Source organism: Haliotis cracherodii, unplaced genomic scaffold (assembly GCF_022045235.1).
Source record: "Haliotis cracherodii isolate W230 unplaced genomic scaffold, xgHalCrac1.p SCAF_1, whole genome shotgun sequence".
NCBI lineage: Eukaryota > Metazoa > Mollusca > Gastropoda > Lepetellida > Haliotidae > Haliotis > Haliotis cracherodii.
The window spans coordinates 6,105,369-6,235,431 of NW_027266264.1; the positions used below are offsets into that span (position 1 = coordinate 6,105,369).

Genomic DNA, 130,063 nt, shown 5'->3' on the forward strand with positions numbered 1-130,063 from the left:
AGTGGTGTATGTATACAACTCAAAAGAAGTTGAAGTACACCCACAGTTGGAAGGCTGTGGGCAATACCCACCAGCCATGACAGATTAACTATAGTCATATGAAAATGTTGAGTGCTCTTTAACTTCTTTTGAATGGCATATCTGAAAAAATGAAATCCAAATCCTCATAACTTAATCAACTCAAATTTCCCATACATTTTTTTGCCAGGTGTTGCTATGGGTAACTTGTTAAAGGAATCAGATGATGTTGTGGTAAATGTTCAATGCTATTTACATTTACTAATCTATGTGGTGTGAATGGATGTGTCGGTTGGAGGTAGGGTTGGGACATGTCCAAATTTACCACCTGGGCACTCGGCCCTCTCAGGGTACCTGCTGTGTATTTAAAAGTTTCAAGGGTTGGGTACAAAATGTCCAATTGTGAACTGTTTTAACGGAGCCCTGTCAAAAAGTATTAAGAAACATATATAATATCTGGTCATCCATAGTCAAGCCATCTTTATTCAAACATATAAAAGTTGGAAGGAGTGCGTGGAGTCAGAAAGAAATGTGGACATTAGTGACGCATGGTGTAACTATCGAGTTATCGTGACTCTTTTTTTTGTCATTAACAATACATGTATATCATATGACTAAGAACAGGTCCGGATAGTCCTGTGGGTAGCCAGGTCCAACCCTAGTACCCATCCCAGCCCTAGTGGGAGAGTGTTTAAATTCTATGTTACTTCCACAGAATCTGTAAATTTGACTTTTGATATAATTCAATGCATGTACATGTATATTCATCCAGTTCTGTGTTTTATTATTCCAGTTATTTGAGAATTTTGACATCAAAGCCAAATGTACTGGATGAGCTCCAAGTATCCAACATAAACACCATCAGAAACAATGAACTTTCTTGAAAGTTTTGTCTCAAATATTTCAACATATATGTTTACTTTCTTAGTGTATTAAATTGTAAATTCAAGGAATGAATTATAATGGTTAGATAAAAATGTTACTCGTTAGGTTTGAAATTGGTTTCTGTGTTTATTACTTGTTCTGGTAAAGAGCGACATTATGACTATATTTACTGAAAAATTGAAACCAGTCTACATTTTCACTTGTAATTGTTCCATAAGATACATCTTTGATACTTTGAAAACCATCAAGCAATGTTATAAGAGATGAGAATTTCATATTAACATATGGTTGGTATATTTGTTTAGCCATAAACCAATCAATACAGTATCTTTGTTCAGAGAGATAGTCCTTTGTCTAAAAGTGATTATTAAGGGGGAAAGAGAGGATTGTGAACATTGATATTATGTGTATATTTACATCCTTTGACCATTTTGTTTACAGGTCTTTGTGTTTACGTATATTGTAACAAATCTTTTTATGTATTAAAGGTATAAACCTGTACTGAAGAATGTCTTGGTATTTTTATTGTAATGCGACAGATTACTTCTTGGTTTACGTCGTTACTGGTAAAAAGTGTGTACACAAAACAAGCCCTCCCATAGAAACTTTGGTACATAATGTTGAATGTGTGAATGAAAACTTGACAAGTTTATGTAGTACCTACAGGCATGTGATTTAAAGACAACAGTAAAATTGAAGCTACAAAACCAGAACATTTTTAGTCCACTAGTCCTTATAATGATAACATACAGTAAAACCCTAAATAATGGAATATTTCTACTAAAGTACTCACGGAAATAAAAAAACACTGTTTTTTCGACCTCAGATCTTTAATAAATGCAGTTAATATACAAACTATGTAAATATTCAAACAACTTAATTAGTACTAATTGGGCCATGGCACAAATACAGCGTATTAAATGTTTTTGTGCCTTTTTACACGTAAAAGTGTAAAAATGTGAATATACAGACTATTGTGAAACAGGGCAGAACCAGGTGAAGGGTGAGAACAGGTGCATAATGCCTATAGTCTGTTTCTGCTATGTCAATTTGGACTTTTATTTTTGAATGTTGAAAGTGCCGACAAATTACCTCCTGTAAAGTACATTTTGTATTGTTCACTGAGATCAAACTAGCAAATCCAGACTAGTACTTTTCCAGTTGTTTTGTTATTTCGTATTTACAGCTACGTAACGCTTTGTGTCGATTTTTAAATTGAGAAAAACAGTTTTTGTTCATTTCCGTGAGTACTTTAGGATACTTTACCTTAACTATTGGGCAGTTTGGCAAGGACTAGTAAACATTTCTAACGCTGAAAACCTTTTTTTCCAGTTATTGTATCGAACTTGGGGAAAAAAGACAGATCAAAGGACATAACTAGACTTTCAACAGAAATATCACATGCCTGTAGTTATACAAAACCCTAGCTGGATTGTCAAGTTAGACACATCTGTCTGTTGTACGACAGTTACTGTAGAACCTGGTATAATGCTGATGAAACTTCAACTTTCTACATATCCGATAGGGACACCAGTATCATTCTGGACTTTCTCCCTGAATGTATTAGTTATATGAAAAAGGTCAAAAATCAGCTGTGGACCAAGTTGGAACTTCTCATGGTGCTGATACATGAATCAACACCACATTCTATATGTATGTGGAAATTCAGCAATTCATGACCTAAACTTTCACATTCATACCTGGTAACTGGGAAAGGAACTTTTCATTAGTTCTTTCATGTTTAAAAAAGAAAAGAAGTGTTCATTATCGAGCAAAATTCTGAGACTACCAAATTGCTGGTATAAGTCAGAACATGGTAGTTCTCAAAATTTATTTCTTCATGCATATGAATCAGGAGTCAAGACATCATAATTTGGCCAAGAAACTGAACTTGAGCCTCGGGTATATCATTCTGATATCTTTCAATAACCATCAAATGGCCAATTTCCGTCCAATGATTTACCCACCTGAATAAGAAGTCAGTGCAACTGTCTTCTCTTTCATACTTTGATCTATGCATAAAAGATTCAGAGTGGCAAAAACCTCTCCACAAGACTGACCAGAGGGATGACTTCAACTTTGCAATACATGTAGTTAACTTTTCCTTTGTGTTGTGGAAGATTCCAGCAGCTCAGACCTTTTTGGGGTCAACATTCACAACTTCTGAGGTACAATGGCGCATGCTCTTTCTACCAAGATTTCAAAGAAACGTTTAGGACACTTCTAAATTTGTTTGAGCAAGGCCTCAGTTTGTTGTTTAACGCCATGCTCAGCAATATTCCAGCCAACTGATGTCACTGTAAATCGAATCTGGACCAGACATTCCACTGATTGACATGAGCTTCGACCCACACAATTGGGATATGATGGCATGCATTTGCCAAGTCAGCAGGCCTGACGACACAATAACGTTAGTTGCCTTAGACAAGCATAGTCACCTTTTAAAGCATGTAAAAAGGTTTTATGGTGGTCATTTCCAAGTGACGTGTCAGTGACAAAATGACATCCAATGCAATTCCCTATTTTGACTTGTACTATATATTGCCCATGTGTTTGACAGGTGCCATTGATGGGGCAGGATATGCTTACCTTTCATGAACACCAGGTGTCAGCACCATTTGATAGTGATTCATTAACACATGCTCACGACAGTCAGAATTGGTCAATCAACTCTTTTAGCAGACAGATATAGAAAGGGTTCTGTTGCTTTCATTTAAGTCCTGAGAACACAGTTCACCTGGTATAGAAGCTTTGGATGTGGAAAGTATGGCCACAATTTGCAATGTCAGTTCTGTGTACTTGCGATTTGTAAGAAAATAAAAAGAAAACATTTAAGAATAATTTTTTTTATTCTCAACACTGCTTACAGGGCCATAACATTGTGGCTGCCCTCAGCATTTACGGTTGAGCTTATTTTTTCTTGCCACCCTTGCGTCCTTTCTTGGAAAGACGCTTGGTCTTGGCAGCAGCAGCCCTGCCCTTGGGCAGCTTCTCAATTGGGGCTTTTATCTGAAATAATATAATTGTATGATTTTAACAATGGCTTAAGTTCTAAGCAAAATCAATATGCAAACTAATGCAGCATCTAGCAATGTTCCAGCAATGACGGAAGTCAATAGATAACTGAATCTGGACCAGACAATCCAGTGAATGACACAAGTATCCATCTTTTGTTTGTTGTTTAACAAACTCAGCAATATTTCAGCTATATGATGGCAGTATGTAAATAATCAAGTCTGGAACAGACAATCCAGTGATTGACATCATGAACATTAACCAAGTCAACGAGCCTGATACCCGATCCCATTAGTCGCCTCTTTCGACAAGCATAGACCTATTCCACTCTGGATCTTCACAGGTTGAGCATCCATCTACACAACTGGGATACAATGACATGTATCAACCAAATGACCTGCCACAGACTTTCCCACCAAAATGAAAGTGGTAGTCAACATTTCCAACAAGGAAATACACACTTCTCGAGAGTGGTTGGCTTCCTTAAATTTCGAATCCTGACTGAAAACTACTTTGAAATTGATGACCACTACGTGGACGTGGAAACAGGATTCGGTCATGACTTCCAGTGACAATTTCAAATGCCCGGCGTAGAAAGCTCTATTATATTATAGGGCTATTATAACTATATTTGAGTCAGAAGTGATAAGTGTTATATTCAGGTATTTCAAATAATTCTGTGAAAGTTCTAAATTCTTCCAGCAGAGCCAAACCACTGAAAAATCTTCGAAGTTTGAATACAACACAAAAGGCGCAGGTAGACTTACCCCACGTTTTTTGTTGAGAATTTCTTGTTTCTTGCGCCTACGAACAGCTTCAGTGTTTGCAGATGCCTTCTTCTGGACTGCAGCGTAGGGGTTAAGTCGAACCATCACACGGTAGTTCTTCAATGGATTCTTCTTCAAAACTCTCCTGTCTGTATCATGCCTACAAGTAGGAATGTACAAGGAAATGAACACCAAATCATTAAATTGTGTTCTTGTTTGTTTAGTGCCTCAGCCATATTTCAGCTATTTGAAGACAGCCTATGAATAATCAAATCTGGACCAGACAATCCAGTGATCAGTAATATGAGACGATCCATACCATTTGAGGAAGATGTTATGCAATCAAACAAGCTTGACCAATCCATTATGTCTTTTGTGACTAACATAATCTGCTGGCTACCAGTTCTAACCCTGGTTTCCCATGTGATAGTTTGAGACATTTCAGACACATTGAATCTAATCTGCTTGAGGACAGCCCTTGGAATGCACCCAGTGAACTTACTTGGGAGCCCTGACAACAGACTGGATCTCGCTGCTTCTCAGGAGTCGGGACAGGTCTGTGTTGTTCATCACTGGCATGGGCAGGCTGAAACAAACATGCATATAGTACTCAATGCTTACTAAAGCATGGCATTGTGATAGATTCACTTTTACAAGGCAAAATCAGAAGTGGTTATAAGTTAATTTTCATAATATTCAACAACACGGACCAAAGACATCATCATATTTTGCCTATAGAGAAACTGGTTTGTCAAACTGACTGAAGGAGCACCATTTCCTCTCTATGTAGAAAAACAACTCACTTGTAGTTGTTTTTGACAGCTGAAGGTTTGCGCCATGTTCCATAAAGACTGTCCAACTTTTTCAATGCTGATTCAGTCCACACACAGAATCTTCCCACGTGACCACCAGGTGCTATTTTTAGAAGATTCAACCTTGCAACGTTGATGAGAGTGACACCTGAACAAGAAAACCAAATAGTATATGACAATGATGCAAGCATTGGTCTAGCAATAAACAGTGAATATTCTGAATAACATGAATATAGAAATGTCATCAAGGCAAACAACATTAAGTTACATAGTATTTAGGAGTGGAACAAACTATCGCAATTGTTCGCTTTCCGACGGGGTACTATATCGATAGGAATTCGTTGATAATAGGCACACTTATCATGGTCTAAATAGTAGCAATTAGTTAATACATATATCATGGTAATTTCTAAGCTGGATGGTTAGCAAGGATTGCAACTTCAGATTAGAGATACTTTCCTGACGTTTGAGTAGTGACAGGGAGGAACATGTATGACCTTAAAGTTGGTTGATAGCTATAGCAATACTATTGCAAAACAAATGCAATAGTGTGAACAAACCCATTAGTCAATCCTATTCATGGGGCTGATGCTATTTTGAACTGCACAGGCATGAACAGACGTGGGATGGACATGGCCAACAGAAGACGACCAGTAGTTGTTCTATTCCAAAACTTACTTATTTTACATAACCACCAGTACGAAATGAGACGCGGACTAGTTGGATATGGCCAATGGTGTGTACCGCAATCATCTAACCCATATTTTATGATGCAGATCAGTCTAGCCGTTAATGATGGCGTTAATATCTTGTCAATATCTTGATTTTTTCCCAAAACACTAAATTACATTTACAACTGGACTGGAACCTTCAAAATGTTCAAAATGTTCCCCTCCATGCAGACTCTACAAGGAATGTTTTTTTTGCACAAATACGGGTGAAGTTTGCTAAAAGCGTAAACAGCAGTAGTAGCTGCAGCCACTTTAACATGCAGTGGGGACGTATTGATATCTTAACATTAGTCAACAAGGTTGATGCAAAATATCGTGTCAGACAAGTCAGTCATTGGAACTTGATGGTACACACTCCCTCACAACTTCCACCTGCAGACATACACACCTGGGATGTTTCTGAAAGCTCTGGAGATACCATTGTCTTGGTTGTATATGACGAGAGGACCCCTGCGCTGGACACGTCGCCTGTTCCTCATTTTTCCCTTGCCAGCACGGAACCGCTTGGAACTGTATACCTGGTGAAGAGAAATGTTTTTAACATACATGGAAGCAGGAACAGGGCAAGGACGGCAACATGATAAACTGCCAAAACATGAAAACAAATGTGACAAGTCAGAAGTGGTAAGTTTTTTTTTTCAAATAGTTCAACAACACGGACCAAAGACATCATCACTCTTGGCACATTGTCTGTAAAACGATTTTTCACTTCACTAAATTTGTAGTGCTAAATGATATCAAAAGCTCATACTGGTGTAACTAGTGAGTGAGTTGGGTTGGGTTTAACGCCACTTTTATTAGTATTCCAGTTATATCACGGCGTGCCAGCTTAATGTGGGAGAAAAGCTCGAAGTGACGCAGGTCTCGGACGATTACCACTTCGGTGAAACCCACGAGCATGGGTATGGTGCTGACAAAACTAGAAACATAATCGGGGTGGACTGGGAATCGAACCCACAATCATAGGTTTCTGGAGTGTCCAAGGGACGCAACTCTGCACAGCGAATTGCGGCGCCTTAGACAACTGGGCCACCGCCACCCGTGGCCTCACTGGTGTAACTAACACATACTTGATGCATCACAGCACATGTGACTGTCTAATACTGATTTCATGCAAAAACACTTAATCAGCTGATGAAACGATAAATAAAACAACCAATGAAATATTTTGTGTTAAAACTATGGAAATATGTAATCCTGAAGCCATCTATGAAAAGCATATAAAAAATTGATGGAAGACAAAACCTTTTATCAAATGAAAACTATAAATAGCAATTTTGCTAATTTGAGTGAGTGAGCGAGTACGGTTTTACGCCGCTTTTAACAATATTCCAGCAATACCAGGGTGGGTGACACCAGAAATGTTTGCTAATTTGAAACTTTTGACTTGCTTTCTGAATGTCTGTCCAGGCTTTGACCCTCTTGAGAAGTCCGACTGCCTCCTTAGTCTTCTTGATCTCCTCCACTTTGTCACTCACGACCAGTGGTACCTCGGGGATTTCCTCGATACGGTGACCTGCAATGCGAATCATAAATCATCACTGATAGTAGAAATTATCTGATACAAAAATGATCTGAACCGGGTTAGAATTGGTCTCCAGCAACTCATGCTTGTCGTAAAAGGAGACTATGCTTGTCGTAAGATGTGACTAACGGGATCTGTTGGTCATGCTCGCTGGCTTGGTTGATTCAAGTAACTGAATCCCAACTGTGTAGATTGATGCTCATGATATCAATCACTGGATTGTCTGGTCCTGACTCGATAATTTACAGACTGTCATCAAAGAGATGAAATATTGCTGAGTGCGGTGTTAAAAAACAAAGTGATCCATGTCTCACGTCTATCTGCTGACATGGTGTACTCAAGCCATCAAACAATTTTGAATGAACACTGCAGGTCAACCCTGGAAAGGGGGAAATAAATGATACTAACAGTTTCAATACTTATACAGCAAATATGACAAAGTCAGAAGTGGTTAGGTTTTTTTTTCAGGATAATCAACAACACGGACCAAAAACATCATCATCCTCTGTACATTTGCTGTATTTTAAGTGAAACATTCGTCTGATCAGATTGGGATACAGATCATATGTACCCTGCTGGGGAGTCGGGGGCATTACATAAATCCATCTTTTGGAACCACAAAATAAAGCGGACATAAAACTCTGGATATGAATTCCTTCAAGAAAAATTAGCTCCATCACATAAGTCTATTTTGTTTGTTGTTGTCAGGAATAAGTTCAGAGGCCTGTCAGTAATAAACAAATCAGTGTTTGATATTATGAGCAACACCTCAATGTCACCAAGTATGACCACATCATCTCCCCTTTCAAGCAAGTGCTTGGACCTTGTCTTACTCTTAATCCATCGCAAATCATGACCCTTGGAGGATGACAAATCCACACAGCCAGTGGTAGAAACTATACCATTTTAGTCCACTAGTCCTTATAATGATAACATAGCAAACCCCTTAAAAATGGCAAATTTCTACTAGTCCTTATGATACCTTAACTATTGGGCAGTTTGGCAAGGACTATAGGACTAGAGCCAGTTTCTAACGCCGACGGTTGGTCATGTCAGATAGGACACTGCTCGAAATTGTTAGTCGCTCTTGGCTCGCACAGGATACTGAGGGACTACTTTTGCAAATGAATTCCATCATAAGATTTGTTTGCACATTACTGTTAGGCACGTTAACAGCAAACTAACACTGGGACATGCCACTCATTTGGCGTTATCACCCCATTTCGGAGCTGCTTGTACCAAATAAGCAAGGAAATATCATAAATTAACCAGAAAAGAAGGAACATCACTTGCTTACCATTGAATCATTACTTCACAATGCGGACATCATGGCAAGTTCATTTTTACTACTGTTTTGAGGGAAATCAGTTCTCCATAGCAGGGTAACAGCTAGTAACCAAACCAGATTTAACACTGTAATTCAGCAAAGGTAACAGTCAGAAGTGGGGTTCAACGCTAAGAATGTAAGTGAAAAAATTTACAACTCTAATTCATGACTGCTCATTAATCTATAACTTTTTATTAAACCAAAGACCATTTTAAAGTTTATAAAACGAACGCCAAACACTTAAGTTTGTTTTGTAACATCGCACTTAGTGATAATCCCAAAATATGATGGCATCCTGTACATATTTGAGTCTGGACCAGAAAATCCAGCAGTTAATATTGTGAGAATTATGGTACGAGGACACACCATCAACCAAGTTTCCAAGATTGACCACCCGATCTATTTGGTCGCCTCTAATGACCAGGATAGCTGCTGGAGAGCTGCTGGAGATCTGTTTTCAATCAGAATCCCCTCTCGAAGTCTAAGTTGATAAAGGGAGATACAGCGCTTCAGATGATATTCACTATACAAGACTTATTTAACATATAAGACTTATTTAACATATAGTTACCTAAACTTGGAACAATTTAAGCATTGTGAACAGCAAATGTAACAAAGTCAGAAGTGGTTAGGTTTTTTTTCAGGATTATCAACAACACGGACCAAAAACATCATCATTCTATGTACATTCGCTGTATGCCTGTAGTACTAGTGGTCGTGCATTTCAATTGAAACATGGTAGTACTTGTCCCCACTCACAATGTCAAGATGTCACCTCTGAAACTGTCTGAGGAACTTGAATGCTGTGGTCACTATAACAAGATTAGAGCCTGCAGATAACCAGTGCAGGATGGAATGAGCTTACATCCACACTGTTGGCCATGATGTCCAGTCACATCCTCAACTTTAGAAATTGGTACTATTCCTATAGTCCTTGCAAAACTGCCCAATAGTTAAGGTGTCATATGACCAGTAGAAATTCACCATTTCTTTAGGATTTTGCTATGTTATATTTATAAAGACAAGTGGACAAACAGTTTCTACTGCTGATCCTTTGTTTAGATATCTAGTGTGACAAGCCTAAGGATGTTGGGGACATTCATTTGCCAATCACGCCATTTGTGACCGATGGGATTTGCGTACATTGATTATTTGCAATATTTGATTTCATTTACTAGGAGTTAATTTTCCATATATTAACAAATCCTTCATTTTATTGGCCTATGGACAAATCCGTATACTAACTGCCTGAACAAGTTACCACAGCAAATGTTACAAAGTCAGAAGTGGTTAGGTTTTTTTTCAGGATACTCAACAACACGGACCAAAAACATCATCATCCTCTGTACATTCACTGCATGTGTGTAATAGTTTTAAATTTCATATACCATTTCAGGGATTTTTTGGGTAACCAACTTCAGGTTTGGGTAACTCCACACACAGCAATATTCCAGCTTTAATAATGATGGCAGCATGTAAATATTGAGTTTGGACCAAACAATCCAGTGATCAATATTGCGAGCAACAATCCACATTAGGTTACGAGGACATGTTATCAACCAATTCACCTGGGACGACTACCCGATCCATTTTGTTTTGCCTCTTACGACCAGCATAGGATGACGGGGACCTATTCTCAAGTCCCTTGGGAGACTACTGAAGCGGATGACATTCAATCCACTACTTAAGCATGAGACTTTTCAATATACAAGGCTTACTTAACACAAGGCATTAACTCATTTAACTGTACTCCGAACATGTCAAACATTGCTAACAGATAATGTGTGACCACAGCAAATGTTACAAAGTCAGAAGTGGTTAGGTTTTTTTTCAGGATACTCAACAACACGGACCAAAAAAATCATCATTCTCTGTACATTCACTGCATGTGTTTCGTAGTCTTATATTTCAAGTGCTTGTTTTAAACCATATACCATTTCAGGTTTTTTTGTAACCAACTCCAATGCCGCACACATCTATATTCCAGCTTTGATAATGATGGCAGCATGTAAATATTGAGTTTGGACCAAACAATCCAGTGATCAATATTGCGAGCAACAATCCACATTAGGTTACAAGGACATGCTATCAACCAATTCACCTGGGACGACTACCCGATCCATTTTTTCGCCTCTTACGACCAGCATAGGATGATGGGGACCTATTCTCAAGTCCTTTGGGAGACTACTGAAGTGGATGACATTCAATCCACTGCTTCATTCAATCCACTACTTAGGCATGAGACTATTCAATATACAAGGCTTACTTAACACAAAGCATTAACTGTACTCCGAACATGTCAAACATTGCTAACAGATAATGTGTGAACACAGCAAATGTTACAAAGTCAGAAATGGTTAGGTTTTTTTTTCAGGATATTCAACAACACGGACCAAAAACATCATCATTCTATGTACATTCACTGCATGTGTTTTGTAGTCTTATATTTCAAGTGCTTGTTTTAAACCATATACCATTTCAGGTTTTTTTGTAACCAACTCCAAACACTTAAGTGTGTTGTATAATGCCGCACACAGCAATATTCCGGCTTTAATAATGATGGCAGCATGTAAATATTGAGTCTGGACCAAACAATCCAGTGATCAATATTGCGAGCAACAATCCACATTAGGTTACAAGGACATGCTATCAACCAATTCACCTGGGACGACTACCCGATCCATTTTTTCGCCTCTTACGACCAGCATAGGATGACGGGGACCTATTCTCAAGTCCCTTGGGAGACTACTGAAGCGAACGGACATTCAATCCACTACTTAAGCATGAGACTATTCAATATACAAGGCTTACTTAACACAAGGCATTAACTGTACTCCGAACATGTCAAACATTGCTAACAGATAATGTGTGAACACAGCAAATGTTACAAAGTCAGAAGTGGTTAGGTTTTTTTTCAGGATATTCAACAACACGGACCAAAAACATCATCATCCTCTGTACATTTGCTGTATGAAATAATCTTGCATTTCAAGTGAAACATGAACTAAATCTTACATATGTAAGTGGCATTATCATATGACACCCACCCTTGGACATGACAATTGCTGGGATGGCTGTAGCAGCAATGGCGGAACACATGGCATAGCGGCGCTGGTTGATGTTGATCCTGCGGTGCCAGCGTCTCCAGGTTTTGGTAGGAGCAAACATGCGGCCTCCTCTGCACATGTTGCCAAATGCACCCTGGCCAGACCTGTGGGTACCGCCACCTCGAACACGAGGAATACGAGCGACGGCACGGCCAGTACCCCATGACTCAGCAGAGGTCTGGTGGCCTGTAAAGAGAAAGGAAAACATCTATTACTGCATTTTGAGAAGGTTATGTCATGCTGTAAAATGTTCTGAAGTTGGGTAAAGAAACTTATGAAATGTACATTTTCTTAATATTCATGAAATTAATGTGCCAAAAAGCACATAATAATGTGGCTTAAAATGTGAAGAAATCAATGCCCTTCCCCTATCACCAACTTTTGGACCGAGCCATTTTGTTAAAGGCAACATATAGGGGATTATCTGTGCAATCCTTCATATAGTTTGTTGTATTAACATGATTAGACCCCTGACTGAAAGCGCATTTGATTAATGGGAGGCCACATTCAACTAACCAGCTTTCTCTGAAACTGCATATGGGTGTCTTGTGTTCATGAGCATCTGGAAGTGCACAAAGTTGACAATATCCGGCCTGACGGGAGCACGGAAGACTGCTGGGAGAGTGACATTGGTTCCAGAGGCTTCTCCCTTCTCTGTGTACACAGATATAAGCGGTCTTGAAGCAGCCTGTAATGTATTGTTAACTTTGTTTAGCATCAAGTTAACAAAAATGTAAAATTAAGCATAATAGATTCAATAATGCATTGACAGTTTCGCAATGACGGGTAGAATGTGTCTCACATGAGGGAATGCCTGCGGAATCACATTGTACTGCTTCGCTCGTAATATCGGAAATCCACTGATTGAATGTGAAAATTAAGGAATATCGTGGCAATGTTTACATCTCCATTCCAAAACCATTTAACTTTACGTACAACAAATCCTTGACTAAAAATGCACTTCATCCAAAACGGGTCTAAAAACATCAACAGCCGCCAAGGGCAATTCACTAGCCTTAACAAAATACATTTACAAAGGGAAGATTTGGCTGTACAAAAGATGAATGGTTTGGGAGCCGGGGTTATACACATTTTCACCATATTATATGTGTTTAGGGTTCTGAAGGAGTTCGTGAAAGCCGGTGCAAAGTCAGCATACTGAGTTTAGTCGAACGTGATGCAAGTGTGAATTGAAGATCACAATCGACACTGCTGCGACCAATAAATTGGAGTCTTCCTTATTCCTGATTAATGAGGGTGTTTATTTACAAATTCGCTTCAAAACTAACAAGTTGAAATGACGGCGGCCATTTCTAGGTCCACGTGCGCATATGGCAGGCAAGTTACGACTATTCAGAGTAGAACGCTGTGAAACCCTAAACAGGTAATATCATACAGATATGAAAACTCAAGCGTCTTAGTCGCTGGTAGCTTGGGTATTGCTGTCCTTTTTATTGGGCATGATACGCAAAAAACAATTTACCATGTTGGTTGATTTCACCCTCGTGTCTACCACGATTGGGGTTTAGCGGAAAAAGGATGATGGTAGGTGCACGGCGGAAGGATATTGGCGAAATTTATATATGTCAAAATCACGCAATATTATTCCGCTATTCTGGTGGGTTGCTTATTTACACACCTAAATGGGTCATAATAAAGCTGATCTATGTTTCTGTGTCAGTCTAATGTATCAAGTATTCCCCTAATATTAAGAACTATATTGTTCTCTTGCGGATTTATTCAACATGCTTGTAGCCTTTGTGTGCTGCTTTCCGCACCACTATTTGTTATAATTCGGACAACATTTACATCTCTCTTACAGACAATATGTAATTTATGTTTATTTTTAAAAACAACAACACCCTCATCACAACGCTAGAATCCGATATATTCACCACCTTTTCAGCTTAGTTAATTAAGAGACTTAGGGGTTCCTTTATCGAAGTAATTTTATAAATGCATAACTTTATTTCAGGGACTATGGAGTTAGCCCCCAATAATAATTATTTTAACCAGTAGTTCAAAATAGATTTGCGGCATTACGACATATCTTTACGACAACTTAATACAAAAAAACATTAAAGCTTTGACACTCTCTTCAGTGTGCTCATAGAATCGTTCACTTTTAAAGGAAACAAACAACAAAAATAAAACATAATAAAAACAACAACAAACCCATTTAACCAAAAGGCAGACGTGTTATCTGGTTGACTATCCAAAACTTATATTGAAAGAGGTCTTCCAATTTACAATACTATGAATGTATTTTTTTTCCGTCAAGTGTTGATTATTTGCTCCAACACAATATCAAAAGTTAATACTAGTTGTAAAGAAACTAAGACGTTAATAAAGTTTGTCAAGGGAGATAATTTGTCATTTACCGCCAGGTACAAACTTGTTATGGTGGAAAGATAGAGAAATAAGTGACACAGTCAGAGCCATGCTTCATGAAGTTCTTCTTGCCTTGACAGGACATTGTGGTGGTGTTTTTAAGGACAATGGAGATGGAATAAAAGTGGGTGGAACATATCTGTTATGTTAATGATTTTGAACAATTCTTAATAATGCTACATCTAGCCCAAGTTTGGCCTAGTGTACTGGTAACTTGTCATTCGATCAAGCTGTCAGTTTGTATGTTCATTATGAAGTCATTTCAGTCTTGTAAGAGTATTAGAGTTAGACCTGAGAAAGTCATTACTATTATGTTAGAAGATTATTTCAGCAATTATATTGTATATTGTTGTTGTTCATGCTACTTTGACCAAATGAACTACATTGGTAGAAACGGATGCTACTACTGCAGAGATCATCCTCACGAGAAGTTGTGGTACTGTATTCTAAAGGTGCTACCGTTTCTGTTTATTGTTTAACGCCGTACTCAGCAATATTCCAGCTATATGACGGCAGTCTGTAAATATTCGAGTCTGGACCAGACAAACCAGTGATTGACATCATGAGCATCGATCCATGCAACTGGGATCGATGACATGCATCAACCAAGTCAGCGAGTCTGACCACCCGATCCTGTGAGTCGCCTCTAACGACAAGCATTAACGTTTTTAGACTACTAGTTTTTATAATGATAACATAGCAAGACTCTTAAAAATGGCAAATTTTATGATACTGTAATTATTGGGCAGTTTGGCAAGGACTACAGGACTAGCACCAATTTCTAACTATCATTTATAATGATTCATCTTATCATTGATTCATGATTATATAGACAGAAGTAACTCTCAAACTGTTGATCATTGCATCACCTGAGGAAAACCCTTCACATCTATCAGTCAAAACATTTTCTTTTCTCAGGTTTTGGAGGACCTCCCATTTATCCACCCATCTGAAGTGAACGTACTGAACCAGCTGTGTCGCTTAGGCACCTTGTATAGAGGGTTCAAGGTGTTTATTCACAAATATGGATCAACTCTAAGCTTCCAAAATGCAGGTAGGCTTTGTTTGTTTGTTTAGTTGTTGTTTAATGCTGCACTCCGCATTGTTACAACTATATGACATCAGTCTCTAAATAATCGAGCCTCGGTCAGACAATCCTGTGTTTGTTATCATGACCATTACTCCATGCAGTTGGGATACGATAAACCAACCCAGTCACCGAGTTTGACCACCCTGACCACCCGATCCATTTAGTTGCCTTTTACAACAAGCATAGGTTGCTGGGGACTTGATGTGATGTGACGTGAAATAGGGTTTAACATAGCGTTCAAGATTGTTGCACTTATATAGCAAGACTGTATTCACACTTTGTAAGGTAGAAATAGATGAAGCCAGGTTAAGCTTCCTTGTTTCCAATTAGAAATTAATCTAGAAGGAATTTAACAGTAACAGCTTTCCTTGGTTGAGGAATCAGTAACACTGTACTGCTCCAATTTTACTGTCCAATATCTGCTGGTCGATAATGCTTAGCTACCATTCATGCTTTCATAGTGTTCCACTGAAGTCTGTTGCTTATTTTTCACCAGCCTTCGTAAGTGCAGTAACATGATATCATGGAAATGTTTATACACGTTTCTTCCAAAACTTTTTACCTTTGAATACAGCCAAATCTTTGCCTTTGAAATGTATTTTTATTTTGAGTCTAAGAACATGACAAAGTTGAATTTACTGTCACAGCTGCTGTTACTATTGCTAGACACAGCGACCAACTACCCAATCAAGTTTAATAGCTTCTTTTGACAAAATACATTTTCATTTAAAATGTTTGCTATACTTTTAGATTAATGGTTTGGGAACATGGGGGTATATAAAAAGATCCACTATATTCTGTAATGTTCACTCTCACGGATTGCTGGAGCAAAATCAGTGCTCAGACTTTAGGAGTATGTTACAAAGGTATGAATCGTAGGTTGTTGGTGAATTCGTAAACAAACCAGTTGTGTGAGTGAAATACAAGGATAGGCATTATTAGTAATTATTTCCATTTAATTCCGATATAAAAATGTGTCAACGAATTCACTATAGGTTTGCCTATGAATTCACTGAAAATTGTGTCTACGAGATGGGAGTGGCTACAAATTCACTGCTTACCTGAATTGTATCTATGTATCAACAACCAGCAGATATCAGATAGTAAACGCAGCACAGGACATAGCTACGACTTCGCAGTTAGCTTTCCTTGTCTATGGTATCTGTAGTGACCACTGGTAGACCATACATTTGCAGTTCATGGACAATTTGGGAGGATAAATGCCATTTCATTATGGACTTTTTTACATCATGTTGCTATTAACTGATAGAATAGTCAAGAAGATCATGGAAAGCCTTGAAAGAGTTATGATAAGTTGTTCTGATAACATGTAAACACTTGCCATGAACACACATTAACTATATTTATATAATTAGGAAGGGGAATTGTCACTTTTAGCTGCAGGATATTTCTAGGTGAACAAGTTCATTTGGGCCATGCAATGTGTTCTTGAATTAGCTTCATATGCTTTGGTTTAAGGATTCCACTTTAAGGTTAATGTATTAATCACCTGGGTATGTTAGGGTAATAACTTTTTATGGTTGTTGTTCACCTGCATGTCACTTAGCTCGCCACAAGTGAAAGTGACAAAGCGGCTTTATGTTAAGGTGAGTTGTCCATTGTCCATCGACTTCTGACCTCACTCCTTACAACATTCACCTTTTTGACTTCCTTTCCCAGAGAACTCCTTCTCAGGAAACCTACATGGAATGTACATCAAGGCTTTTTGTCATGGTTTGGATGAAGTTCTTCAGGATTACCGACAGTTGCTCCTGCAACTAGAACAAGACATCATTGCCGACCCTCACCTCCCTGTATCCCATCTACAGTGCACCCTACAACCAGTGAGGATCTCACCTTAACAGGGAATTGGGAATGTTTTCACTGGGCAGTGGTAGGGCTGGGGCGATACACCAACTGTGCGATCCGACACGTATCACGATACCTTACTCACGATCCGATATGTATCATGATACTTGCATGTGCTCTTATCTGTCTTGCGTAAGCCATCTTTTTCATAGACAGGATGGCCAAATACTTGGCTCACTGATGATTTACAGTTGTCAGTGCGAAGTATGGCACAAAGAAAGAAAATATTTATGTTTTCACTATTAACTTGCACTACTGATTAGAGTTTAGTTGAACAGTTATTAAAGCAAACATTTAAGGTCACAATCGATATTTTTTGCTTAGTGTGCAACTGCGAGCGATACTTGTATCACAAAGTAAAATATCACGATCAACCGATGCATCTGTGTTTTGTCCCACCACTAGGCAGTAGGGACATTATTATAGGAAATTTTACATTTCACACTATTTGAGATGTGGAGGTATAATGTTTGTGTTGGGTAGTTAAGAAGTTTGGTTTTTACCTTGATTTACAATACGAGGGGTCCAGGGGACCCGCTGTGATTATTTTCAAGTGTCCTCACAAGAAATATGAGGGTCCTGTAAAGTTATGAAATTGTGTAGTGTACTGTACTGTAAGATTTCATCATTATCTTATTTACAAGGCCTCGATATTTTTTTTAAGGATTTGATACAATGATTATTATCGTTCATCCCCTGGTACGCAATATTTATTTTTTTCTGCGTCCGTTTTATACATTTGTCCATACTGACCGCTCATTTCCACGTTGTGTAACGCCCAGTCTCTACCTTTTACTGGTAACACTACCATTGCTCAGATACTATTATAAGTACAAGTTCCAGATCAGCAATCTTTTAAGTTTTGTTTTATAAATCAGACTTAACAATATTTGTATATATATTTTAATATGTCTTAAGCATATTTATGATTACCATCTCCAGTGATTTGAACTTGTAACTCTCTTCAAAGCGGCATAATCAAAGTGAACTAAAAGAGACCAAACATAATGTAATTTTATTTAACTTCAATGATATTATCTAACAATAGCTTAGGAACGCATAGTCATACTGTCAGAAACATGAGAATACATAATTTTCCTTCATTTTTATGCAATAAACGTTGTCCTGTTTTCATTTCAGTACCAACTGTTATTCCCAGCTCTTTCGTCCGTCATTGAACAGATAAAATCTCACAAGGTAATCATCAGCTTAGTCAGGGATTTATCCTGAGTAAGTGTCATTGGCAAATAGGAAAATAATTGTTATTTTGTTCCAAATTAGGTTTATTTCTAAAATTCTTATTTTCAGAGGTATTTTTAGATTGCATTGTATCATTGCATTCAATACAATAATAATTACATTTTCGTTGTGTTCATTGAAATTCCTGCATTCTGATTTGTAAAATTTGGTTTGTAGACTTTCAGCCTGTTTGTAGATAAAACCCTGCTTAATAATATTACCCGAGGCATTGCATCCTTCCAAAGCAAGGGATTTAACTGGCTGTGAAATTCCAGTTTCCGCCCTTGCCGAACATGGATGGAATTTCTGGGATCAATTGTACCGTTCCCAGTGGCTATTAAGAGTTATTACCCTTCTATGACCCACCTATTGACCGATTCCATCTCTCATATCATTTGCATTTGCATCAAATAAAATGGCGTTGCCTAGTGAAGACAATCTGATCAATAATCAAGATCTTTATGGTAATAAAACAGGTCTTACTTCACATCAAATCACATGGGCACCTTGATTAAGAACATGAAAGATTTGGAAAATATCTGTTGGTACAAATATATTTAAATATAAATTGTTGGTACCCATGCTTTCACCTGCAACCGAAATGTGCATGACAGTTTACGAACCGAATGACGATTTAGTTACACAATTTTGCTTGGACTAGGCATAGACTCGTTAGTCCAGCCATAATTCCAACCTAGTTCAGGAAGGGTGGAAACTTGACTTTTATAGTCAGTTAGCTCCCTTGCCTCAGGCAGATGGGGCATTGTGGCCATGTTGTCCCTTGGGAAAACCGTTCACTGTGCAGAGTTGCATCCCTTTGTCATGCTGACATCCAATGACTGGGTTTGAATCCAATAAGATGCCCTGATTAGGATCATTGGCTTCTCAGCACCACAGCCTTGCACTGGGTTTCACCAGAATGGTAAATGTCTTAGACAGGTCAAACTTATGAACTTCCTCTCACATTAAACAGACAAACCAGTCCATGATGCAATTGATGTAATTGAAATGTTGTTCATGTTGGCTTGTAGCCAAAAGCACTCACATGGATAATATTTCTACTACCTAACTTAATTACGTTCCATTTGTGTAGTTTTAATGCTGCTGTTTTGCTGCAGAGATTAAGCGTCATTAATGTCCATAACAGTCCCCATTATTTTCATTAATTTAACTTGGATTTGATGACAACAAATGGGTTTTCAAACATGATGAAATGTGCACCCAATTGAAACATGGTCTTTAATAATGTTACAGATTTCTCATTTGTTTTAATTACAGGCTCATGGGTGTTACATTCTGGACATTGTCCACAAGAACTCTATATGTGGTCTGCCATCTGTGAAAGAGGCTCTGCACAGGTGAGCTCAATGTGACCTTTGTTGATAACTCTTTGACAGTACCAAGACATTATTATCTAGCCAAAATATATCAGTGGAAGTTGCCTCCCTTTACTTGTGTGCCCTTCAATAGGATATGTAGGCAGATGAAAACCACAGCACATCTGAATATTGATGCTATGTTGAACTGTTCAGTTTCAAACCTGAAGGACCCAAGGACCCCCTAAATTTTTGTTTGATTCAAGTTGATTTATCTCTTGTAAACCAAATCACAGTAATGACCTCCTTTAAGTGTCTATCATTGCATTTTTTAACTTATCCTGTGTTACTCTTTAATTCATTTACTGCTGTTTTGTGACGGAAAGATGGAAGCTGTGTAAGGCCCAGCTGAAAAAGTTGTTCCAACTAGTTGTGTGGCTAATTCCATCACACAGCACCCACGTGACCACTGAAGTGAACACGTCACGGAGCGTCACATTACCGCTTGTCAACCAGACCTGTATTATAAGCTCCAACTAATCTATCTACTGGCGCCCTCTAGCTTGTTTGTCATTTCAACGTTCTTTTGTGATTGATTACGGTGATTCTTATGGTTTGTGACGTCACATCTTACCACATATTTTTGCCATCACATTAACATATTGCAGGTGATGGTGGCTACAAGTCACTGTATAAAATCTTGTGCTCTGTAGTTCTGATTAGCCATTTTGAATTTTACCTAATGCTTCCTTTTGGAAGTTAATGTGTTTCTCACTTTTATACTGCAACATATTTATTTTATCTGCCGAGTTTCTGGGTTAAAAACATTAACTTTGTTTGTACACCTCTTTGTATTATAGCCTCTGATTAATAGCAGATATCACTGCCACTATAACAAGTGTAGCAGGGATCCCCACCCCTTGTGTCTGGACTGAACCTACTGTAGCTTACGTTCACCCCTATCTCCTCCAGGCTTCTCCAAGTGCCTCCAATCCCGCCTCCTGTGTCTGTTGCTCCTACGGCACCTGCTACATTTGTGCCTTCTGTGCTCACCGGTAGCACCTCTACCTCCAAAGCTGCATCATTGCGCATGTCTCCTGGATCTTCCTCTAGACGCAGTTCTAAGTCATCTAGGTCCAGGAGCCGTTCCCCTGTGCCGCGATCAGACTCATCAGAGGGCTCCTTTTTTGCCTAACTATGAGGTTTCATCACTGGAGGGCATCTGTGCCGGACTGGATGGCTGACCACTTGGCTGCTGTTGTTCCTTTTCCCAGGTGTGGATAAGAGCGATACTATCTGGTTCCGGCCTACTTACATTCCGCTGGAGCCAATGCTGAAGGACTTGGTCGCAGCATTGAACGAGGACTTTGCGAAGTTGTCTCTTACACCAGCATTTACCCTCAAAATCAACATCAGTCTCTGTGAGAAAACAATAACATATTACTAAACTAAAAGACCATAGAGAATGTACATGCCACAGCCATGACAATATTCAACAAGCGTTCCGTAGAATGCCCGCAGTATTTCTCAATCGCAAAATGACAAAGATTCCAGAACTCCAAGCATTCTGTGCTCCTTCAGACTAGAGGATCAGAAGACCATGTTCAGATCATTGGGATCAGAACATAGTTCTTAAATTGCTACGTGGTGCTCCGTTTGAGTCTAAACACTCAGCTTTATTGTTTACCTCACCAAGAAAATGGTGTTCCTCTTGGCTCTAGTTACAGCAGCAAGGGTAAGTGAGTTGCATGCACTCGACATCCCCCATGTCCAGTTTGATTGCAGGGTGCAGGGAGACATTCACCTTGGGCTGTGCTGAGACTTCAATACCAAGAATCAACTCCCAGGACAGCCTGACAGGCCCTTCACCATCCCATAACTCTCCTCGATCGTGTGGGCTGAAGATGAGGAGACACTCCACTTGTGCCCTGTTTCCACGACCTCCCAGACGGAAGTTAGCCATAACACAATATCTGTGTGGCTATGTGCAATCATCCTTCAGGCATATGAGGCCACTGGCATGGATCCTCCCGAGGCCAACGACCCTCACAGGATCCCAGCAGTTGCATCCACCATAGCTCTCCTCAGCAACTGCTCCATCAGATTCATTATGGAAGGGAGCTTTTGGAAGCACAATCTTTGCTAGCCACTGAGGACGAGGCCTTGGAAGATATTGAGGGCGTCCACACTTTTGGTCTTCTGGACGTTGCCAAGCAGGTCACCAACCCAATGCAAGCATTGGCTTGGTAAGTCAGTTTTAGACTCTAGCATCTGCTACTTTCTACTACTGTTCTTTTACCTTGGCTTTCTACATTCCTCACACTCTCGTATTTCCTCTGACAGGAATGGTCGCCTGGGTTCCAGTCATCGTAAAAGGATGACTTTTTGACAAGGGTCTTCTGAAGATCACATCTGAAGTACGCCCACTTCTGTATCGTCCAATTCAGATGCATTAAGGAGCTATGCAGGATATGTTAAATTATTTTAGTAAAATCTAAATATTTTTAACATTTGTATACTTATCCTGCATTACTACGTCTAGAGTGGCCCACATGTTGCAGAGCTTCCTCCCCACAATGTTTTCAGATGTTATGATCAAGCAGTAATGTGAGCTTCCCTGACATCATCACGTCCGTGGCCGCTGTGTGATGGAATTAGCCACACAACTAGTTGGGACAACTTCTTTTTCAGCTGGAGTCAGGACCTTACACATCTTCGTCTTACTGTAAAAAAACAGCAGTAAATGCATCAAAGAATAATGCAGGATAAGTATACAGATGTAAAAAATATTTTGAAGTTACTAATATTGACAAGAAATATGTAAAGATTCCTGTGTTGTTGCGATATTTGACATTTTGAACTGTCAGCACCATACCTATATTTGTGTGTTTCACCCAAGTGGTTAGACTTGCATCACTTTGGAACCCATGAAGGGTCCGGGATAGAATTGGTCTTCAGCAACACATACTTGTTGTAAAAGGTGATTAACAGGATTGGATGGTCAGGCTCATGTTTGATGCATGTCATCATATCCCAATTGTCAATGTCAGTCACTGGATTATCTGGTCCAGACTCCATTATTTACAGACTGGCATCATGTAGCTGGAATATCGCTGCATGCAGCGTTAAGCAGCAAACACACAAACATCACCTCTGACTTGCCTCCTACATTATGCTGATACCATTCTAACCATACTAACTGGTGCCACATGTATATATGTTTACAGGGTGCTCCATGTATGTCACGGCGTGATGTTCAAGCAGTTGTGTGCATGGCTGCTCCATGGGAGCCTGGTGGACCCATACCGAGAGTTCTTCATACAGCAGGCAGACGGGGGTCGTGGTGAGCAGACGGACGAAGACACGCAGGAAACTCAAGATGATGAGCTTGGCATCATGGGAGTAACTGGGAGGCAGTTGCAGGTAGGTGCTGAAATAGTTCACAGAAAATTATCAACAGTCGAAGCATGTTGCAGAGTTGTACATAAGTTGCGTGTTTAAAATATGCATTAAATAAACTGAAATATGCAGCCAAATCAAATCCCTAGCATATCAAATACACGTCAAAAACTATAAAAATGCTATTGAAATTAAACTCATATGTGTTTACAACTGTCAGCTAAAGTGATTGTGTATCAGCCAATCGCGAAATTCATTAACTGACAGTTACATTCAGTATTTTTTGAAAACGTGTACACTACTATTCATTTGGTTTTAAATGATTTTGTTACGAAACAGTTTTTCAAGTTAAAATACCCAAATGAAATGAAGCATGTGGGTAGGGTAACACAAAATTGAAAACCCACTAAAAATTGTGGAACCCCATAAAAATCAAACCTAAGGGTAAAATACCCACATAACCAAATTCTTATCTAGAGCTCTCTCATTGTGTTGAACTGCAATGTGTCAAATTCCCAGTTGTCTTGAAGTCACCTTCCAGTCTCTGTAAATTCCCTATGATGATGATGATTTGGAGATTTTACGTGTACGACATTATGTATATTTCGCACACAGTAAAGTTCCTGTCATTTCAAAATAATATAATAGCGACCAAACGCACACTCACCAAAGTCACTTCACACACAGTGTGACTAACCTCACTGCGATTGCCACAATTATGTCAAAGGCAGGATGATTTCTAACTAACTGAGCACATGATGCCAATATCAAATCAAGCCTAATTAACAAGCACACCTAATTAACAAGCACACCCAATCAACAAGCACACCTAACTAACAAGCACCCCTAATTAACATGCACAGCCTACTTGAAAGGTGGAAGCTGATTGCTGTTTGCACATCAGCAGCAAGTTTACTGGCCTTATCGTTTACAGTATTTAGTCAACACCAAAACGTAATCGAGTGAAAAATGGATATCATACACTATCAGTGAGTGTGAGTGAGTTGGGTTTAACACCGCTTTTAACAGTATTCCAGTTATATCATGGCATGTCAGCTTAATGTGTGGTGAACTGGGATTCAAACCCACAATCATAGGTTTCTGGCGTACTCAAAGGATGCAACTCTGCACAGTGAATTGTGGTGCCTTAGACAACTGGGCCACCCGTGCCCCCCAAACACTATCAGACTGCTGTGCAGATATTTCATTTCTGAAACAATGTTTTGATATGAAATGAACTTATTGGGTATCTTATGGTTGAGGTTAATAATATGTTTTTTCATTGTAACGGCAGGTTGTTTCCTCCTCATAATGTGTACACTCTCAGTGTGGAGGGATTCTGTTCTTCCTGATCAGAGTTGCATCCCTTTGCCGTGCAGGATTCAGATCAGTCATGGGTTTGAATCCTAGATTCACCCTGAATATTCCTGGTTTGTCAGCAACACGCCCCTACTCAAAGGTTTCACAACCTTTGCTGGACCTGTGTTACTTTAGGCTTTCCTCACATATCAAGCTGATGCACATATAATTATTGTCATGGAAACAAAAACTATATGTATGGGTTGTAATTATTGTCATGGCATCAAAGACTATGTGGATAGCATGTCATTATTGTCATGGCAAAAAGACTATGTGGATAGCATGTCATTATTGTCATGGAAACAAAGACTGTAGAGACACCATGTAAATATTGTCATTGAAACAAGTGCTTTATCTGTTGTTGCCTGTATTCCACAGCGCCTCCTGAACCTGTCGAGCCTGGCTGGTGAGACTCCATCCCTGAGTCAGTTCACGGTCCAGGCGGACCTGCTGCCGGCGTACATCCCGACCAGGGTGTCCAGCCACATCCTGTTTGTAGGGGAGTCAGTCCAGATGTTTGAACATGACAGACACAAGCCTCAAGCACAGAAAATAGGTAGGAATATGTTTGTGGGAACAGAGAAAGATTGAAAAGTAAGGCGCAATGAGTGAATGATATTTAACACTGCCGTCGAGACCCATTGTCACTTGTTTTCAGACCAGTTTTGTCTTTGAGCCTTTTTAGTAAGTAGTCGTAATAAAATGTTGAGTCTGATTTTGTATGTTGCAGGGTCAATATTAAAGAACAGAGAGCAGGAATTTGCCCGGGCACTGCATGAGCTGTCTAAGCAGTCCGACTTTAACAGTATGCAGTTTGAAAGTCTCATAGACAAGATCAGGACCTATGTTGCTGAGGTATTTGTTATACAATGAGTAATGTCATGTTTTGAAAAGTCTTGAACTGGTTACGCATCTTTCTTGAACCGTTTTATATCCTATTCCTATTCCCATTTTCATTATGTCAAATTTTCAAAACATCTGTAGTGCCAGGTACAACTGTTCAAAGAGAACCTTTTTGCTCAACGATAGTTCCTGACTGACATGCATTGCATTATTTCCTGTTTCATATGGAGCTATTTTAAATCAGATTGATGCATATGCAAGAGTGCAAGGCTCAGAGATTATGTCCAAATTAATATTGATAGTTTCATCAACGTAACTGCTTATAAATATTAATGGTATTCAACAAGGATAATGAATACCAGTTTTTGATGAGTTAGGAATTCTAATCACACATGTTATAGAGTAGCTTGATTGGCCTATATGCAGTCTGTTGTAAGTTTCTCTATATCTACATTGTCTGTTATGTAAATGAGTCAATGTTAGTGTCTTGGAAAAGCATCAACAAAGTTGCTTCCAGTTGCCAGAATGTACTTCAGTTGATTTTCTTACAATATTGATAGGGGCGGTCGGGTAGCCTAGTGGTTAAAGCGTTAGCTCGTCACGCCGAAGACCCGGGTTCGATACCCGACATGGGTACAATGTGTGAAGCCCATTTCTGGTGTCCCCCGCAGTGATATTGCTGGAATATTGCTAAAAGCAGCGTAAAACCATACTCACTCACTACAATATTGATATCCAAGGAGTCTTTTCTGCATGAAGGCTGACATGTTACATTCCTCAATTATCTATTGTAATGTTATTTTTATGAAGCTTAGGTTTTATTGTATGGTCTGTTATACAAAAATGATAAAGAAATGTTACACCCAGAATTCACTCTCACTCACTCATTCATCCATGGTTGCAGTCACTCACTCATTGTCACAATCATTTGCAGGCTCACTCACAGTTTTTATATATTTGTTTTCAGCATTTATGGGTGTTAATAGTACAGGACTCAGGTTTAATGAACCAGATCCGCATCATGAAGGATTTCTACCTGTTGGGTCGAGGAGAGCTATACCTGGCCTTCATAGACCAGGCCCAGCTGCTACTGAAGGCCCCGCCCACGGGAACAACAGAGCATGGTGGGAACCAGGATACATTGTCATCTGACATCACAGGACCCCTGCACTAAAATACACCCCCTCTTTCCCTTGTAGTCGTACTTTGTCATCGGACATCACAGGACCCCTTCGCTAAAATACACCCCCTCTTTCTCTTGTAGTCGTACTTTGTCATCGGACATCACAGGACCCCTTCGCTAAAATACACCCCCTCTTTCCCTTGTAGTCATACTTTGTCATCTGACATCACAGGACCCCTTCGCTAAAGTACACCCCCTCTTTCCCTTGTAGTCGTACTTTGTCATCGGACATCACAGGACCCCTTCGCTAAAATACACCCCCTCTTTCCCTTGTAGTCATACTTTGTCATCGGACATCACAGGACCCCTTCGCTAAAATACACCCCCTCTTTCCCTTGTAGTCGTACTTTGTCATCGGACATCACAGGACCCCTCCGCTAAAATACACCCCCTCTTTCCCTTGTAGTCATACTTTGTCATCGGACATCACAGGACCCCTTCGCTAAAATACACCCCCTCTTTCCCTTGTAGTCGTACTTTGTCATCGGACATCACAGGACCCCTTCACTAAAATACACCCCCTCTTTCCCTTGTAGTCGTACTTTGTCATCGGACATCACAGGACCCCTTCACTAAAATACACCCCCTCTTTCCATTGTAGTCGTACGTTGTCATCGGACATCACAGGACCCCTTCGCTAAAATACACCCCCGCTCTTTCCCTTGTAGTACTTTGTCATCGGACATCACAGGACCCCTTCACTAAAATACACCCCCGCTCTTTCCCTTGTAGTACTTTGTCATCGGACATCACAGGACCCCTTCACTAAAATACACCCCCTCTTTCCCTTGTAGTCGTACTTTGTCATCGGACATCACAGGACCCCTTCACTAAAATACACCCCCTCTTTCCATTGTAGTCGTACGTTGTCATCGGACATCACAGGACCCCTTCGCTAAAATACACCCCCGCTCTTTCCCTTGTAGTACTTTGTCATCGGACATCACAGGACCCCTTCACTAAAATACACCCCCGCTCTTTCCCTTGTAGTACTTTGTCATCGGACATCACAGGACCCCTTCACTAAAATACACCCACCCTTTCTCTTTGTAGCTACGACTGTCCTAAGTCCACAACAGTTCATCCAGCATTTTTAAAAGGGAGGAGCTCAAAATATCAAAATGTTCTCTTTTAGATAATTTTCCTGCCTTCAACACACTACATTCGGTTTTCGGGGGGTGGAGGGTGCTAAGATGTCTTTGTGGAATTGTACCCAGACATGTCACAAATGGCCTAGGTTGAAAGGAAACACAAACATATTTTTTTCATCTGACACTTGACAACTCATCATATCATCAGGACACACTGCTATCATCTGATACTGATTGTTATTTGTAGTCAGGGCAATGCTGTACAAATCAAATCAAGATTTCCATTTGCAGATGTCAATATGGCGTATCAGCAGTCGGCAAGAAATGTGCTTCTTGAAGATGAGAATTTCTTCCAACACTTCCACCTGACTGTCACATCTAAAGCTGCAGAAAAAAGTAGGCCAAGTCTTTCATTAAATGTGTTAACTGTTATATTGCATCATGTAATCTCTCTGCCTCTGTAACCATGACAACAGTTTCGTTTATTAATAATAAGTCCATGCTGGGAACCACTGTTATGATTACCATATTCCCCAATGATGACCCTTGGTTTGTGAGCACCCTACCCTTACAGCCCATATGTTCTGCACACATACGTTGAGTTTTGACTTTCTTTGCAAAGCAATAACATTACCACTGGCATGACAACACCAGAAATGTCATACCAACAATTCCGTCGTGAGGTACGCCATTAAGAAACTGGCTTTTGGGGAAATCTTGTAGGAACCAATTTACTGATCCCAACAACTGTTATTTACAAGCGTGACCAGACTAGTGATTTTGGTGTCTTGAAATGGACCCCGGTTGTAAGAGAATGAATAATTTAGTTGCCATAATTTGACATAAACTGAGTCATGGTTACAAATGGTAAGACAGAGCTTCCATACATCACACATTTGCCGAGCTGTTGGAGCTGTTTTCGCCACGTCATTGGGCCATTTTCTGTTAGTGCCCGTATGGCATGGGGCTGTTTTAGCCATCACTAACTAAAATAATGATGGTGAGCATTGTTTACTGAATCACCAGTAGTGTATAGTCGCAATTTTAAATCAATGTGGTTGCTATTTCCAGGTAATACACAACAATATTGATTACAGCACTTGAAAAATGCTTACATAATTGGAAATGATGTTATGATAGTCAATCACCATGTCTAATTACCAATTCTTGCAAAAGTTTTAGTTTCATCAAGTTTGTACTCTCCTGCTTGACCTTTGACATCATCGTGTTACTCGTGTATGTTTTAAAAACAGTCCCCACTTCGTCAATTTTCTGTGTTACTAGGGTGATTATTACGACAAATACCAATACTTGGACATAGTAAGACACTCCAAATGTTCAAACTGTTGACTGTCTAAGGTAAAATAATACTCAATGTCATCCATGGTAATTATGGTCAAGGTTGTATTTTGCTGATTGTATGCTTGTAAGGTTGACAAACATTCTTATGTCTCGTATACAGAGGAGGAATGGGTGGCACAGTGTGCCATTGTGCCGCAATTCATTATGTTGAGTTACATCCCTTAGTCATGCCAGGTTCCGCTGATCATGGGTTTGATCTCCATTTGCACCTTGATTATCACCCTTTGTCCATACCTGTAAAGTGGAAAATGACTGAGGCCTGCATCACTAATGTTTAATGCTGTGACTGACTCGCTCATCTACAGAGGGTGGTCTGGCGGAGGATGGAACCTCGGGTGGCACAGTGGAGACAGGCTGGAAGTGTCTGGGTCTCACCTGCACCATCCAGTGGCCTCTACACATCTTCTTCACCCCCAACATCCTGGACAAGTGGGTACCCTTGCTGCTCATACCTTCATTCCTTGACACATCTACTTGTGATAAACATTGACACAACTCATAGTAACATGCTAAGATTGTTGTATGTATATTCTCTGTGCATGTCTTGGTCACGTAGAACACAATTGCACGTTCACCAAGTAGAACAACCAAGTACTAAAAATACATGTTCATCATGCAGAACACCCAAGTACTACAAGTGACCTGTGAAGATCCGGGGTAGAATGGGTCTTCATAATCCATGCTTGCCATAAAAGGCGACTATGCTTGTCATAAGAAGCAACTAACGGGAGCGGGTGGTCAGACTCACTGACTTGTTTGATGCATGTCATCATATCCCAATTGCGTGGATCGATGCTCTTGTTGTCAATCACTGGATTGTCTGGTCCAGAATAGATTATTTACATACCGCCGTCGACCTGTGAAGATCAGGTAGAATAGGTCTTCAGCAAACCATGTTTGCCGTAAAAGGCGACGATGCTTGATGTAAAAGGCGACGATGCTTGATGTAAAAGGTGACTAATGGGATCGGGATGTCAGGCTCACTGACTTGGTTGATGCATGTCATTAATCTCCCAATTGCGTGGATCGATGCTCATGATGTCAATCACTGGATTGTCTGGTCCAGACTCGATTATTTACAGACCGTCATCATATACCTGGAATATTGCTGAGTGCAGCGTTGAACAACAAAAAACCCAAACCAAACCCCACCTTGGTACTGTGTATGAAGCCTATTCATGGTTACTTCTGCCATGATGTTTGGCGTATCGCCAAAGATAAAACTATGCTTATTTTCTCCTTCAGTCAAAATGTATCATGAATGTGTCAATTTAGAAAACAGCCGAGCTTTGTATCAGTTAGTTAAACCAGAACAGCTGTTCATCTTGTGGACCGATTTATTCTGACGGTTTTCTCCCATAGGTATAACCGGATTTTTCGGTTCCTGTTGGCCGTCAAGAAAACACAGACTGATCTGCAATCCTGTTGGACATTTCAAATGCAGCGTAAGAAAAAAACACTGCGAACAGAGGAAGCTCCAAAATGGCAGCTGAGGACACACATGATGTTCCTGGTGGATAATCTACAGTACTACCTGCAGGTGTGTTGGGCAGATAGTGGGGCAGATGTTACCTGTCACTGTGGCATTTCGTGGCAAGCATCTACAGCCTTCATCTGACTGGTCTGTTCCTCACACTTCAAGCTGAAACTCAGTGATGTAATGCCCCTGTTTTCTTGTGTGTAATGTGCACTTGAGTTTTATACAGGTTTTGGAAAACATGCTCTTTTGTTCAATGCATGGTCTAAAGGTATATTGTTTTCGCTTCATGTGAAGTTTTGGCTAAAAGAACAGGATGTTACAATCTTTGTCATATCATCAGTGTATTAAATTTGGGTTATACTTGCAGGTTGATGTCATTGAGTCTCAGTACGGCATTCTTCTGGAGAAGATCAACTCGACCGGAGATTTCGAAGCTGTCAAGTTGGCTCACGAACAGTTCCTAGTCACTCTTCTGTCACAGAGCTTTGTCCATATGAAATCTGTAAGCAATGTTCATGGTTCATTGTCTCTGTGCTTTACACTGATGAGTAGAAGCCGAGTGTAAAGCCTTGCAGAAGGCTTGCTTCTGGGACTGCCATTATAGAAATACTGCTGACTGCAGTCTAAACCAACCACTCAGAATTGGTTGGAAGAGCTGACTACCGGTATATGTGACACTGGGGACTCGGGCACACTGGGGACTCTAAGGTGCCACAATTCGCTGTTCAGAGTTGTGTCCCTTGGGATCGCCAGAAACCTATGATCATAGGTTCGAATCCTGTTTCACCCTTAATATATTTCTAGGTTTGTCAGCACCATACCCATGCTCGTGGGTTTCACCAAAGTGGTAAACACTTCCCACTTTCTTCCCACATTAACCTGACATGCTGTGATATAACTGAAATGCTATTCAAAGTGGCATCAAACCCAACTCACTCACTCGCTATGTGGGATACTTCTGTTTTCCAGGTATCCAGCTGCCTATATGACATCCTGGAGCTGTGCTCCACCTTCTCCCGACTGGTGAATGAAGCAGAGTCAGCCAACATCACACACACCATCCCACAGCTCCAGACCATTGCCAAGGTAGATACAGCTCAAACTGATCCAACACCATAACACACACCATCCGACAGCTCCAGACCATTGCCAAGGTACATATAGGTCAAACTGATCCAACACCATCACACACACCATCCCACAGCTCCAGACCATTGCCAAGGTAGATACAGGTCAAACTGATCCAACACCATCACACACAACATCACACACACCATCCCACAGCTCCAGACTATTGCCAAGGTAGATACAGGTCAAACTGATCCAACACCATCACACACAACATCACACACACCATCCCACAGCTCCAGACCATTGCCAAGGTAGATACAGGTCAAACTGATCCAACACCATCACACACACCATCCGACAGCTCCAGACCATTGCCAAGGTAGATACAGGTCAAACTAATCCAACACCATCACACACACTATCACACACACCATCCCACAGCTCCAGACCATTGCCAAGGTAGATACAGGTCAAACTGAACCAACACCATCACACACAACATCACACACACCATCCCACAGCTCCAGACTATTGCCAAGGTAGATACAGGTCAAACTGAACCAACACCATCACACACAACATCACACACACACACCATCCCACAGCTCCAGACCATTGCCAAGGTAGATACAGGTCAAACTAAACCAACAACATCATACACAACATCACACACACACACCATCCCACAGCTCCAGACCATTGCCAAGGTAGATACAGGTCAAACTGAACCAACAACATCACAAACACACACCATCCCACAGCTCCAGACCATTGCCAAGGTACATATAGGTCAAACTGATCCAACATAACACACACCATCCCACAGCTCCAGACAATTGCCAAGGTACATATAGGTCAAACTGAACCTATGATTTCATCTATGAAAACTGGGTCCTCAGTAAGACAAGAAACAGTTTTAACCACATGGCTACCTTACGACACCTACAGACATTAATGGAGCAGTTCCATTGATAAAACTCCAAAACTTACCCTGGGAGTGTTCGGCCAAGCTCTCCTTAAGATCTTTGGGGTATTTGGTGCATAGGTTTCATTGTTGCGTCATTAAGAGTTGCAATTGCATTGATAAATGTTATCCACAAACCTAATATTTGTTGCTTATTTTTTAAGCTCCCTATTATTTCTGTACAATATGATCAAATAATTTATTCCACAGTATGAGAGAGCTATTGTGATCAAATGTTCAGGATTGAATGTTAACGGATCTGGGAGGGGAATATTTTCTTTGTCCCTAATCATATTGCCTCTGATGGTGTGCAGTGTTTGATTGCAGAACTTTCAACGTCAGTCCAGCTTGTTATTCAAGATCCTGTCCAGTGTTCGAAGTCATAATGCCAGCCCCCATCTTGCCCAGCTGTTGCTGAGACTCGACTTCAACAGATACTTCTCTACGGCAGGGGGCCAGCTTGGCAGGTATGTCTTTGTAGATCAATACAATAGTCTGCCATTACAGTTTAGAAGAAATATTCATTTGATAGTATTTGATAGCACTTCTTTCTCAAACCTTATTGGTGAGTGAGTGAGTGAGTATGGTTTTACGCCACTTTTAGCAATATTCCAGCAATATCACGGAGGGGGACACCAGAAATGGGCTTCACACCTTGTATCCATGTCAGGAATGGAACCCGGGTCTTCGGCGTGACGAGTGAATACTTTAACCACTACACTACCCGACCACCCCTCAAACCTTATTGGTTAGCAGTTCCAAGTACTGATTTTGCTCAGTAAACATTCGTGATTATTTAATCGAAGTCCTCCCTGTGGATATGGCAGGGCAAACTAGGTTCCCAATGTCGCTGTCGAGATTCTGGGACAGGATAGGTCTCCAGTTTGGCATGTTTGTTACTCTGCGGTACATTTCAGGGCAGAATAGGCCCCTAGTAGTCATGCTTGTCTTACTGTCGGGACCCTGTGGCAGAATAGGCCCCCATTATGTCATGTTTGATGGCTGTGGGGATCCCAGGGCGGAATTGGTCCCCGTGAACCATGCCAGTCTCACTCTTTCTCACTCTGTCACTTCTTGTTTTTTCAGTATCTGAGAGACAGGATTACTGCCCCAGCAGCCATGATGAAGGGGGATGAAGGAGCTGGACATATTGAACCAAAATGACCCATGTAATATATGTATCTTTATTGTTGAGTTACTGATTTCATTGTCTGGAGATACTGTAGCATGAAATAATGAATCGCAGTCTCATTAAAATCAGACCTCAGTTCTCGCTACCGCTAAACAAAGATCTCAGGACATCCCATTAGGGGTCACGTCAGTACGACCTTTCATCCGACAAATCAGAGCATCACTTACCAGATCCTGAAAGTGACAGTCGGAATGTGATTTCTAATCATGCAACCTCAAAAACTTTAACTCCGAACAATAGTTACAGGTTTAACGACTGAATCCATACAATCTAGACCATCTATTAGCCATTCCAGAATGTTCTTTTGTTCAGGTTTCAAATTTGTAATCGAGAATTTGTCTAAATATGTTTCGAAGCGTAGTCGCCAATTTGAACTTAGTGCCGTAAAGCACGAGGAAGCTGCCTTCTGACTGGTTATTCCCTTGGTCGGTCAAAGTTCGCGCAAGGTAGGTCTGACGTGACCTGTAATGGGAAGTCATCAGAACTTTGTTTAGCAGTAGCGAGAACTAAGATCTGATTTTAATGAGATTGAATGAATCATCACTTTTGTTGAGATTGTATCTTAGATGTACAGTTGAGAAGATGTTCTTGTGGTCCTGAAAGTTATTTCTTGTACTACTGTGATGGGCAAAGGTTATGTGTCTAAGGTGCTGAATTCTCATTCTCTGTCACCTGTGAAAGTCTGGGTAGAATATAGGTCTCCAGCAACCCATGCTTTCCGTAAGAGGTGACAATACTTGTCATAAGAGGCGACTAACTGGACAGGGTGGTCAGGCTCGCTGACTTGGTTGATGCATGTCATTGTTTCCCAATTGCATAGATTGATGTTCATGATGTCAATCAGTGGACTGTCTGACTTAATTATTTCCAGATTGCCGTCATATAGCTGTAATATTGCTGAGTGCGGCGTTAAACAACAAACAAACCTTTAGGCGTGCCAGCATCCACAGATTGTTGGTTCAAATTCCTCATTCACCCTGATTATGATCGTAGGTTTGTCAGCACAAGGCCCTTCCTTGTGTGTTTCATCTAGGGGTAATATCTCCGGGCTTTCCTCACACATCAAGCTGACATGCAGTGAATGTACTGAACCACATGACTTAAAACTGGTGGGTGTTAAACTCAGCTCACTATGCTACTGTACAGTATGTTAAAAGTCATTGCTAATGATATATGACACCTTGTTATGTTTCTGGGACATATTTCTCTGTATATAATGTAAATAGTAATAATAAACAAAATCAAAATACAATGTGTTAAGTTAAGTGTCTGTATGTCCAAAGGGCATTTTAAGTCTCCAGTACCTTAGGTGTAAGAGCTGAATGAAGACCAACCTCAGAACTTGCAGATTACAGAGCTAGATTATCAAGAGATATGATGTGCCTTGTGTGTTTTTTATCATATGGACAAAGCTTTGGAACCAACGAGCTTATGCTTTCCTTTATTGTCAAAGTTTCTGTGATAGTGAACTGTACTCTCTACTGGGAAATGCCTACTGATGACCCAGCTCTGTTTGAAGCTGATCCAGAAAGGTTTTTGCAATGATTTGTGACTGTGGATGAAACCAGGGTCAAAACAACAATCTGAAAGTACTTGACTGATGCATGTTCCTCACGTTTGTCCATATTTCAAAGGTCACAGACCCCTGCTACACTTAGTGACTTGTTACAGTAAAACAATTTGCCCAGTTGACTCTAGTTTTTGTGGATATACCTCTATGCCATCATGTAATGTAAATGACAAAGATTTCCCTGTTACCCAATTCCTCAAAACTTTCAGAACTTAGGATGAACATATGTCATTGTAGTGCAAGTGATATTCTTCTCACAAGGATGAACTGCCACAAAACCCTCATTGTGTTGAAAGAAAAGTCGCCATCATAGCTACATTTACAGGTTACAAATGCAGAGTTGCTGTAACTACAAAGCATGTGTGACCATTCATTTAGGTAGAAACTGTGGTAGAAATTAACTAATTGAGTATGTTTTAAGTTTTAGGGAGAATAGAGCTACATATTTAGCAGTTTAATGTAGCTGACTGTGAGGTCACATTGTCTGCATAAATAATGAGCAGTGTTCTTTTTGGGGTCGCCCACATAAGGCTAATGATAGGTGTGCTACAATCTGTCAATGTCTGTCACACATGTATAATGATGTTAAATTTTTTTTTTAAAAATGTTTCTTGATTATATACGATATAACGCCATACTTGGTTTAGAGGCTATCATAGTTATTCGGATCCAAAAATCCAATTAAAACATTCAGCTGTCTGTTGTGAAAATATGGACAAGCGTAGGGTTCAAGGACGTCAAACTGTCCGTTATGTACCACGTGGTAAAGGATTGGGTTCCGGGATGTCAAATTGTCTGCTATGTACCACGTGGTCAAGGATTGGGTTCCAAGAAGTCCAATTGTCTGCTATGTACCACGTGGTCAAGGATTGGGTTCCGGGAAGTTCAATTGTCTGCTATGTACCACGTGGTCAAGGATTGGGTTCTGGGAAGACAAATTGTCTGCTATGTACCACGTGGTCAAGGATTGGTGTAGCGTTTTAGTATCATATAACCAGTCACTCGCTTTATCCATACGATGTCTCTATATAAATGAGTGCGCACGTGTAACAGCGCCGGAAGTGTGTATTGTGCGCTAGCCGACCACATGGCTGCCGACTGCACTTGACTGAGTGTATTGACATGTAATGAGAGAATACAACCTTTCCCCGGAAAGCCGAGTGTTTGTTGTTGCTGCCAAAGTCATCACAATTGGGTTCCGGGATGTCAAATTGTCTGCTATGTACCACGTGGTCAAGGATTGGGTTCCGGGAAGTCAAATTGTCTGCTATGTACCACGTGGTCAAGTATTGGGTTCCGGGAAGACAAATTGTCTGCTATGTACCACGTGGTCAAGGATTGGGTTCAGGGAAGACAAATTGTCTGCTATGTAACACGTGGTCAAGGATTGGGTTCCGGGATGTCAAATTGTCTGCCATGTACTACGTGGTCAAGGATTGGGTTCCGGGATGTCAAATTGTCTGCTATGTACCACGTGGTCAAGGATTGGGTTCCGGGAAGTCCAATTGTCTGCTATGTACCATGTGGTCAAGGATTGGGTTCCGGGAAGTCCAATTGTCTGCTATGTAACACGTGGTCAAGGATTGGGTTCCGGGATGTCAAATTGTCTGCCATGTACTATGTGGTCAAGGATTGGGTTCCGGGATGTCAAATTGTCTGCTATGTACCACGTGGTCAAGGATTGGGTTCCGGGAAGTCCAATTGTCTGCTATGTACCATGTGGTCAAGGATTGGGTTCCGGGAAGTCCAATTGTCTGCTATGTACCACGTGGTCAAAGATTGGGTTCTGGGAAGACAAATTGTCTGCTATGTACCACGTGGTCAAGGATTGGGTTCCGGGATGTCAAATTGTCTGCTATGTACCACATGGTCAAGGATTGGGTTCCGGGAAGTCCAATTGTCTGCTATGTACCATGTGGTCAAGGATTGGGTTCCGGGAAGACAAATTGTCTGCTATGTACCACGTGGTCAAGGATTGGGTTCCGGGAAGACAAAATGTCTGCTATGTACCACGTGGTCAAGGATTGGGTTCTTGGATGTCAAATTGTCTGCTATGTACCACGTGGTCAAGGATTGGGTTCCAGGATGTCAAATTGTCTGCTATGTACTACGTGGTCAAGGATTGGGTTCCGAGAAGTCCAATTGTCTGCTATGTACCACGTGGTCAAGGATTGGGTTCCGGGAAGACAAATTGTTTGCTATGTACCACGTGGTCAAGGATTGGGTTCCGGGATGTCAAATTGCCTGCTATGTACTTCGTGGTCAAGGATTGGGTTCCGAGAAGTCAAATTGTCTGCTATGTACCACGTGGTCAAGGATTGGGTTCCGGGATGTCAAATTGTCTGCTATGTACTACGTGGTCAAGGATTGGGTTCCGAGAAGTCAAATTGTCTGCTATGTACCACGTGGTCATCGCAGGGGAACATTCAAGGATTTCGATCAGGTCAGTCAGTCCAGGGCCATAAACTATTCGGCCACCTCCGTCCCCTTGTACATTAAGGGAACGATCAGTTGTTATTTAGAAAAAGTCCACCGTATTTTCCTGCAAACGTAACATATACATGTCCATGTTACAAAATAGAATATTTCCTTATTCTAAGTACTGTACTATGTGGGCCTCGGATATATTCGCACGTGCAGCATGTTTCTGGTGTAAACATCGAACGCAAAGACACAGTGAAATAATTCAAATAATTCAAATCACTATTTTATGGTCACTTTACAAGAACAAAGTACGACATATTTTATTACATATTCCAAATAAATAAATTGCAAAGTGCGATTGAAAAACTTTTCCTCTTACATGTAAGGCCTCAATGGTATATAAGTAGCGAGCTTGGCATCAATAACAAAATGTCATGAGGTATGCGGGCTCGAAACCCAGTAACGATAGCTATTTAACAAACATAATTCAGGTGCGACATGTTTGTGTTTTGTAGGTAGATCTTTGTAAAGACGTACCACGGAAAAACAGGCCAAGCTGCTGAGGTAGAGGTTATAAAAGCTGGTTCAAAAGAGGTGACGTTTAGTCCATTCCGTCATTATGCGTAGCTGGCCCGCCAATAAAGATCACCAGAGGTCATTATACGAACATCAGAAAGCTCCGAAAACACTAGATGACGTAGTAAGAGGTTTCTAATGAAGATGAATGACTAGGTCCCCAGGACGCTCGAGTTGGTCGTTGGAAGCCAAATAATCTATGAAGACATTGACTTTGTTTTGTTTTTTTCTATAACTTTATTCTTCGAATGAAAAGTTACAGAACAGGTGCTAATGCCGCTATACAAGTAACACATGCTTGATGAAGGTACAAGCATCTGTAGCGAAACGTCGTAGAGAGGTTTAAGTTCTTAAGTCAACCATACCTGCGGGTTTATTAAAACAGCGTGTATTAAAACAGCGTGTATGTCTCATAGCACTAAACTATCCACTGACAAATGCAACAATTGTAAGGCAAAGATACCATGTGTGTATCCGCTCCGTACATATCCAGTATCACAGCTTTCTTTAACACATGTAATACGTTATTTACAAGAGTATTTTCACTCATACATAATTCAAATTGTCCCCTAATACCAGATGCTGTTTCATGTCATCTAGGTCACAAGGTGTAGAGATATAAACGAAGCAAGGAAAGCACACCTGGCTTAATGTGCAAAATCCCTGTCACTCCTCTCCGTCTTCGTCACTTGTATAGCCCAGAGCTTATTTACGGGCACATGACGCAGAGTGACGTCTATTGTTCTCAAGTGGATCAAACCACTCTCTTCTACGAGCCACTGTTGGTGAGGGACAAGACCTACGTTCTGCAAACCTTCAAGAACTGAGGAGACGTGGGCAGGCACCACTGTATCTCCGACACCCAAGTAATATCTGGCTGGTCCATGTAAGTGATGTTATATTTGGTTCCATTTACTAGTGTATCTGACTGCCTCCGTGGTCTAGTGGTAGAGCGTCCACCCGGAGAGCGGAAGGTGCGGGGTTCGATCCCGGCCGCATCATACCAAAAGATGCTAAAAGATGGTACTTGTTGTTACCCTGTCATTAAGGGTCTAAAACAAGGACTGGTCGGCTCGGAGTCAGTATACTTTGTCTGAGTCGGGTATTCATGTTAAACTGCGACATGGTATCTCAGTGAGCTAGCACTATAAATTGGCATCAGTCTGGACTAGTACAAGCAGACACACACGTGCATACACGTCGCTATATAAGTGCATTAATCTTGGACGCGACGTTAGACCCCATTCCACCACCACCTACAGGTATATATAGTACAGAGAGAAAGAATGGACATTGTACGGAGCCCTGTTGGGGACACAAGCAAAAATAAACTGCCGGGCAAAAGAAAGTATACACCCATGTTTGATGGTGGCAAAACATGAAACGAACAAGAAATGGTTATTCGATGGTGATGTATTGGATACGGGTATCATAGTTGTGTTTTGGACCTTAAGTTTGCAGTGTTTCGGTGACTGTTTTCAGCGTAGTGATAACGTTGGTAATCTTATTGTCAAATTAAATTTTCAAGAGTATTCATTCTTTTGCCTGGAAGTATATCTACACCTCTGTACACAGCGCCTGAGTATTATTGTATATTCTGTACTTGTATATGTAATATATTTCACTCTTCATCAATTTCATACTTTCTATTTCCCCCTCGTTAGGATAAAGACAAGGGAACCGTACGTTGACAGTGTGAGGGGCGTTGGGAACAGGTAGATGTTCATCAACATTAAACACTTCTTTAGTAGAAGATGGTTACGTCCGAAGTTACACTGAAATTCCAACTAACTGAAGAGAAAATGTGCAGTCTGAAACATACGGAAAACCCGTGTTGAGGTCACGATTGTTATACCACCTTTATCTCGAGAAAACTTTATAAAATTCCAACTAACTGATGAGAATGTGTAAAGGTTTTAAGTTTGAAACATATGGAAATACTCGCGTTGATGTCACGATTGTTATACCACCTTTATCTCGAGAAAACTTGTATAAAAATCCACCTAACTGATGAGAATGTGTAAAGGTTTGAAGTTTGAAACATTTGGAAATACTCGCTTTGAGGTCACGATTGTTATACCATCTTTATCTCGAGAAAACTTGTACAATTCAGTAGGTTTTGACTGTTCATTATACTTAAGCATTTACAATTCACATTGGTGATTGAGACAGAAAAAAACCACTTCAAACCATGCAATTTGTTTTCTCTGGATTTAAAAGTCGACCCCTTGTTCTTTTCATATTTCCAGTGATACAATCAGAAGAGAATGACACTCAGAAATGAGGTTGGATATTTGTATTATCATGACGTAAAAATAGTCATTGTAAATACACGTATCCATACATTCATTGTATGTAACTACGAAACGTGCGCACGACTCACTGTGTCTTAATACGTATACTTCATTTTCTTTGACGATGGCATTCCCCAATGGCCCTGACCACTCGTGCCTAAGTCGAGGGACCTAGTTTGAACATTTACGGTACAATGATGAGTGAGTGAGTGAGTGAGTGAGTGAGTATGGTTTAACAACGCTTTTAGCAATATTTCAGCAATATCACGGCTAGGGACACCAGAAATGGGTTTCACAGTTGGACTCATGTCGGGAATCGAACCCGGGTGTTTGGCGTGACGAGCGAACGCTTTAACCACTTGGCTACCCGACCGCCCCGGTACAATGATGAGGTTTTACATCATTTTGTTTCTTGTTTAACATTTCAAACTGTCACTGAAAGCGATTTCATCACCATAATTATTGTTATTAACTTACAAATACTGACAGTGTATACCGATGAGCACTGAACATGCAGCGACATATATCATGAACACGTATGCTATTATTAATTTCCAGATAATTCACTTGATATGAAGGAAGTACTCATCGTGTTCGCCGTAACTGCGTTTGCAGTGTGCGACGGTCGTGTTCTGTCCGCACCGAGACTGGCTCAGGATGCTGCTTTAAACTCGGGAACATCAAGAAACGGTCACATGGGCGCCGTAGCTTCCGGGTTGACCGGAGGTGCTCCCCTGCAGGAGTACCCGTATCCCCCGGCCTGCTTCCCCAACACTTGCCCAATCTATACCATCACTGCTACTGCTTCTGAGGTAAAACTGATGACCTCCAGCTTATTCGCAATTAACGTTATTATTTTAGCCTTTTATTAACAGAACAAAGAGCTATTAATTAGTCTTTTGTATAGTCACGTCCATGTGAGTGGATGCGAGAGGCTGTATAGTTTTACGCTGCTTTTAACAATATTCATGGAATATCACGGCATAGGACTCACTAAATGGGGTTCAATCTGAGTCTTTCGCGTGACGAGCGAACGCTTCACTACTGGACTACCCTGTCAACTTAAGTCCACATAAATAAATTAGCAATACGATTAATTGCTACCGGGCTGCATATCATCGACTTTCTGAAAGTTCTATCGAAGCTCTTCTCTGTGTAATCATTCAGAACTACATCTTCCAGGGGCAACTGACTGTAAAAATCCATTTTCCACCCTTGCCGAACGAGGCTGGAATTTCAGGGATCGATCGTAGCGCCACCAGTGGCTATTACGAGTTATGTCCCTTCTATGTCTCTCCCATTGACCAGCCTCTAATAACACTTGCAGCGCCCAACCAAAACGATCTGATCGATAATCAAAACCTATAACGGGTCTTACTTCGCGAAGTGTATCAAATTACATGAGCACCTTGATTAAAAACATGAAAAGATTTGCTTTGCTTTGCTTTGCTTTGCTTTGCTTTGCAAATCCTGCAATTGGCCGAAATCTGCATGGCAGTTTACGAACCGGATGTCGATTTCGTTACGCGATTTTAATTGGACTATTTACAAACTCGTTAGTCCAGCCAAAATATACCCCCATAATTCCAGCCGAGGTCGACAAAGGTGGAAACTGGACTTTTATCGTCAGTTAACTCCCTTGCCTCGGGAAGATGACAGAACTAAATCATGACAGAAGTTTAAAACTTGCAAGTGCAGGAAAGATGAAACAGACAAGTGTCAACCTTTAGAACATATCTGAAAAAATCTGTATACCAATATTTTAAAGATTTCCCTTGACATTTCAAGCACTTATCATACCACATCCTTATGAGTATGTGCTAGAACACCTGGCATATCCCAGTCCACTGTGAAAGAAAATCGGCTCACTTCATGAGATAAACATGGTATTTTGCAAGGACTGAATGAGACTCTTTTTTTACATTTTCTGTTTCAGAAATACGAAACGAGACAGTACCCGGCTGGTAAGTGGCTGAAAGCCTCAACACAACCATACGACGTGCGACATATCGAGTCCCAAGACATCATCGACTACATAATCAGCGCGAATTCACTGAGTGAGTTACACACTGATGGACATACGGTCGGTGGCCACTGTATATAGTCTACAATATGACAATGTTGAATTCTGATATTAACTTGACATGGGTAGTCTGTCAGACACTGAAACAAATATATCCAATACAGCCCATGCAAGTCTATAATATTTGTCAAGTCTAGATTACTGCACTATCTGAAAATGAAGAGTCTCTGGGCTCCTTTTTATTATATTTTTTATTACGATAATTTAAGTGTACAAGTGTATTATTAGCAGCTATACCCAAATAACTGCACTACACCCATCAAAAGCGCTTTGGCGAGTGTACATCAAGGATATCCATAAATGAATTTTCAACTTCCGGGCAATAAAAAGTATACACTTGAACCTTGATGAATTTCTATCAAATAATGATGATACCTGGTGTTCGCGAAACGATTAGCGTATCCTAGAACAAGCTCAGAACAAAGAAACAAGACTTTATATTCCCCTAAACATTCAAAATAAAAACGTTGTTAGATCATCAGCTTTGAAGAACTTCCACTAATGTTAGTAGAACCAATCAGAATCCATCATTTTAACCACCAATCATAACATCCCTACCTAAGCCCTTTCAGGTTAATGGTTCCCCATTGTTAATTTGTACCTTACCACAAATGTACTGGTCACTACCTATGCCCATTTAGGTTTAATGTTTCAACATTTTTGTTGCTTTCTTTCCACAAGAGATGACATGTCCTGTGCATAGAGTCACATACAGTGGCCTCCATTTTGTTTCTATTTATAGATAAAACCCTGCAGTACGCCGTGCCCGTGGTGGTTAAGGTGGACGTCCCTCTCGGCCACGCTGCCGTCTACAAGAGGTTGATGGCCCAAATGTCCTCTGTTGGGGTCCTAATGCAACAAAAGCGGAACGAGATTATACAACAGCTGACAGAGCTGCAACAACAGCATCAGCATCAGCAACCCCACCAGCTGATGGTGGAGCTGCAGAAGAGGATGCAGCCGATGAAGCAGCAGTACCGGACCCTGACCGCCGGCATCTACAGTGAGTTCACCACCTTCTCCCACAACTACAACATGACGCTGTACCTGTACTTGCACCCAGACTACCACCAGAACACCCCAATACCCACCAACCCTAATGTCACCATCGTGGACTCGCCTGGATTCTCCGTCTATGCCAAGTAGGTATTACAAAAGGACTATGCCCATTGCCAGTATAGGTCTAATGAGATATGGCTGGATCTCGGACATTGTCTGTTAGTGATCAGGGTAATCATTGACAGCAAAATTGAGGCACATCTTAGAATTTTACACAGCTGACGGTTGAAAGTAGCGGTTGGAGACTTGAATCAAATCTGCTTGGACTGCCAATTATATCGAGCGTAGACCACCTTTAAATGAAACGATGAGGTCTAAAGTGCAAAGTGTGTTCTTTCAGGGCTTTATTTGTTCCCAAACCAGCTCCTATTGTAAAAGGACCCGTGAAGATTCCGGGGTAGAATAGGTCTTCAGCAACCCATGCTTGCCGTAAAAGGTGACTATGCTTGTCGTAAAAGGCGACTATCGGGATCGGGTGGTCAGGCTCGCTGACTTGGTTGATGCATGTTATCGATCCCAATTGCATGGGCTGATGCTCATGATATCAATCACTGGATTCCCAGGGATTCGAACCCAGGATCATAGGTTTCTGGCGTGCCTAAAGGGACGCAACTCTGCACAGCGAATTGCGGCGCCTTAGACGACTGGCCCACAGGTGATCCCTGGGCCAATAGGAACCAGCAAATTTGATCCAAGTATTTCAAAAGCATAATTATATCAAATACATCACAGAAATATTGTCTGAGTTTCACATACATTACTAAAACCTCCAAGTCCTGGATTTAAAATGGCTACGAGACTAGCAGCATATTGTCTCACAGACCGTTCAGTGTGTTATACATTATACATTATACCTGTTGAAGAATAGACTATTTCACAACACACAATGACTTAGCTAATTATTCTCTACCTTGTATACCTTGCACATGTATATCATTTGACAGCAAGACTGATCTGTATACTCACGTAATGATGATAATCTTTACACAAAATAATCAGCACCCTAAAAAAATCCCAGCAACCTCTGCTGGTCGCAAGAGGTGACGAAAGGTCATCCTCTATTTGTTGATTGCGTGTCATCTCACCCCGACTGCTTGGGGCGTTCCTAAAAGTATCAACCACTGCTTCGTCTTGTCAGGTTCGATCATGATTTGTTTGTTTGTTTGTTCTTTAACACCTCCCTCAGCAATATTTCAGCTATATGACGGCGGTCTGTAAATAATCTATTCTGGACCAGACAATCCAGTGATTGATATCATGAGCATCGGGCCTGAGCCTGACCACCCGATCCCGTTAGTCGCCTTTTACGACAAGCACAGCCACCTTTTACGGCAAGCATGGGTTGTTGATACCTGTTCTACCCCGAATCTTCACGGGTCGTTCGATCATGTACAAGCCACCTTTATATTGTTTATATTCTGTTTATACCCGCGTCAAACAACAAATAAATTATTTACATATCCGAATGACCGCTTTGAAATGCCGTAAGTGATTTCTTACAAATGGGTGTTATATTTCTTCTGTTCTCTACCTCCTGGCGAACATTTATAAATACATTCTCATAAAAAGGTAAAAATATGCATGAATGCAAATAAACAATTCACAGTCACTTGATATTTTATCGTATGCACATTGTGCATTTTTACTCTTTACCCCTCTTCGAAAAACTTCTTTGTTGTACTGTGCGCCTGTTGCCATTCAGTATTGAAACCATTCATTCATTCATTCATTCATTCATTCATTCATGTGTAAAGCCCATTTATGGTGCCCCCCACCGTTATATTGCTAAAATATAGCTAAAAGCGGCGTAAAACCATACTCATTTATTCATTCATTCACATAAGGTTTCATATGGTGAATCACATTTTCAGAGGCTACATGGACGTGAATGCAGCCTCCTCCTACGACATGGCCCTGAACGTCTCCTCCGCTGCCAACGTAGAATTCAGCAGCTACTACTTCGTCGACTACTTACAACGCTACAATGGCTTGAACAAGTTCTTCTACCATGAAGTGTGGCTCAGCACTGATCCAACAAGGCCAGTCCTGTGAGCAAAGGCACTGCACTGCAGCTCAGGGTGTCGAGTGGTCAGCCATCTACCCGTGGCGTTAACGTGTTCTTCATCTGTACAATATGTTTCCTACGTACTTTAGTGCGGGCAGTGAGTGAGTGAGTGAGTTGGGTTTAATGCCGATCTGAAAAGTATTCCAGTTATATCACGGCGTGTCCCCTTAAGAGGTATGAATACCAAAGCAATGCAGATCTTAGATGCGTACCACCTTGGTGAAACCCACGAGTATGGACATAGGTGAATATGGGATTCGAACCCAGGATCATAGGTTTCTGGTTCGTCTAGGGGACGCAACTCTACACAGCGAATTGCGCAGCCTTATACCGTTGTGCCACCCATGTCCCGACAAGGAACGGCAAAGACAGTCAATTACGTTATGACTATCTCAAACCCAACATCCACAGAACTAACAGCTAACACGGTACTGCATTCATTATTCACATCGTGTATTCTTGTATGTTTTATTAAACAGTAAATCCCAATCATTGTTCTTGAACTCTTTCCCCAAAGGATTGCTGATCAATATCATTATGTAATTATCGACTATTATGACGAAAGGACCCGCGGTGATTCCGGATAAGAATATAGGTCCCCCAGCAACCAATATGGCACATTATGGATCGGGTGGTCAGGCTCGCTGACTTGGTTGATCGTATCCTAATTTAGTGGACCGATGCTCATGCTATCAATCACAGGTTTGAGTAATCCAGTCTCGATTAGTTACAGACTGCCGTCATATAGCTGGAATATTGCTGAGTACGGCGTTAAACAACAAACAATAGACGAATTAACACGATCCACATGTCATCCTTCCTGGTGTGATGGTAGTATACATAACACGTCTCTCACCCAGGATCGGTGTGCTATAGAAGTAGTATTACCCTGCTCAGAATATACTGACAGTATATTGCCCTCTCAATACATACTGTCATTTATTGCCCTGTTCAAATTGACAGACAACAAAACCAAAGAAGGAAGTCACATTTAAAGCGTGACTGAGCTCAGGCAAATTGGCGGTTCCAGTAAATTTAATTCAAGTCATTCAAATATTAGTGTGTGTTGGTTCCAATTTCATGACGTATGAAAATTTGTCAGTTAATGTTGACCCGAATCACACAGACAATGTCAGCTTCACACACGTTAATTACCCCCATCTCGAACTAGGTAGACATGGGAACCAAACGTATGAGCACAGTCCCCCTTTAAATCCAAGCATGCCCAAGGCGGCTGATACAACCTGCCCCTTTCAGAAATACGTGATTTTTAGGAGTGAGTGAGTATGGTTTTACGCCGCTTTTAGCAATATTCCAGCAATATCACGGCGGGGGACACCAGAAATGGGCTTCACACATTGTACCCATGTCGGGAATCGAACCCGGGTCTTCGGCTCGACCATTTTCTAACGTATTTTGGTATGACGAGGCCGGGGATCGAACCCCGGACCTTCCGCACTCCGGGCGGACGTTCTACCACTAGACCACGAAGGCGCCCCTACATTGCGGAAGCAGTCAAGCCCTTCTTATGATAAACATAAGTCAATAGAACTAAAGGTACGTACCAAAGTCAATAACGTTTGATTTAAGCGATTGATCGCAGGGCAACTGTCACGTTCACGCTATGACGATTCGTGGTGATAAATTACCGTTGGCACATGTTCAAAGACACAAGCCGTATGCAGGGAAGGGGAATTGTCAGGTAAGACCGATGATCCACGGCGATCAACAGTCTCGTCAACATATTCTTGATTGCTTGATTTTTTGACTGACTGACTGACTGATTTACCCATATCTACTTTCTTGTACTTACTGATATATATTTACTTATATTTATTTACGCTCTATGTGCTTCTCAATCATTTCAAAAGTATTCAAAATATATTTTAGAATAGACTAAACTAGCAGACCTTTAAATACAATTACCTTTGCACACGCACTGGTTTTCTTGCCACCACCAAGACAGTTCATCTAACCGATAACACCCTGGCAACACTATACAGGTTCATCTAACCGAGAACGCCCATGTATATGAGCCATCAGAACAATGTCGAGGTTGTGAAAGGTGAACAACGGTAAACAGTTGTATTTACGTTCCATAATGAGTTTATAATAAATCCAGGACAAAAATGTGTTAGATATATTCATGGGGAAGATGAGTGCTGATATATGTATGGTTGTATATTTGCAGCAATAAACAATGCTCAAATATAGAATACGTATAACCTGATTTGAAAATCAACGATAGAAAAAAATATTGAAATCGATCTGGCGTTGCGTGATAAGACGAACAAAGACACAACAACCTCTCGAACAAACCACGCAGAACTAGATTGTAACCAAGTGTAGCTAACATGGGTTTACTCGCCGAAAGGCATGCAGTAATCGTACACCTCAGCCCAGTATAATTTATGGTTAGGTCTTATTTACTTCCTGCTTGCTAGCTGGTGCTAATACCCCACCCGACGTGCGCACAGTGGCTCGGTTAAACCTACAATGACAAGATTATTCATAGATATGACAGTTATACAGAATACACGATTTGTGTGAGATCCATACTTTAAACTATAGACTTGTTAATGATATAATCACTGCAACGCTTATCGTGTTGGCCGAAATACATGTTCATTCTGGACTCTGTGTTTTCGATCCGTGTCTAGCCAGGTAAGTTATACTTAAGCTTGTATCGAGAAGTGATTCGATTGTACCCTGGACGAAGTCCGTTGTTGTGTCAAATACCTAATCGAAGTAGATGCGGTATAACCCATATGCTGTTATGTAAACTACATACACATGACGGTAGGGTTGCAAGTGAGGTCGGGTTAGTTCCGCATTGAACAGTATTTCAGTTAGGTCAGGGTGATGCAGGTCTTGGACGTTAAACACTTTGGCGAAACCCAAACAGAATCGGCGAGTCTGGAATTCGAACCCACGACCTTAGAATTGTGGCACGACTAAATGCACAACAACTAAAGAATTAGCTCGTCACGCCGAAGACCTGGATTCGAATCCCCACATGGGTACAATGTGTGAAGCTCATTTCTGGGACCCCCGCCGTGATATTGCTGGATTATTGCTAAAAGCGGCGTAAAACAATACTCACTACTCAGGCGCCTTAGGCAACTGGGTGTCCTCACAGGAGTAGATATTTACGAGGGAGACATACAACCTTTCGACGTATTATCGATATGAAATTAGCCACGTTTAAAGCCTCAGTTGCCAAGAAGGAATAAATCATTATCTTAATGGTAACTGCACACATTACAGACGATTCATACAAAGGATAACGATGTGTTCCCAATTTGACGTCAACAAAACTAATGAGGTTTCTCTCCCTCTTTCTGGGGCGGTCGGGTAGCCTAGCGGTTAAAGCTTTCGCTCGTCACACCGAAGACCGGGTTCAATTCCCGACATGGGTACAAAGTGTTTAGCCCATTTCTGGTGTCCCCCGCCGTGATATTGCTGGAATATTGCTAAAAGCGGCGTAAAACCAAACTCACTCACTCACTCACTCTAATTCTTTCCGTAACTTACTTCAGGTACCCTTAGTAGTAAGACATCGAGGGTCATGTCCATGTCGATGAGGAGGTCGTCCAAGGTAGATGTCGTCCCTGCTAATCGCACCGGCCATGTTGGTGGGCCTGGAGGGTCAGTTGCCCACACAAGAACAGGCCGTAAGATCCTCACTGAGGAGGAACAGCTACAACACGACATCAAGATTCACCCGGAACTCCAGTCCACTCTTCAAGGATTCGACGACTTTCTAAATCTCCTTCAAGCTAAGAAGAGAGATAAGGGACAGATTTTTGAAGCCCTGTCAACAAACATAAGTAAAGCCTTTCAAACGTATTCATCAGACAGCATACGTGGAATCATGGGGAATTATCTGGCAGTTAAAGGGTTCGCAAAACGCATGTATGATCTGTATGAGTTTGCCATCGGCACGATTGACATTCTGACGTGTGATTTCATCCACAAGCACCAGGATGCTATCGAGGTGAAGCTGGTGATGGAGATGCGGAAGAGTCTGTGGACAGCCAGTGACAACAGTTGGTCTCTTGGGGAGAAGATTTCCCAGACAGGGTTGTTCAAGTACCTCCTAGCGGACGTGAAAGCCATCGGGAAGACCTTACCAGTCATATCGGTAACCTGTGTTTATATACTCTTATCATATAAATATACATTGTCAATGCAAGAGAGTAACCAGTCTAGATTATCCGCTGATTCCATTTGGCCAAAAGGCCAAAATAGCTTTGAAAATATATGAATGGAACACTGAGAATGAGTGATGACACCAGTTGTTCGCGAAAATGGTAAGCATGCCCTGCCCTCCCGGTAGCACCCGTCACTAACACAATTCGCATAAAAACAGGAAGTATTTATTGCCTGACGCCACACAGTCGTGCTCCTGTCATGCGACGACGGCCTGTAAACAAACCAGACAATCAGGTGATCGATGAACCAGAAAATCTAGTAACACGTTAGTGCATTTACTGATTTTTTAAACTAATAAAATGATATGTCAATTTTGATTTAAGTCTGCTGTGTGCAAGTGCAGAGATTCTCCTGCTTTAAATTTTAAAAAAAAGGTTTGAGAAAAATATTCGTTTTGCAACAGTGAGGGGGGCAGTTTTAATGTCCCGGCCTAAACATTTATTTTGTAGTTGACCCAGCTCAGCATAGTGACATATCACTTCTTATATGGGTACTTATAAATTACGATAAGATCATAATGATGACATCTTCATTCTGCTTTTATAAACATTAATCAATAATTATATCAATTCCAAAATGGTCGCCAACTGAAGCCACATAAACTCTGTAGACGAGTATGTACTTTCCAAGATATGTTTATCTGTTTGAGTATAGTCCTGCTTCGGTGTTTAAAAATGACCTGGTTTATCGGTTCTTTATATACTGTAAATCTTGAAATAAATGCGAGAGGAAAGTCAATTGCGAAAATGCGAATGGTCCTTGCTCGCATTAATTACATTTCGCATTTTTTGACTGTTGACAAGAGGACCTCGACTCGTATTACTTCAGATAAACGAACAGGTGATAACACATGGGTCAAACCAAGCCGGACATCGCAATCAGCTGCACGCACATTTTCTCCCAGATAAACCAGTGATTCATTTAAGAAATACCAAATTATATACCGTAAATGAATTTGTTGCAAATTTCTTACTTTCTTGCACAATTTAAAAAAAAAAATGTCAGTGGAGGTCGAATGGCTTTATATTATATGTCAGAAGGAAAATGTGCCGGCATCCGGATGCTCATGTAAATAAACATTGATGTTTGCAAAAACAAAAACCTGACAAATGACAATGCTTAATGTCCACAACACCCCCTCGGGGATTTCGTGTTAACGGTGTTTAGATGTGACACATAAACATAATAATAACATTGTTTTGAGATTAAACATCTCTGTGTTAGAGGTGAACGGCACGAGTTGTGTCATTATTGCGGTTCCTCGCGTGAAGTCTTGTACAGTTGAACTAAGCTCGTCTTGTATGCCTTGACTCACACGCGTGACTTTCACTGACTGGTCCAGCATTTTTCTGGGCTATATTGGGCACCTGTCAATCATCCAAGACAGGCTTGTGTCACGTGTGTGATTTATTGTTGTGATAATGCTGAAGTGGTATGGTACATGCAAAACATGTACATGCTCCCACCACTGGTATCTTGTTGTTAAAAGTTTATAAAGAAATTCAAAATTATGTACATATTTTATAGTTTTATACAACTTTCAGGTTGACTTAAGGTGAGCTAATAATCAAGTAAGTTGACAGGTTCATTATATGAACAATATAACTGAAATCTTCCCCTGTCACTTTGCCGTCTGAGTTATGTACGAGGCGCCTGTTTCACATTAAAGATTCAACATGTAAATAGGACTTACGTCCGAAAATAACTCATACAAACACTTGAATGGTGACATTTTAGTTACTCGTTCTGGTGTATACTTCATGTCTTCAACAACTTAACATCATGGCTACAAACCAGGATTAAGATAACGCCAGACTTTTTGTTTGGGTTTATGGATTTTGATAGTATAAAAAAATGGTCTGTAGGTCGAAAATTATTTAACGCACTCTACAGGAGTTTTGTAATTATCTTTGAGTTTGATTTGGATAGGTAAGTGATACAACAATCTTGGCCTGGTTGAGGTGCTTATAAATATTATATATCTTAAACCTCATTTATTGTCGAAGCGATCTTTACCGTCGCTGTAACAAGGCCTTTGTCTTTCAGAGTTGTTTTTGGAATTTACGATTTTTAAGATAGACGGATCCGTAAAACAAACAAAACCAGGCGATATACTTTTAACCTTTCTTGTGCAGGGTCATTTAGGACACATGCAGCCTTGCTTCAAGTCTGTACTGAAAGATAAGTCAATGGATGTGTTGTAATTCTATCTTCCTAATAGGCAAGTCCAGACATAGACAGACTCCAGTTCAAAGGGACCACTAGTTCTTACTATTAACATAATCTAGAAATTATTACTTAAACTAATAATTATTGCCCTAGACTTGTGCAAGTCTAGACATCGTGGTACGGATGACCGCGTGAAGATTCATGCCTGTGGCGGAACAGTTTGCACTTTGACCCCAGAAGCCGTTTCGACAAATAAAAAAACAACTGACGGGGTGGAATGAATAAATAGACACGCCCACCCTTTATCTGGAGTTGTAGATGGTAGCTGTGACACGAGAGTCGGGTTTTCATAGTTGGTCGTATAGAGCATGCAGGGTCATGTGAGATCAGAGTGACGCATTGAATGCACCTTTCATCAATAAATTGTTTGTGAAATGTTTGTGCATACTGGGCCGAGCGGTCTACATTACCGAACTGAATACATACGAACATAAGGTCGTGGCGGTGACGATAACGCAAGATGTCGTGAAATAAACACATTTTATTCCGATTGAAATAATGTTTAACTGAATGTACTAATAGCTAAAAGCAATATTATTCATCAATTTCAAACATTTCAAACATTTCAAACCATAAAACGTATGTTATTTACAAATGATTCAGTTGTGACAAGGCTTCAACCAACAAGGTGATTTTTTTGTTGAGACCAGATACTTGTTTTCAGTTACGGCTGCAAAACCAGATATGTATTTAATTAAAACTATTAACCTAATAATTCTCTTCTAAAAACATCTTGCAACAATGTAGTATCATTTTTTTATTCTAATGGAACAATTTATTTATTTCGATAAAATCTCAGACACGAGCATGTATGGGGAGACTGTAATCACGTGGTATGTCATGTGGTTGGTAGGATTTACTGTCACAGCCAAATGATCAGATTTCGATTTTGGGATGATTCCGAACTTTACGAACTATCTATATATAAACATGTTGGTACAATACAATTGACGATCACGCTATTTCATTGATGACAATAGTTTGGTCGACTTGTGGATGGAATGTTTCATGATATATTTTTGCATCCTTGTTTTGTTGTTTCAGAAGCATCTATGTCAAGAAACCTGTCATTAGTTACCTTTAACAGTCAACTGTGACCTTCATAGATGCAGTGAACGTCTAACACCTCCATCACTTCGGGCTTTCCTCCCACATCAAACTGACACACCGTCATAAAGCGGCGTTAAGTCCAACTCCGTCTCTATATAGAGACATGGTTTCACAAACACAATTAAGTAGAATCCCGTTTTGAATGTAGTCTGTATGTTGTAGGATGACGATCTTCCCTTTAACACCACTGCTGGCATCATGTACAACTGTGTAGTCTGTGTGTTGTAGGATGATGATCTTCCCTTTGACACCGCTGTTGGCATCATGTACAACTGTGTAGTCTGTATGTTGTAGGATGACGATCTTCCCTTTGACACTGCTGTTGGCATCATGTACAACTGTGTAGTCTGTATGTTGTAGGATGACGGTCTTCCCTTTGACACCTCTGTTGGCATCATGTACAACTGTGTAGTCTGTATGTTGTAGAATGACGGTCTTCCCTTTGACACTGCTGTTGGCATCATGTACAACTGTGTAGTCTGTATGTTGTAGGATGACGATCTCCCCTTTGACACCTCTGTTGGCATCATGTACAACTGTGTAGTCTGTATGTTGTAGGATGACGATCTGTATGTTGTAGGATGACGATCTTCCCTTTGACACCGCTGTTGGCATCATGTACAACTGTGTAGTCTGTATGTTGTAGGATGACGATCTCCCCTTTGACACCGCTTTGACACCATGTACAACTGTGTAGTCTGTATGTTGTAGGATGACGATCTCCCCTTTGACACCGCTGTTGGCATCATGTACAACTGTGTAGTCTGTATGTTGTAGGATGACGATCTGTATGTTGTAGGATGACGATCTCCCCCTTGACACCGCTGTTGGCATCATGTACAACTGTGTAGTCTGTATGTTGTAGGATGACGATCTGTATGTTGTAGGATGACGATCTTCCCATTGACACCGCTGTTGGCATCATGTACAACTGTGTAGTCTGTATGTTGTAGGATGGCGATCACCCCTTTGACACCGCTGTTGGCATCATGTTCAACTGTGTAGTCTGTATGTTGTAGGATGACGATCTGTATGTTGTAGGATGACGATCTCCCCTTTGACACCGCTGTTGGCATCATGTTCAACTGTGTAGTCTGTATGTTGTAGGATGACGATCTGTATGTTGTAGGATGACGATCTCCCCTTTGACACCGCTGTTGGCATCATGTACAACTGTGTAGTCTGTATGTTGTAGGATGACGATCTGTATGTTGTAGGATGACGATCTCCCCTTTGACACCGCTGTTGGCATCATGTACAACTGTGTAGTCTGTATGTTGTAGGATGACGATCTGTATGTTGTAGGATGACGATCTTCCCATTGACACCGCTGTTGGCATCATGTACAACTGTGTAGTCTGTATGTTGTAGGATGGCGATCACCCCTTTGACACCGCTGTTGGCATCATGTTCAACTGTGTAGTCTGTATGTTGTAGGATGACGATCTGTATGTTGTAGGATGACGATCTCCCCTTTGACACCGCTGTTGGCATCATGTATAACTGTGCCCAGAACCACGCGACCAGACAAAAGTACAGAGATCTGAATGCAGTTGACACCCTCCTACCCTTCCTTAAAGCTAAGTCAACAAGTAAGTCTATCTACACTCCCGTGTTTCTGCATAGTACTGGAACTACGAAACATTGCCGATTATCTGGTCATTTGGGATCAAGGGAGTAATAATTCTGAATCTGAGTCTCTGATTTTTCTATGTAAACTGAGGGACAAAAGAAAATATACTGAGTTTGTCTTTATGTAACTGGAAATTGAAAGAAGTGTTGTTAAATTTGACTTTGTCTATATAAGAAACACTCATTCCTGCAAGTTTATTAAAAGTAATCCATTTCTGGGTGATTTCGTGTAAAAATAAATTGGTTCCATGAAGACTGGGGTAAGAAATGAATTTGCAACCAAATGTCCCCTTACTATGTTTGAAATGTAAATATGTGCCAAAAATATCCCAAATATATTGATTTTCCAAGATAAGCAGGTGTGTATTGTCCGAATTGTTTATTATATTTTGAAAATTAAAACCACGTAGAAATAGTCTTTAAGGTGCTAACTAAGCCCCTATACAATTCACGTTTTGGATATCATAGCGCTAACTTAAGATATTTTCAGTTGTAAATCAAACATATGATAAAATCAACTGAGAGGTATAGTCTCTTTTGCCTTTCTGTTGATTAAATGGAGTTATATCACATCCTATTTATTTCAGCCACTTTGACAAATATGCTAATTTGTTTCATATGATCAATGAACTATGAGTGACGCTAACCTGCAAAAATCAGCTGGTAATTTCAAACACTAAAACTACCGTCAAAGTTTTTATACATGTTTGTTTGTTTGTTTGTTGTTTAACGCCCCACTGGAAACTATTCCAGGCATATGACGGCGGTTTGTAATACTCGAGTCTAGAACAGACAATCCAGTGATTGATATCACGAGCATTGATCCACGCAATTGGGATAGGATGACATGCATCAACCAAGTTAGTGAGCCTGCCGATCCCGTTTGTCGCCTCTTACGACAAGCATAGTTGCCTTTTACGGCAAGCATGGGTTGCTGAAGACCTATTCTTACCCGGATCTTTACAAGTAGTTTATCTCTTTGGCAGAAGTGAAACTCACGACTCTGTTGGTGTTAACCCACATCGTGGACGAGGCGAAAAACAAAGTCCTTTCAGCAGACGTTAGTGTGTTCGATTTCCTCATCGACATGATCAAGAAGGCTTGGGAGGATCCCCATCATCGCTGTATCCAGGGGACCACTTTCTTCAGCGCCCGGGAACTGCTGAACGGGCTGACAGCCTTGGCCAAGAATGACGACAACAAGCGCCTTCTGATGGAGAAGGGGGTTTTGAAAACCCTAAAAACAATCCTTAAAGGGGGATCAGAGGTGGAGCAGGAGGAGGCTATAGGATGTATCAGGGAACTCTCCTTTAATGACCAAAACAAAAGTATTCTTAACGTAAGTATGCTAAGTATATATATATATATATGGGTGGTACGCCTGGGGGAGGTTGATCATGGAACTTTCGAACAAAAATAATCCAATCAAAATGACACAATTAATCTTTTCCTTAAGAAATGAACAGCCGTGTCTGTTTTATGCCACTTAGTATGTTATTATTCACATAGCTGAAAAACCCGAAGTCAATGGTAATAGCTGCAAGTATGTATCAACACACTAAAACGAACCATGATTCAACCACATTACCAGTCAGTGTCCAAAGGCTGTAATTAATTCGATGTATGAAAAGTGTCTCTGTATAATTGGGGCAATTCTTACCTGATACATAAAATATAAAAACAGTAATACCTACAGACTATATTACTTGAATCAAACTTTGGCTTCTTTGTCTCCTTGTTGGTTAACCTCAATCCGGAACAGAATTTACTAGTTTCACTAGTTCATGTGACTTTACATTACACGACACAATTGGCGGCAGTCGTGGCACGTACACCGTATCAAATTGTATACCTCATTTCTATTAACTACAAAAGAACCTACACGAATACTATGCTGAGGGATATGCAGTTAACCAAGATTTCATGAAATACGACTATTCACAAGTTGCTGAATGTCTACGTTTTCTTTCATAGGATAATACAAATTGAGTTATCTTCCCCTAGGCCGACGAAGGTGTGATGGATGTACTGAAGGAGAAGGAAGCGTCTGGTAACGCACACATCGCCAAGGCTGCCCAGTTCACTCGATGGGGCCTTGCCACCAAGAAAATTCAAGAATCCAGTAGGTTCCAGAATGTTTATCGTTCGAAATGTAGCTATATTAAGTCATGACCGCCTCTTTCTCTCATATAATACTATGCATGGAATGCGTACTGGACATACGACCTTTAGGGTATATATAATATCAAGATACATGCGCAACTTGAGAGAACAGGCAGTTACATAGTCTGTATAGAGATGAAAACAAATTTCATTCAGCCTCTAATACGGAACGTCTTTCAAATTTAACAAGATTTTGTTCATCCAAAGATTGTACGAAACAACGCTGATCCCCTAAAATACGCTTGCCGCCTTGAACAACGAAATTGGATTTTCTGGCGTTTTGTTTCAAAAATAATTTCTTACATCTTAGTCCAATGGCGTCTTTATTCCATATCGTCATTGAATAACTCCATACTTTCGCTCATGACCACTTACACGCGTTTGCAAAAAAACACTAAGGCTGAGACTATCAAATGGTAAAGATACAAGGTGTTTGCGAAAAGGTTAGCATATATCCTGCCCCACCGGTGGTGCCCATCACAAACAAAGGCAAGTCCACTGTTTACCTGAACAAACACGGGGACATGTATTTCAAGTCAAGATGGCGTCAAATCTGGAAATTTCTCAACATGTCTACCATAACACCTTTTGAAAACTTTACGGAAGCATTGAACGTTGTAACCCTGATTAAACTCGTTCCATGTAACGCGAACCTTCCTTTGACAAGATGTGATTTGAAAGTCATTGTAAAGACACCTGTTTCTCTCAAGACTTATATTGACATTTTCCATCAAAACAAAGCTTGTCACCAAGTTTTGAATCAATTATGTATTCGAAGTGACTACATTAGTTCATGATGTTGATGTTAAATTTCAGATATTCGGCGCAGACAATCATCGATGTCGATGACCGCGATACAACCCAAATCTGGTCACGTGATGTTGAGTTACTCCTGGTCCAATCAGAAAACCGTAATAGAAGTATGTTATTCATGTTATGTGTACAAATATTATTACATTGGAATTTCGATAATTTCAAACGACCTTATTCTCCACTTCTACCGTGAAACAAATCCTCGATTATCCTGTGTTTTATATCTCAGTTCCCAAGTCCATACCGAATGCCCTGAACCCATTGGCTGGTGCAAATGACATAGCCCTGAAACTAGCCGTCCAAATTATATGTTGCCTCAAGACCGAGACAAAGGGGATCCACCAGTACTCGATTCTAGTGGGAACTCCTGGTCGCTTGGACTGTCCCATTTATATATGGTAAGATGGCGAATAGGTCCATGGGTATTTATCACAATAAAACGAATATTAAGTACACCGGACAATCAAAGATGTGTGAATTATTGAATATTTGTTCTCTCAGACAGGACATTATCTCCCAGTAACAAAGAACAAAGAAGGCAATTAAGTCAAAACATTTTGAGCCTGACATATATAGAACTGGAATATTATCAAAAGATTCAATTATTTATCAACATAATCCCAAGCAGTTCATCCCTGTTTTGTAGAAGGTCAAATCGTGTTCTGACAAACGGCCCTCCACCGGAGCAACTAATTCTTGGTCCTTGTTAAATATCTGACCATGAACGTGTTTTGTCAATTTGAAAACAGGTGAGAGGGACTGGGGCCCAGATGGGGATAGAGAAGAATCTCATTTCCTTACATCAACTGTGGACTGGTGTGAACAGGTACATTGTCCTGATGGAGGCGAACCCCATGTCCACGTTTGCCCAGACGCGCGCCTTTGATGATTTGCGCGATCCTTTCAATAAGCCTTCGATAATATTCACTATTCATCATTGCTCCACATGGTACATGATCGATGTGTATAATGCCTTCGAGAAAGCGGTGCCCAAAAGAGGTTGACCATAACTGTTTTAGTGGATCTGGTCGCTTTCAACGTCTTGGTCATTGTGAGACCCAAAGTGGTTCCACTCCATGGGTTCTTCTCTACTCTCGCTATCTTCCTGCTGGATCCAGGTCTCATCACCTGTGACTAGCATTCAAATGAAAACCAGGCTTGCAACAATATCTGTTTACAGGACATTAGAGGTAGTGAACCGCATGGCCTTCATCCGATAGCATTCTAGGAACACATTAGGAACAAACCTTTGACATATGTAGATGTTTATAAAGGATTGTTTCTATTAACCCATTCGAGAAGCATATGGTCTCCTCTAACTCATGGGGTATAATTCTCATATTGTTCCGGACCAGGTTGTCGATGGCATCCCTGTTTTCTTCTGCTGCTAGTGCAAGAGGCAGGTCCATCTTACCATGTCTCCCCGCACTCACACTGAAATTCCTGCCCTCAACGTTTGATTTGGCATAGGATGGGTCTGCCGCCCATGAACGCCATGTAACCTTTCGTTAATATTCTTTGGGCGATTGACCTTCTAAGGTTACATTCATTTTTGTTCATGCTGAAGAGTATGATACCTCGAAGTCAATCATAAACACTTCGCTGGACTAAATCACACCCAATTGTGAATTTTGACTCTGCAAATACTACTTTATGTCACACGTGAGCAGAACAACAGACTAGATATGACAGGCTCAAAACTTTCTTATAGGCTTCGTATGATACCATCCGAAACCAATTTTAAAGAGGAAACCCAATGGGTGAAACAACAAACATGAATACCAATGCCTCCAATCTGTTCTTACTTACCGACAAGATGGTCGTGTCGGATCACTAGCCCCAAAATTCCCAGTCAAGAAAATAGCTCCATTCTGTTACCAAAACATGACCAAACCCAAGTACCAGGCACAGTGATTCTGTACTGTTTCTTTGTTGATTGCTTTGTCCCGAGATGGCTTCAAAGTCTGTCGAGCTAACTCGTATATTCGACATGTGTCATATATCCTCAACTAATCATTTTCGGATCCTGGCACTACTAAGGGATGCAGCTCTGAATAATACCCCAGAAGACAGTTCAGTCCACGCCTTCTCAGAAGGTAGCTAGAAGTACAAACTTTATTTTGGTTCAGCATATGCTCATAGGTATATTGTCTCCAGAAATATAGGCCTTTTTATACTTTAGCCATAGGTCTGTACTCCATTATGTTAACAATTCAAACCTTAAACAAACTTAAAAGGATAGTTGCCAGGAGCATGTATCTGTCCGATACAGTTCCTTTCTAAATCTGTACAAACAACGGCATGAAATACTTTGGAATCACATCCGGTACAGAATGTTTTGTCAACTGAACGCCAGGTCTATGATCGACTGAAGAGTGAGGGATTTCGGCTCTGGATTGACATTGATGACATGGCCGGCAGCACGCTGGGGGCGATGGCGAACGCCGTGGAGAAGGCCAGTGCTGTTATTTTGTTTGTGTCGGAGTCATACTTTGAATCGCAGAATTGTAGGCAAGGTTGGTTAAACTAGATATGGTTATGTGAGTGAGTGACTGAATGAGGTTGGTGTAACGCTCTTTTGACGATATTCCAGTTATATCATGGTGTGACAGCTTAATGTGGGAGGAAAGTCCGAAGTGATGCAGGTCTTACCTGACAAACCTAGAAATACATTCGGGACGAACCGGGATTCGAACCTACAAATATAGGTTTCTGGCGGTTCGAGGATAGATATGGCTATATATGGCCTGACCGCCCGATCCCGTTCGTCGACTCTCACGGCAAGCATGGGATGCTGAAGGCCCTTTTTCACGACGGTTTTATGTGGGCTTTAACATGCATTCACAACTTGTATCAATAGTATATATATATATATATCTATATATATCTATATATATCTATCTCTCTCTCTCTCTCTCTCTCTCTCTCTCTCTCTCTCTCTCTCTATATATATATATATATATATATATATATATATATATATGGTCTTCAGCACAATCACTGAATTGTCTGATCCAGACTCGACTTCTGATTACGCTGTGGAGATTATACTTAATAGATTATATATTTGCGATGACAAATGCATAATTTAAACATAGGAACAAACAATTAGCGTCCTCCTAGTATTGAGACTACCACGCTAGGATTCTACACTGGTGCTTGTTGCAGAGGCGGAGTACACGTACAAGCTGAAGAAGACGATGGTGCCTGTGCTGCTGCAGGGGGGGTACCAACCTACAAGCTGGCTGGGGATCATTCTGGGGACGAAGTTGTACTTTGACATGAGTCCTGGGAAAGACTTTGGCGCCAAGATGAAAGAACTCGTGAAAGAGCTCGGGGAAAATGGCCGAATTACAGAGGAGGAAGAGAAGGTACAGTTATATGCTCTGTCGATTTGTTATTCCAGTATCCCATGAATTCATACGTATTGGTTCCTGCTTGAGCGGAGGGGCTTATAGCAGAGGAGGTCGGTTCCTGCTTGAGCGGAGGGGCATTATAGCAGAGGAGGTCGGTTCCTGCTTGAGCGGAGGGGCTTATAGCAGAGGAGGTCGGTTCCTGCTTGAGCGGAGGGGCTTATAGCAGAGGAGGTCGGTTCCTGCTTGAGCGGAGGGGCTTATAGCAGAGGAGGTAGGTTCCTGCTTGAGCGGAGGGGTTTATAGCAGGGGAGGTAGGTTCCTGCTTGAGCGGAGGGGCTTATAGCAGAGGAGGTCGGTTCTTGCTTGAGCGGAGGGGCTTATAGCAGAGGAGGAAGGTTCATGCTTGAGCGGAGGGGCTTACAGCAGAGGAGGTCGGTTCCTGCTTGAGCGGAGGGGCTTAAGCCAGAGGAGGTAGGTTCCTGCTTGAGCGGAGGGGCTTATAACAGAGGAGGTCGGTTCCTGCTTGAGCAGAGGGGCTTATAGCAGAGGAGGTAGGTTCCTGCTTGAGCGGAGGGGTTTATAGCAGAGGAAGGAGGTTCCTGCTTGAGCGGAGGGGTTTATAGCAGAGGAGGTAGGTTCCTGCTTGAGCGGAGGGGCTTATAGCAGAGGAGGTCGGTTCCTGCTTGAGCGGAGGGGCTTATAGCAGAGGAGGTAGGTTCCTGCTTGAGCGGAGGGGTTTATAGCAGGGGAGGTAGGTTCCTGCTTGAGCGGAGGGGCTTATAGCAGAGGAGGTCGGTTCTTGCTTGAGCGGAGGGGCTTATAGCAGAGGAGGAAGGTTCATGCTTGAGCGGAGGGGCTTATAGCAGAGGAGCTATGTTCCTGCTTGAGCGGAGGGGCTTACAGCAGAGGAGGTCGGTTCATGCTTGAGCGGAGGGGCTTATACCAGAGGAAGGAGGTTCCTGCTTGAGCGGAGGGGCTTATAGCAGAGGAGGTCGGTTCATGCTAGGGTAGACTGATTCAAGCGTGTTAGAATAGATGGGTTCGTGCCAGAATAGATGGGTGTCATGTTACTGCTTGACTCCTGACAGTGACTACACCAGCACTGTCATTTTACAGCTCGACTCCTGACAGTGATTATGGCAGCTCTGTCATGTTACTGCTTGACTCCTGACAGTGACTACAGTAATGCTGTCATGTTACTGCCTGACTCCTGACAGTGACTACTGCAGCTCTGTCCTCTTACTGCTTGACTCCTGACAGTGACTACAGCAGCTCTGTCATGTTACTGCTTGACTCCTGACAGTGACTACAGCAGCTCTGTCATGTTACTGCTGGACTCCTGACAGTGACTACAGCGGCTCTGTCATGTTACTGCTTGACTCCTGACGGTGACTACAGCAGCTCTGTCATGTTACTGCTGGACTCCTGACAGTGACTACACCAGCTCTGTCATGTTACTGCTTGACTCCTGACAGTGACTACTGCAGCTCTGTCATGTTACTGCTTGACCCCTGAAAGTGACTACAGCAGCTCTGTCATGTTACTGCTTGACTCCTGACAGTGACTACACCAGCTCTGTCATGTTACTGCTTGACTCCTGTCAGTGACTACATCAGCGCTGTCATGTTACTGCTTGACCCCTGACAGTGACTACACCAGCTCAGTCATGTTACTGCTTGACTCCTGACGGTGACTACTGCAGCTCAGTCATGTTACTGCTTGACCCCTGACAGTGACTACAGCAGCTGTGTCATGTTACTGCTTGACTCCTGTCAGTGACTACATCAGCACTGTCATGTTACTGCTTGACCCCTGACGGTGACTACACCAGCTCAGTGTTGTTACTGCCCGACTCCTGACAATGACTACTGCAGCTCTGTCATGTTACTGCTTGACCCCTGACAGTGACTACTGCAGCTCTGTCATGTTACTGCTTGACTCCTGAGACTGATTACACCAGCTCTGTCATGTTCATGCTCCACTCCTGAGAGTGACTACAACAGCACTGTCATGTTACTGCTTGACTACTGACAGTGACTACACCAGCTCTGTCATGTTACTGTTTGACTCCTGACAGTGACTACATCAGCACTGTCATGTTACTGCTTGACTACTGACAGTGACTACTGCAGCTCTGTCATGTTACTGCTTGACTCCTGACAGTGACTACACCAGCTCTGTCATGTTACTGCTGGACACCTGACGGAGACTACTGCAGCTGTGTCATGTTACTGCCTGACTCCTGACGGAGACTACTGCAGCTCAGTCATGTTACTGCCTGACCCCTGACGGTGACTACTGCAGCTCTGTCATGTTACTGCTTGACCCCTGACGGAGACAACTGCAGCTCTGTCATTTACTGCCTGACTCCTGACGGTGACTACACCAGCTCTGTCATGTTACTGCTTGAGTCCTGACAGTGACTACTGCAGCTCTGTCATGTTACTGCCTGACTCCTGACAGTGACTACTGCAGCTCTGTCATTTACTGCCTGACTCCTGACAGTGACTACTGCAGCTCTGTCATGTTACTGCCTGACTCCTGACGGTGACTACAGCAGCTCTGGCATGTTACTGCTTGACTACTGACAGTGACTACACAAGCTCTGTCATTTTACTGCTTGACTCCTGACGGAGACTACAACAGCTCAGTCATGTTACTGCTTGACTCCTGACGGTGACTACACCAGCTCAGTGTTGTTACTGCCTGACTCCTGACAGTGACTACTGCAGCTCAGTCATGTTACTGCTTGACTCCTGACAGTGACTACACCAGCTCAGTGTTGTTACTGCCTGACTCCTGACAGTGACTACTGCAGCTCTGTCATGTTACTGCTTGACTCCTGAGACTGATTACACCAGCTATGTCATGTTCATGCTCCACTCCTGAGAGTGACTACAACAGCTCTGTCATGTTACTGCTCCACTCCTGAGACTGACTACAACAGCTCTGTCATATAACTGCTTGACTCCTGAGAGACACTGGCTCTGACATGTTACGGCTTGACTGTTTCCACCGTCTTGTTTCAGCTGCAGGATGTTACTGACGCCGCCTCAAAATCGTCAATGGCGGTCGTCGCGCGTGGAGGAGGAGGAGGAGAAAGGGTGGCCGGGTGGACCAACAAAGATGTCACTGAGTGGTTGAAAAACATCGGCATGTACAGGTAGGTCCTGAGTGGGCGGACATAGACAACAGTCATACTGTCTGCGTTACGTTTCAACAGACTTCGACCCTTTGAGACGACACTCCCGTGATTATACGGCACTTCATGCGACAGACCAGATATTGTGGTGGGTTGTCAGTTAGATGTTCTTGACGATCAAAGACAGCTGAAAGGTAGTGCGTAGAAATGTAGTCCTAAATATAACCATACTAAACATTAACATAACGATTTGGGATATATACGAGACTCTTGCTACATGTAGAGGTGCTTCATATGAGTAGTGAGTGAGTGAGTTGGGTTTAACGCCGCTTTTAACAGTAATCCAGTTATATCGCGGCGTGACAGCTTAATGTGGGAGGAAAGCCCGAAGTGTTGCAGGTCTCAGACGTTAACCACTTCGGTGAAACCCACGAGCACGGGTATGGTGCTGACAAACCTAGAAACATAGTCGGGGCGAACCGGGATTCGAACCCACAATCATAGGATCATAGGTTTCTGGCGTGCCAAGGGAAGCAACTCTGCACAGCGAATTGCGGCGCCTTAGACGACTGGGCCACCCATACCCCCCTTCATGTGAGTAGAAATGTAGTCCTGAATATAAACATGCTAAACATTAACATAACGTTTTGGGATATATACGAGACTCGTGCTACATGTAGAGGAGCTTCGTGTGAGTAATATGTGCCTAGCTGCCATACTGTGGACTTCCCAGACTCCTAATCAATAGACAGACCCTGCACGGATACTTCACTGAAAGTGGGGATATCATGAAGTGATATACTTCCAAAGTAATGAAGAACAGGATTATATCCCTTCAGACAGACCAATCTGCCCTGAAATGATAATAGTTAGACTTTTTTTGTATTTTAAAGAAACTAATATATAAACACCATTTACAAAAGTATTTAGTAACACGTGACAATTCATTAATCATACTTAGTTTTGAAAGATGAAAAGCTTGAAAGCTCTTCAACGCTTCCTGCTTCTCGTGTTGAGTTTTCAAGTTTCCCCCAAAAAAATATTTTCGGAAGTGAAAAGCGGTGTAGGAAGCGGTGTTGAGCTTTCAAGGTTTCCGTCTTTCAAAAATTAAGTTTGAAAGATGAATAGTCAAGAGTTTTACCTACTATGCCTAACAAGCCTTGTAACAGAAAAGTGTAGAAATGATTTTAGCTATTGCTTTGTTCAAGAATGGGCACTTTCTAAAAGTTTTATATGGCGGCAGTCAACTGGACATTATGTTTATCTTGGCATTGTTCTACCTGTATGTCTCCAGTTGCTGCAACACTCGCCACTTTACAGGGAGCCTGCTTCAAGATAATATGCGTAATATCTGCTTGTGTAATACAGAATCTAAACGTGATCATCTGTTGCATTACCACAGCTCTTCTCCCTTGAGGTCGCTGACAGGGCAGGAGCTGATGTTCCTACAACATCTCTTAAACAAGGTGGGTATATATACGTATGCAGGGTAGATTGAGGAAGTCGTATATACACGTGTAGGGTAGATTGAGGAAGTCGTATATACATGTGTAGGGTAGATTGAGGAAGTCGTATATACATGTGTAGGGTAGATTGAGGAAGTCGTATATACATGTGTAGGGTAGATTGAGGAAGTCGTATATACATGTGTAGGGTAGATTGACAGTGGGTATATACGTATGCAGGGTAGATTGAGGAAGTCGTATATACATGTGTAGGGTAGATTGAGGAAGTCGTATATACATGTGTAGGGTAGATTGACAGTGGGTATATACGTATGCAGGGTAGATTGAGGAAGTCGTATATACATGTGTAGGGTAGATTGACAGTGGGTATATACGTATGCAGGGTAGATTGAGGAAGTCGTATATACATGTGTAGGGCAGATTGACAGTGGGTATATACGTATGCAGGGTAGATTGAGGAAGTCATATATACATGTGTAGGGTAGATTGACAGTGGGTATATACGTATGCAGGGTAGATTGAGGAAGTCGTATATACATGTGTAGGGTAGATTGAGGAAGTCGTATATACATGTGTAGGGTAGATTGACAGTGGGTATATTCGTGTGTAGGGTAGATTGAGGAAGTCGTATATACATGTGTAGGGTAGATTGAGGAAGTCGTATATACATGTGTAGGGTAGATTGACAGTGGGTATATTCGTGTGTAGGGTAGATTGAGGAAGTCGTATATACATGTGTAGGGTAGATTGAGGAAGTCGTAAATACATGTGTAGGGTAGGTTGACAGTGGGTATATACGTGTGTAAGGTAGATAGACAGGTGGGTATATATATGTATGCAGGGTAGATTGAGGAAGTCGTATATACATGTGTAGGGTAGATTGACGGTGGGTATATACGTGTGTAGGGTAGATAGACAGGTGGGTATATATATGTATGCAGGGTAGATTGAGGAAGTCGTATATACATGTGTAGGGTAGATTGACGGTGGGTATATACGTGTGTAGGGTAGATAGACAAGTGGGTATATATATGTATGCAGGGTAGATTGAGGAAGTCGTATATACATGTGTAGGGTAGATTGACAGTGGGTATATACGCGTGTAGGGTAGACTGACAGGTGGGTATATACATGTGTAGGGTAGATTGACAGGTAGGTTTATACATTGACAATTTAAATTATAAGCTTTTACAAATTTCCAATTTTGGTGAGCTGTTGCAGGTGAAAAGTCAGTCTGATATGTTTCAGGCCCCGGAGTTCTACTACGGCTACTTAGAGAGAAACATGAAACTGAAGACTCTCAAGGAACTCATGACGTTCACAAACGCTCTGACGTTGCTATGAGAAACGCTGACTGTAAGATGCAGACAGTACTGGTTAACTCAGTAGATACAAGATGTTTATTTCTTTATATATGTTACTCAAACCAAGTTAAAACACACCCACCATTGGGAGGTTGCGTGTTGCAATACCCGCCAGCAATGACAGAAGTGGAGGTTTCAGATACGGCTTTAGGTCGTGAACAATCATAGACAGACAACGAATGACGAATGTGTATGATGATGTTTGATAAAGCAAGCGAACTATCACCTTTTATACGAATAGAAATGCATAGAACCTGTCCATGTACTTTGTATACGGTGTCAAATATTCATGTCATTATCAATGGATGTCTGTGTACGAATATATTATTTAGTTCATATAAAATTATCTAAATTTGGCAAAATACAATATACATTCCCATGAAGTGTCCCTCCTATTATTTTCCGAATGAGATATGCTGGCATGCCTTAGTTTATTTCGATATGGTTTATGATTATACAGCAAACTACGGTTAAAACAAATTCAAAGAGACGGCCAATTATAATTCGTTATAACCGTAGTTCGTCGCAAACATATATACAGCAAATGGTATATATATATATAATTAAGATATCATAGATCACAATTGCAGGCATTGTATTCGAAACTTGTGTTGACAGAGAATATCCCAATACGGGGCGCGTCATGTAATATAAGTAATATATACTGTAAACTACGGTTATAACGAACATGCTTATAACAAACTGACGGATATAACGAATTATTTGTTTGGTCCCGATCATTTGCTGTATATACGCTTGTGATATATACATTATATGAAACGTCAACGCCAGGGAATAACCTGTCTGGATTATCTGACTAAATAAATTCGTTTGGGCATAAAAGGCAAAATAGCGGTGAACTTTATATGATAGATCACTGAAAACCAAGAAGGATTAATGGTTGCTTGTACTTGTACTTGCCGATTTATAGTGCTAGCTCACTAAGAAATCATGCCACAGTTTAACATGAATACCGTGACCAGTCTATGTTGTATCCCCATAATACCGAGAGTTAGGCAGGTCAACAACAAGTACCATCTTTTTACGTCTTTCACTATGATCGAGCTACATTCCTCTCTCCGGGCAGACGCTCTGTCCACTAGACCTCAGAGGCGGGCCTGCACATCCAGAGATCGAAGATCGAGTTAAAAATTATTCTTTTCCTTAAAATATATTTGTAAGCAGTTTAGTTCTCACGATCATCAAGCCAGAGGTGTTGCATGGGCTGCATCCTTATGTAAAAATACCATCATCTCAATGTGAGTGAGTGAGTTGGGTTTAACGACGCTTTTAGCAATATTCCAGCAATGTCACGGCCGGGGACACCAGAAATTGGCTTCACACATTGTACCCATGTCGGGAATCGAACCCGGGTCTTCAGCGTGACGAGCGAACGCTTTAACCCCTACCCGACCGCCCCCTCATCTCAATGAACACTGATACTTGTGTTGATGTTATCAAGTATACAGTCTCACAATACATTGTCATTCTTGTTACTGTACAGGTAACAACCAACTGTCAAGATAGATCAGGATAGTTTAAGGTTCTCATAAATATTCATATTTTTAAACAGAGGGTCACAGTGACGTGACGAAAATGTTATGAAACTGGAACAAATGTTGTTGTAACCCTTGTTATTACGTCAATGATTTGCAGTTTTTTACGACATTGAGAAACGAAATTGAAAGGGTTAAACAGACGATGCTGCTTATATTACCTTATGCTTACATGCGTCACAGTGGCGCTCAATTGACTGCGCAAAAGATGGTCAACAATTGTCGAATACACAATATACACAAAATATCCTTGTAGTCATCAATGTCATTCCCTTTCCAGTCATTGAAAGTTGTATTTCTCTGGAGATTCTTACATCCGGCAAGCGTCCCCATGCTTTAACTATTTCACTACAGAACACATCTATACTTTATTACACAGCACACGTGGGTAGGGCAAACTTTATTCAATAATAAGTGTAAATAATGATAGTTCAATTTTTTGCGTAAGTCAAAAGATGAAATGTTCATATGTGCTGACTTTGATAGGAACTTAGAAAAACACGACAGCTCCGGGGTATAGGTTTGTCCAACGAGTAATGTATTCTGATCACTATGTATTCTGACTGGCGAAATAAACCAATCTGAACTTCAAACTTCAAGCTGGACATTTTAAATTATTTAGAAAAAGGTGAGTTACTGATTGAACAAAATGTAAATGAAGGTATCCATGCTTATAATTGCTAAAGTCCTTTAGTTAAATGGCTGGTAAGAAGATTTCGAACTTCGAGAAATCGTCCATTACAATAAGACCGGCGGTTGGCGTCGATGTTCCCAACTTGGAACTATATACTTGAAACAAGCAGCTGTGCAGTGTGGCGCATCAACCTCCTCTTCATCAACTTTCCCTTCATCAACATCCGTTTCCAGTATTTATCAAAATCTTGATTGCGTCAGTTTGGGCATACTGACACCGTCCCTCACCCTCCTCTTGTAAGAGCAGAAGGCCGACACCCTCTTCACAGTGAAGTCACACAGCTCCACAGCAGTGGCAATACTCGCGCCAAGAACAAGCCCTAAGGCGCCACCAATATCACAGAACAGATCTAGGACTGAGTAGCTGTATCGCTTCCTGATGTAGGGATAGGTCATGGACGAGTGATACACCTCAATTGCTACAAAATTACGTCTCCAGTATTCCAGCGAGTCGCCAGTGGCGTTAGCCAACGTTGACAGATACTCATCTGTCAGTTTCAGACTAGAAACTGTCTTCAAAGTAAAGGTGTTGTACGAGCAGGTGTCTGGGCAGCTAGATTCGCAGTCAGGTCTAGAGAGGAGGTACTGCTCCGTACTTGGATTGATACAGTCGATAACGACCTCCGATTCGCACAATTTGGCGTTACCAGGCATGTAGGCTTCACGGCAGGAGCACGCCTTTAAGAGGTAGTCGGTAAAACATTCTTTACGGCAAGCTTCACGGGAGTATTTTCCTTCGAAATACTTCAGTTTCCGTCTGCCACAGTTGTCCAGTCCTTCTGAAGCATCAATCTCCTGACAAAGAGAAAAAGGTTTAACTCGGTCGTCAGTGGTTCTGCAAATCGCTGTTCAGACTTGCGTACCTTGGGCGTGACAGATCTAGGGTTCGAATCCCGGTTCACCCTGAATATGTTTCTAGGTTTGTCAGTGTCATACCTTCTCGTGGGCGTCACCAAAGTGATAAACGTTAACGACTGCATCGCTCCTGGTTATCCTCCCACATTAGATCCCCGACCGCGTCATACCAAAAGACATTAAAAGATGGTACTTGTTGTTACCCTGTCTGGCGCTCGGCATTAAGGGGCTAAAACAAGGACTGGTCGGCTCGGAGTCAGTATACTGTGTCTAAGTGGGGTGTTCATGTTAAACTGCGGCATGGTATCTCAGTGAGCTAGCACTATAAATCGGCATCAGTCCAGACTAGTACAAGCAGCTAGACACACACACACACACGTGCATGCACGTCGTTATATAAGTGCAATAATCTTGGACGCGACGTTAAACCCCATTTCACCTCACCTCCTCCCACATTAAACTGACACGCCATGAAAATACTGTTGAAAACGGCACTAGAGCATACACACTCCTTTACTCTCGTTTGACCTCTACCTGCATTCCAAGCCCAAAGAAGTACTGTGAACCAGGCGACACCGCCATTCCTGTGTCCGTTATGACCGGAGGGATGTCTGGAGAATGGATGGTAATCTGAACAAAGGAACAAAGTTAGTTTATCACAACGATCTGCCTTTGTGTGAAACATCGATCTACAACAATAATCATCAAGACCAGAGAATAACCAGCCTCTACTATCCGCAGATTCCATTGGGCAAAACAGCGACGAAAAGTATACAGACACCAGGTGTTCGCAAAAACGGTAAGCATGATTTGAGGGGTGAACTGTCTCCGGCTTTGATGATAATCCCTTCACTATAAACATCAATTTCAAAAAGCTTTTAATCACGTGCATGGATTCTCAATTAGACGACAGGAATGTTAAGAGCTCATCTTCAAACTCAATCTAAAACATTTTTGAATATCTGCACTTGTGAGCAGCAGTGGTTATTCAAAGTTAACTCATCGCTTCTAGTTTCAACAATATTATGTGGTCCAGACTCTTTATCATTGGATTGTTTGGTCGGGATTGTTTACTGGCCGCAGTGGTATCGGGGGAGTATTGCTATGAGGCTTTAGGCAACAAACACTAATAGCTTTTATGCAAATGTTTGAGTGTCGTGTGCTGCCGGTGAAGCAGGACATGCTAACCATTTTCGCTAACACGTCTCATCACCGATTTTCAGTAATCCATTCATACTATTTTCGCCACTATTTTACTTTCTAGGCCAATGGAATCTGTTTCGGCAGACAATCGACACTAACTACTCTGACGTAGACGTGTTATATTTACATAGAAGCATCGTCAACAATATACTGGCAGTCCTTGAAAATCTCACAGTACATTTGCAATCTTCACCGCAGCATCAAGCTACCTTGAAAGATAAGATAGATGTAAGATAATACGTTATTGCCTGTGAGGGGATTCAGTTTGCATTTGATAAAGATGAACTGGATACATGTAAACACTCGCATATACAAAGGCAGCAACAACATAAAGACTAATGGTAACTTATGTGATCATGGTAATTGTCCGAGGTTTGCTCTACCCGCTCTGATGTCATGAGACATGCGTCGTTCAGACTACATTGCGGGGCAAAAGAAAGTATACACTTGAACATTCACACTTCACTGTTCATCACTGTGTATAGCGAATTCGCGACCCCATGTTCCCTGTGATGTCAAATACTATCACCTGTAGCAGTGAGTGAGTGAGTGAGTTGGGTTTAACGCCGCTTTTAATAGTACATATTACAGTTATATCGCGGCATGTCAGCTTAATGTGGGAGGAAAGTCCGAAGTGATGCAGGTCTCAGACGTTTATCACTTCCGTGAAACCCACGAGCACGGGTATGGTGCTGACGAACCTAGAAACATAATCGGGGCGAACCGGAATTCGAACCCACAATCATAGGTTTCTGGCGTGTCCACCGGACGCAACTCTGCACAGCAAATCGCGGCGCCTTAGACGACTAGGCCACCCGTACCCCCTCACCTGTAGCAAGATACTCATATTAAATGCATGTGATATCAACTATGATAACCGTAAGAAATATATCACTGTCCATTAACCATTTCATGTTTGTTTCGGGGGCACGGGTGGCCCAGTCGGGCAGAGTTGCGTCCCTTGGGCACGCCAGAAACCTATGATTGTGGGTTAGAATCCCGGTTCGCCCCGACTATGTTTCTAGGTTTGTCAGCACCATACCCGTGCTCGTGGGTTTCACCGAAGTGGTTAACGTCTGAGACCTGCATCACTTCGGGCTTTCCTCCCACATTAAGCTGACACGCCTTGGAATAATGTTAAAAGCGGCGTTTAACCCAACTCACTCACTCACTCATGTTTGTTTCATGTTTAGGCCACCATCAAACATGTGTGTATACTTTCCTTTGCCTGGCAATCTCGGAGTAAATACCATGAACCCCTCTCCTTCTGTGTTCTGGCGGCTGCGGGTAAACTCCTCCGACTCCACGTTCAAAGCCATTTTCAACCCGTAATGTCTGCCCGAGTTCCGCACGAAGGCCGTCCCTTGCGCTTAAAGAAATGCCACACTGAGATGTCGTTGATTGGTTTTAGTTAGTGCTTAGATCCTCAACAGATTCTGCTTCAGGGCGATTACATTTCATTGAAATATTCTTCAGCTACAACATTTACAATTCTAACTTCCATTTTCCCCATTCCGTATATGAGAAGTTGCCCTATGTGCGTACATATTAAGGTCCTGAGATCTATAATGCTGAGATCAATAAATAGCCATGAGGCGCACATTACTGGTATATAATTACGAACTGCTCTCCTTGACTTTACACGTAACGACGACTGAAGCTGCAGTGACGCGGGCAAATCTTGACTCACCATTGAATGTGAAGCATAGCCCACTCTCTGTCACCGTTTGTGTGAAGTTGGCGAACCCACACGTTGTATCTCCCCAAGTGCACTGATTTCAAACATTGAAGAAAAAATCAGTTAGAGAAAAATATACGAGCAACAAGTAATCACGGATTAATCCTCCAGTGTGAATTACTCTTGTAAGCACCAAGCTTTTGCATTAAGTTCAGTGAGACTTACTGATGACAGTCTCACTAATATCCGTGCATCTGTAAGTTACGTTGACTATCAGCATAGGAGAACTAACTGTAACCATTATCTACGTATAATTAGCAAACAGATGTGTTTAAGAACTGATTCTTGTGACTAATATGGACAGTGAAATGTGTTTTAAATAATGATGATAATAATCATCATAATAATGATAATGATTATAAGAGGGAGCCAAAGATGTCGGACATAATCTCAATGTCGGTGTTGATGGTTCTGTACTGCTGGACGGTACAGAAATGAGTGTCAACTAAGCGAAGTGCCATATCAAGTCGGCCCAGACTCAGTTTTTCAAGGAGAGGCTTTCTGAACGACCACTGCATCGAGTTATGTGCAATCCTGCAGAGTCCTTCGCTTGGATGAAGTCGTCTGGCCTGAAAAGTGAAACTGAAGGCTTTCTGTTTGCTGCTCAGGACCAGTCACTTCCCACTCGAAACCGTCAATGTGTGAATTTGCATCAAAATGTAAATATGAAATGTAGATTATGTAATGAATTTAATGTGACTGTCCAACACATTGTCAGTGGATGCCCAGCTTTGGCACAAACACAGTATCTTAAACGACATGATGGTGCAGCTCGATCATTTATTACCATCTTCGCCATGCTTGTGGTTTTGACACAGAGGTCCACCCATGGTACGACCCGGAATATGTAGAGGGCGTCAAAATGATAAATACAAAATTCTTTGGAATAGGCCCGTATACAGCCCGAGACGTATCCAGGCCAACAAACCTGATCTTGTCCTTTTTGATAAATCCAATGAAATCATTTATATCATTGAATGTTCTGTCCCCTTTGACACTTATCCGATTCACAAGGTACAGGAAGAACATGGCAAATATGCGGACCTCGCTTTCGAAACGTCACGCTTGCATCCCAAGTACTAAATTGTCTCCCCGTTGTTCTCGGTGCCTTATGGTACCTCCCAATCTGTTGACTGACACTGGGGGAGTATCTGGGTTTGCTACCAGGAATACAGCCCTTCTGACAATCTGGGTAATGTAGAAGGCTGCAGTGTTGGGAAGTCTTTACATTCTCCGAAAAGTTCTGGATGGGTTTGACTAGGCGGTGCTTCCTGGGAGAAGTCCCATTTGCTGTCTGGGCTGCGTGTAGAGGGAGCAAGGGCCCTGAGCTGATGATGAACCTAAGCAGTCTGGCTGTGCCAGGATCACCCAAACCCTCTTTGCTGCATTTTTTTATTTTAATCTGTAAATAATATAATGATAATAATGATAGGGGGCTTTCAGTATCGAGTTTATGTGCAGCACGTTGAACAGAACAGCAACTCTGCAGTCCTTTGATGGTTTGAAGTCAGCTGGCTTGAGAAGTGAAACAGAAAGCGTTTTGTTTGCTGCTCAGAACCAGTCACTTCCAACTTGAAACCTCCAATGTGTGATTTTACATCAAAATGTAAATATGAAATGCACATTATATAATGAATCTGATGAGACTAAAGACTTAAGCGACATGTTGGCATGGCTCCATCCTTTTATAATACCGTCTTCGCCATGCTTGTGGTGCATGGTCAGACCCTGGATATGTAGAGGGCGTCATGGAAAATAATTATCATAAAAGGCTTTGGAACCGGCCCAAATACAGCCTCACGCCTTAAAAAGTCAACTAACCAAGATCAGGTTAGTCGACTTTGATACGTCTGAGGCTGCATTTGGGCCTGTTCCCAAGAATCTTATAATAATCATTTTCCATGACGCCCTCTGAAGTAGTGACGTCTGAAGAGATGACTGATTTGAAAGAGGCCAGGGAGGGACACTGCTTGATGTCGGCTCGTCATGCAGAAGACCCGGCTTCGATTCCCCACATGGGTACAATGTGTGAAGCCCATTTCTGGTGTCCCCCACAATGATATTATTCAAAATTGCGTTAAACCATACTCACTCACTCACCGATGTCGGCAAGGAGAAACTTACATATGTTCGTATTTATATTCGTAATATGCGCCCGCGTTATAGGGGCCAATTCGGAAAACAGAATTGATACATGTGCCTGAAACACCTAGACAAAGGCTGGAAAAAGGTTATTCCTTGTAAATTACACCCCCATTAAAATTTTAAATTCTGGTTATTGTATTCAAGCCCACTAGCACACATACCAAGGTACATAACTATTCAATTGGCAATAGGCAATAGAGATACACGTCATTGAAACATTGATATTAATTAAATAAAGAAGAAAATGGTTATATCTCACCCACAGCAGCGAGTCGTAGATGGTGTGACTAAACTCTGTGTAATAATGATCAATCTTCTCGGATCCAAAGTGACGGGTTATGTTTAAGCCGACATCTTGAAAGTCATATCTCAATTCATTTGTTAAATCTTCAGTGATACCATACATCTCTAAAAACGATCTCCTCGCTATGTTAGTGTTACACACGGTCACAGCTGGAAACGGCAGCGTCTGTGCTAACTTCACGTCGACGTCAACGTTGACGGGGCTTGACACAAACAATTGAATTTGTTTGGCGATGTTGAAGGCGGTGAACATAACTCCTCCACATATGACAAGGAACCAGAAAGAACGCCGCAGTGTACCGGAAGTGACGTCAGTGACCTGCGTTACGCCCTGCATGCTTACGTGGTCCACAAGTTTTGGTTTGACATAAAGACGATGTTTGTTTTCCGAATTCATCTCCAGCGTTTCTACAAAAACGTTTTTAACACAATTGTCCGTAAAACAGTGTTCATTGACTCCCTTCATACGAAATCAAGACTACTGACTGAAAGGTAAATGAGTCTAGTTGTCCGGACTAGTCACAATAATCCATACAATGGGCACTTCATGCAGATGGCACGGCAGGTATATAGTGTGTCAAGTGATGTTTATCGCAGTTTTGCAAGTGGTCCACACACAATTCACTCCAACTGATTCCGTCATTCGAGTTCAATCACCTTATTTAGTCACACATCAAACAGCCATTTCCTGGTATCCAGAGGACTATTTCAGCCAATTTGTCATCCATTGATGTGATTGCTCATGATCACTAATGGCAGGACTCGGAGAGTGATGGCAGTCCGAGCGGTGTTATACATGTCTAAACAATGATATATACTATTCATGAGAAGTGGGTTCAGATTTCAAATGTTTAAATTCCCGTGCATTGTAAATGTGAAATGTTTTCGGTAATGCTATGACGTACTGACAACGAATGATGTCGAATGTTTCCATGACAACTGAATCCCCCCGGTTTGCAATCGACTTTCGTATTCTGATGAATATTAGTCCAACGTACAATATAATATATTTATGTCGCCATGTTCGGGACGTCAAGAATATACCACACACAATATATATATTGTGTCTGCGTGTGCGTGTGCGTGTGCGTGTGCGTGTGCGTGTGCGAGAGTACGTTTCCTGCATATTAATACTATTCTTGACGTCCCGAACATGGCGTCATAAATATATTATATAGTATATATATACCCCTTTCTCTCCCTCTCTCTCTTCTGACATGTAATCTTGTTTTTAGATGAACAGATGTCTCAGCTTTTCGCGAATACCTGGTATAATCATTATTTGATAGTTATTCATACAATCGATACTGCTTTTGGCAGAGATTTCTAATGAAGTTAGAAAGGGTTTTGTCGCATTTATTCTAAAGACACAAGTCCTGCCTACATAAAAAAGCTGGTGGCACGTGACAAATGATCATGGATAATGCACGACTGTGCTGTTATTCATTCAATTAAACAAGTCACCCAAACATTAATTGAGTACTGAATACGCTATTTACTGTAATGCATTTGTGTGATCCTCAATTATAATTCATCTTTGCACCCATCATCTCGTACAAACAGATCAATTTGATTCACAGCGGTAATGGGAAATGTAACTGAAGCTGTTGTTTATACTTCTGTCTGTAAATAAAAGCGATAACGGTTTTTCCATAATAAAACTAATGCCTTTTGGATATGTTCACATTTAATCAATTAACTTCCGTGGGTGTATGGCATTACACTGTATGTGGCGCACAAGGACAGGCATCTCACTGTGAGCTGGACGGACGTCATGGCTGAAACAGTCGACATTGATATGGAGTTCTTCTTACAGAAATAGTTCTTCTAATATACCAGATTCGACACTGTAGACGTTGATGTGTAATTTGTGATCAGCGACACACCAACACCTGTTCGGTACAGGTTATTCTGTTTGCCAGGTGAGAGCCATTGATATGTGACATTGAAGACTTCTGATTTTATAGATTGGCCATCGTTGGCAATCTGTGATACTCTCCAAAGCCGAAAATGATTGTAAACAAGGACGAGAATCGTGTTCATCCTCCGCCAAGATTAGCAGACCAGCTGACCATGCAGGGAGTCAAACAGATCGCTGACGTCACATCCGGTAGATTGCGGCGTTCCTTCTGGTTCCTGGTTGTGTGTGGCGGGCTCAGCTTCAGCGCCTTCAACATCGCCAAACAGGTCCAGCTTTATCTGACCGTGCCTGTCAACGTCGATATCGACGTCAAGTTGGCGCAGACACTGCAGTTCCCTACGGTGACTGTGTGCAACACCAACATGTTTAAGAAATCAAGTCTGGATGACCTCAATCTAACGGGGGCGCTTAAAGAAGCATTTATAAGTAGTAGATAAGTGATAAGTATCCATCCACACATCCACATTTGATGACGTCACAAGTGCACCTAGTAACCTCACGTGACTGATGACGTCACATAACCTTGACCTTGGGGGGGTGGGGGGTGTTGATGTTGTTGTCATGCGATCAATGACCTCGTATAACCTTGACCAATAACCTCGTTTAACAGTTGTATCAACAAACCATTTCCGGAGAGTTGAAAGGAAAAACACTTGTGTAAACACGAGATTGTTTTGAAAGGAAACACTTAAATCAACGAGCGCGTATTTGAAACGTCTCCAGTTACTCAGATTATTTTTTATCAGTTGTATCAACAAGGCATTTCCGGACAGTTGAATGGAAAAACACTTGTGTAAACACGAGATTGTTTTGAAAGGAAACACTTAAATCAACGAGCGCGTATTTGAAACGTATCCAGTTACTGTTAGTCGAGGGAGTGGAGCTACAGATTATTTTTTATCATTTGTATCAACAAGGCATTCCCGGACAGTTGAAAGGAAAAACACTTGCGTAAACACGAGGTTGTTTGAAAGGAAATATTTAAATCAACGAGGGCGTGTTAGAAACGTCACCATTTACTGTTATTCGAATGAAGCTACAGATTATTTTTTATCAGTTGTATCAACAAGGCGTTCCCGGACAGTTGAAAGGAAAAACACTCTTGTAAACACGAGGCTGTTTTGAAAAGGGAACTACTCATATCAACAAGGCCGTCTCCAGTTAGTGTTTGAGAAAGGTCACATGTATATGAAAAAAAATATATGAATAAATGCAGGAGTTGGTGATAGTTTTTTTCATTTACCATGGATGAGTCAGCAGTACACACATCCATGACTCGTTCCACCTCAACCGACTCATGGAAGCTCTTTGGGAAAAGAATACCCAAAACAGAAGCTGTCTTTTTTTTCTCAAATCGTTATCATTTATATCGTAGTGATAACTTGCATCGTGAATTTGAGTCTAAACCAAACCAATTCCAACATGTGGACCGCATTGCTCAGTTCGTGTCTGGGTTACATACTACCTAACCCAAAAATCAAATCTAAAAGGAGCGACGCTTAACCCGTACGTGTCATATCGATAACCAAGCCAGTGGTTTTCATTTCATTAAAGCAAGACGTTTTAGACACACAGAACAAGTTACATATTTTTTTTTCCCCCGACTGTTGAGATGGACGACAGTGAACCTACGGATTTCACATGAGTGAAAGATAACATCTACGTCAACATTGTGATGGTGCAGTTCCCACGGAAGGGCCTTCCAAAACTGCTGAAAGGAAAAGCACTTGCGTAACCACGATACTGTCTTGAAAGGAAATACTAGGCGTTTCCCGGACAGTTGAAAGGAAAAACACTTGTGTAAACACGAGATTGTTTTGAAAGGAAATACTTAAATCAACGAGGGCGTATTTGTAACGTCTCTAGTTACTGTTATTCGAGTGAACCTACAGATTATATTTTAACAGCTGTATCAACAAGACGTATACGGACAGTTGAAAAGAAAAAAAAACAACACTCGTGTAAACACGAGACTGTTTTGAAAAGGGAACTGCTCATATTAACAACAGCGTATCTGAAAAGATAAGTGATAAGTATCCATCCACACATCCACATTTGATGACGTCACAAGTGCACCTAGTAACCTCACGTGACTGATGACGTCACATAACCTTGACCTTGGGGGGGTGGGGGGTGTTGATGTTGTTGTCATGCGATCAATGACCTCGTATAACCTTGACCAATAACCTCGTTTAACAGTTGTATCAACAATCCATTTCCGGAGAGTTGAAAGGAAAAACACTTGTGTAAACACGAGATTGTTTTGAAAGGAAACACTTAAATCAACGAGCGCGTATTTGAAACGTCTCCAGTTACTCAGATTATTTTTTATCAGTTGTATCAACAAGGCATTTCCGGACAGTTGAATGGAAAAACACTTGTGTAAACACGAGATTGTTTTGAAAGGAAATACTTAAATCAAAAAGCGCGTATTTGAAACGTCTCCAGTTACTGTTAGTCGAGTGAGTGAAGGTACAGATTAGATTTTATCAGTTGTATCAACAAGGCATTCCCGGACAGTTGGAAGGAAAAACACTCGTGTAAACACGAGGCTGTTTTGAAAGGAAATATTTAAATCAACGAGGGCGTGTTAGAAACGTCACCATTTACTGTTATTCGAATGAAGCTACAGATTATTTTTTATCAGTTGTATCAACTAGGCGTTCCCGGACAGTTGAAAGGAAAAACACTCTTGTAAACACGAGGCTGTTTTGAAAAGGGAACTACTCATATCAACAAGGCCGTCTCCAGTTAGTGTTTGAGAAAGGTCACATGTATATGAAAAAAAAAATATATGAATAAATGCAGGAGTTGGTGATATTTTTTTCATTTACCATGGATGAGTCAGCAGTACACACATCCATGACTCGTTCCACCTCAACCGACTCATGGAAGCTCTTTGGGAAAAGAATACCCAAAACAGAAGCTGTCTTTTTTTCTCAAATCGTTATCATTTATATCGTAGTGATAACTTGCATCGTGAATTTGAGTCTAAACCAAACCAATTCCAACATGTGGACCGCATTGCTCAGTTCACATACTACCTAACCCAAAAAACAAATCTAAAAAAGAGCCACCCTTAACCCGCATGTGTCATATCGATAAACAAGCCAGTGATTTTAATTTCATTAAAGCAGAACGTTTTAGACACACAGAACAAGTTCAATATTTTTTCCCCTGCTGTTGAGATGGACGACTGATTCCCTCCCCAGCACAGTTGAAAGGAAACACTTGTGTAAACACGACTGTTGTGAAAGGAAATACTTGAAAAACAAGTGCGTTTCTGAGACCGTCTCTAGTTACCGTTACTCCAGCCCTACTGTAATTTGAATACACCTGGGTTTTTTTACCCTATAAATAACAGTGTTGTGACCTAAAATACTGCACTTGGTCTCTCTTGGTTCATGAATGAACATTGTGCTTATTCTCTATACCACAGAACTTTTTGGTCTCAATTTGGGAGAGATATATTTTCTGTGTGAAGGTAAGAGTTTAATTTTTTTTATTAATAGACCATATCTTTTTAAAAAATGTATTTTAATTATACGTTTTATGTTATTACAGGTATTTCATATCATAGTTTCAATTTTTAAAAAACCCATTATCTGAGTATGTATTATAATTGTGAAATCATCATGTTGGCTTCATTAGTCTACACAGACATACCAATCTATTTTTATTTATTTTTAATTATTTATTTCAGAAAGATAAAAAGTATTCCAAGAACATTGTTTGCTAGACTTTATGTAAAAACAAAATAATGTCTACCCCATTTACAACACCTGTGTATACATGTGAGTTTTGTCAAAAATCCTACAGCAACAAACAGAACATTGTTAGACATCAGAGAAATTGTGGCCCAGCTTCCAAACATTTTGATTGTCAAATATGTTCCAAATCATTCAACCGTAGTGATAGCTTACAAAGACACATAAAAAGTCAACACAAAGATCCACAACCATCTACTTCTACTTCTACCTTTACTTTTACTTGTCATACATGTTCGACCACTTTCCCATCTGTGAAAGATCTCACTAAACACAGGAGACAAACCCATTCAAATCAACAAAGTGGTGGAGGGGCGGCAGCTAAACGTAGGAAAACTAATGTAGATAATCAACAGTCATGTTCCAGACAAGCAATAAATGAAAATGTCAGGGAATTTGATTTTATTCCTCAGGGCCAAGAGGGAAATGATCCCTACTATTATTTTGTGAAAATTCAACCTGACATGATTCATCACTTGAAAACAGAAATTGAAACAAAACATAGTATTAAATGGGGACTTTGTACCCAATTTAGATTCAGCAAAACAAACTCTGATGGTCTGACTACATTTGGTGAGCCTTACTTTAGAACCAAAATGTCTCCAGCCACCCAAGCTGATGATTTGGATGCGTTGTACACTGAAGTCATAAATACAATCATGAAACTAATGGACAATTACGAAGGAGATAGTTCAAACTTAAACTTTGAAACTGTGTTGAGCGTGAAATTATCCGTGGTCAAATTTCAACCCTTTCGCGGAAGTTCATATCTTCCCCTCCCCCCTTCGTTAGAGAAAAAACACTGCCTGTTAGACATTAAAAATGTGGACGACAACCTCTGTTTTGCCTATTGCGTTTTGGCTCATCTGTTCCCCGTTCAGTCTCAACTGGTCAGAGAACAAGTGAGTCACTACAAGGACAAACTACACGAGTTAGATTTGAAAGGGTGTGAATTTCCTATGAGTCTCAGTCATATTTCAAAATTTGAAAGAACAAACAATGTAAGTATCAATGTCTATGGTTTTGACGAAGATGAGAACCAACAGCATGTCATCTTTCCATTACGAATCAGTTCAATAACTTCCGAAGTACCCAAAGAGCGTCACATCGATCTCCTCCTGTTAACTCAAGAAGTAGAGGAGGAAGACGAACCCCCGCTGTCTCATTATGTTCTGATCTCAAGTTTGCCAGCTTTGATCAGAAAAACCGGAGACTGTCACAGCAAATTCATTTGTCGAAAATGTTTGTGGTCTTTCACCACTGAAGACAGACTACAAAGGCATACCCCCTACTGTTATCACAAAGCACAGCAAATTAAAATGCCTGAACCAAACAAAGCTTTTCGAACATTTGGGTTGGGCCACTATGCCAAAACAGTCAAAGTCCCCTTTGTGATCTACTGCGATTTTGAATCCGTGTTGTCACCTTTAGAACATAATGAGACACCGGGGAGGAGAGGAAGTCACCACCACGTCCATGAGCACATTCCCTGCGGTTACAGTTATCAAATTGTATGTCGGGAACCCGACATGTACTCGTTTCCATTGAGAACCTATAGCGGGGAACGGGCTTCAGAGAATTTCATGACGCATCTTTTGGAGGATTACGATCAAATCATGGACATCTTAAATCATCCCGTGCCCATGACATTAACAGATGAGGAAAAGTTAGCTTTGTTTCGAAAACCCATTGCTATCTTTGCGGGGAGAAAGTACAGAAGAATGAGCGACACATCGATCACGATCATTTGACGGGTCGAGTCAGGGGTCTTTGTCACAATTACTGCAACGTCAACTACAACGAAGCCAAATTTGTCAATGTCATTTGTCACAATGCTTCGAGGTATGACAATCATTTGATTCTTCAAGCAGCAGAACTGTTTGCCGATCGAAAGTTGACGTGCATAGGTCAAAATTCGGAACACTTCATCATGTTTCAAATAGACCAACTTCGTTTCTTGGACAGTTTCAAATTTTTAAACACCAGCTTACAAAATTTGGCCAACAATTTGAGAAGCAAAGGAGAAGAAGAATTTGTCTATTTGGCAAAGAACTTTCCCGAACATGTGGCATTGCTGACTCGAAAGTTACCCTACTTTTATGAGTATGTGGATAGTTTTGAAAAATTAGATCGAACAGAATTTCCGAGTCGTGACGACTTTTATTCTTCCTTATCGGAAGACACCATTTCTGAACGAGACTATGCCTTCGCCCGTCACATTTGGGAGACTTTCAAAATTACATCGGTGAGACAGTTCATGGAATTGTACGTTGCCGTAGACACTTTGATTTTGACCGATGTGTTCGAAGCATTCCGTGACATGTGTCTGAGCTACTACAGATTGGACCCGTGTCAGTACTTTACTCTCCCGGGGATGGCCATGGATGCTTGTCATTTGATGACGGGGGTGAGCTTAGATCTTATGACTGATCCAGATATGTATAACTTTGTCTCAAACGCAGTGAGAGGAGGCGTGGCGAGTATCAATCATCGCCACGCTCAAGCCAATAACAAACACATGTCCGATTTCGACCCGTCCAAACCCGAATCTCACCTGATGTACTTTGACATTAACAATTTGTATGGTGCAGCCATGAGTTGTCCTTTACCTCAAGGTCATTTTGACTGGGTAGACGAAACGGAAATAGAGTCTATTGATTGGTTGCAACTCGACCCCGAAGGTAGCGTGGGTTACATTGTAGAGTGTGATTTGGAATATCAACGTCACCTTCATTCTGTCCATCAGTCTCTGCCCCTCGCTCCCACCAAAGAAAGCATTCCCTTTGAAGATATGTCCCCCTATCATAGAGAATTGCTCGCAGAGCTTGGTATCAAAGGGGTGAAAGCCACGGGAACCAAACTTTTTGGCACATTGAAAGACAAAGAAAATTATATAATTTACTTTGCTACTTTGCAGCAATATTTACAATTGGGTTTGAAACTGAAAAAAGTACACAAAGTTTTGAAATTTACTCAGTCCAAATGGATGAAGCCCTACATTGACTTTAACACTCAGAAACGAAAAGAAGCCAAGGATGACTTTTCGAAAGATTTGTTTAAACTGCTCTCAAATGCCGTGTATGGGAAACAGTTGCAAAATGTAAGAAATTACAAACAAATTGAATTAATTACGACCGAGGAAAGACTGCGACGGTTTTCATCAAAACCCAATTTCAAAAGTGTAAACATCTTTTCGGAAAATTTGGTCGTGGTGAGCATGGAAAAGGTGTCTGTGACTTTGAACCAACCCGTCGCCGTTGGCTTCACCATTTTGGAACACGCAAAAAGACTTCTTTATGACTTTCACTACAATGTCATGTTGAAGGAATACGATAGTGACAATGTCAGGGTCCTCATGACAGACACGGATAGCTTGTTTTATCAAATCTGGTCCCCCGTGGGTACTCCTGTCCGCGATCCTCAAGACTTTATGTCAGCTAACACCCACCTCTTTGACACCTCAAACTATCCTGTAGACCACCCACTTCATTCCATGGAAAGACACAAAGTCATCGGTTTGATGAAAGATGAAGTGGGTGGCAAAACCATCAGAGAGTTTGTCGGACTTCGTCCCAAAAACTATAGTTTTATTTTTGACAAAACTCCCGGTGAAAGGGTAGAGAAACGCACTGCTAAAGGTGTGCAGAAAGCTTTTGTCCGAAACCATCTGCGTCACCGGATGTTTAAAGATTGTCTTTTTAAACACCAACAAAACATGGCAACATTTCATCAAATTCGATCCATTCATAACACACTCTTGACAGTCAAAGTGACCAAATTGGGTTTAACTCCTCAAGATGATAAGCGATACTTGCTGGCAGATGGCATCGAATCTCGACCCTATGGATTCAACCCTACTTAGAACTTTGTAACTAACATTCACCATTCCAAGAAAATATGAGAAAAATGAGATCGTCTAGCAAACAATGACCACATCCACGAAATGATGAAACCTCTGGAGTGTTCCTCGACACATGAAAGGTAGTAAACACATTTCATTTTTGTTGTTTTTAAAAATACTTTCGGAAAAATATGTTGTGAAATAAAAAATTTAAAAACAGTTAGTAATGAAAGCTAGAAAAAAAATGGCAGAAACAAAATAGGTTTGACATCAACACATAAAAAAATTGGTTTGACATAAAACTGAAAATAGATTTTATCAAACAAAAAACAAACAAATAAAATAAAACACTAGAAATATGTTTGAGAGTAACAAAATATGTTTGATAAAAAAAATCAAAACTCATACAGAAAAAACAAATGTCCAGGATATAAAGTTTAAAAAAAAATTTAAAAAATGTTTTTTTCTATAAATAGGATGAGTGGACGAGCAACTTCCTACCACTACAGGGTGAGAGGGGGAAGAGGAGAACTTATCCGAGATGGGGCACAATCGAGACGATCTCTCCTTGCTGCTTATCTTGCTGGATGTCGATCTTTGGAGAGAACCCTGAGAACTCATCGTCAACGGAATAGCACATCAGCGGATATATTAACAGGACCTTTCACTATTAGCGTCCGGGAAGTGAGTATTCCCGAACCAAATCATAATCTTCGATCAAACAGAGAACAATTTGAAATGGTCCTTGAAAAGCTTTACTTGGACCGCCTATGTGTCAAAGTGAATGAATTGTGCAATAGTAATTGTTATGGGTGTGAGATAAATCACCCATCGCAACGCAATCATCAGTGTTTGATGATGGAGCCGGATGAACGTGCGATGATGTACTTTGACGATGCTTTAGAAGCTGTGTCCCATGGCAACATCCTTGAAGAGGCGAGGACACAAAAGAATTCTACTGGAGTTGACTTCCTGGACATTCAAAACCTGCCTTATGAGAATGTTGATGACTTGAACAGACATTTTTTAACTTCCAGTAGGAAGGAACGATTGGAGGCCAAATTGATTGCGATCATATGATGAGATCATGAAAGTATTCATTTACGTATCATAAATTGATGAAACAATGCATAGTCAGTGAATTGATTTGATATATTGTAAATAAATAATATGTCTGTTACTCAGTGTGAATAAAAGTTAGAATAAAAGAATAATGTGTTCTTTTCATGCGTGTTTGTCTTTCTTTGTCGAATGTATTATGAACAAGAGATAACAGAAAGGTTATCAGAGAGAGTTTGAATAGTATTCAACCCATAAATATACTACTTAAACACCCACTCAACAACCAATGAAATGTTTTTTTCATGTAGATCCAATCATCAAAGGTTTTCATGAACACGTGATCAACAAACTAACCAACCAACCAATGAATTTGAAATAATAGAATAGTGTCATGCTCGTCATTGCGCTTAAATCACACGCATTTCATCCTGTACCTTCAGAGACTCGAGTTGTGTCAGAAAAAACACGGTTACTGTATCATGGAAACAAGGTTAGTGTTCACTCCATTTTGATTTACAATTAACATAGCTAATTTCTTTTAAGTTGTTAATCATAGTTTTAGTATTCACTCGACATAGATATTGCCTTTTAATTTGTTAATGCTGGTATTTGTCACTTTTTGGTTTTTAAAGAATAAAATATATAAATATCAAAGAGCTGTCGCAGAAATTCTAAATTCAGTCATTCTATCTTTAAACAGAGTGGGAAGAAAAGACAAATCTACTTTCTATTGCTGGAAGCAGGTCGTGAAAATGCTGCACACCCTAAACGAGGCAGTCATTCGTCAATCTCACGAATGGTTTCCAAGTCGAGACGAATGCGTGAAGGATGCCAAGCGCAAGTTTGAAGACGAATTCAACGTCACGAAGCGAGTCATCATCAAGAAATCTCGCTGGGCACTGTCCGCGGACGAGGTCGCTATGGCGGAGAAGATGAAACTCGTGGAAAACCTGTTGACTTTATGCTACTGTATTCAAGTCACCAAGATAATCAAACGACTGTCTCGTGAACTGTGTTTCGGGTGCATGTTCGATGCGGAAGGTGAACGGGACCACACCTGCAACATGTCTGAACAACAACTGGTGGAGAAATACTTTAACATGACATTATCCGACGTAGACGATGTAGAGGTGCACGAAAGCTGGAGAAAACTGCTGCTAGAAGACCCGAGTTTTCGAGATGTGAGGGACTTTAACTTGGTCCCGTATCGATGCAAAGACTATCGTGACTCTCAATTTAAAACGTCTCAATGGAAGGAGGGATTGAAAGAACGGGTCGAGAAAATGTTAAAGTTAGACAAAAGAATGTGAATGTACATTTTTAGAAAAATAACCTTTTGACAGCCGAATGGTGAGATGTTTTCTCGAGCGTTATGTTTGTTTGTTTATTTTAAGTATGATATTGAAAATAAAAATCAATGTCGAAAATTTGTTTTGTTTTGTATTTCATCTTCAGACACGCATAGATGACAATGATATAAAACGAAACATCATCCTTTATAGTCTATCATTACACGATGAGCTCGAGAGAGATAACTTCTGACAAAGTACTGGAAGATTATTATTTCACTCCCAGAAATCCGGGGGCGTTTTGGGGTCCGGGTAAACTCAAAAAGGTGTTGAAAGGTCAATTGAAAGTTCCAGCGAGGGGTGTCAGATGGTTTGTCAACAATCAAGATGCTTACAGTTTACACAAACCCGTCAGATACCGTTTCAAACGAATGAAAGTCAGAGTGAATTCTATCCACGAAATGTTTGACGTGGATTTGGCCGACCTGTCTAGGTTTACGAAGTGGAACGATGGTGTGAGATACTTGCTGGTGGCCATCGACATATTGAGCCGCTTTGCATTCGCCCTTCCGTTAAACGATAAGAAACCAGAAACCGTCTTGAAAGCTTTCAAACAAATCCTCGAGCAGCGACGTCCCGAGAAAGTGAGAGTAGATGGTGGAAGCGAATTTAAGGGCGCGTTCAAGACGTTTTTACAAAAACAAAAGATAAAACTCACCATAGCTCGCAACGAAAACATCAAAAGTAATTACGTGGAACGTTTCAACAGAACACTGAAATCGCTGATCACCAGATACATGACCCACAATAACACCAAACATTATCTGGACGTTCTGGCGGATTTAGTATCCAATTATAATCATACCCTACATTCGTCTCTACCACGTCTCTCTCCGGCAGATGTCGATAAAACCAACGAAGTGAAAGTGTGGAATCACGTCTATCTGGAACCTCTGAGAAAAGTCAAACCCGTCATCAAGAAATACTTATTTAAATTGGGCGACCTGGTTCGCATCTCATACCTCAGGAAACCTTTCAGCAAGGAACTCGATCTCAAGTGGACGGAAGAACTGTTTAAATTGGCCCAACGTTACAAGAAACAAACCTTCCCTCAGTACAAGCTGAAAGATTTTCACGACGAACCCCTGGAAGGCAGCTTTTACGCGAGCGAACTGCAGAAGGTCGACAAAGCTGCAGATGTCTTGTGGCAGGTGGAGAAAATTCTGAAGAGAAAAAAAGTGAAAGGGAAAACCTACGCTCTCGTACGTTGGCTCGGCTGGCCTTCGTCTTTTGATTCCTACGTAGAAGAGAGCGAACTGAAAGACCTCTAAAATAAAAATATAAAAAAATACAAAATGGAAAAGTACATCTTTCTGAAAAGCACCGATTCCAAAACGACAGCCTTTCCGGAGAATTCTCCTTATCACTTCCGCGTCAAATTAAATCAAAGGTTAACCTTCGACGGATTCTGGACAGTGTCTTTGGTCGAGCTCAATTTTGGAAAGCTTAATCGGACAAATATCGCCGGTGGTGACCCCTACGTGGACGTGTTATGCAACTTAGGCGACAGTTCATTGGTGGGGGAAACTCAACTGGCCTTATTGAGACGCATCGGTCTGAGACAGGGACCCTCGTACACTTTTGGTACTGAATTTAACATTCGTATCAAATTGAAAGAAACCGACAATATCGAGTTGTATTTAAAGTCGGCAAATACCTCCATGCCTTCATTCTTAACGGAGGAGACCTACGCCACACTTCATTTGAGACGTTATCCTTTCGTGGAGTAGTAGGAGTATTGTGACCATGGATTCGTCTTCCCGTCCGCTGTACTTTCCCGACTACGCCAAGTTTAAACATTACTTTGACAAAAAGAGGTCGTCTAGACTAGTCAACGGGAAATTACAAAGGATGGTGATCCAACCCCATCGACCGACAGCAGCAGCAGCAGCAGCAGCAGCACAAACAGCGCAACGGTCAGATGCATCTAAGATGGTCGTTCAAATGACTTCCGAATCCCAGAGCGAGGTTGACAGGGCAGAGGCTCAAGGCAAGAGGGTGAAGGCTTTAAAACGAAAGGCAGGAGTCAAATGCGTCACTACGAAGAAAATTCGTCGAACCGACAACATCAACGCCACACCTTCCAAGACGGTGAAAGTGCTCAAGTGTACCCCGGTGAAAGAAGATGTTATCTTTAGTTAAAAGTAATCATGGCTCTGTTGAACGATAAAGAATTCGAAGAGCTGGTGCCAGAAACTTTGAACCTCTTCACTCTACCCCCTTATCAGACTAGCGTTCAGAAACATTACTTCGTCAACGTTCGCCCTATGAGCCAAATCAACGATTCCACGCCTTTGGAATTTCACGTGTCCAATTCCGGAGGCGACTACGTCGATTTGAAGCGCACCCGTCTACACCTCAAAGTCAAAGTCACTCAAACGGACAGTACGGCTTTGGCAGAAGATGAAAACGTGGCCCCCGTGAATCTGTTTTTGCAGTCGCTTTTTTCTCAAGTGACGGTCTACCTGCAGAATCAGCTGGTGTCTTCCACCAACAACCATTACGCTTACAAAAGTATGATGAAGACCCTGTTGGAGTATGGACACGAGGCCAAGAGCACCCAGTTGACCACGCAGCTGTTCTACAAGGACGTAGCCGAACAAAACTCTGACCTGGAGAGCAGCAACGTCACCGGATCTATCAACGGCGGAATGTCGTCGAGAGCCTCCTACATAGCGGACAGCAAAGTACTGACCATGTCGGGACCCATCTACGAAGATATCTTCGACGTTAACCGTTACCTGCTGAACGAGGTAGACCTGACATTGAAGATGTACAGATCGGATCCTAAATTCTGCTTGATGAGCAGCGTGATCGACCACGAATTCAAAGTTCAGATCTTGGACGCCTACCTGCAGGTGTGCAAAGTCAAAGTAAACCCCGCCCTGATCTTGGCTCACAACGAACTCTTCGAAAAGTCCAACGCCCTCTACCCGTACACCAAAACCGAGGTCAAGGTCACCAGCATCCCCACCAGCCAGCAGACGCACTCCATCGACAACGTGTCCAACCCGGTGGCCAACAGATACATCGTGGGACTGGTGGAGAGCGCCAGTTTGAACGGGTCGTATGCCGGAAACCCCTTTAATTTCAAGTCCTCCATGCTTAAAAAAGTGACCCTGTACGTCGACGGCGTCAGTGTGCCCAGTCAACCCACGGAGGCGGACGATGTCGAGTCTTACGTCAACATGCTCGACGGCATGGATCTCTGGAAGAAGGACGAAGGAAACGCCATCACCAGAAGCGACTTTCTCTTGGGGAGCGCCTTGTTCGTCTTCGACCTGGACAAGATGTGCGAAGATTCGGAGTACCTCAACCTGGTGAAATCAGGCACCGTCAGGTTGGAACTGGAATTTAAATCGGCACTGATCAATCCTCTCAGTTGCGTCGTCTTGACTCAGAGGAATTCCCTCATCGAAATCGACCGAGCCCGCAACGTGTTCGTCAAGTAAGCGAGGCGATGAAGGCTTCTCAGTTGATGTGCGCCATACAGTGCGACTCGAGCTTACAGAGACACGTGTTAGGCGTTTATGCAAAAGATACTTTACCCGTGCTCTCCCCTTCTTTGCTGAAAAAGGGAGTCGGTCTCATCGTCAATACGGATGTTAGACAAAACAGAGGTCGCCACTGGATTGCTATGTATCTCCGAGGAAACAACAGAGCAGAACTGTTTGACAGTTTGGCAGAACCGGTTGACGTTGTATTCGATCGTTATTTAAAGTCCTACGTCGGTTCTTACACTCGCAATATTCAACAGTTACAATCTACAGATTCCAAGGGCTGTGGGTTTTACTGCTTGTATTTTTTACTTTGTATATTTAAAGATCATTTAAGATTGAACCAGATTGTCCATCAGTTTGATGTCAATGAATTACAATGGAATGACGCCTTTGTCACTAGCTTCATTTGTAACTACTTCAAATACTGCACTCATGTGAGCACTCCTTGTATTGATTTTTAAAAATATTACCGTGCTTGTAAAAAAATAAAAAAATAAAAAGTAGTTCAATTCCAATCATATCTTTGTTGTGTATAAATAACTTTGACCGGTAGTCATTCAGATCAGTTCCGAGGTCGACAGCGGTAGAGATAACATGGAAGAAAAGAAGTGCCTGATACCTTTTCACACACCAGCTACCATATCAGTGTTAGGTGGAACTTCGAGCGGAAAAACGTTTTGGACCGCTCGACTCTTAAAACAAGCCGATACCACGTTTGATCCGCCACCCAACCTGATTATTTACTGTTACGCCGTCTGGCAAGATGTCTACAATGACATAGAAAGAACCATTCCAAATATTCGATTTCAAGATTCACTACCTACAGAAGACGAGCTAAAATCTTACTCGTCAGAGTCGGACAAACGATGTCTTCTCGTGACAGATGACTTCATGCAGCAAGTTTGCAAAAATCAGTTGTTTTTACATCTTTACACCACGCTATCGCATCATCTGGGGATTTCGGTCATCAACATACAACAATCCGCCTATCCCAAAGGAGAATGCAACAGAACCATGTCTCTGAACACCCATTACTTCGTTCTGCTATCCAACCCGCGTTCGGCGCACGAATACAAAATCTTGGCATCGCAAATATTTCCGGGACAGGCAAAATATTTTGCGGAATCCTTTCAAGATGCCGTTGGGGGAAAAAAATATGGGTATCTCGTTTTGGATGTTTCGCCTTATGCTGATCCGCAGTATGGTCGTTTGCGCACTGGAATATTTCCCGATGAAGTGTGTACGGTGTACTTGCCCCAGTGATGTTACTAAACACCAACAGCAAAAAAAAGGTGATTTTGCACCGGGGTTCCAACATTTCACTTTCAACCCTCGAAGCGAGCAGACCTTTCTCGTCGTAGTCGTCATTATGGATGTATGTGGAAGATTTGACGACGTAGTTCCAGACTGCGCCAAAGCAGACCTCTGTACTGAGGTGTATGGACAAAAGTTTAGTGACAGACTAAAGACTTTTGACAAGTGGCCACTGCAGATGAAGCAGTCACCAACATCCATGGCTAAGGCCGGATTTATATACACTGGGCAATCTGATAAAGCCTACTGTTTCAAGTGCAAGCTACGCGTTCATCGTTGGATACCAGAAGATGATCCGATGACCGAACATTTCCGACTCTCTCCTCACTGTAGCTATATCCACATGGTGGACGAGCCCCAAAGTCAACAAGAAAGGTTAGACCAAACAAAAATGCTATAAAACGACATCGGTCGACGCACGCTGGAACATTTGTGATCGACCATCTCAACATGAGTGAGCTACTAGAAAAACACGTGACTTTTCTTCTGATGTTGAACCAAGCTAATGCCGGACAAAGAAAAGCTTTGTTGAAACACGCGTCGGGCGACCAGTTTATGGCAGTGATTACTCTGATATTTAACATTCTGAGAGGAAACATACACTTACCGGAAGAGGATAAAATACGACTGTCGCGACACAAGAAGTACATTCGTATCTTGGCCAGCAAGACGATCGGCCGACGCGTCAAACGGGAGTTGTTAATCACGCATCATTCGATTCTACCCATTTGCATAAGATCCTATCGATCCTACCTCTCAACCCTTCACGATGAGCAAGCCGATGATTCTTCTGACAAGGGATACCTACCAGAGACTGATGTCCGAACAGGAAGAAGAACAGAAGAAGAAGAAGATGACAGCCAATCGGATAGCGAATCAAAATCATCGGACACCGGCACCTCCTCAGACAGCGAATGAATCGAAGGACGACAACACATCGACAAGGGATGGTCGAGATGAAAACCAACCCTTAAACAACAATGACTTTTTGTTGCGCGTTCCCGATCATCTTCTCAAAAACATTAGTTCTAAAAGAACTATAGGAAAACTAATGTCTCTGTTTCTATTTCTCAAACATAAAATTGACATGGGTCACTTAACAGTGACGGGTAATCTGGAAATTGTGTTGCCAAACGGAAACGTGTTAAAAGATTCAAACCTCACGAAGCTGATTCGTTATCACACTCTAGACCCTTCTTCCGGGTCAAAAAGACCAACGGGTTACAAGGAGTTTCGCAAATTGCTACTCAGTTTAGGTGTACCGAAGAAGCATCTTGTGAGGAGAAATCACCATAGAAACCCAGAAAACAAGCGTGTGAAAAGACTGTACATAAAACGCAAATCTGTGCTTGGCGTGCCGGGAGGAGACTTTAGAAAATTGGAATCTTTGTAAAACTGTTTAGGGTTAAATATCATTGTTTAATCACGTTTGTATTCATGCATCGAATAAATATTCTTGATGGGAGTGTATTGCCATTGTTTTGTTTTTCTTTTTTAACATATACCCAAACCTGATACAAAACAGTCAATAAAACCCTGTGATATTCGCTGCAAGAGGTTGTGCGTTAAAGGTGATGAACACTGTGATGTGACATGGTGAAATAACAGAAAAAATATACAATAATTGGTATCAATAAACTCTTGATTTGGTAAAATACAATGTATGTCACTTAGCATGGATTATTTAAATTTTCCGACTCGCAGACGAACTCGCATTAGTATTTTCGTTCCAAATCAAAATGGATGTATTTATTAAATCCCAAATAGTATGTACGGATGTTAATCAGGTGCTTTTCGATAACCAAACTACGGAAAGGTGCTTATGGAAATCATGCACACGTTGCTGAAATGATCTTCTGACTTCTACATCTATTTTGAAAGATATTAGACATAAACATAACAATTAATGAAAATTATTCTTATAACTGCAAAGGAATACGAATATATACACTCAAACTGTAAGTATGGTTAAGGGTCAGATGCATTCGGGCAGTGTTTGAAGTAAAATGCTTGAATTCCAACTCGTGAAATAGTCGTTCATTGGTTTCTCCTGTCATTACAAATACTCTGAATGAAGCATAATAGACACATACTTGGGAAGACATCCTCTCTCCGAATTTAATTTCTCGTGCAAAACGCTGTATTCTCCCACCGAATATCATGTTTCCCACTTGATTTTGTTATAACGCACGGAGGCGAGGTTTCCAGCAAACACCCCTGAAATTAATGCTAGGCGTCTTATAGTGAGGGTAATACGGCCTTTGTTTACCTCGGTTGTGCGGCTCCACGTGCTCTCATCGAAGCCAAACGGAGAGCTAGCGATACGGTCGCTTTGGTGTATATATATATATATATATATATATATATATATATATATATATATATATATATATATATTATCATGCAACTCACTGTCGCAGGTGCAGTAGCCTATCTATATGATTATGCAAAACAATATGTAAAGCGCACCCTCCGATTAGTTGCATTAGTCCGTTCTGTACTGATTTCTCATGCCTGTAAGAAGCGGTGTTATGCTGAGTCACCACTGTCCCGCAGCGTGAGCGATGATCTGTTGATAAAACTATTCCCCTTACCGCTATTTAAAATGAAGATTTAATTACAGTTGTATTTGTAATGGTATTCTTTTCTAATGTTTGATGCTTTCAATAACTAAAATTTAAAAAAAAGAAGATTATTGAATCAGATTTTAGTGACATAAATGTATAAGAATTGCGTTGATGTAAGTTCACTCAACATATATGTTTAGTTCATATAAAACCACTTGTTAGAAGGAAAGTATTATCTCAAAAGTCGTGTCGTACAATGAAAATAGACACGAGAAACGTTGTTGTTGGTTGTTGTTTTTTGTTCAAATGGCTTAGCAACGGCATCGGATTATCCCACAATAGTCTAATAATCTTCTATAGTAAGCAGCAAATATTTTTGTTTGTATAATTGAACAATAAAATGTTTTACCTTCATCTCACGGTGAAAATCCCGCTCTCCAAATATGATGTGACACTTTTAAGTCCCTGGATCCATCATATGTTTTCCCATAATGTTCTCATAACTGTCGGTTGCTGCTGATGTTGTTTATTTAAATATGTCTAAAACTTTCAATAAAAAAATAAAAAGAGTGAAAACCAAAATGCTTGTCGAAGAAAAAAAAAGATAACTTAAATGACAATTTGTAAGCTTTCAAGTATGATCTACTTGGTGTTTCCCCGTCTTGAAAGAAAGACAAAAAAAAAATATAATACATCACATTATTGTCTAGGTAGTCTTGAATTTTCTCCTACAGATATATTATTAAATGGAGGAACAATTGCCACGGGTTTGTTTGAATTTTGATTAATAATTCGATTAGTTCCTTCGTTACTGTCTATGAGATATTTGCAAATTTCATTAGTTCGAAAGTCAGATGCGATCATTGATTTATCCAGTACACGTTCACCTTCTAAATAGTGCCCACGTCCTCTTCCCATTACTCGTCGAATCAAATCGTTATCGACACGGAAACTCATATCATTTTTGAATTTATCAATTCTTTTTTGAGGTACACCAAGCAAATCGTACTTAGAAATGATCTCCCTTTCAGCCATGTTTTCAAACAAAATGTATTAAGATAAAATTAAAAATTATTTCAAAACAAAAACTTAATGAAATTTTAAAAAATATACACAATAAAAATGATAAACAACAACAGTTTTGACTCCAAGGACGCAAGTTCACGAAGTAATGTTTCTGAACTGAGAATGAATATGCTGGTTACAAACCCCAGTCTTGTACGATCCTTTGGAAAATAAAACACACGCACACACACATACACCGTTCTTGCTGTAATGTCTGTGGCCTCTCTATTTCAATAAAATAAAAGTTCAAGTTTTGATGAACGTCTTGAAAAACGACCACACACACACACATACACACACACGCAGAGAGAGAGAGAGAGACACGCCATGATTATATATCACAGGATGAATAAGTGAAAACGTTATATTATACTTTCTTTGTGAAAAACAACTCTTGCAATGCTTAGGAAAGCATCCTGTTCCTAAAATCACAAATTTTATACGCTCTCTGCAATGAGTGTGCTGAGTGTCCCACGCCTATTCGATGTACATATGTAAACACCACATGTTTGACATTTGCCAACTACCGTATTTTCCTCAATATCAGAAGCCGGTCTGTATTGGAGAACCGAGTTCTATTGTAAGTAATATTTGGGTGTTTTTTTTTTGCTTTTAGTTTTTCTTCAGCTGTTCAGAGCTTCAAATAGAGGAAATTCGGTAAGCCTGTAGCTTTCGAGAGTCGTATAGAATATCGGGAGACATTGCACTGCATCGTATATGTCGTATGTTTTGTTTTTTGTTGGGTTTTTATAGCTATATTGGGTATACTGTTTCAAACCTATGTGTTCGTGTAAATAAACGTCTGATGTGTTTTCCGAAATGTTGCGAATTTGAAGCTCATTGTTGCTCCCTACCGACGAAATGATCTTGACATTGCATCAACATCCCTAGAACTTGAGACCAGCAAAACTTTACATCTGTACATCTCATATATTTGAGATGGGTGGCGACAAAGTGCATTTCTTCTCGACACATGCATAATAATAAGTTTTGCGTATATTTTAAATAAGGTTTAGGGAATTTTCTTTCAAAAGAGGGAATTTGCGAATCATGGCGTTCACACTAATCTTTGATGATACTACATCGAATTTCAGGTTTCAAATTGGGAATGATCCTCAAGGTCTGAGTAATCAGATTTTAGACTTTAATGTATCTCGTCAAGTGAAGGATATTTTCATCTACTTCCTGTCCGAAATTGACAGTTTCCAACAGAAAAGTTTCTCCATGGCATACAACGCCCAATTATCACTCGCCATCGATGACACGTTATTCATTTGCGACAGGCAAATGAAAATACTATCTGTTCAAACCACGGGATATAACCATATCGCTCTGTTGGATGTTAGTGATCTCAAGGAAGCCGTCGAGCAGATCATTTCAAGCGTCACAACACTCCAACTTACCGAGTTTCGCAACAGATTTTTTCATTTGAATTCAGGTAAGTTTTCAAGATTACTCCAGTTGAATTATTTAAAAAAACCACGTTTAACACCTGATATGAAATTTCATACAGGTTTTATTTGTCAAATAACGACTTTCGATTTCGATATAAGCTGTCTAAATAAGCTCTAAGGTTCCCAGTCTCCTGCTCAGTTCATTCACTGACATTCAACTTGAGACAATAGATTGGTTTTTGTTTTAAGAAATAGTGAGTGAGTGAGTGAGTTGGGTTTAACGCCACTTTTAACAGTATTCCAGTTATACCGTGGCGTGTCAGCTTAATGTGGGAGGAAAGCCCGAAGTGATGCAGGTTTCGGACGTTTACCACTTCGGTGAAACCTACGAGCTAGGGTATGGTGCCGACAAACCTAGAAACATGATCGGGGCGAACCGGGATTCGAACCCACATTTTTTCTGACGTGCCCAAGGGACGCAACTCTGCACAGCGACTGGGCCCCTCCGTGTCCCCCCCGTTTTAAGACATAAAAAAAAAACAGGTCAAAGAAGATTACATAGTTCTTTAATAAAAAAACCGAACAATGACATACATTTCACTGTCATGTCCCTTACCAACGTAAAGTACATGATCTAAGATTATACAGTAACACATGGAAAGTTTTTTCAAGAAATTCCTTCTCTCCTCGATTTACCGAGAAATCCACCTCTATTGAATACACAGTTCTATGATTACAGCTATCTTCTACTGCTAACTTCTGTAAGTTTTTTCATGAAAGTTCACAGGGAAATCCTCTTTCTCTATTGAGCTGTGGATACTGGTCACTGAAAATAAAAAGAAGTAAGCAATGCATTAAATCAGTATAGAACAACAACAGAACCAACAGATAATTGTTCAAACACTCATTCTTTAAAACAATATTTATTCTGTGATCTAATATATTATGAAACTAAGTACCTAGATTGGTATTGTATGGGCTGAATCACAAGTTAATTGCTGCGTTACTAAGCAAACTCATTAAGGGTTGTTAATGTAATCACATTAAGTTAGCTCATTTACTCAGTGATAAAACGATTGTGTGACTAACCTACATACGTCAATGCATGTATTAACTCATGGATGAGAAATTGTGATATCATGGACATGTGAACTAGTTAGGCAATCAATAATTTCTAACCTGTCCATGCACGAGTGTTCGATTTGAAAGGTAGTTATTGCTTTCAACAGTAGTCCACAAGATCAACTACAACTATGAAACTTAATCCTACATCGATGAAATATTTGTCAAATATTATACCTATATATAAAATAAAAAGTCCTATTATCTTTCAATTTAATTCTTTCTTGTTAATTGTATGCAGACAATTAGGTCTTGCATGAGTGGTTGACCTGCGTCATCATCCGTAGTGTTTTGTTGTCATGGTCACAGATAGCCACGACCAAAGCTCATAGCACGCAGAGTTCTAAAATTCCATCAAATAGTTTAGCATGCATATTATTATTATATTATATATCACCTTTGGTTGAGAACAGTGAAACGTTGCACCATTTCGCAATATAGACATTGTCATCCATAATAGTAAATCTAACTTGACAAAGAAACATAATTCTACATTGACTATACAGAAAATTAAATACTTTTTAAATGTTAGTATAGTAACAGATGTGATTGATAATGCGTGTTGACTTAAGAGTAGAATAAAACCAGTCCATTATCATAAATAATTGAAAAATAATTCTCACCTCACTCTGACTTTGAATCTGTTCTCCAATAGAGATACGTCTGTCTTCGACGCATTTGAAGAACTTCAGGATGTTGAATTTCCTTTTGTTTTTGGAAGTACCCTGTCCTGTGAATACCATGTGAGTGGAATCTTCAAGGGCATCCAAGTATTGATGGTTCAGGAGAACATCAAATCTGTTATCACCTCCTTTCTTCTCGACAGTCGATAGGATAGTCTTGCAAACATCTTCATCGTGGATTTTGAAAGTTTCAGAGGACAAGATCTCTAACAATATGTTTTTGGGTAGATCACTCACTTTGCATCGGATTGTACATTCCTGGAGACCACCGTTATCGTCTAGCTTAGACATAAGCTCTTCCTTTGAAACAATAACGACTTCGGGTTTAAAGACCTTGTTGGTGACGATGATATCATCAACTTCTGTTGACGTCCGCTTTAGAGACTTTGCCATAATTTGAGGATGGTGGTGATGGTGTTTAGGCGTGGTTTAGATAGAATGTGTTCAGACTTGAAATATACGTTCTTTATAGTCTTTCTTGTTTTTGTTTTTTCTTCTTCTCACAGGCGTTATTTACTTGATGGGAGTGTCACAGTAGTTTCAGATACGGTGTTGTTAATATCAGCAGTTCCCTTTTCAAAACAATCTCGTGTTTACACGTGTGTTGTTTTTTTTTCCCCTTTCAACTGTCCGTATACGTCTTGTTGATACAGCTGTTAAAATATAATCTGTAGGTTCACTCGAATAACAGTAACTAGAGACGTTACAAATACGCCCTCGTTGATTTAAGTATTTCCTTTCAAAACAATCTTGTGTTTACACATGTGTTTTTCCTTTCAACTGTCCGGGAAACGCCTAGTATTTCCTTTCAAGACAGTATCGTGGTTACGCAAGTGTTTTTCTTTTCAGCAGTTTTGGAAGGCCCTTCCGTGGGAACTGCACCATCACAATGTTGACGTAGATGTTATCTTTCACTCATGTGAAATCCGTAGGTTCACTGTCGTCCATCTCAACAGTCGGGGAAAAAAAATATGTAACTTGTTCTGTGTGTCTAAAACGTCTTGCTTTAATGAAATGAAAACCACTGGCTTGGTTATCGATATGACACGTACGGGTTAAGCGTCGCTCCTTTTAGATTTGATTTTTGGGTTAGGTAGTATGTAACCCAGACACGAACTGAGCAATGCGGTCCACATGTTGGAATTGGTTTGGTTTAGACTCAAATTCACGATGCAAGTTATCACTACGATATAAATGATAACGATTTGAGAAAAAAAGACAGCTTCTGTTTTGGGTATTCTTTTCCCAAAGAGCTTCCATGAGTCGGTTGAGGTGGAACGAGTCATGGATGTGTGTACTGCTGACTCATCCATGGTAAATGAAAAAAAATATCACCAACTCCTGCATTTATTCATATATTTTTTTTCATATACATGTGACCTTTCTCAAACACTAACTGGAGACGGCCTTGATATGAGGCGTTCCCTTTTCAAAACAGCCTCGTGTTTACAAGAGTGTTTTTCCTTTCAACTGTCCGGGAACGCCTTGTTGATACAACTGATAAAAAATAATCTGTAGCTTCATTCGAATAACAGTAAATGGTGACGTTTCTAACACGCCCTCATTGATTTAAATATTTCCTTTCAAAACAACCTCGTGTTTACACGAGTGTTTTTCCTTTCAATTGTCCGGGAATGCCTTGTTGATACAACTGATAAAATCTAATCTGTTACTTCACTCACTCGACTAACAGTAACTGGAGACGTTTCAAATACGCGCTCTTTGATTTCAGTATTTCCTTTCAAAACACCCTCGTGTTTACACAAGTGTTTTTCCATTCAACTGTCCGGAAATGCCTTGTTGATTCAACTGATAAAAAATAATCTGAGTAACTGGAGACGTTTCAAATACGCGTTCGTTGATTTAAGTGTTTCCTTTCAAAACAATCTCGTGTTTACACAAGTGTTTTTCCTTTCAACTGTCCGGAAATGGTTTGTTGATACAACTGTTATACGAGATTATTGGTCAAGGTTAAACGAGGTCATTGATCGCATGATAACAACATCAACATCCCCCCCCCCCCCCCCCCCAGGTCAAGGTTATGTGACGTCATCAGTCACGTGAGGTTAGTAGGTGCACTTGTGACGTCATCAAATGTGGATGTGTGGATGGATACTTATCACTTATCTACTACTTTTATATATGATTTCCAAGAAAAAGTTACATTTAATGACACAAATTACGACTTTTCTGTTGTGGATGTGGATTCTATTGAAACCGCCATGTTTAAGTATGGTCTTGACGTCAATGATTCTGTAATAAAGGTAAGCAACCCTTTTGTTATCGGTCCACATGTGTCTCGGTATATATAAGAACTAAGAAACAAACTTTTTGTGCCCCCGAAAGCCCTTAGGGACTGACAATATATTTTCTATCTGGGGAGCCTGAAAATTCTGTTTGAAACAGAATTTATTTTAATTATTTATTACATTCTGTTTCAAAATAAATGCGACAAAACCCTGTCTATGATCATAAGAAATGTTTGCCAAAAGCAGAGCCTATTGCAGGATTCCGACTATATGGTGAATATGTGTTTATGAATCACTATCAAATAGTGTTAGCGAAAATGTGAGGGTATCCTGCCCTCGATGGCACCCGTCACAAACACATGCAAAGGCAGGTCACTTGTTCACCTGAAAAAACACGGGAAGATATGGTAGAAGTCGAAGATGTTTCGGGAATAAAGTTGAATCCTGAATAATGCGATCAGATATTAGATTTTTTTAATGAAATACTTGTTCAGATAAAGGCCTAATATGAATAGTTTGTTAGCAGTGGTCACAAAAATGAATTGTTTGTTTTGTGGAAAATAGCCAAACGTCAAAATGTTTGTGTTAATAATGACAATGAATAGACTATTTGATTGTGCTCGGTAAATACAAATTGTGTTGGTTACAGCTGGAAAATAATAGATTATTCTCACACCAATACAAATCAAATGGATGCTCCCATGGATATATATGGCTCCACAAACTGTATATCAAATTCTCAGTACTTTCTGTTTTCCTTGTGGTATCATGTCTTGTTTTCTCGAGGATTTCTGTATGAAATGTTTTTCAGTGTGACTGGATGCAGCAAGAATGTGATGCAACCCACTTGACCGAGACGAAAACGGAGATGGGAGTGTGTTTCTCTTTCAATGGTATCCATTGATTTCGCACAAAACTATTTACATAATGAAAATATGTAGCAATTATTCCATTACAATAAAAAACATATTCAGAGTTCCCTAGCGTCGACAAACTAAACAGTTCTGACCTATTATTAAGGTTTCTTTCGTACAAAGATGCTTCGTGCAATCGGTCGCCAACCCTACGACGACGCTGAGGTTAAAGCTTCGATCACTTAGTTTTGAGTCTTTTGACTGCAACGTTTGAATAAGGAAGGATCCTTGCCATCAACAGTATATCAGTAATACCCCGATGTTGGAGGCTTGATGTCCCAGGAAAGCCTCCGACGTCGTGATAAAGGTTTAAGATAAAGCGACAAAACCCTTTTCATATCAAATAGAAATTTCTGATATAAGCAGAGCCGATTTACGATTCCGACTATATCACGAGCATGTGTTATGAATCACTGTCAAATAGTACTGATACCAGATGTTCGCGAAAAGTAGAACGTATCCTGCCCCACCGGGGGCACCCGTCACAGACACATGCAAAGCAAGTTTTTTGTTCAAATTTGGAAAATGTCCTCCACATGTCTACCATGAAACATCGTGAAAGCTTTACTGGGGCCTTGAATGTTGAAACCTTGATCAAACAACTTCTAAGCAAGAGTCGTATGAGGTATTTGAAATCTTGGTAGAAAGAGCATGCTCGATTGTATCTCAAAAGTTGTGAAATGTAAACATCAAAGGCTGGTGTTTCTGAAATATTATTCGGCATGAAGGGAAAGTTGCCTATTGGAAAGTTGAAGTCATCCCTCTTGTGATACAGTCTTGTGGAGAGTGTTTTGTTCACTCTGAATCTTTCTGCATAGATCTAAATATGAAACAGATATGGCGGTCGTCCTGGTCCTCTCTATTTCTAGTTCAGGTGGGTAAATCAGTGGAAGGGAACTGGCTATTTATTTGATTGTTATTGAACGATATCAGATCATCGATATACAAATCTTCCCGAGGCAAGAGAGTTAACTGACTATCAAAGTCCAGTTTCCACCCTTGTCTAAGTAGGCTGATATTATGGAGTTTCATTTTGGCTGGACTAACGAGTCTTTGCATAGTCCAATCAAAATGGCGCAATGAAATCGAAATTCGGTTCTTAAACTGTAATGCAGATTTCGGTCGATTGCAGGATTTGCAAAACATGTGCACCGCCAACTCCTTGTCAACAGATATTGCCAAAAGTCAAGCAAATCCTTTGAGATGTTGAAATCCAGGTACTGGTATATTGCTGTCAAATCTAGAAACATAATATGGGAGAGACAGAATTCGAACCCATGATGACAGGGACTTTGGAAAATTAATTGCAGCGGCTTTGACGATTGGGCAATCCATGCCCCTGTACCCTTAACAGGTTATAAAATAAGTCTATGGAAATGTTCCGCGGATAATCGATTTTGTTTTCTGGCGTTGACGGGGTGTAACTACATCCAGCCACAAATCACACCAGTAACATGTCTCTGCCATGTTTCCGTTTAGCATCTTTAAGAGAAATTACATTATCTGTTTTAGAGTTCAGATTTTAGAATGAGATCGTATTAATTTCGATAGATTTATGTAGACCACCTCTGAATCGATAACGACCGAATATTCCTCTGTACCCTGAAGGCAACAGACACTTACTTTTTATAAAAACAGTGTGAGTGGCGGGTACTACCGGTAGGGCAGAACATGTTTACCCTTTTCGAAACACCCGGTGTCTTTCTTCACTTATTTTCAGTTATCCATTCACATACTTCTCCCCGCCATTAATGCCGAATGGAATTTTTCGTAATCGAGTTTTGTTATTCTCAAGCGTTGACAGTATTTTTTCATCTTGGTTTATTTTGTTTTCAGTCAATGGCAGTGCATCCACCGTCGGTTCGGGCCGACATTACGGTTTACACCTACTTCTGGATGCGCAGTCAGAAGAATTTACAAGGAGTCGCGAGAATACTGAGGGTCCTGGGTTTATGGTACGTGTGTGCCATTATGTAAACTGAAGACAATATGACTCAGGAGAGAGTATATCCTTGTATATTATATAATCAAGCTTGGTTACCCTTGATTGTAAGCGCTGGCATACATCGTGCTCGACTTTATTACCGTATCACCAAGCCATCAGGCAACAGAAAGCAAGCCTACAATATGGTGCATATTGGGTAAATAACACGAATACAAAAGGACTTTTTTAAAAACATCAACATTAATGTATCTATATGCATTTTACTGAACTTGTACAATTTCGAATGCAAAGTTGTGCTTTTCTATCAATTTGAGTTTGACCCATTTTTAACTCGAGTTAACTCAGACAGCCGTGAATTTGACACATCCAGTTAGAGATATGTAGGTTGAAATAGTCCCTGTGGTAAATATAGTGAGAGTTGCCTAAACCGGACTGGGAGTTCGACACAACCGTAGATTTGACACATTCGAGACACCGGGATTCGGATGGATCATAAGGTTTTCGTCCAGAGGAGGGTAAACAACAAATGGGAAAGTCGTCATTTTGTACACGTGTGGATGACGAATCTCAACCCAGCAACCTCCAACCATAACGGACGACAACTTTGTGATTCAGGAACAAATAATGACAACAGTCAGTCTAGAAAAGTTATTTTAATGTAAAATATCATTATACAAGTATAGTAACTTCGGTCGGGTAGCCTTGTGGTTAAAGCGTTCGCTCGTCACCCCGAAGACCCGGGTTCGATTCCCGACATGGGTACAATATGTAAAGCCCATTTCTGTTGTCCCTCGCCCTGATATTGCTGGAATATTGCTAAAAGCGGCGTAAAACCATACTCACTCACTCTTTACGGAATTTTTATGTCATCCATCTCATCTTAAGTATCTGTCCTTCCGGTGGTCCGGGGTCCCGTTCCATAAACCGATCTTAGCGCTAAGGTGATCTTAACTCCAATACTTAAACATAGGCTTGCGGTCATCGTAGAGCTACGATCGTTTTTTGGAACGGGGCCCAGGTGCTTATGTCATTACAAGTTTATACCTTTAAACTAACTACAGGGGCGCGCTGGTCGGGGTTCGAATCTCAGATTCGCCCCGATTATGAGATTTGCTTTGTCAGGGCCATGCACGTGCTCTTGGGTTCCAGCAAGGTATTCAATGTCTAAGATCTGCATCAAGTTGCATCCTGGCCTGATAGCAACATGGTAGGATTAGTTAATTCTTGTATTTATCTTCATTTGCTACCATGCGAAAATGTACTATTTTGAAAGTATCAGAAAACTAATCGATATAACATTTCTCCCTACATTTGCAACAAAGGTCTTTAAAAAAAACAAAAAAAACAACAACGTTTTGTTGATTTTTGACCCCGTGTTTGTCAGATTGCCGTGCATTCCCCTGACGTCCCACTGCTGATGAATGACATAGGGATGGCGCTCTCTCCAGGCTCACAGTACTTCTATGGCGTGGAGCTAGCGGTAAGATAATGTGTGAGTTATACGAATGACTTAGTGATTTGGTGTTGCGAGCATTGAGTTACTGAGTGCTTCATCAATCCAGCCAGCATTACTGCCATGTTTGTCCAAGGAATACCAAGACACAATTACACAGTGAATCCATATTTAGAAACAGGGCAATCTCCTTAAAATCAGATCTATGTTCTCGCTGCCGCTAAACAAAGAACTGAGGACATCCCATTTCGGGTCACGCCAGAACGACTTTTCGCGAACTTTGACCGACCACTGAAATGACTAACAAGAAGTCGACATCAGCCAATTAGAAAGCAGCTCTCTCGAGCTTTGGACACTCGTTTTAACCTGGCGACTTCTATTTCAAACTACGCTTGAAAAATATGTTGACACAGTTCTCGATTAAAATTTTGAAAACTTAACAAACAAACATTCTGTAATGTCTAATATATGGTTGAGATTGTATGGTAGTGCTTCCCACTTACATGTACGTTCAAATGTATATCCCACAGAAGCGAGAGATAGCAATACCAAACGAATAAAAGTGAAATCTTTGCAATGAAACTAACATTTTAGTCAGCTATTGCTCCCTGAATAATACAACACAGTGTGTGTGTGTGCGTGAGTGTGTGTGTGTGTGTGTGTGCGTGCGTGCGTGCGTGTGTGTGTGTGTGTGTGTGTGTGTGTGTGTGTGTCTGTGTGTTTGACTGAGGTAGAATATTCCAGTCGTATGACGGGGGCTTATACATATTAGATAGTATGGACCAGACAATCCAGTGATACATATATACAAGGATAATTTGTGACACTGATGTCTATTTGTATATTTCATATGCTTTTTATCCAGAAAGGATCGGTTTAGCTTTATGCACTGCATAGTTTTGCCAGATGCTTGGGGTGGTTGGCAACTTTACTGGCAATTTACTACTGCCGACCAGGCTTTGGTACTTGAATAGTTATTTCGTCACTCTAAATGGGTCATTTGCACCATACATACAGTTCTGCAAAACCAGACTTTGTTATTTGAATAGTTATTTCGTCACACAATTTCAATAAAGTTACAAATATTATTTGTGTTTCTTTGTCAATCCTTTGCAGAGACAATGTTGAATAATAAATCCTGTCGGACAAGTATACATACATCCCACTGTGTGTATTCCCTCTCTCGTGATGTCGATAACACTGACAGCCGTTGTCAGAAATGCACACGTAAAGTTTAGAAAATGGCGTTATGATGCATGAATACCATTTGGGGATAGTAAGTGGGCATGATTGACTATACATATAACGTCACTGTATTCTAATGAGTTTGTTGGTCTGCACTACCGTTTATTTTTGCCAAACCGATATTAACACATCAGGTAAATAGCAATGTCGCAATACCGTTCAATTGTGTGCCTACCTACCATTAGTTTTAAACATATTTTATGGACATAAATGGACAATGGGATTGGGCAAAATTGATCCAACTTAGAAACCTAACATTGTCTAACAATTGCATCAGGCCACACTTATTTTCCCTCTTTGTTATCCACGGTGACCCGACGGCCCACACTAATTAATATCGCCCATGCTGACTGACCTGTCACGTAAACAGCAACATAGGTCCATCTAGAATCCGCAGTAACCATTGTCAACAATGGCTGCCGGAAGTTTTGAGCCTAAAGACATCCACCAGTCAAACCAGAAACCTGGACTCAACATCATGAACAAATTGTTGGGAGAAGGATTCTCAACAAAATAAAATGCGTAATCTCTCATTTCAGCTGTCACAAGTCACTCAAAACGATTTTGACAGATCAAACAATTCCATTCAAACAAGGCACTATAATCTTCTATTTACTTTCTTGGTGATGGAAACACTATGGCCAGGTATCTGTGGTCTGAGACCAGGTACCACAAAGCTATGGCACATAGTGTAAAGGATAGTCTGGTAGCGTCAGTGAGTGTGGTTTAACGCTGCTTTTAACGCGGGAGGAAGTGATGCAGGTCTTAGACGTTTACCACTTTGATGAAACCCACGAGCACGGGAATGATGCTGATAAACCAAGGAACATAATCGGGGCCACCCGGGAATGGAACCCACAATCTTAGGTTTCTATCGTGCCCAAGGGACGCAACTCTGCAAAGCAAATCTCAACCCCTTAGAGGACTAGGCCATCCGTGCCCCCATGTCTGGTGACGACTAAGCGGATGTATGTATTCACGGTAATGGGGGAACGTGTGTGTACATACAAATGTATCGATGATGAACCAGAAGGAACAGCTAATTATTGTATAACCATTTGCGTTTGGGATGAGAGCGTTTTGATTCACTGATTGTGAATGTTGTGTGTTGGTAGTGGTGGTAGGTTTTGTATCCAAACTTAGTAAAGTAACTGTATGGATCGGTAGTTTGAAAGTCATATCTAGATATTTATGCTCTATTGTTCCCGACAGATTAAACATCTGGAAATCAGATATCTTGGCAAAGTTTATGTTTAACAAATTGATACAGCTGATTCAATAAGTATCTGAGAAGGGACAGAAGTATAAACGGTAGTTTTACAAATGTGTCACACACAATTCACTCCCAGCTTTGTCAGTCCAAACACGAAATGGAGTCCCACATCAAACAGAAGCGTAATCCATTCATTTGATGTTCAGGATCACTAATGGCACGACTAAATGATTAAGTAGCAGTCAGAGCAAACGTTGTTTAGCATAAAAGGCACTACTAATAGTGGTGGTCACAGTACTGATTTGCGTGTTAATTGTTGATGCCAATAATGTGATGTCGGTTCATTAAGCAATAGTGCGCCAGGTTTTAGGGTATCAGTGTTTGCATATCTCACAGGCACTACCGATTTCGCACTTACTACTAGTATTTCGTCTGTTGATGCAGGGGTAAAAGGTAGTGAGCGCTTAAACCTTGTTCTAAATAAACCAGTAAATGAATAGTATGGAAACTGATGAAATGTTTGTATTACTGAATAAATGTGATGTGAATAAATATTCTTTATAACCTGTTCCTTCTTTGCTATGGCGCTTGGCCTTGCGTTCAGCAATAAATGTGTATTTAATGACAAATCAGTGGAAACAATCATAGTTTGGAAAATGTTGAAATGTTTATATTATTGAATAGATGAATAACTATTTTGTGAATAAATACTCTTTATAACCTATTCCTTCGTTACCAGAGGTAATTGGCTTTGGCGCGTGGACGGTGTCGTGACTTGAACACAATGTGTATGCCAGTGCAACCGCAAATTTATTATAGAATGTATTTATGTATTTACCATTATATTCTAAGATTTAAGTTATTGTTGTTTTTGTAGAAATTATAATGTACATCTATGAAATATTAAAGTATTAAAGTTATTAAATTTGTTAAATGTAAAGTACTTTTGTGCAACTATACTATACTTCAGCATCTAATAAATTACTACTGTGATTCCGGTATACGCATTTCTGTGTTTTTCTTGTAATTTGAGAGTTCCGGTATAGCAATATCCCGTGTTTACTGTAGCGTGACCAGTCTTACTGTAGCTTCACGAAAGCGAAGAGATTTTAGAGTTGATTATGGCTAGGTTTCGCACTTGCGGCCCAGAACCAATTATGTTTAGCAATAAATGTGTACTAGGCGATTTTCAAAGCTAATTGATCATTTACAAATAGACAATTAGTTGTTGGATTCCAATACCTTGGTTTCACCCCATTTGTCATATACCATGAAATGTGCTATTCTCTTGGGATGTCATAAAACAATTTTCACTTCTGTGGTTAAACACTATCAATAGTATATATTTTTTTGATTTGAAGTTAACACGAAATACGATCACCTGACCGCGAAATTGACGTTCATAAGTGTATGAACGACACAATTTGACGTTCATACGTTTTTCACGAGACCGTAGTCTTGAAATGACGTAAACACTGACGGACAACTTCCACATTCCTCGGGAAACCCCTTGGAATTCCCTAGCACGAAAACATACAGAAGCGTTCTTTTTGATCTTTAAGACCCTTTAATCTTGGTCTCAGCGTTTCAGTATACATTGAAAAACGACAGAGTTTGACTGCACGGTCGTTCACGACTATACTCGCTACGACCTATCCTAGTGAACAAAACGAAGAAATGCACATCTAAACTATGGAAGTATCGGCTCGATCCGTGTCTTGGCTGGCAGTGACTGTCTACAGCAATCTATGACTTAACCTTCGTGTCTATTTGACACATCTTTAATCACCTTTCAATGATCGGCTAATCGATCAATGATGACTAAAACTTTCAATTTTTATTTAGGGGAGGGGCTGGGGCAGAAACTGCCCTGTTTACATTAATCTCCAGTTTATTGCCCTTTTCTCGCCAACGAGAAAGCTTTTGACAGAGTCTGGCTTAATGGTATTTTTTTCAAATTGTATTACTTTGGTATTAATGGTAAATTATGGCGACTTTTACGCACAATATATACCTCAATGCAGTCATGTGTAAGCATTGGAGGTTTCACCTCAAATGTGTTTCATGTTAAGCAAGGTGTTGGTCAAGGTCGCGTTTTATCGGCATGGCTTTTTACTCTGTATATAAATGACTTGTTGTATTCACTTGATGATTCAGGGCGTGGCTTGTGTCTTCCATGGGGTAATACACCCGGCATCCTTTTAGCAGATGATACTACCTTGTTTAGCAGCTCCCCTGACGGACTGCAATGTCTACTGAATGAGACAGTGTGTGTGTATATATACACACACGCATATTCCTAATAGATGGCATTTGAAATATAATGCCAGTAAAAGAGCATTTCTACTGTTCGGGAATATTCGCAAATCTGTCTGTCAATGTGTCTACTTTGGTTCAGAACTACTTCCTAAAACGGAGAATGGAACTTATGCTGGATTGCTTCTAAGTACATCAAAGAAAACCTTAGAACGTACCCATTTAATACGTGAAAAACTCAGAATGTTACACAATATCAATTATGATCATGGGCTATATTGTGGTGGTATAACTGTTCGTATATGGGAAGGGGTAATATTACCATGTGGATTATTTGCTTGTAGATTGTCTAGACGCACTCCTTCCGTCGTCACCAGAGGTTGTCTTGATCAACGAGCTCTCTTATTACTTGGAAGACTATGTAATGATGACATAAAATTTGCATTTAAAAGACTACTACAGCACAGACTTGTTCAGTATCAACTCGATACAACTAAAGAAAAAGATGATAAATGTAAAATGTCACCCGTATACCATATGCTTTCACTAGTAAACAAGTATGAACTCAATAATGATATAAACACCCATATCACCTCTTCTCAATTCCGAGTCGAGTTACAGAAAAAATAAGTGTATGTGACCGTACGTAATTTATGCAGAGCTTCATTCAAGAGAAAACCTAAAACGATACTCTCTTATACGTTCACCTAGGGAAGACAGACTATGGTAACTAACAACTGAAAGGCCGGATTTAGCATATTTATTATGTCTTAGCACCTACAGTGTACAATCCGATAAATGTTTATGCGGCACATTTGCTTTTGATATTATCAAACATGTATTTATGTATTGTAAAAAGACCCAACAACAACGAAATATTCTGATTGAGTCTCTTATTGATTTACTAGATGTGACAACTTTTTCTAGTATCTGGAACGATGATGACGATACCTTTCTGTCCTTTTTGCCAACAGAGAGTACTATGGCCATTGAATACAATCTATAGACAAATATAATGCTTCTTGTATGTAAAACTGTTAAAGTGTGGAAAAACCTACTAAGAAACATCATATTATAATGATGTGAAACTGCCTGTGCATACAATATATCACCCGTTGTTTATATACATTAGTAGAATACCGCAATATTTCATATCAATGTATCTTCATCACTTGGAAGAAATAAAGATGATCTATTCTACATGTAAGCGGCCCCCACTGTCATAATGCTAATGCTGGGATATATATGCCGAACATGTACATGCCATTAATTATATTGTCCTAATCAATATATGAGGGATAATGGGAAATGTGAACTGGCATTTATTCCATTGTTAGTGACTTAGAATTTATTTGTATGGATAGCTATGATTACATTATAAGGTTTGCTTGGTAAACACATGTCAACAAGCATGCCCCCATATACCGCGGTTGGAGAGTCGTCTTTCCAGTATAACGTTCTTTAGTTTGACAGGCGTCATACATGTGAACATAAGGTGCACGTAACAAGTAAACACATGTCAACAAGCATGCCCCCATATACCGCGGTTGGAGAGTCGTCTTTCCAGTATAGTGTTCTTCAGTTTGACAGACGTCAGACCGTGAACATAAGGTGCACGTAACAAGTGGACACTGATATGGAATAATCGTATGAAAATAGTTCTTCCAGAAATACAAAAAAACATTTGAATGGATTACAATTGTTCATCTCAGGTGATAGGCTGGACATGGATACATATCATTCGTCGTCATGGCACATCATTCAATTGTAATGTGTAGTCACATTCGTCACCACTCGCCTCTTTCCGTAACCTGAAAGAACACTCGTCCCCCTGTCGACGAATGTTAAGTGCGAAAATACGACAAACCAATCAGAATGCGCGTATGATTTCAAGTTCTTCGTCAAAGAATCCCTCAGAAATAATTTTTGATTTTACATCTAAAAATATACCCAAGATACAGTTAAATGTGTTCAATCATACTGTATAATTCCGCACGTCCCGATGTGCTTTAATTGCATCTGAAATATATGTACTATATGGAGAAATATATGTGAGCCATTTCGCAACGAATTGACAATTGTTTTAGGTATGCCCGTTTGCGCTAAGACGGAACCCGGTCGCTAAAATAGCCGTGGGAGGGGCACGAGTCGCTATTCGGCTTGTCCCGGAATAACACCAGTTGGTCACGAATGGTGTAGCCACTGACGAAATTGTTCTTCTGGGGAGACGTATAAATGTAAATGTCACTTTTTTGTGTCAGTAGAAGCTGCCGTGGTTTGCAATGTGGGATACTCTCTGAGATTAATTATGTTATATGAAAATTAGCTGTTCCTTCTGGTTCATCATCGATACATTTTTAGTACACACACGTTCCCCCATGAGCGTTGAATACATACATCCGCTTAGTCGTCACCAGACATGGGGGCACGGAAGGCCTAGTCCTCTAAGGGGTTGAGATTTGCTTTGCAGAGCTGCGTCCCTTGGGCACGACAGAAACCTATGTTTGTGGGTTCCATTCCCGGATGGCCACGATTATGTTCCTTGGTTTATCAGCATCATTCCCGTGCTCGTGGGTTTCACCAAAGTGGTAACCGTCTGAGACCTGGATCACTTGGGGCATTCCTCCCACGTTAAAAGCAGCGTTAAACCAAACTCACTCACGCCACCAGACCATCCTTTACACCATATGCCATAGCTTTGTGATATCTGGTCTCAGACCACAGATACCTGCCCATAGTGCGGCGGGGGACACCAGAAATGGGCTTCACACATTGTACCCATGTCGGGAATCGAACCCGGGTCTTCGGCTTGACGAGCGAACGCCTAACCGACTGGGTACCCGACCGCCCCCTCCAAGATCAAGAAAGTAAATAGAGGATTATAGATTATATGTGAATGTGGTTGTTTGATCTGTCCAGATTGTTTTGAGTGATTTGTGACAGATGAAATGAAAGATTACATAATTTATTTTGTTGAGAATCCTCCTCCCAACAATTTGTTCATGAAATTCAGTCCAGGTTGCTGGTTTGTCCCCAAGTTTAAACCGACTGGTGTCTTCCGGCTCCATACTTCTGATGGCCATTGTTGACAATGGTTACCTCGGACCCATGTTGCTGTTTACGTGACAGGTCAGTCAGCATGGGCGATATTAATTATTGTGGGCTGTCATGTCACCGTGGATAACAAAGAAGGACAATAAGTGTGGCCTGAGGCCATCTGCTCTTTACACTGCTTCAAAGTTCGGCAATGTTTCTAAGTTGGATCAATTTTGACCAATCCCAAGTGTTTATATCGGTTTAGAAAAAAATAAACGGTAGCGCAACTGACTACTAGTATACAGTAACGTTATATGTTTAGTCAATCATGCCCACCTACTATCACCAAATGGTATTCATTCATCATAATGACATTTTCTTAACTTTACATGTGCATTTCTGACAACGGCTGTCAGTGTTGTCGACGTCACCACAGAGAGAGAACACCCAGTGGAATGTATGTATACTTGTCCGACAGTGTATTTATTATCCAACATTGTCTCTGCAAAGGATTGACAAAGAAATAAAATAATGAATGAATAACTTTATTGAAATAGTGTGAAGGAATAACTATCGAAACAATAAAGACTGGTTGTGCACGGGTAAATTGCACGTGGGACGGAATTACTTTTCCAGTACCAAAACCTTATTGTGCAGAACTATAGAGTGCATGAAGCTAAACCGGTCGTTTCTGGATAAAACCATTTGATCAGTGTCACACATTTTCTCTGGATTGTCTGGTCCATGCTCGATAACACACACACACACACACACACGCACGCACGCACGCACGCACGCACACACACTCACGCACACACACTGTGTTGTATTATTCAAAGAGAGATAGTTTGCTAAAGTGCTAGCTTCATTGCAAAGATTTCACTTTTATTCGTTTGGTATTGCTTTTACAACACCAATAAACACAGAGTCTTTGTACTGCGAAGTCTATTAATTCCACACCAGTAACAACACTTGCTCCCAAAACTAGACTCAAAGCGCCCCCTATGTCACAGAACAGTTCAAGGACGGAATACCCATATCGCTTCTCAATGATCTGATACGTCATTGACGACAAGTAGACGTCTACAGCCACGTAGTTACTTCTCCAGTAATCCAGTGTCTTGTTGGTGGCGCTTGCTAGCGTGGAGAGGTATTCTTGTGTCATCCTCAGACTGGACGATGAGCGGACATTGAACGTGGTGTAGGAGCAGGTTTGTGGACAGGACGACTCACATTCTCTAAGAGTTGATGGATACCGATACATTGCTGGGACCAAACACTGAAGACCTTTCAACGCTGAACATTGTTTCCCATTTCCAGGCATATATACGTCACGGCATGAGCACTGGTCTAGAGCATACTCGGTGAGGCATTCAATGCGGCAAGCCTCGCGGGAGTAGGGTTTGTTGTAGTACTTGAGTCTCTTGCTCCCACACTGATCCATTCCTTTTGGTGACGTTGTCGTCTTGAAACATGAAATCAATTAGTTAATGGAATGAGAACGTGGATGCGTGAACTGTTGACAAGAAACTTGAAAACCAAACCTGAAAGCTAACACCCAGGACAAAATTGGGGTACGAGTGTGATTAACTCTGATGTACAAATATTACATGTGGGTAACCCTTTTATTTACCCATGACACTGTTTCTATGGGTACTCCCTGACTTGACATGTACGAGTGCGAGTAAGCCTGATGAACAAATATTACATGTAGGGTAACCTTGTGGTTAAAGCCTTTCACCATCACCCTGTTTCTAAATATGGATTCACTGTGTAATTGTGTCTTGGTATTCCTTGGACAAACATGGCAGTAATGCTGGCTGGATTGATGAAGCACTCAGTAACTCAATGCTCGCAACACCAAATCACTAAGTCATTCGTATAACTCACACATTATCTTACCGCTAGCTCCACGCCATAGAAGTACTGTGAGCCTGGAGAGAGCGCCATCCCTATGTCATTCATCAGCAGTGGGACGTCAGGGGAATGCACGGCAATCTGACAAACACGGGGTGAAAAATCAACAGGTTTGTTTTTTTTTATAAAAAAAAAGACTTTTGTTACAAATGTAGGGAGAAATGTTATATCGATTAGTTTTCTGATACTTTCAAAATAGTACATTTTCGCATGGTAGCAAATGCAGATAAATACAAGAATTAACTAATCCTACCACGTTGCTACCAGACCAGGACGCCACTGCGCCCATTTTTGTCATGCGAAGGAAAAGTGATGCAGATCTTAGACATTGAATACCTTGCTGGAACCCACGAGCATGTGCGTAAGCCTTAGCGCTGAGGTCGGTTTGTGGAACAGGACCCTGGACCAACTGCTAGGCCAGATAGCGGACATATAATCCCGTTTATATCATTTTACAAATGACTTTTCTAGACTGACTGTTATCAAGCCTTGTTCCAAAATCACAAAGGAGTCATTATTGGAGGTTGCTGGGATTCGTCATCCACTCATGTACACAATGACGTCCCTCCCATTTGTTGTTTACACTCCTCTGGACGAAAATCTTATGAAACATGACCGTATCTTTTGTCCACCCGAATCCCGATGTATCGTATGTGTCAAATCTACGGTTGTGTCGAACTCCCAGTCCGGTTCAGGTAACTCTTACTATATTTACCTCAGGGACTATTTCAACATACATATCTCTAACCGGATGTGTCGAAATCGGGGCTGTCTGGAACTCAATTGATAATTACAACTAGAGTTAAACACAACTTACAAATAGGTCAAACTCGAATTCTTAGAAAAGCACAACATTGCTTTCGAAATTGTAAAAGTTTAGTAATGCTTTTAGAAACATAAATAGTGATATGACAAATATTTCTTATTTCTTTCTTTTTATATTTATGTTATTTACCCATCATGCACCATAATGTAGGCTTGCTTTCTGTTGCCTGATGGCTTGGTCATACGGCAATAAAGTCGAGCACGATGTATGCAAGCGCTTGCAATCAAGGGTAACCAAGCTTGATTATATAAATTACAGGGGTATACTCTCTCCTGGGTCATATTGTCTTCAGTTTACATAATGGCACACACGTACCATAAACCCAGGACCCTCAGTATTCTCGCGACTCCTTGTAAATTCTTCTGACTGCGCATCCAGAAGCAGGTGTAAACCATAATTTCGTCCCGAACCGACGGTGGATGTACTGCCATTGACTAAAAACAGATGACAAAGGAATATTTTGACACATGGGATTGTATGTTGGTCTACATAAATCTATCGAAATAAATACTATCTCATTCTAAAATCTGAACTCTAAAACAGATAATGTAATTTCTCTTAAAGATGCTAAACGGAAACATGGCAGAGACATGTTACTGGTGTGATTTGTGGCTGGATGTAATTATACCCCGTCAACCACAGGGCCACGGATAGCCATACTATACTGACTGTACTGATTACATTAAAAAAAGAGTCAACGCCAGAAAACAAAATCGATTATCCGCTGAACATTTCCATAGATTTATTTTATAAACTGTCAAGGGTACACAACAATTGTTTTTTCATAGTTACACCCCCATCATGTGTCTGTATCCGGCTCTCCCTCGTTTTTAAATGTTTTGTTGCATTTCCTATAGTTTTTACAAAACAGAAACAAACAGTGACTTCCATGCTACAAAGTGTATGGTTTGACAACAACACACCTGTACTCGTGGATTTCACCAAACATCTAAAACCTGCATCACTTGGGGCTTTCCTGCGACATCAAGCCTCCGACGTCTGGATATTTCTGAGGTACTATTCATGGCAAGTATCCTTCCTTATTCTAACGTTGCAGTCAAAACTAAGTGATAGAAGCTTTAACCTCAGCCTCGTGGTAAGGTTGTGCGAAAGTAACCTTAACTATAGGTCTGCGTATATAGACCTTTTTAACTATAGTTCTACAGTTTGGGTTGTTGCCAGGGGACTCTGATGCATTTCTGGTAATAAAACAATTGCTACATATTTTCATAATGGATTTTTTTTTATGTGAAAACAGTGTATACCATTGAAAGAGAAACACACTCCGAACTCCGTTTTCATCTCGGTCAAGTGGGTTGCATCACATTCTTGCTGCATCCAGTCACACTGAAAAACATTTCATACAGAAGTCCTCGAGAAAGCAAGACATGTTACCACAAGGAAAGCATTATGACGTTTGGTTACAAACTATTCATTTCTGTCACCACTGCTAATAAACTATTTGAGCATGTATCTGAACAAACTATTTCATTAACTTTCTTCCCGAAACATCTTCGACTTGAACCATATCTTCCCGTGTTTTATTTTCAGGTTGACAAGTGACCTGCCTTTGCATGTGTTTGTGACGGGTGCCATCGGGGGCAGGATACCCTCTCCTTTTCGCTAACACTTTTTGATAGTGATTCATAAACACATGTCCATGATATAGTCGGAATCCTGCTATCGGCTCTGCTTTGAGCAAACACTTCTTATGATTATAGTTTTGACGGATTTATTTTCAGAGAAAAAGAATGTACACTCGTCAAAAAAAAGACACGCACAGGTAGTATGTTGGTCATTGAAGAAAAAGATCAAAAGATCGGTATATAAATTGGATATATGTTACTGGAAAATGGAAAACGCAGCAATTCTCGATTTGCATTGTTTTCACACTTGTTTTCAAATATGTCATGTAGAACAACAGTAAAGCAAAATACACGGGTAAGTTATGGCATTCGTAACTCGTGGTACTTTTGGCATAGCCTACACTACGAGATTTGACTGATTCAGTCAAAACCTTCTTCCAATCATTGACCGCCAGAAGGAGCTGTTTCAACAGGACAATGCTCGACCGCCAACAGCTCGTCTCTGTTAAGACTACCTTCATAATGCCTACATCAACTACTTGCCCTGGCCGTCGAGATCTCAAGATCTCAATGCAATCGAACACCTCTAGGATGAACTCGATCAACGTGTACGAAAAACGACAGACACTCCCACAACTGGCCAACGCATTACAAGCAGAATGGCGCAGAATTCCGCAGGACAATATTCGTACACATTTCCAGTCAGTGCCGAGGAGATGCAGAGCCGTGATTGTTGCCAAGGGCGCTATACCTTGTGCCTTATGTGACATGACAATGAACAGTTTTCAATTCAGTGTACAACAACATGTGACTATAGAGCTCCAAAATTTCATATTTGTATCTATGATATTAAATCAAATATATCGGTTTTATTAGGTACCACAAAAATACTAAAATTCTACCTGTGCGTTTCTTTTTATGAAGAGTGTATGTCAGCGCTACCATGGGGCCTTATGTGACATGACAATGAACAGTTTTCAATGCACTGTACAACGACAACATTTGACTATCGTGTATAAAACAATTACTAAAAACCTACCTGTGCGTTTCTTTTTATGAAGAGTGTATGTCTTCAGGCCTTCAACGGCTGACTGATAAACATTCTGCATTATTAAGTCCCAAGGGGCTTTTCGGGGGCAAAGTTAGTTTCTTACTTCTTATATATACCGAAACACATGTGGACCGATAATAAAAGGGTTGCTTACCTGTATAACAGAATCACCGACGTCAAGACCATACTTAAACATGGCGGTTTCAATAGAATAATCATCCACGGCAGAAAAGTCGTAATTGGTGTCATTAAATTTTACTATTTCTTGGAAATCATATATAAATGCTTCTTTAAGCGCGCCCGTTAGATTGAGATGATCCATTTCTGATTTCTTAAACATGTTGGTGTTGCACACAGTCACCGTAGGGAACTGCAGTGTCTGCGCCAACTTGACGTCGATATCGACGTTGACAGGCACGGTCAGATAAAGCTGGATCTGTTTGGCGATGTTGAAGGCGCTGAAGGTGAGCCCGCCACACACAACCAGGAACCAGAAGGAACGCCGCAATCTACCGGATGTGACGTCAGCGATCTGTTTGACTCCCTGCATAGTCAGCTGGTCTGCTAATCTTGGCGGAGGATGAACACGATTCTCGTCCTTGTTTACAATCATTTTCGGCTTTGGAGAGTATCACAGATTGCCAACGATGGCCAATGTATAAAATCAAATGTCTTCAATGTCACAAATCAATGGCTCTCACCTGGCAAACAAAATAACCTGTACCGAACAGGTGTTTGTGTGTCGCTGATCACAAATTACACATCAACGTCTACAGTGCCGACTGATATTGTCCACTGAGCGTGAACTGTTTGAGTATGACATTTGAATCTGGTATACTAGAAGAACTATTTCTGTAGGAAGAACTCCATAGCAATGTCGACTGTTTCAGCCATGACGTCCGTCCAGCTCACAGTGAGATGCCTGTCCTTGTGCGCCACATACAGTGTAATGCCATACACCCACGGAAGTTAATTGATTAAATGTGAACATATCCAAAGGCATTAGTTTTATTATGGAAAACCCGTTATCGCTTTTATTTACAGACAGAAGTATAAACAACAGCTCCAATTACATTTCCCATTACCGCTGTGAATCAAATTGATCTGTTTGTACGAGATGATGGGTGCAATGCTGAATTACAATTGAGGATCAAACAAATGCATTACAGGACATAGCGTATTCAGTACTCAATGTATTTATTTTTACATCACCTGGTTGACATATCAGAAGAAGCGCCAGAGTAAACTCCAATATGTTAACTGTATAAAGTTATCTCAACCGTGCACAACAAAGTGCCGGATTATGCCACGACAATGTTGTCTGATGTGTGGTCTTTATCGACACATGAGCATAATGTCCGTCATTAGCCATAGAAATCATGACGTTTTCTAACATTTGCCAGTTCCGTTCAAATGACTCAGTGGCGATCTCTAGACTGGAAGCAACGGCCGTCATTCCGCCACTGGCAACTGCTCAATGTCAGTCTGCTCTGTAAGAACTATATCTGTAGCTCAATGTATCTAACAATTTCAGTGACGTCCCACAGATCCTTTTCTTCCGGGATGGGCTTCATATTGTTACTTCTTTCCAGAATTCACATTAACTTTCACTTCATCCACATTTCCGACTGTAAATCTTGCACTGGCCGCGTCCTTGTCTGTGGCATGCATGTCAGAGATGTATCGATGTGCATTTTGTAATGAATACTAGAGCTCTCTTATGTTCTTTTTGCATCAGAAATACAATTTATGAATCCCTAATGTAGGCGTATATATTAAGCTTCTTTTGCCGACATTCCCTCAATAGTTGAGAATATTGCCATTGTTTACGTATTCGCAAGCATTTAAAATGAAAAAGACAAAAGAGTCAGAAAGAAATTCTGAATCTATGGATAACCATGGTCCACGTTTGCGAGAACATAGTAGCCAAGAAAGATATTTCCAAGTTATAAATGAACAAAGCATAGGGATAGAACAGGGGTTAACGATGACTTTAACAATAGCACATATCGCCTGCTGTTTAGTGGACCTGTTATTGGAGGTGTTTACATGCCAGCTACCAAGTTGTTGTTTATTCCGTAATAGTGCCTTACAGAGCTTACACGTTTCCTTAGTGCTCATAAAGTATATTTACCAACACTCTTAAATAAAGACGGATTTGAGCTGGAGAATAGCAGGTTTTGGGTTTTGCTGGTTTGGTCGGACAAACACAGTGGAACGAGGTATAGTTAAAGTTTTCATGCCAAGCAAACGTTTTCGTTAAAATATGTGAAGCATGTTCTACATGTACGTATCCCCCACTGTGATAATGTTGGTGTATATATGAACCAGGCCAAATTTCTTGGCAGTACATCTTCAGATATGAAAAAACGTAGAGTTGAGGGTATGTAAAGATGCCATGCAAATGGTGACGGTGACATTTTGATGCTGCAAATATGCACACCTTAGACACTATTCTCGTATTCAAAATAGTTGGCTTCATTCGTTTAATTGGCAGAACTTTGTTGTGATTTGTGATATCCAAACAGCCATGGCGTACTGAGCGCACACATGCCATTAATTATATATATTGTCGTTATCAATATGTGAGAGGTAATTGGAAATGTGATCTGTTATTTCTACTTTTGTCTGTGACTAATGAATTGTTTGTATGAATAGTTTAATTGCAATATTAGGATAATGGGGGTGTTTGGTATAGGCATGTCAGCAGGTGTGAGAACATATGTGGCAAAGGAAGCCTTTTGACATTGAATAAGATTTAATACAAAGTTACCAAATCTGAAACAATTTCGGTTTGCAACAGATAAAAGACTCCTGTAAGCGTTCAAATGGTTTAATTTGCCATACTGACTTCAGAAAATGCGTGATTTCATAAAAAAAAACATGAACATGCCAAAATGTCAATTTACAAATCAATAGCGTGTGTGTCCACCTTTGGTTGCGATGCAAGTAACACATCTTCATCTCATGGAATGGGCAAGGAGTCGCACAACGTCCTGTGGGATATCTGTCCATATCTGCTGGAGCATGTTTCGAAATTCCTAGAGTGTCTGTGTAACACGTGGTTGACGTCGAAGGCGCCGATCCATCTCATCCCACATGTGCTCGATTGGTGAGAGATCAGGAGAGCGAGCCGGCCAGGGGATGACATTCACGTTGTTTTGTTGAAGAGAGTCCTGAACAAGTCGAGCAGTATGAGGCCGGGCGTTGTCATGTTGAAAGGTAATGCATAGACCATGACGACGCAAAAACGGTAGAACAACAGGGTCAATGATCTCGTCGCTTTTAACTTTTGTGTCCATTGAGATTTCCCTCTATCACTATCAAACGGGTCCTCTGGCTTGCTGTAATCCCACCCCATACCATAACGCTGCCGCCCACGAACCGATCTTCTTCCATGACACAATGATTGACGTAACGTTCCCCTCGACGTCGGTACACTCGAATCCGTCCATCGCTGTGGCTAAGGTGAAAACGAGACTCGTCAGTGAATAGAACTTGTCCCTACTGCATGGCCGTCCAGCGTAGACGCTGTCTGCACCATTGTAGACGTGCTTGACGGTGGTTTCCTGTCAAAATGGGATTTCTGGCGACACTCGCTGCAAATCTGAGGCGGCGACGTACGGTTTGTGAAGATGCTTCTTGCAGTCACTGTTGCTGGCTGGAATCGATTTCGTAGGTGTGTTGTTCAAATCCAGTTGTCTTGTCGATTATTGGTTACGTGTGGCCTGCCACTCCGAGTATGGTCTCTGACTGCATTCGTCTGTTGCCAACGTTGCCATAAACACCAAATGGTGCTTCTGTGGACGTTAAATTGTCTTGCAACATCACGTTGACTCGATCCTGCTTCAAGCATACCAATGGCTCGCAGACGCTCATTTTCGGACAGGCATGGCATTTCGTAATGTTGAATAATTGCGTAATTTTGTTGTTTTTCTGAGTGGTTGTTGTCAGCACGATGCTAAACAATGCATATGGAATCCCGTTTACGCACATGTTTTTATACCCATTCTTGGGTAGTGAAATACATGGGGCTTGCATAAAAGTCAACTTTTGCATGGAATCCATGCTTTTCTGTAGCAGTTGCGTTTTTGAGACTTGATTCCATACATGTACTACAATATTGAAAACCAAACTTTACTTGTTTGAAAAATACACTAAAATATTGGTGTCACAGGGACTTTTGTTGTTGAGTATACTATAGTGCTCCAGTCCCATTCGTGTTCTCCACAAACTCAGGGGGTTCCGATCAACGAATGTCACATCAATACCTCGTCCTAAGCATGCAACTCGAGACACTTACTCATCATTGACCTCATGCTCACATTGATACATGTTGTTCTGATACATACAACCAGTTGTATCCGTATCCACCTGTGCTTCTGCATTGTCATCGATTGATTTAATCGTTTACTATCAACAAATGGAAAATCATTAGCACCAACTGCAATACAACTTATCTATTGAAGCATGCCTGCACCTCGATAACGATAATGATAGACACAAAAAAAAAGAGTTTTATTGCTTGATGTGGGCCATTGAATGTGGCTCGTGGGATGTTCGTGCATTAAACAATAATGCTTTTTAAAGTCGGTAAATAAAACCGTTGGCCTATAGCGCCACTATAGATAATTTGATATCCCTTCATCATTTTGCCACACCTAGGAGTTTCCCCCAAACAGTGTAACAATGAACAAGCGCATAAAGCGTATACACGTAATTACAATAGGTGAGGGAGTGAGTGAGTTGGGTTTAACGCCGCTTTTAACAGTTTTCCAGTTATATCACGGCGCGTCAGCTTAATGTTGGAGGAAAGCCCGAAGTGGTGCAGGTCTCAGACGTTTACCACTTCGGTGAAACCCACAAGAACGGGTATGGTGCTAACAAACTTAGAAACATAATCGTGGCGAACCGGAATTCGAACCCACAATCATAGGTTTCTGGCGTGCCCAACGGACGCAACTCTGCACAGCGAATCGTAGCACCTTAGACGACTGGGCGACCTGTGCCCCCTACAATAAGTGACCACACTCGATCAGCACTCTGTTTTCAGCGAATGGCCAAATACTCATTACAAACACTGACCGATGGTGCTTATGTCCGGAAATACAGCAGACCACTTTTAATACTTCATTGGAAACCCCAAGGTAGTGTACTCAATACATCTTTACATCATACGGAAATAAAAATAAATAAGAACTTATCACTTTCGTTTCGAGATAACTATATTAACGGGTTACCACTATATTGTGTTGTCAACGTTTCCGTCACTGTGCCATCCAGTTCACAACTGATCGACGCAAAGGCCACACAGTGGATCCAAGCAGGCCGGGTACAGTGTCACACAGTCTGGTAGATGACAGAAGGGGTTTGGTCCGATCTGTCATAGAACAATGCCACACAGCGGATCCAAGCAGGCCGGGTACAGTGTCACACAGTCTGGTAGATGACAGAAGGGGTTTGGTCCGATCGCTCATAGAACAATGCCACACAGCGGATCCAAGCTGGCCGGGTACAGTGTCACACAGTCTGGTAGATGACAGAAGGGGTTTGGTCCGATCTGTCATAGAACAATGCCACACAGTGGATCCAAGCTGGCCGGGTACAGTGTCACACAGTCTGGTAGATGACAGAAGGGGTTTGGTCCGATCTGTCATAGAACAATGCCACACAGCGGATCCAAGCAGGCCGGGTACACTGTCACACAGTCTGGTAGATGACAGAAGGGGTTTGGTCCGATCTGTCATAGAACAATGCCACACAGCGGATCCAAGCTGGCCGGGTACACTGTCACACAGTCTGGTAGATGACAGAAGGGGTTTGGTCCGATCTGTCATAGAACAATGCCACACAGTGGATCCAAGCTGGCCGGGTACAGTGTCACACAGTCTGGTAGATGACAGAAGGGGTTTGGTCCGATCTGTCATAGAACAATGCCACACAGCGGATCCAAGCAGGCCGGGTACACTGTCACACAGTCTGGTAGATGACAGAAGGGGTTTGGTCCGATCAGCCATAGAACAATGCCACACAGTGGATCCAAGCAGGCCCTGCAAGTTTTCTATCCGATAATGATTTCTCAATGTTCTTTTTGATCAATTAACTAAACCGATCCCTATGTTCATAAATATGATTTTGGAGCTGTCATAAAATATATCCAGCCTCTACAAAAGGTATTGTGCTTTGCTTTGTTTGCATGTTTGTTTGCTTTACGCCACCCAGCAATATTCCAGCTATATGACGGCGGTCTGTAAATAATCAAGTCTTGACCAGACAATAAAGCGAATAATAGCATGAGCATCGATCCACGATGACATGCATCAAGCAAGTCTTCGAGCCTGACCACCCCATCCCATTATTCACCTCTTACGACAAGCATAGTCGCCTTTTACGGCAAGCATGGGTTGCTGAAGACCTATTCCACCCACTTGTATATACGCAGTGCTGATTGTCAAGTTCTGAGCCTAATATAGAAGGAATTGCGTAATGGTGAAATCTTTTGTTGTGGACATTACAGGATGTCATAGAGGTAAATTCACAATAAATTGAGTCAGTTCAGCAACTTGTTCCACTGTGAAATATACAATATGCAGCGGTCTGGGATCTTTGGGAAATGGACGCACTTGAGGAACATGCAGTGATCAAGCACTTGCAGAAAAAGGGCTTGACACCAAAGGTCATCCATAAAGATAGGAGTACAACACTAGGGAAGGATTGGCCTTCGTATGCAAGAGTTTAAGTGTGGCAGGGGTAGCCTTAAAGCCGACCCTCGTCCAGGGCCCACTCAGGGCGCTAGGACTACTGTAAGCCTATGCCAATGTATGGGAGTTACGATCATCTTAGAGCTAAGATCGCTTTGTACAAGTGGGCCCTGGAAGACATGTGATGTCACCAACAGCGGAACTAATCCGGCGAATAACTGAGCGTCATTGCCAGTTCAGTTTTCATTTCTAAGGAGTACATTCCAGTATCAGAATCTTTGGCAATGAAGAAAGTATCATCTCATGGGGGTCCAAAACGTCTGACATCTGATTAAAAACGCAATAGGCACAACATATCTCGTGATAATCTGTTTGAAGCTGATCCAGAAAGGTTCTTGCGACGATTTGTGACTATGTATATAAACCTGAGTTAACCACTTCCAGTCCGAGTATAAACAACAATCAACTCGTTGGAAGCATTTGACATCACCATTACCACCGAAGACAAAGACTGTCCCATCAGCCAAAAAGGTAATGGCCTACATGTTCTGTGATGTCGAAGGTGTCATGATGTTCCCAAAGTCCACGCAATAAACAAACTATATTTTGCTGCGGTTTTGGGGTAATTACGTGGCGAAATTAAGACGACTACGAGATCTGGGAATCTGAGAAAAGGTGTGTTCTTCCATCAGGACATGACACAGATGCGCAAACCACCCTTTGTCTTTGCGACAATCCTATTGTGAGACTTTGAACTCCTACAGCACCCAACTTATTCTCTTAATCTGGCTCCGTCAGACTGCCATCTGTTTCCAAACATGAACAAAGCTTTGTCCAGAACCCATTTTGACTCGAAAGATGACGTCATAGCTGCTGTGGAGCCAAGTGTAGGATTCCTCGCCCTAAACATCGTTGGTAAAAGTGTATCAAAGTGGACGGCAATTATATTGAAACAGAGATTATTTGAATGTATTTAGATCAAGTCTTTCTATGAGGCTCAGAATCAATCGACCCTCGTATAATACCTATAGGAGAGAGACACACGAAACATCCACTGCATCACGATCGGATCATAATGCTTTTGGTCTATGCACACTGTTTTATACTTCTCCCAAATGCACAATCCGTAGCTTTGTCAAACAACCATCATGTTATTGTATATTGTTGCATAAAAAAATAAAATAAAATGCATATTTTGCCACATAATTAACAAAGTTGATTCTCGGTGCACCGGCTATTCTCTGGAATAACTGGACAGTCTCAACACAGTTTAACATATTCCGTGGATTAAGGCATTCTCGTTGTCCATAACCTGGATTTCAGACCCGCCTGGTCGGAACAAGTAGATATGTTTATAATCCATATAAATATCCAAAGGGGAAAGAAAATGTTTCGTTTCTGGATTAAATGGAGGAACGTATCTATTGAGTTGTCAACTATTAACCCCCATGTGCATGTTTCTCGCGGTACAATATATAGTAATATAATTATAAGCTGTAAACTGCACAGGGTATTATGTTGTGGTGAGCAGGTGATTATTCGCAGAAGGAATCCCTTTTCTTTCTAGCCATACGCATTTCAACACTTCCTCTTCACCCACAATAATCGTCTACACAGCTGTGTCGAGTTGGATCCCATTGTCGATATATGGCGTGGTCGTTCATGTGTTCGAATCAACATTACTATCAACTCATGCAATTTTATTGTTAAATATCAACGAAACATCAGTTGAACAAGAAATGAAAAGTGGGCGTTGCAGCTTGAATTGGTACTTACAGTTGTTGTGTTCCCCGGACACCCCACTGCTGATGAATGACAAAGGGATTACGCAAACACCAGGCTCACGGTACTTCTATGGGGTGGATCTAACGGAAAGATTATACTAAACAGCAGCCAAGAGAGTAAGTTAGTGTCTTGGGTTTCAGCAACCGCACACAGTGGAACGCCATTACCGATATTTATCACAGGTTGTCCCAAGAGCAAAACATACACTTGTGAAGCTTGGTAACTTATGATGTTTAATATCGTAGAGCTTCGCTTCGTTTGAATGGATAAACAACCCATCAAAGTCAATATCGTTACGTCTTTGGCGATCAAGTATGTACATCCTGCAAAATGTGTAGTTTGTGCTGTTCAAGGTCAATTGTCTGCACATTTCAGCAGCGGTTATTGAAAATAAATATTTTTATATGTATTTTTCCTTTCAACGATGAAGAAAAGTTGGCCAACTATACTGTTAACTATCCTTATTAATGTTACATCTATTTCTATTTGTACCCTTTCCCAGTGATCGTTTGTTCTCAAAATGATCATCATCAAAATAAAAACAATTTGTTGTAAGCTCACTGTTTTTTATGATAGTATATGCAACGATTCTGGATAATGTCATAACCAGTGATGAGGTGTTACCATATGTCTGATGACAGGAAAATCAGAAGGTCGGACCATCTGATAGCGAAACTCTCCTCGCATGATATACCCTTTCATACACAAATGTTTTAACGTTGTAACTGATACTGGTAAATTCCTGAAAGATCAAGGTCCACCGCTATGGTTATACATAAAAAGAATAATGCAAATCCAGAATCCAGGCATTTCATTAACATGTTTTGGGGAAAGTTATTAACGTTGATATTTAACACAAGACTGACTGCTTGGGCAAACACGAGGGACAAAATACCAGACTACAAATACAAGCTGGATCCAGAGAAGGATACTCAACAGCAGATGACATCTTTAGCACTCATTACGAAATATTGGACACGCTGGAAAGGAGAGGGTGTATGCCCGTGAAGACTTTAAAATAGCGTCTGACTCTGTCAACCACTAATACTGAATATCCTATTGTGGAAAACAAAGGTGTATACTGGTGGTGCTAATCATCATTCTATATTCCTCATCAATGAAGTATCAACAGATATTGTGATATAAGCCACCAAACCTTTTCCATAAACACAAAACATCGCAAGACAGTCCATTGACCGTTTCCGCCGGAAATCATGGGCATGTGTATATATGATTTATGGGACGCTTCATCTGGGTTTCAGTGCATCGCTAGAGCCCCATTGAGCGATTAGGATACCGCCGATTCTAAAAAAAAGACAATAGTCAGTACCGCACACTCCTGCTTATTCAATCAGTAGAGGAACATTTTCTACTGTACGTAATGTAGATGATGCTTCTTCAATTAATTGAACATTTCGGCAGTGCCTAAAGGTTTATAACTATTTTAAAACTTTTTCAAATTTATTTTCATCTTGTTAACAACTGTTAACAATAGCTGAAGTTCATGTGGTTATTTGAACGTATCATTCTTCGTGTGTATTTTAAAAATCTCTTTGTCATGCTGTTGTAAATAGATGTTGTTTTACGTTGGAATATTAAGATAAACATATACCGTTACAGTATGTTGTATGACTGTATATTCTGGTAATTTAGATAGAATGTATCGGGTCTATTGTATGAGAATACTATTCAGTCATGAGAAAATTCAGGACTCGTGAAGATCCGGGTTAGAATAGTTCTTCAGCAACCCCTGCTTGCCGTAAAAGGCGACTTTGCTTGTCGTAAAAGGTGACTAACGGGATCGGGTGGTCAGGCTCACTGACTTGGTAGATGCATGTCATCGATACCAATTGCGTGGATCGATGCTCATGATATCAATCATTGGGTTGTCTGGTCCTGACTCGATTATTTACAGACCGCCGTCGTATAGCTGGAATATTGCTGAGTTCGGCGTTAAAAAACAAACAACACAAAAAAGTGTATTCAGATTATGATCGTGATGTGTGCTACTCAGACTTTTTTATACCACGTGGGTCGTCTGTCCGCCGTGCTTCTGTATACCTACCCCTGTAATTGGCTGTAAACCTTCTAACACTGATTGTGAACATTAATATGTCAATGGCTGACTAATAAACACCTGTATTGTAAGGGTTGGTCGTTTACAGTGGCACTACTGTCCAGCATAAATGATACCCAAATCTCAAGAGTTAA

At 40.9% G+C, this 130,063-nt stretch overlaps 7 protein-coding genes across 7 annotated transcripts; 4 read left to right on the plus strand and 3 right to left on the minus strand.

The window, feature by feature from the left end:
• Window positions 1-3,733: 3,733 nt before the first annotated feature.
• On the minus strand, window positions 3,734-13,740 carry LOC139471785 (large ribosomal subunit protein uL4-like). The gene is made up of 9 exons (XM_071254280.1): window positions 13,671-13,740; window positions 12,704-12,875; window positions 12,128-12,373; window positions 7,620-7,744; window positions 6,617-6,746; window positions 5,489-5,645; window positions 5,188-5,271; window positions 4,686-4,845; window positions 3,734-3,912 (listed from the first exon to the last, which is right to left on the minus strand). Exons 1-9 carry the CDS (start codon window positions 13,671-13,673, stop codon window positions 3,814-3,816), a joined length of 1,176 nt encoding a protein of 391 aa, XP_071110381.1. The 5' UTR covers window positions 13,674-13,740; the 3' UTR covers window positions 3,734-3,813.
• An 820-nt stretch (window positions 13,741-14,560) lies between these two features.
• LOC139459235 (gamma-tubulin complex component 4-like) lies at window positions 14,561-34,078 on the plus strand. Its single transcript, XM_071240685.1, has 16 exons — window positions 14,561-14,702; window positions 15,497-15,632; window positions 17,349-17,512; window positions 18,678-18,734; window positions 20,055-20,134; window positions 23,320-23,515; window positions 25,229-25,406; window positions 25,581-25,705; window positions 26,661-26,817; window positions 28,259-28,363; window positions 29,635-29,758; window positions 30,692-30,869; window positions 31,177-31,311; window positions 31,779-31,895; window positions 33,172-33,311; window positions 33,931-34,078. The coding sequence occupies exons 1-16, from the start codon at window positions 14,628-14,630 to the stop codon at window positions 33,935-33,937; spliced, it is 1,974 nt and encodes a 657-aa protein (XP_071096786.1). The 5' UTR covers window positions 14,561-14,627; the 3' UTR covers window positions 33,938-34,078.
• A 7,394-nt stretch (window positions 34,079-41,472) lies between these two features.
• On the plus strand, window positions 41,473-46,094 carry LOC139459244 (uncharacterized). The gene is made up of 4 exons (XM_071240697.1): window positions 41,473-41,712; window positions 42,837-42,957; window positions 43,726-44,125; window positions 45,914-46,094. The coding sequence occupies exons 1-4, from the start codon at window positions 41,473-41,475 to the stop codon at window positions 46,092-46,094; spliced, it is 942 nt and encodes a 313-aa protein (XP_071096798.1).
• A 3,581-nt stretch (window positions 46,095-49,675) lies between these two features.
• LOC139459255 (uncharacterized) lies at window positions 49,676-67,577 on the plus strand. The gene is made up of 10 exons (XM_071240706.1): window positions 49,676-50,251; window positions 55,121-55,253; window positions 56,280-56,632; window positions 57,298-57,415; window positions 58,273-58,376; window positions 60,626-60,785; window positions 61,438-61,640; window positions 64,655-64,788; window positions 66,170-66,233; window positions 67,482-67,577. Exons 1-10 carry the CDS (start codon window positions 49,676-49,678, stop codon window positions 67,575-67,577), a joined length of 1,941 nt encoding a protein of 646 aa, XP_071096807.1.
• Window positions 67,578-70,003: 2,426 nt separating this feature from the next.
• LOC139459265 (acid-sensing ion channel 1A-like) lies at window positions 70,004-76,556 on the minus strand. Its single transcript, XM_071240718.1, has 5 exons — window positions 76,047-76,556; window positions 73,595-73,676; window positions 73,155-73,273; window positions 71,236-71,331; window positions 70,004-70,641 (listed from the first exon to the last, which is right to left on the minus strand). The coding sequence occupies exons 1-5, from the start codon at window positions 76,554-76,556 to the stop codon at window positions 70,027-70,029; spliced, it is 1,422 nt and encodes a 473-aa protein (XP_071096819.1). The 3' UTR covers window positions 70,004-70,026.
• Window positions 76,557-78,100: 1,544 nt separating this feature from the next.
• LOC139453970 (acid-sensing ion channel 1C-like) lies at window positions 78,101-106,272 on the plus strand. Its single transcript, XM_071235433.1, has 5 exons — window positions 78,101-78,429; window positions 101,810-101,939; window positions 102,736-102,817; window positions 104,675-104,793; window positions 106,168-106,272. Exons 1-5 carry the CDS (start codon window positions 78,101-78,103, stop codon window positions 106,270-106,272), a joined length of 765 nt encoding a protein of 254 aa, XP_071091534.1.
• Window positions 106,273-114,851: 8,579 nt separating this feature from the next.
• Window positions 114,852-120,081, minus strand: LOC139459275 (acid-sensing ion channel 2-like). The gene is made up of 5 exons (XM_071240728.1): window positions 119,521-120,081; window positions 117,995-118,076; window positions 117,045-117,163; window positions 115,889-115,984; window positions 114,852-115,451 (listed from the first exon to the last, which is right to left on the minus strand). Exons 1-5 carry the CDS (start codon window positions 119,977-119,979, stop codon window positions 114,852-114,854), a joined length of 1,356 nt encoding a protein of 451 aa, XP_071096829.1. The 5' UTR covers window positions 119,980-120,081.
• Between the last annotated feature and the right edge of the window lie 9,982 nt (window positions 120,082-130,063).

Excerpts from the sequence above, each read along its gene's own strand:
- LOC139453970 (XM_071235433.1), top strand. The coding sequence starts at position 78,101 with ATGATTGTAAACAAGGACGAGAATCGTGTTCATCCTCCGCCAAGATTA. Across the intron at positions 78,430-101,809 it reads ACGGGGGCGCTTAAAGAAGC|TTTTATATATGATTTCCAAG; the intron begins ATTTATAAGTAG and ends CTTATCTACTAC. Across the intron at positions 104,794-106,167 it reads CTGAGGGTCCTGGGTTTATG|ATTGCCGTGCATTCCCCTGA; the intron begins GTACGTGTGTGC and ends CGTGTTTGTCAG.
- LOC139459255 (XM_071240706.1), top strand. The coding sequence starts at position 49,676 with ATGTCCATGTCGATGAGGAGGTCGTCCAAGGTAGATGTCGTCCCTGCT. Across the intron at positions 61,641-64,654 it reads TTACAGAGGAGGAAGAGAAG|CTGCAGGATGTTACTGACGC; the intron begins GTACAGTTATAT and ends GTCTTGTTTCAG. Across the intron at positions 64,789-66,169 it reads AAAAACATCGGCATGTACAG|CTCTTCTCCCTTGAGGTCGC; the intron begins GTAGGTCCTGAG and ends GCATTACCACAG.
- LOC139459244 (XM_071240697.1), top strand. The coding sequence starts at position 41,473 with ATGAAGGAAGTACTCATCGTGTTCGCCGTAACTGCGTTTGCAGTGTGC. Across the intron at positions 41,713-42,836 it reads TCACTGCTACTGCTTCTGAG|AAATACGAAACGAGACAGTA; the intron begins GTAAAACTGATG and ends TTTCTGTTTCAG. Across the intron at positions 44,126-45,913 it reads GGATTCTCCGTCTATGCCAA|AGGCTACATGGACGTGAATG; the intron begins GTAGGTATTACA and ends TCACATTTTCAG.
- LOC139459235 (XM_071240685.1), top strand. The coding sequence starts at position 14,628 with ATGCTTCATGAAGTTCTTCTTGCCTTGACAGGACATTGTGGTGGTGTT. Across the intron at positions 17,513-18,677 it reads TACAGTGCACCCTACAACCA|TACCAACTGTTATTCCCAGC; the intron begins GTGAGGATCTCA and ends TTTTCATTTCAG. Across the intron at positions 26,818-28,258 it reads CACGGGAACAACAGAGCATG|ATGTCAATATGGCGTATCAG; the intron begins GTGGGAACCAGG and ends TTCCATTTGCAG.
- LOC139459275 (XM_071240728.1), bottom strand. The coding sequence starts at position 119,979 with ATGATTGTAAACAAGGACGAGAATCGTGTTCATCCTCCGCCAAGATTA. Across the intron at positions 118,077-119,520 it reads TCGGTGATTCTGTTATACAG|TGTGACTGGATGCAGCAAGA; the intron begins GTAAGCAACCCT and ends AATGTTTTTCAG. Across the intron at positions 117,164-117,994 it reads AGTGTGTTTCTCTTTCAATG|TCAATGGCAGTACATCCACC; the intron begins GTATACACTGTT and ends ATCTGTTTTTAG.
- LOC139459265 (XM_071240718.1), bottom strand. The coding sequence starts at position 76,556 with ATGAAGGGAGTCAATGAACACTGTTTTACGGACAATTGTGTTAAAAAC. Across the intron at positions 71,332-73,154 it reads CAGAAGGAGAGGGGTTCATG|ATTACCATCCATTCTCCAGA; the intron begins GTATTTACTCCG and ends TCCTTTGTTCAG. Across the intron at positions 70,642-71,235 it reads TCTTTGGGCTTGGAATGCAG|GAGATTGATGCTTCAGAAGG; the intron begins GTAGAGGTCAAA and ends TCTCTTTGTCAG.
- LOC139471785 (XM_071254280.1), bottom strand. Across the intron at positions 12,374-12,703 it reads TGCAGTTTCAGAGAAAGCTG|GCCACCAGACCTCTGCTGAG; the intron begins GTTAGTTGAATG and ends TTCTCTTTACAG. Across the intron at positions 4,846-5,187 it reads TCTGTTGTCAGGGCTCCCAA|GCATGATACAGACAGGAGAG; the intron begins GTAAGTTCACTG and ends TCCTACTTGTAG.